Source organism: Conger conger, chromosome 2, assembly GCF_963514075.1.
Source record: "Conger conger chromosome 2, fConCon1.1, whole genome shotgun sequence".
In the NCBI taxonomy this organism is placed as follows: Eukaryota; Metazoa; Chordata; class Actinopteri; order Anguilliformes; family Congridae; genus Conger; species Conger conger.
The window spans coordinates 83,829,283-83,961,127 of record NC_083761.1 but is presented as its reverse complement, the minus strand read 5'-3'; the positions used below and the strand labels follow the sequence as shown (position 1 = coordinate 83,961,127).

General features: G+C 40.9%; 7 gene segments (V, D, J or C); all 7 read right to left on the bottom strand.

Annotated features, from left to right (window-relative positions):
- Positions 1-43,778: 43,778 nt before the first annotated feature.
- On the bottom strand, positions 43,779-45,403 carry LOC133121408 (Ig heavy chain V region 914-like). The segment is given in 3 exon segments: positions 43,779-43,785; positions 44,856-45,159; positions 45,322-45,403. Coding segments are annotated over 3 exon segments (357 nt in total).
- A 10,762-nt stretch (positions 45,404-56,165) lies between these two features.
- Positions 56,166-56,848, bottom strand: LOC133121407 (Ig heavy chain V region 914-like). The segment is given in 3 exon segments: positions 56,166-56,192; positions 56,403-56,710; positions 56,803-56,848. Coding segments are annotated over 3 exon segments (381 nt in total).
- A 947-nt stretch (positions 56,849-57,795) lies between these two features.
- On the bottom strand, positions 57,796-75,682 carry LOC133121406 (probable non-functional immunoglobulin heavy variable 3-38-3). The segment is given in 6 exon segments: positions 57,796-57,883; positions 58,586-58,675; positions 60,279-60,454; positions 61,512-61,639; positions 74,851-74,901; positions 75,556-75,682. Coding segments are annotated over 6 exon segments (660 nt in total).
- Positions 75,683-86,413: 10,731 nt separating this feature from the next.
- Positions 86,414-105,351, bottom strand: LOC133121405 (immunoglobulin heavy variable 3-7-like). The segment is given in 3 exon segments: positions 86,414-86,419; positions 104,824-105,119; positions 105,257-105,351. Coding segments are annotated over 3 exon segments (351 nt in total).
- A 5,722-nt stretch (positions 105,352-111,073) lies between these two features.
- Positions 111,074-111,552, bottom strand: LOC133122381 (immunoglobulin heavy variable 3-21-like; the record flags this gene model as incomplete). The annotated part of the segment is given in 2 exon segments: positions 111,074-111,372; positions 111,452-111,552. Coding segments are annotated over 2 exon segments (345 nt in total), but the record flags the coding sequence as incomplete, so codon positions are not given.
- A 4,124-nt stretch (positions 111,553-115,676) lies between these two features.
- LOC133122380 (immunoglobulin heavy variable 3-7-like) lies at positions 115,677-116,179 on the bottom strand. The segment is given in 2 exon segments: positions 115,677-115,987; positions 116,085-116,179. Coding segments are annotated over 2 exon segments (360 nt in total).
- An 8,668-nt stretch (positions 116,180-124,847) lies between these two features.
- Positions 124,848-131,332, bottom strand: LOC133121404 (immunoglobulin heavy variable 4-38-2-like). The segment is given in 3 exon segments: positions 124,848-124,867; positions 125,501-125,803; positions 131,259-131,332. Coding segments are annotated over 3 exon segments (369 nt in total).
- Positions 131,333-131,845: the final 513 nt, after the last annotated feature.

The following is a 131,845-nucleotide window of genomic DNA, read 5'->3' as shown; positions in this document are numbered from 1 at the left end:
GGGGACAAGTGCACTGAAAGACCGTTAGAGGGAAGCACAGTTTTAAGTGCTAAGAATCAGACTTGGGCCTTGTAGATTAATCTGATAATGGATTATATCTATAAAACCGACTTTATACAACACAACGCAAAAGAATAATACACATTTATGTAGGAAATGGTGACGGTGACGGTGAAAGGGTTTATTTGATGCCCCAAAGTAAAATATAGCCCCAGGTTTATGATTTCACAAAACACAGGGGAATATACACAGTAATTAATTGCACCGTAACTGAATTCAGTGCAATGCAAACACACTTGCAGTTAACAATAACAACAACAACAATAATAATAATAATAATAATAATAATAATAATAATAATAATAATAATTTGTTATTTAGCTGACGCTTTTATCCAAAGCGACTTATAGTTGATTAGACTAAGCAGGAGACAAATCCCCCCCTGGAGCAAAGTGGGGTTAAGGGCCTTGCTCACAATAATCAGACATGTGAAACTTTCCCTTGTACGGAGACAGGTGTTGTTGATTCTTTGCCTCGGGCTTTGATCTTGTGCGCCCTTCACGGCAGTGCAGATCAGTAGTTTTGCCACTTTAAAAACTCAAGACAGCTGGTGACAAATTGCGTTCTTACATTTTGTATACCTGCTCCACAGATTGTGGAGGAATACCCGTTCAGGTGACAATCCCCGAACCATCCACCACGGAGCTGTTCCTGCATGGCCGGGTGGAGCTGAAATGCCAAATCACCGGGGAATTGGGAGTCGTCAGCGATGTTGAGTGGCAAAACGGAGATGGCACGGTCCTCGTGTCCTCCAGTGAAGATGTGGGAAATTCCCGAATCGTAACGCTCCTAGCCAAGAAAGACGACTGGGCCAATGGAACAAAGTACACATGCATAGTGATGCACGATTGTTCCGGACCTCCAATTTCCACGCCCTACAGTCGAGATATCGGTAAGTTCCTCCTCCGGGCTCCAATTTGACCAAAAGCAGTTGCAAAGCGATTGAGGCTTCGCAAATTTTGTAAAAAACAAAACAAAACAAAACATATATATATCTATATATTATGATCATGTTTTATCTAGTTTACTTGTCTGTTGTGTTTCTGGGTTTCATAACATGACCCCCCCCCCCCCCCCCTCTATTGTTTCGATATCCTAGTCTTTTGATTCTGTCTACAAATCAGTGATGGTACCCCATTGTAGCTCATTGTAGTATTGTAGCTGGGGTTTGTAAAGACTCATGAAAGCTCACGTTTCATCAAGTATTTTAAGCCTGTAAGGAATAAGGTCAGAAATATGTGATTAGGATGTTCTCAACTGAACATTCTAATGCCGATGCAGGATTCACTACTGGCATGTTTAATTCTAGGGTTCTAGAAAACTGAGAGTGGAAACATTACAAAAAAACTACTCTTCATTACATTACATTAAAGGCATCTGGCAGACGCTCTTATCCAGTGACGTACAACAAAGTGCAAAGTGCATACCCATAACCGGGGACAAGTGCACTGAAAGACCGTTCGAGGGAAGCACAGTTTTAAGTGCGAAGAATCAGTTTCAAGTGCTAATAAAGATAAGGACTTGGGCCTTGTAGATTAATCTGATAATGGATTGTATCTATAAAACCGACTTTATACAACACAACGCAAAAGAATAATACACATTTATGTAGGAAATGGTGACGGTGACGGTGAAAGGGTTTCTTTGATGCCCCAAAGTAAAATATAGCCCCAGGTTTATGATTTCACAAAACACAGGGGAATTATACACAGTAATTAATTGCACCGTAACTGAATTCAGTGCAATGCAAACACACTTGCAGTTAACAATAACAACAACAACAATAATAATAATAATAATTATAATAATAATAATAATAATAATAATAATAATAATAATTTGTTATTTAGCTGAAGCTTTTATCCAAAGTAACTTATAGTTGATTAGACTAAGCAGGAGACAAATCCCCCCCTGGAGCAAAGTGGGGTTAAGGGCCTTGCTCATAATAATCAGACATGTGAAACTTTCCCTTGTACGCAGACAGGTGTTGTTGATTCTTTGCCTCGGGCTTTGATCTTGTGCGCCCTTCACAGCAGTGCTGTAAGCACTGAGTTTAACCAAAGTCATAACCAGCATCGCATATTTTCAGGACGTGAGATGCAGCGCCCCACCGTGTTTATAATGGTCCCAAGCGAAAAGGCTAGCACCAGAAAAGTGACCCTGGTCTGCTACGCTAAAGGATTCTACCCCAAGGAGGTGCTATTCTCTTGGTTTGCCGACGACGTGTCCATGGATAGACCAAAGTTCCAGACCAGCAAGGCGGTTGAAATGGATAGTCTATACTCTGCGTACAGCCAGCTGTCTGTCAGCATTGAGGACTGGGAGAAGGGCACCGTGTACGGCTGTGCGGTACACCATGAGTCTGTGTCCAACAACGAAAACAGAGCAGTAGTCAGGACCATCGACAGCATCTCCCAGAAGGCCTTTGATTTGGGTCGTCATGGCTGCCTGCCTTAACCACGCACGCTCCCGTTCCTGTCCCTGCCCTTCCTTTGTGCCTGGTTCAGTCTGACTGCAGTGTCTGTCTGTGTCTGTCTGTCTGTCTGTCTGAGTGTGCCTCTCTATCTTTAAAGTTTTTAAAAATGCAGAAACAAAATGACAATAAAAATAAATGAATAAAAAAGAGGCATGTCTGTGCAGTCTGTGTGGTTTACATGTTCTAATCTGGGGTGGGCGGTCAAGGTAATGCAAACATCCAGCCATAGCCCTCAGAGCCGAGACAAGGGCTCACTCCGTGAAGATACTGCTAGAATCTAGCTTTTACATTGCAGGGTAAAACGTGAAAGACATGCAGCACTCTTAAACATTATTATGATTTGTTTAACACTTGGGTCTGATTCATGAGGTGATGTGGTGAGAGGTGAGGGTCATGCCACCTGTTTTAGCCCACAGAGAGGAAAAGGCTAGGAGCTGGTTCTCAGCATTAGCAGTTGTAAGCCCAGCCTTGTCTACCATACTGCAATTCACAGGATGGTGAATTGGTACTTTAGATAAAGCCTTGCATGTTCTATGTTGCACATTATGAAATGCTACCATTTATTTATATAAGAAAAGCTATCATAAAAATGATGCACATTATGTGAAAGAAAAACAACAAATTGTTGCTTTATGAAAAATAACATTTAGGTCAGCTTAACAAAAGGAGCTTAAACTAATTAGAGAGAAATGGTTATGAGTGAGAGGCACATTTTAGATGGGAAAGATATTAAATTATAGTACATATTAAAGAATATAATATTAAATATATTAAAGAACATTAAACCTGCCACACAGCTCCCCCTCCCCATCCACAGTCAGTTGTGTCCTTGGGGTTCTCTGCCATTCCGCCTATAACACAGAGCTTTTACCGCGCTGTTCGCTCAACAAACCGCTGTGTCCCCGTTCATGTGTCTCTTGGTCTGCGTCCTCTATCGACTCTGTGTCTAAGTCTTTCGTAAGAGCAGTGCAGGTTCTACCATCTCTCTGGTTCGCCAACCGGGTTCTTCAGAAGCCAGGTGATGGAAATCCATCCATCCATCCATCCATTATCTTAACCCGCTTATCCTGAACAGGGTCGCAGGGGGGCTGGAGCCTATCCCAGCATACATTGGGCGAAAGGCAGGAATACACCCTGGACAGGTCGCCAGTCCATCGCAGGGCACACACACCATTCACTCACACACTCATACCTACGGGCAATTTAGACTCTCCAATCAGCCTAACCTGCATGTCTTTGGACTGTGGGAGGAAACCGGAGTACCCGGAGGAAACCCACGCAAACACGGGGAAAACATGCAAACTCCACACAGAGAGGCCCCGGCCGACGGGGATTCGAACCCAGGACCTCCTTGCTGTGAGGCGGCAGTGCTACCCACTGCACCATCCGTGCCGCTGTGATGGAAATCAAAAAGAATAAAATAACAATAACAAAAAAAAGAGCAAAAGAGAGCTCTGGTGGTCATAAATACTCCACGCGAGAGACTAAAGGAGAAGGTCTGCCAGGAGTACGTGTGAATGTCCAGCAAGGAAGACGCCATTAAAACGGCAGCCGGCCAGGCGACGCGGTGTGATATCGTGTCCTTTAAAAAGCCATCGGAAAAAGCTCCAAAAGCTGTCCTCGTAAAGAACAAACAACAACAAAAAGACCCAAACTGCCGATGCGAAAGCGATGAGATGAAACTCTTTGGGGTTCAATCGATACACCGTTTGTCATGAGCTGAGGAGCTTTTCAACACTCACGCAAGATATCAATTCAATCTCTTCAGAGGCCCATTCTACAAAGGTTGATAAATCACACACGTATCAGTCAACCATACAAGTAGTTAATTATTAGTATTTCCTCTAAGAGCTTGCAGAGGAAGATTAATCACTTGCCATCCAGAGTGATGTAGCGAAACCACTGAATGTCAGAACACTAATTTTTAGTTATTATTCAGCACCGACGCGTATTTTGAAGCTTGGTTTGACATTAAAAATAATGTATTTTGCGCAGATGAAACTTCTCTCAGTCAGATGGACTGTCTTAGAAAACAAATTTCTTACGACATGACCAAAACGGAAAGCCCTAGGCCTGACGCAACCCAGATCAAAACCTTAAAAAGAATGGGAAAATATGTTAACGGTTAATGGTGTGTAATACTTAACGCAGACACATTTCTCTCTTAAGTGGTACAGGGTCCACTGAATTCTGATGCCGACTTCCAACCAAAAGTATTATTTCGCTAACAAAGAGCTAACACTGCTGGCCATATACAGCATTGCTCTCGGTTCCACAACAAGTCCCAGGCGAGTCAAAGCTACCGTTAAAGCTACCGTTAAAACAAACACTCAAATAACTTTTGGAATTGCAAGTGGAAACACCAACGATAACAACAATAAAGATATTTACAGTGATATACAACTGTACGAAGTAGCTAACGGGTAATAGCCATTGACAACGCGTGCGCGTGGTAACAATACAGCAGTGCGCAAGATGCAACTTGCTTTTTAAATTTACACCATTTTTTTAAACTCATCAAAAGCATTATTTTTGCATATACAAACAAATGTCCAAAGTTTATTTTAAAGGATTTAGAAAAACGATTAATTTTATTGTATTTATTTATCTGGAAGTCTGAGACTGCGCCATATCATAAAACTGAGGAATAATTATAAAGGCAACAAACATTACATCATGGATTACTACTTGGATTATGTGGGCCACTGTGGGTGACAGTATCTTAGCTGGAGAACCGTGTCAATCAAAACAGTTTTAGTCATTCTTTAAAGCTAAGCTACATTCTACATGGCCGACCAAAGGGCGATTACGTAACCTTCTCCACCGTGGCCAATTGAAAATACACGAGGAGCAACATCTCACCGCTATAACAATCCAAAAACATTTGATTGTCAATGGAAACATTGCTGGAAACCATCGACATGGTATAAGAAATGGAGACAGCGTCTGCTTACCGGTTCCATGAATTCCTATTGGAACTAATCAATGGCGCATGAAGGCAGTTTTTGGAGGCCATGTTTCTGGCACCAGGGCATGCACACTGGGTTCCAATACCGGATCCTAGGGATGACTAGGAATTAATTATAAAATAAATCATATCATCTTCTGTGGGGGTCCCTGGGGAGCAATTCAGTGTGAAGAAATTTCCAAAGTTTTCAGAATGCTGTGCAAAATTGTATAATTGAATGCACTTCAGTGGGTATATTCGGCACCAGAGGCTTAATAAATAGACTGATTGACTGCTGGAGTATGCAAGCGGGAATGCCATGCCCATCCCCTCCCCTGTTGGAAACACGGACGAGTATTAAACAGCATATAAATGAGAAATTTAGGAATGCAACCACGTTGAATCGATACTGCTACAAAAATTATATTTGCCAGGTATCAAATAGGCTGTTTATGAATATGAAAGAACGCTGGATTGGCACTTTACAAAAGGAAAGCAACGGAGTGTTTATTATTATTATTATTATTATTATTATTATTATTATTATTATTATTATTATTATTATTATTATTATTTTACCCTAAACCATTGGGACAACAAAAGTCATGAAATAAGCACTTAGCACTAGCAACAAGCTCAGGAGAAGAAACAATGCTCTTTTAAAATAATGAACCGTGCTGTCTCCTTCCTTTCAGAAGACTGCTACTCCATTGACGTGGAGGATGACTCCGGCGCAGCCGACACTGCCATTGCCTTCCTCTTCCTCTTCCTCATCTCTCTGTTCTACAGCATCGGAGCTACTGTCATCAAGGTAACCACATAGGTAACACGGGGCAGGATGGGCAACACGCACGGTTTCCTTAAACAGGGCTTAAAGCAAGATACAATTCTGTGGCTGAATTGTTCAGAATAATCTGAAATTCCTCTGTTAAGGCGGTAGCTAACGGGGCGGTTATTCGTTGAATGAAAAGTAGGCTACTCTAAATATAACTACGCTAGTCTACTTATAAATGTCGACAGATAGACGTGCAAAAGTCATGGTTTCGCAATACTTTGACAGAACAATTAGGTTAATAATTTGCGAAATATTAGACAAGTTATGCTGTTATTACATGGAGTTACGATTAGTCACTTTCCAATTTGCTATGGGATGTTATTTTAAACCGCCAAATACCGCTGTTCAACGTCGGACTTCTTATTTCGTATTTTTCTTTTTAATCGTCGCTCTGGATAAGAGCGTCTGCTACATGCCTCTGCTACATGCCTTGTAATGTAATGTAATTTAATCGATTTTCATGTTTTAATGTGATTGGAAAGGACGCATCCAGAACAAAAACAAAGACACGTGGGATCGCGTTATAACACTTAGGACTTTGTGTTGTAAAAGAAGGGATGTTATTGATAGATTACGCGAAATTAAATTCCTCCTGTATATACTATAATTTTAGGGGGCAAATTGCTAATTTATGTATTTTCTTGACTTGGTCGAGGAGTTGTTGTGTTATTTTCTCTTTTATTCTTTTTTTTTTTTTTTTTTTTTTTGTGGAAAAAACGTCCCGAAATCCGCCACCGTGCCTGAGAACTTTAAGCCCTACTTGAAGACATGCATGTCAGCTTCTGTGTAGCCTACTCCTTGACCAAGGAAGTGGAGTTGGTCCACAGGTGCTACACTGTGGGTGCTGCCCACTGCTCCTAACTAACTAGGATGGGTCAAATGCAGAGGACAAATTACCCCGCGGGGTTCAGTAAAGTATGTCTTAAATCTTAATGAGGAGAGCCCAGCAACTGGTGAATAGGCTACCATTCTGTTCACGAGCTAAACGTAAAAATTAGTCTGTCGCTGCATTATATGCAGTTAATGAGTACTTAAGTATCTGGAGAATAACGCAATTTTAAAGGACTGCAATTCCTAAATGGTTCACTCCATATGGACACTAATACACTTAGTGGACTCAGTAGCTACTTACGGATCTACCCCATGGTTTGATTTAGAGCTAGGTTCGATCAAATGTACACAGAACTTTGATAACAAATTTAAGACAGTGAAGGCTTTTTTCACTTCTTGAAAATCTTCTCCATTTTGTTTTAAAAAAAAACAAACAGATTAACTGCAAACACTCCTGGAATTTAAATGTCCAAACATATCAAATAACAAGCTCCTTTTCAGCTTGAGAAATATAGCTAGCCTACAGTATGGATCGTTCTTAATCTCGTGACAACACTGACGCGTTGGAGGACAAGCGGCCATAGAAACCTAGAGCAACCCATTCATTTACGTGGTCAAACACAGGGGTTAAACTAGACCGACATGAGATGGCATCCGTTAAAAATGATCATGATGGTGCCCAGTCAATATCAGTTGACATATAACGGTTGGATGGTTGACCTTTAACCGAAGAAAACAAATTTATTATGAGTGGGACGTCACTGCCGAGCAACCCCCTGCACCAGCTGTACTTCAGTTCATACGTAGCCTTAGTTCGCTATAACTTTAAATCCTACTAATACTCTTGATTTATGCATTACTAACATGAAATCGGTGACAACACGGAAAACAACTAAGAAGGATAACAACGTAACTAGCTAACAGTCCTATAGCCTACACCTACACTCAGTAGGTGTAATCACATGGGCTAACGTTAAAATATTTTCTGCAAACAGCATCATTTTTCCGTAACACCGTGGAATTTAGCATTTATACCACACAACATTTATTAGCTGATTTTATCGTCGAGTAGCTCGTAGCTCGGTAGTTTGGACTAGACGCTTGGTAAAACTGGCTCATGCTGAATGTGAGGAAGTTATATGATACTGCGCATTAAAAGTAAGCTTTCCAGTGACAAACGGATGCGAGCAAACTCGCATATATTCAAAATCTTGCCTACTTATATTGCCAATCCACCTTGCTCTTATTTCTGTCGACAACCTTCGCTTTTCTTTTCTCTGGTGGAAAAATAATCTTTGTCGAACGAAAAAACGCCCGTTCAGCTCGATTTGAGCAACCGTAGATTTCGCAGAAATTAACCATAATGAATGGGCTATGTGTTGTCGCTTTTTACTCTTTGTAGTTGACCTGATAGTGGAAGATAATACCACCTTTTCAATGATTACACTCTGTGTATGGTGAAATTAGTATAATTACTTACCATTTCTATCTTTTCTCAAAACTTGATTTTTCTCAGTGCATAGTCATTCTATTGCCATGAAAGTTTGCAAACCTTTACTCCCTATCCAGGAGAGTGTTTGAGCCAATTATTTTCTTGTTATAAACTTTGGGGTTGGGTAAAGCATCACAAATCTTGTTGTTAGATCCTGAAATGTAATCATTTTTCTTCATGAAAAATCTGAAATCGTGGGTACTGGCTCAAAACAATCTTCAAACATGTCTTATTTAGAATTTAGAAATGTAGAAATTAGAATTTAGAATTATAACAATACCTTACTTGGGTCAGATTATTAGGTTGGCATTTATCTTTTCAAGTCCATACGTATGTACCTCTGAAATGATCTGGAAGACCAAAGATGCGTTTTCGTTGGAACATAACCTTAAATAGCCCTTGTAATTTTACTGATGCAAAGCAGAACAACACACACTGTTGATGATGATGACAAGCCTTATTTTTACAGACAAAATCAGTCAAAAACAGTAAATCTGTACAATATGAGTATGACCTATGTGTTTGTGTGTGCAACTGAACACATAACTATAGGCTTGACGGCAATAGTCAGTCATTTTCTGTTTAAATAGACATGGTAATACTAAATATTGACGTAAATAAAGCATTTTTTTGTGAGGAAGTGTCAGCTTTTATTGTTCATTCAATTGTGACAAAGTACACAGTTTGTTTGTCTTGTACTAATATATATGTTCTTCTCTCATTACAGGTGAAATGAGAGACACATGAGAAGAAACCTGGTTGTGTGCTTATGTGTGTGTGTGTTCTGCTAGTGCAAATATCTCTTATAGACACAAGCATGATTTTCTACTGAAACAGTCCTCTGTGTTTGTAAATGACAATATAATATGATATCCTGTGATGTTACTCTGTACATATTTCACTGTAACTCCAAATATTTCAAATAAAACATTTTGCTCGCCTGTCTTTGAAAAAGACAAACATTTTTGTTTTTGTATTTTATTATAATTTAATATATATTGGATCCATAAATGCGACACTAATTGGACAAATATTTGTCCGTAAGTATTTGGACAGTGGTACAATTCATGTTCTTTTGACTCAGTACTCCACCGCGTTTGATTTGAAATGAAACAATCTATGTGAGCCTTCGACTGTCACCTATAATTTCTGAGTATTTACCACCAATATTGGGTGATCCATGCATGAATTACAACCATTTTTATTCATAGTCCCTTCATTTTAGGGGACCACAAGCAATTGGACTGTTGGCTTCTCAGTTGTTTCTGATTTGTCGGGTGTATTCACTCACTTCCTCGGACCAGAATTTGGCCAATGACAGTCAAGGTATCCTTTATGAGGCTGACCCATCATGGGGCAAACAATCGGCTTCCCGAAAAACAAACTAACATCATCATTAAGAAGGAAGAGAGCACTGGTGTATGTTTGGGATCATTGCCTTGCTGTGGGATGAAGCACCGTCCAATTTTGGCATTCGTTTGAACTTGAGCAGAGAAAATGTTCCAGTACAATTCGGATTTAACTCTGTTGCTGCTACCAGCCGTTACATTATCAACAAAGGCACGTGAGCCAGCACCTTTGACACCCCCGCCACCATGTTTCACAGATCGGTGTGGGCTGCTTTGGTTGTCGAGCCGTTCCTTTTAGCCTTCACACTTTGCTCTTGCCATCACTCTGATGCAAATCAATCTTGGTCTCAGCTGTCCACGATAGGTTTTTTCCAGAGCTCTGCTGGCTTTATGACTGTACAGTGCAGGTGCTTCTTAGCAGACTGTAATCCTGTTTTTAGAGTTGTGCATCTTGCAGTGTAGCCGCTGTAGATATGCTTGTGAGGTCCTCTGTGGAGAAGAGTCACTAACACATAAATCTTGTAAATATATATTGTGGTGGCCCGACCTGCGATCGGTACACCACTGGGGTCGAACAGCCAGTGCGCCGGAGCCAAGCGCTGGGGAAAATAATTAACGGCGAATATTTTCCCCTGACGTATCTAAGAGCGGCACCGTGGAGAGAGGCCGGGAGGAGGGTCAGCACCGAGGACAGCGGCCCAGAGACGAGACGCGTGAGGAATGGGACGGGAAATTACTAACCTCCTCTAATTACACAGGCACAGCTGCGCCGAGTTCGCGGAAGGGCGCGGCAGCGTTTAAAAGGAGAAAAGAAACGCCAAGCGGGGCTCAGCACGGAGGAGGGTTACCTGGAGCCGGAGTGAGTAAAAACCCTACTCGGGAAGCCCGAGCTAAACCAGCAACAGGAGAAACGCCAAGAGCCTGGACGGACCGCGAGAGCCCAGGGGCACTGAACGAAAGTCCGCAAACGAAACCTTCAACAGCAAAGACGCACGTGAGGAAATCACCCCCCTAACCCCGCTAATCTCTCCCTCTCTGCACCCAGCACGACGCCTCCCGGACGGACGACTAGGCAGCCGGAAAGCCGCAGGACCCGCCCCAATCCCCCGGACGGAGGAAAGACGCACCGAATTCCCGCGTCCCTAATTTTGTGGCCGATGACTTTTTTTCCGGTCTTTTTTTTTCGTTTTGAGTCTTTGATTTTTTCCTTTTTGATTTTTGAGTTGTGGGACAAGAAAAAACCCCTGGCTGAGTTAAATAGCTTGGCAGTGCCCTGAAGACACGTGTGAACAGAATAAAGCACTGTTTTGCACCAATATCTCTATCTCTATCAATAAAATCTAAACTGTGTGGTGGGAATTTTAATTTATTCCTGTAAGAAAACACTCAGAGACGGAGTGTTTTTGTCTGGATATATGTATGTGCAGAGCGCAACAAATGTACACCCTCTTTGAATATTAATATTCCCAATGATCAATATTCAAAGACAATCCACCACTCTTCTCCTTACTACAGATTGTTTGTTCATATCTCCCCCCTTGAAGCATTCCAGCATGATGTATACGCAGGGGCCTGTGCAATTAACTGCGCGTCTGAGAAATCTCTTATCTTGTTTTAAATCTCTATTTCCAGGAAGATCATCCCCATGGTAGCTTCCATCATGAGGTCTTATGTTTTTGGTTCTGCAGGCACCAAGACAAGATAATCCAGAACACACAGTTAATGGCCGTGGCCTTGGAGGCCCATGGTACAGACAGGGAGACATCTCCACTCACACAGTTACAGAAAAGAATATTCATTAGCACAAAGCAAGTTATGGTACTTTAACAATTATGTATGATCTGGATCACTCCAGCATAAGCAACTAATAATAGGATAAGCAATTGATAATAAAATAATCACATGAATATATAATTTCAACAACATTTCTCTTTTTAATTGATTATCCGCTAACATGCCACTTCTCTCGACTTTCGGCATGTGCTTCATTCACAGGAAAATACTTTGTTGAAACAGGTCATTTTATTCTATCACATGTTGGTATGGTCTCTCCGACGTGTCAGACGGAGCGGTCACTTCATTGACGTCCTGTAACAAACATCTGATAGTGTGGGTTAGCATTCAACATTTTTTAAATCAATCCTTGAATTATGGGAACCCCACAGCAGCTGCAGAAGAACAGTACTGCGAATCCTGTTACTACGAGGGTCAGTACAGATGTTATCGTTGCTTTCCTCCCCCCAGAAATGAGCCACTGCCACCAGGAGTTATATACATAGTCGTTTTGTTGTGCATCTCACAGATCTTTTAAGCGCTGCAAAGCTTGATCTATTTCTCCGCCTCTCATCATTTGCTGGTATGTAATGTAAGTGCAACACGAGGCTCCCACGATGACACACTCCCCCCCTGCGCCGCCGTCAACAGGTCTAGCACCACCCGATTTTGCAGTGGCATTAGCCGTAAAGCAGTCAACTGTCGCTGTATGCTGCCAGTTATTGAGACGGGTGCGTGGGGGTTGGACCCAAAATGCACGACTCAGAAACAATAGTTAAATAAAGTCCCGTTAGGGCTTTATTCGGGACGAGTCCCAGGAGCGTAGTAAACACAAGCAAAGTCCATACACGAAGATCCAGCCAAACAAATATAAAACAAACAAAAAACACGGTGCCGAGGGAAGAGGCAATCTCGTAGTCGGTAGACGTACAGGGAGGTCCGGTAGCAGGAGAGCTGTCAGCGGGGCAGATGAACAGGCGGACGGCAGGCAGAGGCGTAGTCGTGGGCGAAGCGGGAGTCGAAACCATGAAACAATCAGCGGGGCAAAAGTACAAAAACGGCAGGCGAGGACGTAGTCAAAAAACAAACGATGGTCACAAAACAGAAATCAATAAACTATGGTCGGTAAACAGGCTTGGATCGTAACGTGTAATCAAAACAGTAAATGCTCAAGAGTTGCGTGGAAAACAGAGGCAGCCAATTTCGCAGTGAACAGTTGCGCGACTGGGCTATAAATGCAGGTGTAGACAGGTGTAGACAATTAGTTAGAGCGTAGCAAGGAAATGGAAAACAGGTGCGATGGATGACAAGTCTAACAAGGAGATTAGTAATCGTTAGTAATAAACCTATCCTGCCCTAGCATTAGTAAATTAGTAAATGACATGCACGAGAAACGTAAGGTAACATGAACACATGATTAGTTTGTTAGTTTCTACCCAATCCTGATCTAGCGTTAGTAGTTTTAGTAAATAGACAAATAGAAACCATTAGGAAGTGAATGACAGAAGGAGTATCACCTCGTATCACCTCTAGCCTGGGTGTAGATACAGAGGCCGGCAATTGTGTGCACACAACATTCAGTGGGGTTTGCAGAATGTGCTGATCTATTTGCATATCTCCACCATGAGTTAGTAGCATATACAGTGGTGTGAAAAAAAAGTGTTTGCCCCCCTTCCTGATTTCTTTTTTTTTGCATGTTTGTCACACTAAAATGTTTCAGATCAAACAAATTTAAATATTAGTCAAAGACAACACAAGTAAACACAAAATGCAGTTTTTAAATGAAGGTTTTTATTTTTAAGGAAAAAGTGCCCTGCGTGAAAAAGTGATTGCCCCCTAAACCTAATAACTGCTTGGGCCACCCTTAGCAGCAACAACTGCAATCAAGCATTTGCGATAACTTGCAATGAGTCTCTTACAGCGCTATGGAGGAATTTTGGCCCACTCATCTTTGCAGAATTGTTGTAATTCAGCCACATTGGAGGGTTTGAGCATGAACCGCCTTTTTAAGGTCATGCCATAGCATCTCAATAGGATTCAGGTCAGGACTCCAGTCTTAATTTGGTTTTTCTTCAGCCATTCAGAGGTGGACTTGCTGGTGTGTTTTGGATCATTGTCCTGCTGCAGAACCCAAGTTCGTTTTAGCTTGAGGTCACGAACAGATGGCCGGACATTCTCCTTCAGGATTTTTTGGTAGACAGCAGAATTCATGGTTCCATTTATCACAGCAAGTCTTCCAGGTCCTGAAGCAGCAAAACCGCCCCAGACCATCACACTACCACCACCATATTTTACTGTTGGTATGATCTTTTTCTGAAATGCGGTTCAACTTTTGTCTCGTCAGACCACAGTATTTTCCCAAAAGTCTTGGGGATCATCAAAATTGAGACGAGCCTTAATGTTCTGTTTGCTCAGCAGTGGTTTTCGTCTTGGAACTCTGCCATGCAGGCCATTTTTGCCCAGTCTCTTTCTTATGGTGGAGTCATGAACACTGACCTTAACTGAGGCAAGTGAGGCCTGCAGTTCTTTGGATGTTGTTGTGGGGTCTTTTGTGACCTCTTGGATGAGTCGTCGCTGCGCTCTTGGGGTAATTTTGGTCGGCCAGCCACTCCTGGGAAGGTTCACCACTGTTCCATGTTTTCGCCATTTGTGGATAATGGCTCTCACTGTGGTTCGCTGGAGTCCCAAAGCTTTAGAAATGGCTTTATAACCTTTTCCAGACTGATAGATCTCAATTACTTACTTTCTTTCTCATTTGTTCCTGAATTTCTTTAGATCTCGGCATGATGTGTAGCTTTTGAGGATCATTTGGTCTACTTCACTTTGTCAGGCAGGTCCTATTTAAGTGATTTCTTGATTGAGAACAGGTATGGCAGTAATCAGGCCTGGGTGTGGCTAGAGAAATTGAACTCAGGTTTGATAAACCACAGTTAAGTTATGTTTTAACAGGGGGGGCAATCACTTTTTCACACAGGGCCATGTAGGTTTGGATTTTTTTTCTCCCTTAATAATAAAAACCTTAATTTAAAAACTGCATTTTGTGTTTACTTGTGTTGTCTTTGACTAATATTTAAATTTGTTTGATGATCTGAAACATTTAAGTGTGACAAACATGCAAAATAATAAGAAATCAGGAAGGGGGCAAACACTTTTTCACACCACTGTATGTGTGCAGGATTTCCTGATTCAGCTTGGTAATCATTCGCCCCCAGATATCTTCTACCCTTAGGCGAGGTTGGCATATGACCTTGCACTTACCATGCATGTCCCTATGATCAACAGAAACAGGGAGGAGAGAGGCATCTCTGGGAACTGGTCTGGAGTCTCTACTGACTTGGAGCGTAAATAAGTTCTTCACCAGGTTTGAGACGGACAAGCTCTATATGCCACGCCCCCCCTTTGTAGCTGGACTCCCTCCAAGTCCATCCTGACCTTTTAATAATATTGAGATGCACCTACACACCAGCAACTGGAGGCGATACTACCTTACAGTGTGACTGATGTTATCCATGTCTCTCTCTCCCGGATTCTCACTGCAGCAGGTGTGGTCAGGAGCACTTGATATGGACCCTTCCACGTCGGTTCACTCCACTTTTTCTTTTTACCGACACTTCACACCAGGATCCAATCTCCAGGCTTAATCTCTCCTGGTGGCAGCTCCGCTGGCAATCCGCCTGCTCCTCTCCTCTTTTGGAGAAACTCCCGACTGGCCTCCGACTTAGCCCAAAGAGCCTTGACTCGCTCCGGCTGAGGTCTTTAGCTATATCGTCTCACAGACGACCCGTGGACGGTTTGTACCAACATGTCGGCCTGCAGCGTAGTGATTAAGGTAAATGACTGGGACACGCAAGGTTGGCGGTTCGATCCCCGGTGTAGCCTCAATAAGATCTGCACAGCCGTTGGGCCCTTGAGCGAGGCCCTTAACCCCGCATTGCTCCAGGGGAGGATTGTCTCCTGCTTAGTCTAATCAACTGTATGTTGCTCTGGATAAGAGCGTCTGCCAAATGCCAATAATGTAATGTACTGTGCAATGTTATTGTGAGATTTCTTTGTGAATGATTCTGGTGGCACTTACCCACACAGGTGCCCAACATTTGAATTTATCCATTTCATATTTATGGATAAAAGGCTAGTAATTTGGAAGACAATGAGAAGGCGACACACTACGTGTCCAAGTCAGTCTATGACAATATTTTTGTGTTTATTTCAACGGTGGCCTCAATTTGACCCCAAATGTAAAACCGGTCATGAAATCTGAACAAAATAGGCGCGTTAAAACGTTTTAGGTTTACTTGAAAACCTTAGAATATATACGTGTAAAACATATAAGTATAGGTTAATAGGAATTAATCTTCTGGTTTATTTTTTGCAGTGTAGCCTCGATCCATGTGGCATCAAGAAGTAGCCTACACGCGCTTCCGTAGCACATGTAGCCTACCTACTAAATAGCCACTGCACGGCGGCTTGTGTGGTGGACGGGTCATTTGATATTTTATTTGGGTTTATTTTATTTGGTTTACGGACTCATGTCGCAAACAAGCTCAAACGGGGTTGAGTTTGGTCTTGGGTTCAGGGTCGTTTCTGACAGCTGTCAGTAGCGGAGAATAAGGAAACGCGACGGTGCATGCGGGCAGTTAGGCTTCAGCAAGCAGATCGTTCTGTGGATGGAAACATTAAGTGACACCCAGGTCCCGAAATAGCACCCGAGATTGTGCAAACAGAACCGAAACTCAACCGCAAAGAACCGTCACCTGCAGCTCGCCGATGCCCCGGTGCAGCTGCGTTTCTCGTTCTCTGCGCGGATTTGCATGACGCGCATTTGCATGACGCGGATTTGCATGACACGCATTTGCATGACGCGGATTTGCATGACGCGCATTTGCATGACCCGGCGCCCACTATAGCAGCGTTTTTTCTTTTGCTACCTTTACGCCGGCGTGGCAAGCCAAACCAAACATGGATTTAAAGAGTAATGTATTTCTGAATCAAATTACACGTGAAAGCAGCAGCAACGAGTCAAACCTGAGTCTGGTAACAGAGTGTAGTTAGCAAAGCCGTTAATGCGCAGATAAGACTCGGTGCTGTAGTTTGTAGAAGAGACAATCTTGTGTGATTTACTGTAGACTTTGATGTACTACAAGTTCCTGGTGACATTTCCCATAATTTACTTATGAACGAAATAAAATATGAATATGAATAACCATTAACCAAACTGAAACTAAACTGAAAAGTGAATATTTATGCTCAGGTTGTGAATTAATAAATAATATAAAATGTAATATCTATGGATATGAAATATACAGACCATACAATGCTAATAATTATTATTATATAATCAGATCTCTGTTGACTGCTGTAGATTTATTGAACAAGTACAAGCTTTGAACAAACAAATCAAAGTGAGAAAATATCTAGTACACTGTTCAGTGTTGAGTCAACTCTTACAGTAGTACGCACGGTCTCCGTTGGACATGAGTGCCCTGCTCTGTTTGAATAAAAGTTTAATTAACATTCGACAATTTAGGAGCTGCACATATGTTTTTTCTCGATAGCGTTCAGAGTTTAATTTCAGCAAAGAGTGATAAACCTGAAGATATCACGTAATAGGCTACATCAGCTAATGATCAGTGAGGGACTTCACTCTTCTCGTCTTAGCGATAGGATAAGTAGGTAATAAATATATCAGAGATATTTTATTTTAAATAAGATAAATACGAAATCCGCAATAACAGGCTGATAAAAAATACCTCTAACGGAAATTATTTTAATCCCTGTTCAAAATCTTTCAAAGAAATTGCTGCATGAAACATATTGTAATTTCAAAGTGAGTAAACAACGAAATAAGTACAATAAATCAATAAACGGATATATTTTTGTTACCAGGAATGTGTAACTTATGTCACGAGAAAACTACTCCTGACAGATATGAGGACATGCAGTGCTCTCTGTTAAATGATTATAGCCGGAATTTTAGTCTTACTCAGATTTTATTGGAGCTTCCATACTTGCTTGGTACAATTTTCAAATAATGTTTGCAAAGTGTTTACCTGGTCCTCGAGAGGAGGTGTCAAATATTGGTTGTGTGTTACCGACAACATGCATCACTGCAATCAAGTTTTTCCAACAAACCTATGGACTATGTACACATATTTCGTATGTCATTTTTTTGTCGAATTGGATCGATTCCTTGGAACAAACCCCAGCCGGGTCTGATTTATGATTTGTCAAATTAAGACAACAGCGCCACCTTGGGGACAGATCTGGGAACACCATGTTAAATATCTTATGTGCTTAAATTGGTCATCAGTCTTGTCACAAGTAAGCAAACACTCAGTGAGCACTTTATTAGGAATTTATCAGACTTATTTTTTAGACTTATTAAGTCTTCTGCTTATGTAGTCAATCCACTTAGAGGTTTGATGTGTTGTGTGTTCAGAGATGCTATTTGCTACTGTCACCTTCCTGTCAGCTTTAACCAGTCTGGCCATTCTCCGCTGACCTCTCTCATTAGCAAGGCGTTTCTGCCCACAGAACTACTGCTCACTGGATGTTTTTTGTTTTTTGCACAATTGTCCGCAAACTCGAGATAATAGTGTGTAGGTGAAATCCCAGGAGAAAAGCAGTTTCTGAAATACTCAAACCACCCTGTCTGCCACCAACAATCTTTCCACAGTCAGAGTCACTTGGATCATATTTTTCCCAATTCTGATGGTTGATGCAAACATTATCAGAAGCTCATATCTGTGTGATTTTATGCATTGCACTGCTGCCACATGACTGGCTGATAAGATAATTGACTAATAAGTAGGTGCACATGTGTTCCTAATAAAGTTTTCGGTGAGTGTATATCATCTGGACATGTAATCAAACATTGAAATACATCGAAAATAATAGATCTGTACGAATTTATATAGAGTATTCAGTCTCTTTGACAGTGTTTCAGTCAAAGAGAATTTCTCCTTGTCTGCAATAGTGTTTTCACCCCAGTATGGAAGATGGTTTTAATTAGAAAATATGGCGCGCGCGCACGCACACACACACACACACACACACACACACACACAAACATTCTCTCTTTCTCTCTCAGATACAGTCATTCTCAAGTTGAGTGCACCCATTGTGTCCAGGATGTGGACGTTAATGCACATTAATGTACATAATTATTTCATTTAAAATCTGTTGGCATACAAACACACACACACACACACACCCACACACAAATTGAGTGCCCAATACCCTGTGTATTTGTAATTTGAGTAAATTAAATGTATGTTCTTCATTCATTTACTGGGGTTAATGTTTCACACTTATTTCTTTCATTTTCATTGCAGCCGAAGAACCCATCTTTCCCAGTATGACTCTGTACTACCAGATCAGCAGTAACCCAGCACAAGCCCAAAGAGTCACTTTGGTCTGCTCACTGACCGGGTTTTACCCAAAAGAGATCACAGTAGAATGGAAAGAGGACAACATGCGTTTTGAAGGTTCACCAGCTGTGTGGAATATGCAGGGGGAAGATAAGAAGTTCAACCAAACCAGCCAGGTGGACGTCAACCTTGAGAAATGGCTTTCTGGCTCATTGTATACCTGCAAAGTTATGCAAAATAGAAAATGAGAAGAGCTCTCCACCAGCTTTTGCAGAAGTAAGTAGCAGTCGGCCTGACTCCAAGAACAGAATTCAGGAATCTGTGCACAGCAGGACTTTCACCAAGGATGAATGGAAATCCATGAAGTCAATTGCATGTGAAGTCCGAAACAAATGTTTCAGCCCTGTGAGGAAGACCTTTCCGATAACAGGTAATTAAGCAACTAAAATGGCAAAGGACCACTCATTTCATTGACCTTGCCAACATGTTTTTGAAAAATCCCATAATCATTCATACAAATGGAGTATTCAAGCAGACTACCAAAACTAGGGGTGGCCTGTAGCGTAGTGGTTAAGGTAAATGACTGGGCTACGCAAGGTCGGTGGTTCTAATCCCGGTTGTAGCCACAATTAGATCTGCACAGCTGCTGGGCCCTTGAGCAAGGCCCTTAACCCTGCATTGCTCCAGGGGTGGATTGTCTCCTGCTTAGTCTAATCAACTGTACGTCGCTCTGGATAAGAGCGTCTGCCAAATGCCAATAATGTAATGTAATGTAAAAATCTGACAGAATGTCCTGACAGTAATACTCCAAATTAAATGAAATTTAGACAACAGTGCCACCTTGGGGATAGATGTGGTAACACTATGTTCAAAATCTTATGTGGCCACAAGGTGGGGCTATTTGATTAAAGTAAACATCGTCTGGACAGGTAATCTAACATTGAATTACATAGAAAATAATTTATCTGTATGAATTCATAAGGAGTTTTCTGTCTCTTTGACAGTGTTTCCTTGATAATTCTGCTTGGATGTATCTTTGTCTGCAATCATATTTTCACCTATATAAGTGTGTGAAAATTGAGAAATTAAGTGACAGTGGAGGTTTTCAACGATCTCGTTACCCAAATGAAAGTACAGTAATGTACAAATTTTTTTCCAAGCAAAGAAAATGTACAAATTAATTATATATTTATGGCTATTAATTTTATTTCTCTATAGGGCACCGCCCCAGCAACAAGCATTTGTACCCTTTTCGGCACTTTTGCATTATTTCTGCAAGTGTGAATGAATTCAGTTAAATTCAATGTTATTTGTCCAGCACTTTTCACAGACTGTCACACACACACTTTACAGAGAAATAGAAGGGAAGAAACACCAGCCCTAAGCCTCCATAGGGGCACGCCCATCCTCCACGGGCCTGTAGGTCCAGTCGGTGGCAGTTCGGGTCACGGTTGTAAAATCCAAGTTCCTTTAAAAGTAAAAGCCCTCCCCAGTATTATAATTATTTTCCCCCAGTCACCTGGATTTGCTAATTAGCACAGTTCTTCAGTGAGAAGAATGGCTGAGTTCACGGCTGAGTTCAGGACCTTTTACTTTCCGACCCTTGGAGACTTTCCACTACTGGTCGAGGTATTAAATTAGCGCTCCATATATATCACCCCCCCCACTCCCCCCCCTCTCCATCCCCGGGAGCTGGTCTGAACTGGTCAACCAACTAAACCATGTTGAGCTGGGAGCTGGCCTGAACTGGTCAACCAGTTAGCAGCTGTTTCAAGACATAGCTTGAACTGTTTTCAGCAGCATCTTCAATCGAGACCATGATAAGTAGAACCGAGCACCCACAGCAGCTAGCATTGGACACCCCCCTGCCATAACTCATTTTCAGTCAGTCTTTTTTTCTTTTTGTTAGATTTTCAGAACCATGCCCAACGTGAGCAGTGTGTTGGGGGGTACTTGATCACACCCCTTCCCCCATATCTATTACACAGCCACACGCACCCCACCCCTTTCTGAGACCCAGAGCATACTGCAGCAGAGTGGCATCGAGGGTAGAGTGGGTCTTAGGTTCCAGACTCTGAGGCAGCGGTGGCCAACCCTGGTCCTGGACAGTCGCAGGGTGTTGCTGGTTTTTGGTTTCACCTTGAAATACAACAACCACTTTAGACACGAGAAACCAGGTGAGGTGCGTTAACTGCGTAATCGACTGATTTCATTGATCAATGAAGTGCTGAGTAACAACAAAAGCCAGCGCACCCTGCGGCTCTCCAGGACCAAATGGCAAATGGTTGGCATTTATATAGTGCCTTTATCCAAAGCATTGTACAATTGATGCTTCTCCATTCACCCATTCATACACACACTCACACACACACACCAACGGCGATTGGCTGCCATGCCAGCACCGACCAGCTCGTCAGGAGCATTTGGGGGTTAGGCGTCTCGCTCAGGGACACTTCGACACAGCTCAGGCGGGGGATTGAACCGGCAACCCTCCGACTGCCAGACGACTGCTCTTACTGCCTGAGCCATGTCGCCCCATAGGGAGAGGACCACCAGTATGGTTAGCCTTATGTAATATTATCAGTATCTTAGAGGGGTGATATTAGCTGCCCTTGCTGACTGATCGCTCAGCACTGTCATCATTTCTTGCTGTTCCCTCTCCTGAAGAGATCAGCTCAGACAACGAGTACTTCAATAAGAACACGCACGAGCCCTTGTCCGTAGACAGCCCCGAGGACATCTGGAACACGGCCTGTGCCTTCCTCGTCATCTTCCTCATCACCCTCCTCTACAGCATCTCTGTGACATTAGTGATGGTAAGGGCTAAAGAACACAAAAAAGTGGAAAATAGGGTTCCCAAAAGGCAAAAATCCAAAATTTGAAGCGGGAAGCCACTGTATGATAGTGGTCTGCATTTATTAAGCCGGTGTGTGTTCTGTAACCTTCTGTGTATTGTTTAGGTATTAAAATGTTTTTTTTTTCAGTATACAGTAGCTTTCCTCTTCATTTTTTATATTAAGGACTAAAGAACCCATTCACCCCAGTCCAAATGCATTAAAGTACCCACTCACCCCGGCCCAAATGCATTAAAGTACCCACTCACCCCGGCCCAAATGCATGAAAGAACCCACTCACCCCGGCCCAAATGCATTAAAGAACCCACTCACCCCGGCCCAAATGCATTAAAGAACCCACTCACCCTGGCCCAAATGCATTAAAGAACCCACTCACCCCAGCCCAAATGCATTAAAGAACCTGATTCAGCCAGCAAGTGTGTTTCTATTTTTATTTAACAATTTCTGTACTTTTGTATTATTATTATTAAAAATATTATTACAGTGGTGTCTGTGCTCTTTCTGACTTTAATATTCTTCTTTTTACAGATGAAATAACAAGAGGATCACATACCCTATACATCCTATGGCACCAACATTTCCTATGGTGAAATGCTTCATGTTTTTCAAACCGTCACTAAAGTGATATTCAGTTGAATCTCTTTTTCATTGTTATTTGCCCTTTGATTCGCAGCTCTTCTCTTTATTTGTGTAGCTCTGCTTTAAACTGCAACCTTAATCGTCTTTAATCTTGTTTAGTGAAAACTAATCAGGTTACGTGTGCGTCTGTCAGAGGAATCATGCCAATCAAATTCAACGATCATACGCTAAATTCTTTTGTGAGTGTTAACTTTATTTTAAACAGGTAGCTTTACTTCAATTAAAACGGCTTTTATGAGAAAACCTTCATCAATATGTATGCCTGTCCTTTCCACAAATCATGCACAGAACGTGAAGAGTGTGAAAAGATTGAATACAAGCTTCTCGTTCATCGAACGACCACCAAGATGTTTAACCGCTGAACATCCTAGCTCTGATAGGTGCCTTCAAGACCATACTCATGCTGGAGGGTCTGTAAGCTCGCACAATCCGTGCGTTTGTGTCACTGTATACAGCTGAAAGAGATAAAACTTAAATTGCATTGAACTATGTTTTATTGTCACATTAGGAAATGCATAAATACAATTGTAGCCACCTTTCTCTCAGTGGGATGCATATCAATATAACTGATAGAGAATGTCTTCTGAATCAAACATGGCATGTAGTAATATTGGCATGTAATGGAAAACATATTTGGAGAGCCACACAATCCCATTCACTATTCAGTATACTATGGTATAGTTTTCAGTGCATGGCAATGTGTGTATTTACACTGCGGAATGGTCCTGAACTCAGCCATGAACTCAGCCGTGAACTCAGCCATTCTTCTCACTGAAGAACTGTGCTAATTAGCAAATCCAGGTGACTGGGGAAAAAATAATTATAATACTGGGGAGGGCTTTTACTTTTACTGAACATGGATTTTACACCCGTGACCCAAACTGCCACCAACTGGACCTACAGGCCCGTGGAGGGTGGGCGTGCCCCTATGGAGGCTTAGGGCTGGTGTTTCTTCCCTTCTATTTCTCTGTAAAGTGTATGTGTGACAGTCTGTGAAAAGTGCTGGACAAATAACATTGAATTTAACTGAATTCATTCACACTTGCAGAAATAATGCAACTAAAAGTGCCTAAGGAGGTATTCCGGGGCAGAGATGGGGACTCGAGTTTGCGACTTGGACTCGAGTCGCACTTAAGTCGCACACACTGTGGCTTAAGACTTGACTCGAGTCTCGTCCTCAAAAGACTTGAGACTTGACTCGGACTCGAGGTTTGCGACTCGTGAACAATCTTCTTTTTCTTTTTTTTTGGCGCATTAAGGAAATGTCTGGCGAGCTGAATGTCATTCCCTCCATCATACGTAACCTTACGCATCTGGCGCGCGCCGCCACGGCCACAGATGACTGTAAGACACCATGGCGAGCACACCTGCTACTGCTGTGCCATTTGTTATAGCCTTTGGCTATACTAATTTGACACAAAGCCCAAAGAAAAGGATCGCTAAATGCAAAGTCTGCGGGATCTACATAAAGGATGCTGGATCGACCACATCCAACTTTATCAGGCACCTGAAAACGCACCCAGATAGGTCAGTCACTTGGTAATGAAGTTAACGTTAGCGCCTGACGGTTAGCAAACATGTTTAGCTCAGCATCAGCTATCTTAGTGGACTAACGAACGCCAATCTAATCAAGTTAACCTCATTAGCTAGCTACAAAGCTAGTAGCACGCTAACGTAAGATAGTAGAGTAGCTGGGAGTTTAACGTGATTAGATTAGCGTTCGTTAGTCCATATCCATTTTTAGCCACCCTCTATATTCAGAAAAAAATATTGATATAGCCTGCAACATTATTAGAAGAACCAGTTCTTCTCTCAGAACCCGGTGGTTCCAGATGGATTTTGCTAGTTGCTACACATAAAAAATGGTAGTTAACGTTTTATCATCCATATCTTAGTACTATAATTGGCAACCTAATTAGTTTGCTTGCCAAAGACGCAAACTGTTCTTCTATATAATCTTTACTTATCATTATTATGCCTGGTTCTTCCGGACGTATCTCCTACAGTTTTTAAGCTAGACATGTGGCCACCATAGCTATACTGGTCAGGTTGCTTTTTCTAGAGTTATACATTTTAAACTATAAAGCTTTAAAAAACGACCTCCATTGACTTAACATTGGTGGAATGTTGAGCGTGCTAAACTGCTAAGAGGCTAACGTTGCTTTTTTGTGCTCATTGATATCTTGGGGTTCTTTAAGCGATTATATGTAATATGTGCGGTATAATTGTGCATTTCAAAAAATTTGGTACACGAATGATAGTTAACGGTATCGCTGTGAGAAAAAAAAAAGCTCCAGCTCTGAACCCTCGGTTTCGGAAGGTTTTTTCTACTCGACACAGTCTGATATATTTCGAGGTCGCACAGATTAAATTTCGGGAGCATATGTGAAATGGTCGCAATTTCGAGCTCTGTACAGATAAATAAAGTTATTATATATAGTTATTTTTGAAAAGCTACTCTAGTGAAGTCCCAGAATGAATATGAATATAGAGAGTGGAAATGAGCATAGGTCCCCTTTAATAAATTTAGCTCTAACAGCATGCCTGCCAGTTAGATACCTTACCGGACTTGACATTTTGAAATAACTTTCCCTTTGAAGTAGTGAAGATAACGTTATCCCTCGCTACAAGTGCCACTTGTTTGACAGATTTTTGCGTTTGACTGGCGGTGTGACACACTCGCTGGAACTTGCTAGCTAGGATGTTGCTGTATCTCGACTTGTACTCAAGTGATGGTTTCTAATACATTAGAGAGCATAGCATAGAAACAGCGGGCTTATTTACGTTATTGGAAACCATTGCTATATTGTAAGACGGTTGTAATTCGTCGTCTGGCAGTCGGAGGGCTGCCGGTTCGATCCCCCGCCTGGGCTGTGTCGAAGTGTCTCTGAGCAAGACACCTAACCCCCAAATGCTCCTGACGAGCTGGTCGGCGCCTTGCATGGCAGCCAATCGCCGTCGGTGTGTGAGTGTGTGTATGAATGGGTGTATGAGAGGCATCAATTGTACAGCGCTTAGGATAAAGGCGCTATATAAATGCCAACCATTTACCATATGCTACTCTAAATGTATTGTTTATAAATTACTGATGCACCAGGAGGTTTAGATAAAAATAGACTGCAATGCTGTTCAGGTGTAATGATCTTAAATGACTAATTCATGTTTTGAACAGAAAGTTATGCTGTTATTTGACTGCTTCTGGTACTCCTGCTACTACTTCAGTGCTTACTTAGTCATGAACTTTAAAGGAAAGCTTTCATTGTGTGTTTTTTCATATTCAAAATATTTGCATCCAAATGCAAATGGATCTAGTGTAAACTATGTATTCTATTTAAGGAATAGAATGAGATGGTTCTCTTAGCATTAGTTTCACTTTTAAGTCTATTTGGGTTTGAGAAAATATTTAATTGAAATCACATTTAAGGTTTCTCTAAAATATGTATTTGGTTTCTATTTCAAGAGTTAACTCAGTTTAAGTTCAATAATATCTTAGTTTAAGATTAGTTATCTTAATATCTTATCATAATATCTGAAGATCTTGTTTTAAATCTTAATTCAATCAAATTTTCATTTAAATCAAAATATAATTTCAATCTAATATAATAACATCAAGTTATTGTAATTTTCTCAACAGGCCTATTTTCAAATCAAGGGTCAAGTATTGCTTTTGCTAGTTGCTAGTTATCTGCTAATGAAACCAGTGAGCTTCAGTTTAGTTCTAGCACATAATCAAATGCATTTGCATTACCAGCAAGCATAGCAATGAAAGAAAAATAACAATCGTGAAGATAACATTCACAGATAGTATTCACAGTTCAGCAATTGGGAAAGGCTCGCCATCTTCTCTCGTTTAGCGCAACGCGACTTCAGAAATTCTAGGCTACTCACAATACTAATACAAAAACGTAGTTCAAATAAAACACGGTCTACCTCTATAGACGGAACGGTAACATGAAACACTTCCAAAAATGGAAAATAAAGGTTTACAACAATCAGTTTCGTTTCAGGTCTTAACTTTTTGTTGCTCACTGGTTCGACTTCAATGGCGTCTTTCTTTTTTACCAAAAATCTCGTCAGTTTTTGAATTCACGCATGAGCGAACATTACAGGCTGGGACAATTGCACTTTGTTAAAGTGACAGGATATCTATTTTAACATGGTAACTTACAGGTTGAACTAATAAAAATGAAATATTAATTTTAATCATATTTATCTGACGGAATTAACTTTGCAGTCAATATAATGAAATTTGTTCAGATATATTTTATTATTATTAGTTCAAGTATGTATTTATTTAACCTATTTTCACCTAGGTTACATTATTCTATGTTGCTATGACTAATTCACAGAATAAAGAGGAAGGAGGAAAACAAGATAAATTCAGAGGGTCAGAACATTATGAGGAGCACTGCTGCCCCCTCCTGGAGGATAATTAAAACAGCAGACTGCTTCCACCAGCATGACTCGGGAATTTACATCAGTAACTGTAATGATCGATTAATTATATTGTTCCAGAATGAAAGCTCATGCAATTATCACACATATTTATACACACTGGAATACATTGCATTTAGGTCACAGAAAATGTGTCTTGTCTTTCATCTTGACACTGAGTCTGAAATAAAGTTTGAATTGAATTAAATAAACAATGCCATTGGGTGCATATCATAACCACATGATTCATTGTATGTCGCTCTAGATAAGAGCGTCTGCTAAATGGCTGTAATGCAATGTTTACTATTGAGAGAATAATTGAAACTGTTGATGTTTCTCCAAAAATGCATGACAATCTGATTAATATAAAGAGCTTATGGGGAAAGCTTTTGTATCATTCATTGCTAATATAGAAATGTGTAAACGAGAAACCATAGATACCCACATTATTTGATATGAATCTTTAATTTAAGAACAGCATTGTTCTTTAATTGATTCATTAGGTCCAGTTCTCTGCTGTAGCTCTGTGTGATAAAGGGGAAGAGGTTTTTGTGCAGCTCTCCCCTCACTCTCTCTCACTGTGGGTGTCTGGCACAGTAATACACAGCTGTGTCTCCAGTCTGCAGGCTGCTCCCTTGTAAAGACACTGTGTTACTGGAGGTGTCTCTGGAGATGGTGAACTTGTTTTTTAGTGAATCTTTATAAGCAGTGCTTCCACCCGAGTCTATACGGCCAATCCACTCCAGAGCTTTCCCTGCAGGCTGGCGGATCCAGTGTGTGTAATAGCTGCTCACTGAATATGAGACTTTACAGGAGATGGTTAAAGGCTGTCCTGGTTTTACTATCATAGAGCCTGGCTGTGTGAGTTCAACACAGTGACCATCTGTGGAGACAGAAATAAGAAAGAAATCTATCTCATTAAGCAATATAATTATAGAAATAAACAGAAGACATGAAGAAGGAACAATGGAAATATTTAATATTTACATAATATTTAAAGTAAGTAAAACTGGAAAAAATCACCAAATAATGGTATTTCAAAACAGAAAATCTAAATACAGCATGGTCACTTACAAGAGAAAGTTCCCAGTAACACTGCTAATGCTACAATAGCTCCCATTGTCACACACAGATCTCCCTCTGTCTTACAAGTGATGCTCCTGTGTTGGGAGGATAATTCTCAGGGGCTTTTATAGGAAATACTGTGGGCTGAATTTGTTTAAATCTCTGGGGGTTGGAGGAAGGAGAAAAACAAGATTAATTCAGAGGGTCAGTAGATCAGTAGCAAAGCTAATGGGGTGAATTCAGAATTAATATTTACATAGTTATGATTTGAATATCAGATATTATATAGATGCACAAAGTGTAGGAAGGATTGTATCTGGAACTTTTCTTTGCACACAGTGAAGATTTTCTCATTTGCAAAGACAATCATGAAGAAATAAAGCAGACTTCTTTATTTCAGTGTCAATGATGAACTACATGCCTCTAGAATTTAGTAATGAAGTGAGACAGAAATTCTATGCATAAATGAATAAATAAATGTATATATAAACAAGGCTTTCATAAAGCATACACTGGATTTTACCTTTCAAATGTTCATAAAGCATTCACTCCCAATTCATTAATGGTATCATGAAACTAAATGTCAGTTATATTTTTACATGAGCAGCTTGATACAGCTGGATTATCAGTCAGACAGTCCAGGAAAAGCCTTCTGAATGTGTACAGTCCAGCTGGGAATCGAACCCACAACTTTTGAGTTCCAAACACAGGTCCCAAACCGGTATTCCCTTTTACATAACATTACATTGCATTTTTTACATTACATTACATTACATTATTGGCATTTGGCAGACGCTCTTATCCAGAGCGACGTACAACAAAGTGCATACCCATAACCAGGGATAAGTTCGCTGAAAGACCCTAGAGGGAAGTACAATTTCAACTGCTACCTGTACAACAAAGATAAGGACGAGGGCCTTTTTTTTTTTTTTTTTTTTTTGAGAACAAATAAAACAAACAAACAGAGCAAAAGTGACCAAAGTGAACTATCCAAACACTGCTTACCTAGCCAACTAAAAATACCGATACACAAAGCACATCACGGAGACAACAATTAAGGTTCACAGGGAGGTAGGGAGGGACGGGGAGAGGTGCTGCTTGAAGAGGTGTGTCTTCAGCTTGCGCTTGAAGGTGGGGAGAGATTCTACAGTTCTGACCTCAACGGGGAGTTCGTTCCACCACCGTGGAGCCAGAACAGACAGTAGTCGTGAGCGTGAGGTGGAGGTTCGGAGAGGGGGAGGTGCCAAGCGGCCTGTGGAGGCTGAACGAAGAGGTCTGGCAGGGGTGTAGGGTCTGATGATTTTTTGTAGGTAAGCTGGGGAAGACCCCTTAACTGCTTGGAAGGCTAGCACCAATGTTTTGAATTTGATGCGAGCCATGACAGGCAGCCAGTGGAGGGAAGTAAGCAGGGGGGTGACATGTGAGTATTTCGGAAGGTTGAAGACCAGACGAGCTGCTGCATTCTGGATAAGTTGGAGGGGTCTGATGGCGGACGCTGGGAGGCCAGCCAAAAGGGAATTGCAATAGTCCAGGCGGGACAGAACCATCGCTTGGACCAGGAGCTGGGTCGAGTAGGGGGTGAGAAAGGGGCGGATTCTCTGTATGTTGTATAGGAAGAACCTGCAAGACCGGGTCACCGCCACAATGTTCTCGGAAAGGGACAGTCTGCTGTCCATCACCACGCCGAGGTTCCTTGCCCACAGTGATGCCGTAAGTGTGGTATCCCTGAGGGAAATGGAGAGATCCAGATGGTCAGAGGTACTAACAGGGATGAATATCATTTCAGTCTTACCTGGGTTGAGCTTTAGATGGTGGTTGTCCATCCAGCTCTGGATGTCACTCAGGCAAGCAGAGATACGTGCTGAAACTTGTGTATCAGAAGGTGGGAACGAGATGAACAGTTGGGTATCATCCGCGTAGCAGTGGTAGGATAGCCCATGTGCAGTGATCACAGGGCCAAGGGAACGAGTGTAAAGAGAAAAAAGAAGCGGGCCTAGGACTGAGCCCTGGGGAACTCCTGTGGCGAGGGGCCGAGGTGTCGATACCGAACCAGCCCAGGTAACCTGGAAGGAGCGACCAGAGAGGTAGGACTCAATCCAGTCCAGGGCTGTGCCACAGATGCCCGTTGCTGACAGGGCAGACAGGAGGATGGACTGATCCACAGTGTCGAAGGCAGCAGAGAGATCTAGGAGAATGAGGACAGAGGAGAGGGAGGCTGCTCGTGCGGCATGGAGTGACTCACTGACGGAGAGGAGCGCAGTCTCTGTCGAGTGGCCCGATCTGAAGCCAGACTGATGGGGGTCTCGCGGGTTGTTGTTAGAAAAGAAAGAAGAACGTTGAGTAGAAGCGGCTCGTTCTATAGTTTTAGAAAGGAAAGGAAGAAGAGATATCGGGCGGTAGTTCTGGATGATGGAGGGATCCAGAGTAGGCTTTTTTAGCAGCGGAATGATGTGGGCCCTCTTGGAGGAGGCCGGAAAACAGCCGGAAGACAGGGAGGAGTTGACAAGGGAGGTGACAAATGGGAGAATGTCAGGTGTGATAGTTTGGAGAAGAGAAGAGGGGATAGGGTCAAGGGCACAAGTTGTAGGGCGGTGGCAGAGCAGGAGTTGAGAAACATCAGAGTCTGTAAGGGGGGAGAAAGTGGAAAAGGAAGGGATGGGCCTAGAGGGGGGGAAGGGCACAGTGAGGGGGGTGGTGGTTGTAAAGGATCTGCGGATGACTGTGACCTTCTCATTGAAGAAATCAGCAAAGTCATCAGCAGCGAAGGAGGCTCTTATCCAGAGCGACGTACAACAAAGTGCATACCCATATCCAGGCATAAGTGCGCTGAAATACCCAAGAGGGAAGTACAATTTCAACTATTTTAATTCACGTTCTGGTTATATGGGGTGCACTCTTCACTGAGCTCTTCAATGTTTGTGTTCTACCACTACACTCATCAGGGAGGGTTTTTGTACAGCCCTGCTGTAGCTTTGCTGCACTGTGTGTTTCGTGCACAGTAATACACAGCTGTGTCTCCAGTCTGCAGACTGCTTCCTCGCAAAGACACTGTGTTACTGGAGGTGTCTCTGGAGATGGTGAACTTGTTCTTTAGTGAATCTTTATAAGCAGTGCTTCCACCCGACCATATAACTCCAATCCACTCCAGAGCTTTCCCTGCAGGCTGGCGGATCCAGTGTGTACCATGGCTGCTAACTGAATATGTCACTTTACAGGAGATGGTTAAAGGCTGTCCTGGTGTTACTTCCATAGAGCCTGGCTGTGTGAGTTCAAAACAGTGACTATCTGTAGAGAAATAAAAAAGGGTTTGTGTGTAAATACAATTATTAAAATGAACAGCAAAACACTCATAAACCTTTCATTTTAAATTATTATAATCATTTCAATGTGAAATTAAAATCTTAATACAGCATGGTCACTTACAAGATAAAGTCATGAGTAACCCTGCTAATGCGACAATAGCTCCCATTGTCACACACAGATCTCCCTCTCTGTCTTACAAGTGATGCTTCTGTATTGGGAGGAGAATTCTCAGGGGCTTTTATAGGAAATACTGTGGGCTGAATTTGCTTAATCTCTGGGGGTTGGACGATGGAGAAAAACAAGATAAATTCACAGGGTCAATATATTCTTTATAAGGAGCACTTCTGCCCCCTCCTGGAAGGTAATTGAAACAGCAGATTAGCAAGTTGGTCAAGTTTTATTCATAAACTACAGATTTACCAAGAAGCTTGTAGGACTTTTTGTCCAAGTGTCCAATGATAATGTACTCAGTTACAATCATCCTTTACCCCAAAGAGTATAGATAACTCCATGTATAGTATAAAAGAACACATTTGAGATTTCCAAATATTCATTTTCCAAAAGATTTAATTTTACAGAGACATTTTTGTATTTAATTTTTAACAAGTAATATATTACTGTCAGCAATTGACTAATTTTAACAAAAAAAACTTCAGAAGCAAGGAGCCAACCAAAGTCTGCAGAAGAACTGTGGAAACCTTTCCAACATGCTTGGAACAACCTCCCTGCTGATTGTCTTACTGAATTGCAGGACAGCGTTGGCTATCTCAGAGAAGTGATGTAGTTTTAACGCCGAAGGGTGGTCAAAAAAACTATTGATTTGATTCAGTTTTTAACTATTCTGCCAAATTACTAAAATGTAATGTAAATGTATAGTACATTTATTTAGGGCCTTTCATTGAATTATTTTTGAAAGAATCTTATCTGTGCAGAATGTTGTCCAGGTGCCTAAGACCTTTGTACAGTACTGTACATACCAATAAAGTATTCCTAATTGTCCCTTACTTTCAGGACATTATCCTGGAAATTAATGTAATCCTGAAAAACAAATGTAAATACTGGCAGATTTCATGTTTCCATGAATAACACAGACACTTTTAGTATAAAATGTGTTGTGTTAATGGTTTGCAGATATGACAAAGAACAGGAAAGTTTACATCTGGACCTTTTGTAAGAGTGGTAAAGTTACCATTTACATAAGTGGTCCTCTTTCCTCAATGACAGTAATAAGTAATATTGTTATTTTTAAGCCAACACAGTTTAAACAAATATGAAAGCAGCCTGCTTGTTTATATTTTACAGTAAATTAACATATAGTGTGGTGTGTTGAATATAAGAGACAGTGGACCATTTTGGAAACATTTATGCAAGATTTACTTGATTTTTAAAGAGTTTGGCGAAAGTATGAAACATGTTTCTGTGAATGTAAGTTTTTGAATATATATTCAAAACTTTGAAACTTTTGAATGTAATATAGTCAAGAAAAGAACAGCAATACAGTCTGCTGGTTAGCAGGTGACTCTGAAGGGTATTTAATGTCCAAGAATTATCAGGCATCTAATAGTATGAACGAGAACAAAAGAACAAAACACTTCAGTGACCCTGAGTTTCACTTCATACAGCAGAGTTCATTCCAGGGCTCTCTGCTGTAGCTCTGTGTGATAAAGGGGAAGAGGTTTTTGTGCGGCTCTCCCCTCACTCTCTCTCACTGTTGGTTTCTGGCACAGTAATACACAGCAGTGTCTTCAGCTGTCAGACTGTTCATCTGTAAATACAGCTGGTTCCTGCTGTTGTCTCTGGTGATGGTGAATCTTCCCTTAATGGAACTTCCATACCATGTGCTGCCACCACCAGTACTGATCTCAGCCACCCACTCCAGTCCCTTCCCAGGAGCCTGTCTGATCCAGTTCATATAGTAGCCACTGAATGTGAACCCAGAGGCTGTACAGGTCAGTTTGTGGGATTCTCCAGGCTTTTTAACTGCTGGTTCAGACTCAGTCAGTGTCTGACATTCAACACCTGGGAAATGAAGAGAGCCATAGATATGACAATTTACAACCTCACAAATACAATTTTACTGAAAATGAAATTAATGACAGATTAAAACATACTTGTAAAGAACACTGTAATCAGAAGCAGGCTGGTTATAACAGTCATGGTGAAAGTCTTTGACTGCAGTCTGTGATGATAGTCCTACAGTCAGTCTCCAACAACAGTCCCTCCTCCCTCAGTGCAGAGAGGTAAATGTAGAAGGAAGAGCTCAGAGTTTGCATCAACTCCTCCTCACTGGGTGGGCAGATCTCACACTGTTTAAATAGAGCAGTCAGAGCTGTAGACGGGGCTCAGATCATATAACAGTTATGAGTATTATCCTTCATTACAGCCGTGTGTCTCTCTTCCATGGCTGATGACTGCATTATTATTCATAGTGAATCCAGGGAGTTTCCTGGCAGGTGAGGGTGGGAGAGTGGAGCCAGGAGCTCCCCAGTACTCAGTACATCACAAGTCACTCTAATGAGAGTGTCCAACACAGACAGCATAGGACCACACTGGTAAACACTGGACCCTGCATGTTTAACACTTACAAAAAGAAACATTCTTCCACCAACATTATTGTGGAACTTAAGTAATATGTTTAGGTCAGTTATAAAATGATTATCTGGTCAGTTCTACAATGCAGTAACAGTTATTTATGACTGTATATCACTCTGTATAAGAGCATCTACAAAGTGATTGTAACGGAATGTCATGTGTTCAATTTGTGTCATAATTACTGCTCATCTGCCAGCATAGTCATTGTATTCAGAGGCTTCGAAGCATAATTTTTTACAGGACTTTACAGGAGATGGTTAAAGGCTGTCCTGGCGTTACTACTGTAGAGGCTGGCTATGTGAGTTCAACACAGTGACCATCTGTGGAGACAGAAATAAGAAATGGATTTGCAAGTAAATCAGTAAATCATATAATTATTTTAATAAATCGCAAAACACTTTTCATTTTAAATGATTAAAATAAAGCATTCAAAAATATTTTAGAATAATTTTAATGTGAAATTAAAATCTTAATACAGCATGGTCACTTACAAGTAAAGTTCCCAGCAACACTGCTAATGCTACAATAGCTCCCATTGTCACACACAGGTCTCACTCTGTCTTGCTCCTGTGTTGGGAGGATAATTCTCAGGGGCTTTTATCGGAAATACTGTGGGCTGAATTTGTTTAAATCTCTGGGGGTTGGAGAAGGAGAAAAACAAGATAAATTCAGAGGGTCAGAATATCCATTATGAGGAGCACTGCTGCTCCCCACCTGGAGGAGAATTAAAACAGCCGACTGCTTCCACCAGCATTTCTCGGGAAGTGTTGCTGTTGTACCCCTGAATCGGGGGACGAAATCATAATTGTGACTCAACACAAGTGTTTCTCCACGAATGGCTTTATCACCAATCAATAAGTAATAAACAATTCCAATACAAACAGTTAACTAGTAACATATGCAGAAAAACCGTTAACTAATGTCCATCATTGTTATCTTACCTAAAATAATATGTTTGGGCAGTTCAAAACTATTAGCCATAGATATGGCAAACTGGCGGCTTTAGCTATCGTAGCTAGATACATAGCTATGTATATGCATAGCTAGCTATCTGATACCCATTTCTCTGAAATAACCTAGATAAAGGTCTTACTTCATATTCTCCAACACACAATTAAGTACAAGGTATTAGACCGATTCATCGGCATGAAATATCCAGCATTGTGCAAGCTAGCAAGACGCGTGCCTCACATGTGCTTAACTTCCTTCAGTATTAGCAGGACGCTAACAAACCGTATGCTATTCTTCTTTCAATTTTTCGAATAAAACTCGACGAAAACGCCATAAAAACGTTTTCCTAAGATAACAAGATATACATAAAGAACTTCCAAATGATCCCTAACCATATTAATCGTCGTGATTACCTGAATAGGGTTCTCCCCCTACGGCTACAGCACAAACGCAGGCATGAGCAAGCAATATCAGGTTAGCAAAATAAGATCGTTTTGCAGATCACTGATGATATGATTATATCTCAACTTTTAACTTTATCACATTACAGACCATGAATTCAGTCCTTTTAAGTGCTTTTCACTTGTCACATTGCCAGATTGGGCAACTTTTTATAGTTTTGGGCGGTTTTTGTTTTCTGACAAATTACACATTATAACCAAACAAGTTCTTATCAAACAATAAATTGCAGATATAAAATATATGATTAAGTGGTTCATTTTCACTTGCTTTTGTTTCTGCACTGAAGTAACGATCTCTGCTAATGATACATTTGAAAATCAAACGTTGCCTAGGCAATGAATCGTCCCTGAACAGACGGGGAATAGGTGATGGGTCTACTCGCTGTGCTAATATAGCCAATCCACTCCAGTCCCTTCCCAGGAGCCTGTCTGATCCAGTGCATTTCGTAGCTGCTGAATGTGAACCCAGAGGCTGTGCAGGTCAGTGTGTGGGATTCTCCAGGCTTTTTAACTGCTGGTTCAGACTCAGTCAGTGTCTGACATTCAACACCTGTGAAATGAAAAAGACTTAATACTCACAATTTACGACCTCGCAAATAAAATGAATGTCAAATGGAAAAACTGATTAAACCATACTTGTAAGGAACACTGTAATGCGAAGCAGGCTGGTTCTCACCCGCTCCTCTCCGTCAGTGAATCACTCCATGCTGCACGAGCAGCCTCCCTCTCCTCTGTCCTCATTCTTATAGATCTCTCTGCTGCCTTCAAAACTGTGGATCACTCCATCCTCCTGTCCGCCCTGTCAGCAACGGGCATCTGTGGCACAGCCCTGGACTGGATTGCCTGGGCTGGTAAGGTATCGACACCTCGGCCCCTTGCCACAGGAGTTCCCCAGGGCTCAGTCCTAGGCCCGCTTCTTTTTTTCTCTTTACACTCGTTCCCTTGGCCCTGTGATCACTGCACATGGGCTATCCTACCACTGCTATGCGGATGATACCCAACTGTTCATCTCGTTCCCACCTTCTGATACAGAAGTTTCAGCCCGTATCTGCTTGCCTGAGTGACATCCTGAGCTGGATGGACAACCACCATCTAAAGCTCAACCCAGGTAAGAAGGAAATGATATTCATCCCTGCTAGTACCTCTCCCCATCTGGATCTCTCCATTTCCCTCAGGGATACCACACTTACGCCATCACCCAGTGCAAGGAACCTTGGCGTGGTGATGGACAGCAGACTGTCCCTCTCCGAGAACATTGCGGCGGTGACCCGGTCCTGCATGTTCTTCCTATACAACATAAGGAGAATCCGCCCCTTTCTCACCCCCTACTCGACCCAGCTCCTGGTCCAAGCAATGGTTCTGTCCCGCCTGGACTACTGCAATTCCCTCTTGGCTGGCCTCCCAGCGTCCGCCATCAGACCCCTCCAACTTATCCAGAATGCAGCAGCTCGTCTGGTCTTCAACCTTCCGAAATACTCACACGTCACCCCCCTGCTTACTTCCCTCCACTGGCTGCCTGTCATGGCTTGCATCAAATTCAAAACATTGGTGCTAGCCTTCCAAGCAGTTAAGGGGTCTTCCCCAGCTTATCTACAAAAAATCATCAGACCCTACACCCCTGCCAGACCTCTTCATTCAGCCTCCACAGGCCGCTTGGCACCTCCCCCTCTCCGAACCTCCACCTCACGCTCACGACTACTGTCTGTTCTGGCTCCACGGTGGTGGAACAAACTCCCCATTGAGGTCAGAACTGTAGAATCTCTCCCCACCTTCAAGGGGAAACTGAAGACGCACCTCTTCAAGCAGCACCTCTGTACATCACAAGTCAATCTAATGAGAGTGTCCAACTGTCCCTGGACCCGGCCCTAGGCCCGCCTGATGAGAGATTGACAGAAGATGGGTTAGACAGGAATGCATTGTTAACCCCTCGCACACGCCATTGAGGTGGTAGTAAGCACGCCCGTAAGAGGAAAAATATGTGGTTCAGAGCTAATGTGCAGTTCTAGTTGTCAGCAGAGGAGTCTGAAGTCGGAGGACTTAGATTTAGGGTACTAAGGAGCAAGGCTAAAGGTCTGACTGAGGCCATGCGTAACATGAATGTATAATAACATTCTTGGTTGAGAAGTGTGGGCTTGCTCCTACAGGGGAGGAACATAAGGCCTGGTTAAAGCAAAGAGATGAGGAAAACAATGTGGACGATTGGGAAATAAAAGAGTATGAGGAGATGGAAAAATGTAGGAAAGATAAGGAAAAAGGGAGGGATGTTAATACCGCAAGAAGATTAAGAGGCTTTAAGGGCCTCCCTGATTATAACACTGACAATTTGTCGGATAGATTCAAAGGACTGACTATAGAGGAGTTGGGTGATGAATTACACTCGGCTATTAGTTGGATGTCCTTTGTAGATCCCTTAAGGCGCCACAAGAAAGAGCACCTGCAGAATGTATTGAGATGGTGGAGGGCATTTACTGCTGGCTTGTATGAAGTCAAAGTGTGGAGAGAGTCCAAGAGAGAGTATGACAGCGAGGCAGATAACAGTGATGAATAGGCTCATTAAATAAGTTGCATAAGAGTTAGTGTTTTCCCACTCGGTATAATGGGGATATTTTTGGATGAATTTCTTACCAGAATAAATACACTTCTGTACCAGTTTCAGGATATATAAGGAGTGAGCTTTTAGATGTTAAAAAAGCCTCTTAGGATTTTGCTTAACAAGATATCTACGTACAAGATATACCACTGTTGAGGAGAGAGCAACGCAGGACAACTATAATCAAGCTGGAGTGGCGCGCTCCCTCTGCCTAGTGATGTGCATCTGAAATTCCCCAACGACTTCTGCGTGAACTTGACCTGGAGCCCACCGGAGAAATTGAACAGCAGTACATGTAGAGTTCAATACCACAGTACAGTAACAGCTGGGCAGGCTGGCGACCCGGAGTCCCGTACAGAGGAATCTACGCATTACCAGGAATGTCTGGATATGGAGAACGGGAGTGACGGCCAACAGATGGGACGCGGGGTCCCTCCACACTACAGAACACCTTCCTGCTGGACCCACGCAAGAACCTGAAGCCTCCCCCCCCTAACCTCAGTGTCAGTGAGGAGAGGCACATGCTGCGGCTGCACTGCAACCCCCCCAACGTGTTCGAAGACTGCTGGAAGTACACGTACCGCTACAGAAGCAGCGGGTCCTCTGACTGGCAGGAGAAGTATAGTTTACCAGACACACCAGTGCACATCCCATACAACAGGCACTCGTGGTACGAAGTGCAGGTGAAGGCTGTCTCCAAGGACATCTGCGGCATTGGAGCCAGTGACTGGAGCAAAGTCACGTCTTTCGAAAGTCCGGGTCCTGATCTTGCCCCAGATTCCCAAACCAATGCAGCTGTTCAAAGAGCTCATCAACAGCAAGGAGGAGGGATCAAATCCCGCGGAAAACAAGACGGCGCGAAACGGCTATATTTAGGGCATGGGTGGTAATTATATTTTATATTACTTATAAGGTAGCATTGTTAGGTGATTTAAAGTTATAAGTTTCCTTTCATTTTTATGTCTTTTATTTTTCAGTAAGATACTATATAAGGTAGGAATAAAGTAGAAAAGTTTAGGGGTGTTCGTGCTCACAATATTCCAGGAGTAGCTTTTATCTCCCTGAAGGGGGAGTCATAGGATAAGGTAAAGGCCAAAGAGGATGGATATTTGAAGGGTGTATCTTGACATTAACATCTGGTGGAAAGGTGAATTAGAAAAACAAAGGGGTTATATGAACCTTATGTGAATCACGTCAATGCACCGGTATACGGTTGAAAGAATATAAAGCAATGTATGTGACTAGCAAACTGAAAGATCATATTTAACCTGTGAACTGTATAATTCTATTTACTTGACTACAATCAAATATGCTTAATCATAATTATAATTGAGTGGAATTGAGTCAACTAGAAAAACTACAGCGAATACAGGAGATCATATAACAGCATTGCATCACACCACTTTACTTCGAGACTGGGCTGGAAGTTCAGTAGAACTTACCAGTTCTCCAGGACGTTCGAAAGTACTTAAAGGAAAAGAGAGTTCGTCCCCGAGACACCTCCTCGTGGGGTACTGCTCGTGGGAACGTGAGGTCTGAGCTCGGCACGGGGTCCGTGGCTCACGACAAAGGGAACGATTGTAAAGAGAAAAAAAGAAGCGGGCCTAGGACTGAGCCCTGGGGAACTCCTGTGGCAAGGGGCGTGTCGATACCGTACCAGCCCAGGCAACCTGGAAGGAGCGGCGTGAGGTCTTAGCTCAGCACGGGGCCCGGGCGCACGACACAACACAGACAGCAGGTCCTACTCAGTACAGAAAGCACCCTGATATCCAGTGGTAAACACTAGACGCTGCAAATGTAACACTTACAAAGGGAAAAATTATTCCACCAACATTATTGTGAAACTTATCAGTAATAGGTTTTTAATTAAAATTTCAAATGGATTAATACTTATTCTATGATGCTATGACTAACTCACAGAAGAATCAGATCTTTTTTTCAATGCATTAATAAAGTTCAAGGGATTCAAAGTGTAATCCTCTTATTAATCAAAATGCATTTAATAGATTTATTTTCCTCAAATGTATTGATTGCTGTAAAGACATGGTTGTTGGGATGGGGCATTTTTTTATTTTACTTATTAAGTATTCCACATTATGATATTATGGTGTGTGTTTTACTGCAGAACTCATCAGGGTGGGTTTTTGTACAGCCCTGCTGTAGCTTTGCTGCACTGTGACTCTCGGGCACAGTAATACACAGCTGTGTCTCCAGTCTGCAGGCTGCTCCCGTGTAAAGACACTGTGTTACTGGAGGTGTCTCTGGAGATGGTGAACTTGTTCTTCAGTGAATCTTTATAATATGTGCTTCCACCCGACCATATAACTCCAATCCACTCCAGAGCTTTCCCTGCAGGCTGGCGGATCCAGGCTGTGTCATCACCGCTAACTGAATATGAGACTTTACAGTTGATGGTTAAAGACTGTCCTGGTGTTACTATCATAGAGCCTGGCTGTGTGAGTTCAACACAGTGACCATCTGTGGAGACAGATATAAGAAAGATATGTATCTCATTAAGCAATATAATTCTAGAAATAAACAGAAAACATCAAGAAAAAAATAAATAAAATTATATTGAATATGTACATAATATTTAAAGTAAGTAAAACTGGAAAACATCACCAAATAATTGTATTTCAAAACAGAAAATATTAATGCAGCATGGTCACTTACAAGACAAAGTTCCCAGTAACACTGCTAATGCTACAATAGCTCCCATTGTCACACACAGATCTCTCTCTGTCTTACAGGTGATGCTCCTTTGTTGTGAGGAGAATTCTCAGGGGCTTTTATAGGAAATACTGTTGGCTGAATTTGTTTAAATCTCTGGGGGTTGGGGGAAGGAGAAAAACAAGATAAATTCAGAGGGTCAGAATATCCATTATAAGGAGCACTGCTGCCCCCTCCTGGAGGAGAATTAAAACAGCAGATCAGCAAGCCGCTCCTGTTTAATTCATTCATTCATTCATTCATTCAATCATTATCTTAACCCGCTTATCCTGAACAGGGTCGCAGGGGGGGCTGGAGCCTATCCCAGCATTCATTGGGCAAAAGGCAGGAACACACCCTGGACAGGTCGCCAGTCCATTGCAGGGCACACACACCATTCACTCACACACTCATAACTACGGGCAATTTAGACTCTCCAATCCGCCTAACCTGCATGTCTTTGGACTGTGGGAGGAAACCAGAGCACCCGGAGGAAACCCACGCAGACACGGGGAGAACATGCAAACTCCACACAGAGAGGCCCTGTCCGACGGGGATTCGAACCCAGGACCTCCTTGCTATGAGCCAGCAGTGCTAACCACCGCACCATCCGTGCCACCAAGTTTAAATTAAGAACTAAAGATTTACTAGTGCAGGGAGGTAAATGTAGAAGGAAGAGCTCAGAGTTTGCATCAACTCCTCCTTACTGGGTGGGCAGATCTCACACTGTTTAAATAGAGCAGTCAGAGCTGTAGACAGGGCTCAGATCATATATGGATGGATGGATGGATGGATTTTTTCTAAAATTACATTACATTATTGGCATTTGGCAGACGCTCTTATCCAGAGCGACGTACAACAAAGTGCATATCCATAACCAGGGATAAGTTCGCTGAAAGACCCTAGAGGGAAGTACAATTTGAACTGCTACCTGTACAACAAAGATAAGGACGAGGGCCAATTATTTTTTTTAAATGTATGAAGAATGTTGTAAAGGTGTGGAATTTGGGATGGGACATTTTTATAGCACTTCCTAAGGATTCCACATCATGGTATTATGGTGTGTGTTTTACTGCAGAACTCATCAGGGAGGGTTTTTGTACAGCCCTGCTGTAGCTTTGCTGCACTGTGACTCTCGGGCACAGTAATACACAGCTGTGTCTCCAGTCTGCAGGCTGCTCCCTTGTAAAGACACTGTGTTACTGGAGGTGTCTCTGGAGATGGTGAACTTTTTTTTTAGTGAATCTTTATAAGCAATGCCTCCATCATAGCAAATGCGTCCAATCCACTCCAGTGCTTTCCCTGCAGGCTGTCGGATCCAGCCTGTACAGTAGCTCCTATCACCAGTCAAGGAATACCCAGAGACTTTACAGGAGATGGTCAGAGAGTGCCCTGGAGTTACAACCATAGAGCTTGGCTGTGTGAGTTCAACACAGTGACCATCTGTGTGAAAAGGACAATTATTAGAAATGTATTAAGTTTTGGAATTATCAAAAAGTGCTTGTTAAAATGTCATGAAATATTAAAAGAATTTTTTTTTTTTTTTGATGAAAACTAAAAGATTTTCTTAAAAATATGAATACTAAAATATATTGCCAAAGAACTAAATATTAACACTTACATGATAAACTTCCTAGCAACAATGCTAATGCTACAATAGCTCCCATTGTCACACACAGATCTCCCTCTCTGTCTTACAGGTGATGCTCCTGTGTTGGGAGGAGAATTCTCAGGGGCTTTTATAGGAAATACCGTGGGCTGAATTTGTTTAAATCTCTGGGGGTTGGAGGAAGGAGAAAAACAAGAATATCCATTATGAGGAGCACTGCTTCCCCCTCCTGGAGGAGAATAAAATCAGCAGATCAGCAAGCTGCTCAAGTTTAATTCATGAACTACAGATTTACCAAGATGTTTGTATCTGGACTTTTTGTGTCCAATGATAATGTACTCATATACAGTCCTCCCTTACCCCAAAGAGTATAGATAACTCCACATATCTCTGAAATCTACATACCAATAAAATATTCCAAAAACAAATTTCCCCCTTATTTTCAGTACATTATCCTGGAAATAAATGTAATGCAGAAAAACAAATGTAAATGATACATGTTCAATGATGTATGTTCATGGTTCCATGAATAACAGATTATTTTAGTATAATAATGACCTTTTGTCAGTGAAAGAGTGGTAATGTGCACATTCACATTTACAGAAGTGGTCCTCTTCCACGTCATTGACAGTAATAAGAAATGTTGTGCCATTAAGCCAATTCAGTTGAAACAAATATTAAAGCAGCCTGCTCATTTATATTTTGCAGTAAATAAAATATAAAATATAGTGTGTTGAACATAAGAGACAGTGGACCATTTCGGATATATTTTTGCAAGATTTAAAAATAATTTAAATATCCTTGTGAGATTGTTGTAAGTTTGAAACATGTTTCTGGGAATCTAAGTTTTTGAATATATATTCAAAACTTTGAAACTTTTGAATATAATATAGTCAAGAAAGAACAACATTCCAGCCTGCTGGTTAGCAGGTGATTCAAAAGGGTATTTAAAAGATGTCCAAGAATTATCAGGCATCTAATAGTATGAATGAGAACTAAAGAACAGAACACTTTAGTGATATTTATAACAGAAACCCTGAGTCTCACTTCATACAGCAGAGTTCATTCCAGGGCTCTCTGCTGTAGCTCTGTGTGATAAAGGGGAAGAGGTTTTTGTGCGTCTCTCCCCTCACTCTCTCTCACTGTGGGTTTCTGGCACAGTAATACACAGCAGTGTCTTCAGCTGTCAGGCTGTTCATCTGTAAATACAGCTTGCTGTTGGAGTCGTCTCTGGAGATGGTGAATCTTCCCTGAACAGACTGGGCATAATAACTAGTGCTGCTATACTGATATCCCAACCACTCCAGCCCCTTCCCAGGAGCCTGTCTGATCCAGTTCATTCCATAGCTACTGAATGTGAACCCAGAGGCTGTACAGGTCAGTTTGTGGGATTCTCCAGGCTTTTTAACTGCTGGTTCAGACTCAGTCAGTGTCTGACATTCAACATCTGTGAAATGAAGAGAGACATAGATATGACAATTTACAACCTCACAAATACAATTTCAGTGAATATGAAATTAATGACAGATTAACACATACTTGTAAAGAACACTGTAATGAGAAGCAGGCTGGTTATAACAGTCATGGTGAAAGTCTTTGACTGCAGTCTGTGATGATAGTCCTACAGTCAGTCTCCAACAACAGTCCCTCCTCCCTCAGTGCAGAGAGGTAAATGTAGAAGGAAGAGCTCAGAGTTTGCATCAACTCCTCCTCACTGGGTGGGCAGATCTCACACTGCTTAAATAGAGCAGTCAGAGCTGTAGACGGGGCTCAGATCATATAGCAGTTATGAGTATTATCCATCATTACAGCCGTGTGTCTCTCTTCCTTGGCTGATGACTGCATTATTATTCATAGTGAATCCAGGGAGTTTCCTGGCAGGTGAGGGTGGGAGAGTGGAGCCAGGAGCTCCCCAGTACTCAGTACATCACAAGTCACTCTAATGAGAGTGTCCAACACAGACAGCATAGGACCACTCAGTACAGAAAACACCCTGATATCCAGTGGTAAACACTCAACCCTGCATATGCAACACTCACAAAAATTCAAATTATTCCACCAATATTATAATGAAACTTGTCAGTAATAGGTTTTTGATGAAAATTTCTGATTAATTAATGCTTACTCTATGTTGCTACGACTTATTCGCAGAATAATATGATCTGGTCAGTTCTGAAATGCAGTAATAAAGTTATTTATCACTGGATATCACTCTGTATGAGCATCTACAAAGTGATTATAATTTTATTTAATTTGTGTCATTACTGCTCATATGCTAGCATAGCCATTGTGTTCAAAGGCTTCAAAGCATAATTTTCTTAAATGCCTGTAATAGAATTCTTTCTCAAATTTATGGTGAATTTTGTAAAGGTGTGGTAGTTGGGATGGGGCATTTTTGTATTTATATGTACTTACTATGTATTCCACATTATACTATTATGGAATGTGTTCTACTGCAGAACTCATCAGGGAGGGTTTTTGTACAGTCCTGCTGTAGCTTTGCTGCACTGTGGGCGTCGGGCACAGTAATACACAGCTGTGTCTCCAGTCTGCAGGCTGCTCCCTTGTAACGACACTGTGCTGCTGGAGGTGTCTCTGGAGATGGTGAACTTGCTCTTCAGAGAATCTTTGTAATAGATGTTTCCACTGCCACAGACATGTCCAACCCACTCCAGAGCTTTCCCTGCAGGCTGTCGGATCCAGCCTGTACAGTAGCTGCTATCAGTCAGGGAATACCCAGAGACTTTACAGGAGATGGTCAGAGAGTGTCCTGGAGTTACAACCATAGAGCCTGGCTGTGTGACTTCAACACAGTGACCATCTGTGTTAAAGATGAAAAGGATAATTATTAGAAACGTGTTAGAAATGTATTAAGTACAAAATTTAAAGAGACATTAAACTAAAAAATATCATATTGTTCTATGAAATCTAAACATTCTTCAAAATGTAAATACTGAAAATACTAAAACAAATATGCACTTACAAGATGAAATCCCGAGTAACACTGCTAATGCTACAATAGCTCCCATAGTCACACACAGATCTCCCTCTCTGTGTTACAGGTGATGCTCCTGTGTTAGGAGGAGAATTCTCAGGGGCTTTTATAGGAAATACTGTGGGCTGAATTTGTTTAAATCTCTGGGGGTTGGAGGAAGGAGAAAAACAAAATAAATTCAGAGGGTCAGAATATCCATTAAGAGGAGCACTGCTGCCCCCTCCTGGAGGAGAATTACAACAGCAGACTGCTTCCACTCTGGAAATTAGATCAGTCACAATGCCATCCATCCATCCATCCATTATCTGAACCCGCTTATCCTGAACAGGGTCGCAGGGGGGCTGGAGCCTATCCCAGCATACATTGGGCGAAAGGCAGGAATACACCCTGGACAGGTCACCAGTCCATCACAGGGCACACACACCATTCACTCACACACACACTCATACCTACGGGCAATTTAGACTCTCCAATCAGCCTAACATGCATGTCTTTGGACTGTGGGAGGAAACCGGAGTACCCGGAGGAAACCCACGCAGACACGGGGAGAACATGCAAACTCCGCACAGAGAGGCCCCGGCCGACGGGGATTCGAACCCAGGACCTCCTTGCTGTGAGGCGGCAGTGCTACCCACTGCACCATCCGTGCCGCCCAGTCACAATGCTCAAGGTTTAAATGCTCTTATAGTTAAGATTTGAATATTTGTGCATTGTGATACATTAAATCAAGATGTCTAAATATACACTAAAGTTTATTTGAGTGCCCTTTCACTTCTCGGATTTGGCTGTGATATTATCCTCATTACGTACTGGGAAAAGCAAACTTAAATTTGAGAGCAGATATTTGTGTCTGTTTGTGCTTCAGTGAAAAAACAGGCAGCTGATGAGGCTTTACTGTTGGGATATGGCATTACTGTTGAGATAGATAATTTCTGTTGAGATAGAGCATTTCTGGCATCACTCTTGGGATAGGGCATTATTGTTGGGATATGGCATTACTGATGCGATAAGGCATTATTGTTGGGATATGGCATTACTGATGTGATAGGGCATTATTGTTGGGATAGGGCATTACTGATGTGATAGGGCATTACTTTTGGGATAGGGCATTATTGTTGGGATATGGCATTACTGATGTGATAAGGCATTATTGTTGGGATATGGCATTACTGTTGGGATAGGGCATTATTGTTGGGATAGGGCATTACTGTTGGGATAGAGCATTATTGTTGGGATATGGCATTATTGATGGGATAGGGCATTATTGTTGGGATAGGGCATTACTGATGTGATAGGGCATTATTGTTGGGATATGGCATTATTGTTGGGATATGGCATTACTGATGTGATAGGGCATCACTGTTGGAGTGGAGATAAAAAACTCTGTAGGCTCATGTAACGTGTGGTGGGTAAGCTTGTGAAGATCGCTGTAGTTGTGCAAACATAATGATTAATGCGCCTACAGTACATGGTGTTTGTGTTTTACCACTACACTCATCAGGGAGGGTTTTTGTACAGCCCTGCTGTAGCTTTGCTGCACTGTGACTCTCGGGCACAGTAATACACAGCTGTGTCTCCAGTCTGCAGGCTGCTCCCTTGTAAAGACACTGTGCTGCTGGAGGTGTCTCTGGAGATGGTGAACTTGTTTTTTTGTGAATCTTTATAATATGTGCTTCCATCATAACCTATAGCTGCCATCCATTCCAGAGCTTTCCCTGCAGGCTGTCGGATCCAGTGTGTAGCATAGCTGCTATCAGTCAGGGAATACCCAGAGACTTTACAGGAGATGGTCAGGGAGTGTCCTGGAATTACAACCATAGAGCCTGGCTGTGTGAGTTCAACACAGTGACCATCTGTGGAGACAGAAATAAAAATGTCATCTCATGAAGCAATATAATCATAGAAAGGAATGGAAAAAAGTACTTAAATTAACGTAATATTGAAAGTAAAAAAAGGAAAATGTTTCCAAATAATTTTCTAAAATATTAATGCAAATATGGCATTCTCACAAGCTAAAGTCCCAGCAACACTGCTAATGCTACAATAGCTCCCATAGTCACACACAGATCTCCCTCTCTGTGTTACAGGTGATGCTCCTGTATTTGGAGGAGAATTCTCAGGGGCTTTTATAGGAAATACTGTGGGCTGAATTTGTTTCAATCTCTGGGGGTTGGAGGAAGGAGAAAAAAAAGAGAAATTCAGAGGGTCAGAATATCCATTATGAGGAGCTAATGCGATACATTTTAAGTTCACATTGCTATGATTTGAATATCTGCACAATATGATGCATTCCAATTTGATGGCTAAAAATGCATTTAACGGCTTTATTGCCTCATTTTCAGTATACTATCCCGGTAGAAATGTCACTGCTGGAAAAAACTAAAGTAAATGATTGAATGTTTTTGTGATTTGTTGTGCTTCTATGGGGACTAATGTCAGGTTTATCACAGTATATTGTTGTAAAAAATATATTTTATAGATGTACCAAGAACAGGATGGTTTATATCTGGAGCTTTTGTTCACGTACAGTGATGATCTGATCATTGAGAAATTGTCCTGAGCGGACTTCCTCGAGCAGGGCTGATTAATTCAGACAGGCACATTTATCTGTTATGAGGAGCTCTGCTGCCCTCACGTGGTGGACATTATAAACTGCACTTTCAGTCGCATCGTGGGCTCGGACAGTGGTTCCCAAACTCGGCCATGGAGTACCCCTGTGTATGCTGGTTTTTGGTCCATCCCCAATTGCCATCGAATAATTTAAATGAGCTGTTAATTTTTCTTACTATTGTGTTTTTCATCTTAAAAATTATTATTTACCTAAAAGCATGTGATGCCAGAAATAGCTTTGCTGTGGCATGAAGAATAAAATGTTAATATTGTGCTTATTGTACCCTCTAGCAAACAATTACAGGAGAAGAGGGAGCAAATAAAAGGCTGTGGTTAGCTAATAGGCTAAGACTGTTTAAATAGAGCAGTCAGAGCTGGAGACGGGGCTCAGATCATATAGCAGTTGAGTATTATCCATCATTACAGCCGTGTGTCTCTCTTCCATGGCTGATGACTGCATTATTATTCCTAGTGAATCCAGGGTTTCCTGGCAGGAGAGGGTGGGAGAGTGGAGCCAGGAGCTCCCCAGTACTCAGTACATCACAAGTCACTCTTAATGAGAGTGTCCAACACAGACATCATAGGACCACTCAGTACAGAAATCACCCGGATATCCAGTGGTAAACACTGGACCCTGCATGTGTAGCACTTACAGACTTTCTTCCACCAACTTTATTATGGAACTTGCCAGTAATATGTTTCTGATTAAAATTTCAGATGGATTAATACCTACTCTATGCTGCTATGACTGAACCAAAGAATGATACGGTCAGCTCGGAAATGCAGTAAGAAAGTTATTTATTGCTGTATATCACTCTGTATCCGAGCATCTACAAAGTGATTGCAATGGAATTGTACGCATTTAATTTGTGTCATAATTACAGCTCATCTGCCAGCATAGCCATTGTGTTCAGTGGATTCAAAGCAGAATCTTCTGATTCATTAAAATGCGTGTGAGAAGGGTGCGTGGGGGTTGGACCCAAAATGTACGACTCAGAAACAATAGTTAGACAAAGTCCCGTCAGGGCTTCATTCCGGACGAATCCCAGGAGCGTAGTCCAAACAAGCAAAATCCATACACGTAGATCCAGCCAGACAAACAAACAATAAACAAACAAGAAGCACGGCGCCGATGGAAGAGGCGAACTCGTAGTCGGTAGACATGCAGGGAGGTCCGGTAGCGGAAGAGCTGTCAGCGGGGAAGAAGTACAGACGGACGGCAGGCAGGGTCGTAGTCGAGGGCGATGCAGAAGTCGAAACCATGAAACAATCAGCGAGGCAAAGGTACAGAAACGGTAGGCGAGGACGTGGTCAAAAACAAACGATGGTCAACGAAACGGAAATCAAAAATCAATGGTCAGTAAACAGGCTTGGCGCTTAACGTGAATCAATCGTACCTAATGCTCAAGGGTTGCGTTGAAAACAAGAGGCAGACAATTTCGCGAAGAGCAGTCGCGCGACTGGGATATAAATGCAGGTGTAGACAGGTGTAGACAGTTAGTTAGAGCGCAGCAAGGAAACAGGTGCGATGGATGACAAGTTTAACAAGGTAATTAGTCATCGTTAGTAATAAACCTATCCTGCCCTAGCATTAGTAAATTAGTAAATGACATGCACGAGAAATGTAAGGTAACAAGAACACATGATTAGTTTGTTAGTTCTACCCAATCCTGATCTAGCGTTAGTAGTTTTAGTAAATCGACAAATAGAAACAATTAGGATGTGAATGACAGAAAGAGAGAGAGAGAGAGAGAGAGAGAGAGAGAGAGAGAGAGAGAGAGAGAGAGAGAGAGAGAGAGAGAGAGAAAGAAAGAAAGAAAGAAAGAAAGAGAGAAAGAGAGAAAGAGAGAAAGAGAGAAAGAGAGAGAGAAAGAAAGGCGGAACGCAAGGTTTGCGGAAAGTGTATGTAAAAGTGTATGTATAAACAGTAACCAGTCTACGTAACAGTAAACATTAATCAAAACATAACACAAAACGAAACTAAGACGATAACCACTCAACATAACAAGGTAAAATAAATCGTAACGAAACATAACTAGACATGACAAGAAAATAAATCGTAACAAGAAACAAACTAAACAACATGACGAACCTAGACTAACATAATACATGATAAGACAATTACGAGACTAAGACAAAATGAATAAACATAAAACATGGCAAAACAGACCTGAAACGTGACAGCGTGTAATAAAATCTCAAATGTATGATGAATGTTATAAATGTGTGGTCGTTGGGATGGGACATCTTTTTTAAATATACTTATTAAGTATTCGACATTATGGTATTATGGTATGTGTTTTACTGCAGAACTCATCAGGGTGGGTTTTTGTACAGCCCTGCTGTAGCTTTGCTGCACTGTGGGCATCGGGCACAGTAATACACAGCCGTGTCTCCAGTCTGCAGGCAGCTCCCGTGTAAAGACACTGTGCTGCTGGAGGTGTCTCTGGAGATGGTGAACGTGCTCTTCAGTGAATCCTTGAATCTCAAAGTCCCACCTCCCCACAAATGTCCAATCCACTCCAGAGCTTTCCCTGCAGGCTGTCGGATCCAGGCTGTAGCATAGCCGTCATTAGTCACAGAATACCCAGAGACTTTACAGGAGATGGTTAAAGGCTGTCCAGGAGTTACAACCATAGAGTCTGGCTGTGTGAGTTCAACACAGTGAACATCTGTGGAGACAGAAATCCGAAAAAAGTTTGTGAGTATATCAAAAGAATGTAATGAATGAAATATACAGAAAAACTATCATTAACTATTGATTTTGAATGAGTGAAATAAAGCTTTAGAAAATATTTCAGAAAAGTTTCATGAAAAAAAAGAAGAAACTGAATACGGCATGCTCACACACAGATCTCCCTCTCTGTCTTACAGGTGATGCCCTGTGTTGGGAGGAGAATTCTCAGGGGCTTTTATAGGAAATACCGTGGGCTGAATTTGTTTAAATCTCTGGGGGTTGGAGGAAGGAGAAAAACAAGATAAATTCAGAGGGTCATAATATCCATTATGAGGAGCACTGTTGTCACCTCGTGGAGGAGAATAAATTCAGCATATCAGCAAGCTGCTCAAGTTTTATATATGAGCTACCAAGAAGCTTGTATCTGGACTTTTTGTGTCCAATGATAATGTACTTACTTACAGTCCTCCCTTACCCCAAAGAGTATAGATTACTCCACATATCTCTGAAATCTATATACCAATAAAGTATTCCAAAAACAATTTTCCCCTTATTTTCAGGACGTTATTACATTACATTATTATCATTGTTATCCTTGTTATCCTGGAAATAAATGTAATGTTGAAAAACAAATGTAAATGATACATGTTCAGTGATGTATGTTCATGTTTCCATGAATAACACAGATTATTTTAGTGTAATAATGGTTTGTAGATATGACAAAGAACAGGAAGGGTTTATCTGGACCTTTTGTCAGTGTTAGTGTGGTTATGTGCACATTAACATAGACAGAAGTATTCGTCATTCAGCTCAATGACAGTCATAAGTAATATTGTGCCAATAAGCCTGTACAATTCACATACACACAATTGTTTATATTTTACAGTAAAAAAAGAAATAGTGTGTTGAACATAAATAAGAGAGAGTGGGCCATTGAGGAAACATTTATGCAAGATTTATTGGATGTTTAAAATATCCTTGTGAGATTGGTGTCAGTTTGAAACATGTTTCTGGGAATGTATGTTTTCTCTGACGTCATCATCTTCACATCTCACACTGTTTAAATAGAGCAGTCAGAGCTGTAGACGGGGCTCAGATCATATAGCAGTTATGAGTATTATCCATCATTACAGCCGTGTGTCTCTCTTCCATGGCTGATGACTGCATTATTATTCCTAGTGAATCCAGGGAGTTTCCTGGCAGGTGAGGGTGGGAGAGTGGAGCCAGGAGCTCCCCAGTACTCAGTACATCACAAGTCACTCTAATGAGAGTGTCCAACACAGACAGCATAGGACCACTCAGTACAGAAAGCACCCTGATATCCAGTGGTAAACACTGGACCCTGCATGTGTAACACTTACAAAGGGAAAAATTATTCGACTAACATTATTGTGGAACCTGTAAGTTATTTGTTTAGGTCCGTTCTAAAATTATCATCTGGTCAGTTCTACAATGCAATAATAAGGTTATTTATTACTGTATATTACTCAGTGTAAGAACATCTACAATGTTATGTGTTCAATTTGTGTCATAATTAGGCTCATCTGCATTGCATTGTATTGTATCATTATTGTATTCAGAGGCGTCAAAGGACAATTTTTGGTTTCATCAAATGATTTTATTTTTTTTCTCATATTTATGATGAATGTTGTAAAGCCGTGTTGTTGGGATGGGGCATTATTATTAAATTTACGGATTAAATATTCCGTATCATGGTATTACGGTGTGTGTTTTACTGCAGAACTCATCAGGGAGGGTTTTTGTACAGCCCTGCTGTAGCTTTGCTGCACTGTGACTCTCGGGCACAGTAATACACAGCTGTGTCTCCAGTCTGCAGGCTGCTCCCTTGTAAAGACACTGTGCTGCTGGAGGTGTCTCTGGAGATGGTGAACTTGCTCTTCAGTGAATCTTTGTAATAGATGTTTCCATCACCACATACACTTCCAACCCACTCCAGAGCTTTCCCTGCAGGCTGTCGGATCCAGTCTGTACAGTAGCTGCTATCAGTCAGGGAATACCCAGAGACTTTACAGGAGATGGTCAGAGAGTGTCCTGGAGTTACAACCATAGAGCCTGGCTGTGTGAGTTCAATACAGTGACCATCTGCGCAGAAATGAATAAGAAATATATGTATCTCATTAAGCAATATAATCATATAAATAAACAGAAAATAAATAAATAAATATGTAATATATTTAAAATTTACATAAGATAGTAAATATTAAATACGTAGGAAAGTAAGAAAAACTGGAAAACATCACAAAATAATTGTATTTCAAAAGAAAACATTTTAATGCCACATGGTCACTCACAAGATAAAGTTCCCAGTAACACTGCTAATGCTACAATAGCTCCCATTGTCACACACAGATCTCTCTCTCTCTGTCTTACAGGTGATGCTCCTGTGTTGAGAGGAGAATTCTCAGGGGCTTTTATAGGAAATACTGTGGGCTGAATTTGTTTAAATCTCTGGGGGTTGGAGGAAGGAGAAAAACAAGATAAATTCAGAGGGTCAGAATATCCATTATAAGGAGCACTGCTGCCCCCTCGTGGAGGAAAATTAAAACACTGGAATCGACGTAGTCTCAAAGTAAAAGGTTTAAATTCAGAATGAATGCTTCCATTGTTATGATTTATCTGTGCATTTTGATACATTACATCAAGATAAGTGAAAATACACTAAAGTGCATTTGGGTGCTCTTTTACTTCTTATTATCCTCATTACGTCCAGGTAAAAGCAAAGGGAGGTGACATAGAGGGCAGTCTGTTAGTATTTGGACAGTGGTAGAATGTATGTTCTTTTACTCTGTACTCCAGCACATTGAATTGGAAATGAAGCAATGACTATGTTAAAGTGCAGACTGTCCCCTTCATTCTGAGGGCATTTGCTGCCACATCAGTCGATCAGTGTCAGAATTACATCCCCTTTCTTTTATACAATCCCTTCATTTTAGGGGACCAAAAAGAAGTGAACAGTTGGCCTCTCAGCTGTTTCTGATTTCTCAGGTGCCATCAACTGTGTCTATAGTACAGGTCTAAGAAAGCTTTCAGCATATGGTATTGATTTGAGGCGTTTATTTGCCTTTGGAGTCTGCTTTGACATATGTCAACATGACATGAGGACCAGAGTTGTGCCAATGGCGTTACAGGCATTTAGCAGATGCTGTTATCCAGAGCGATGTACAATAAAGTGCAAATCAAACCCGGGGACAAGTGCGTTGAGGACCCCAGAGAGGAAAGTACAGTTCCGAGTCCGAGAGTGATCACACAGACACAACTTGAACCCTTGAAGAGTACATCAACTTATCAACTAGCATACCATGGTTGGCAGCTAGAATACCCCAAACAGTACAATAACGATACATAAGTGCTATGTGTTGCTTTAACTTGTGTAAGAACCTATGCGCTTGTAAATTGCTTTGGATTAAAAGCGTCTGCCAAATGACAAAAAATGTAAAATGTAAAAAAATGTATTATAAGCTAAAGCAAACACAAGGCTAATCAGATATCATATAGATGTGCAAAGTGCAGGATTGTATCCAGAACTTTGATTTGCATACAGTAAAGATTTTCTCATTTTCAAAGACAATCGTAAAGAAATCGTACTGAGACAGACCTCTTTGAATTGAGTGTCAATAATTAACTCCATGCCTCTGGAATTTAGTAATCAACTGTGACAGAAATTCTTCAGACTATTTTATGAATAAGTAAATAAATAAATAAGGCTTTCATAGAACATAAAACACACAGTATAAAATACTGTACGTCACCATTGACATGTTCATAATGCATTTATTACCGGTTCATTAATGGTATCATGAAGCTAAATGTCACTGACATTCATAAACTCCATTGATGCAGCTGGATTATCAGTCAGACAGTCCAGGAAAAGCCTTCTGAATGTGTACAATCCAGCCGGGAATCGAACCCTCAACTTCCAAACACAGGTCCATGCCATTGACATATTTTATTTCATGTTTCATATTCTGGTTAAATTGGGTGCAAACTTCACTGAGCTCTTCAATGTTTGTGTTCTACCACAACATTCATCAGGGAGGGTTTTTGTACAGCCCTGCTGTAGCTTTGCTGCACTGTGTGTATCGGGCACAGTAATACACAGCTGTGTCTCCAGTCTGCAGGCTGCTCCCTTGTAAAGACACTGTGTTACTGGAGGTGTCTCTGGAGATGGTGAACTTGTTCTTCAGTGAATCTTTATAACCAGTGCTGCCATCATAGCCTATATACCCAATCCACTCCAGAGCTTTCCCTGCAGTGTGGCGGATCCAGTTTGTATTATAGCTGCTCACTGAATATGAGACTTTACAGGAGATGGTTAAAGGCTGTCCTGGTGTTACTACCATAGAGCCTGGCTGTGTGAGTTCAACACAGTGACCATCTGTGGAGACAGAAATAAGAAAGATATGTATCGCATGAAGCAAAAAAAAAAGCAATATAAAAATAAAATTAAAAAAAAGCAATATAATCATAGAAAAAAACAGAAAACACGAAGATAAATAAATATATTTAATATTGACATAATATTTAAAGTAAGTGAAACTGGAAAACATCACCAAATAATTGTATTTCAAAAGAAAATATTAATACAGTATGGTCACTTACAAGATAAAGTTCCCAGCAACACTGTTAATGCTACAATAGCTCCCATTCTCAAACACAGATCTCCCTCTCTGTCTTACAGGTGATGCTCCTGTGTTGGGAGGAGAATTATCAGGGGCTTTTATAGGAAATACAGTGGGCTGAATTTGTTTAAATCTCTGGGGGTTGGAGGATGGAGAAAAACAAGATAGATTCAGGGGGTCAGAATATCCATTATAAGGGGCACTGCTGCCCCCTCCTGGAGGAGAATTAAAAGAGCAGATCAGCAAGCTGCTCAAGTTTAATTCATGATCTACAGATTTACCAAGATCTTTGTTTCTGGGATTTTTGTGTCCAATGATAATGTACTTATTTACAGTCCTCCCTTACACCAAAGAGAACAGACAACTCAACATATCTCTGAAATCTACATCCCAGTGAAGTATAATGAAAACAAATTCCCCTTATTTTCAGTGCATTCTACTGGAAATAAATTTAATGCGGAAAAACAAATGTAAATGATGGCAGATGTTCATGTTTCCATGAATAACAAAGATGATTTAAGTATAATAAGGTTTGCAGATATGAGAAAGAACAGGAAGGGTTCTATCTGGACCTTTTGTCAGTGTAAGAGTGGTAATGTGCACATTTACATTTACAGAAGTGGTCCTCTTCCACGTCAATGACAGTAATAAGAAATATTATCATTAAGCCAAACCAGTTCAAACAAATATTAAAGCAGCCTGCTTTTTTATATTTCGCAGGAAATACAAATGTGTTGAGACAGTGGACCATTTGGGAAATATTCATGAAAGATTAAAATATTTTTTTAAATATCCAAGTGAGGTTGGTGTAAGTTTGAAACATGTTTCTGGCAATGTACGTTTTCTCTGACTTGTCATCATGATCACAGTGATCACAAACCAAATATTGTAGAGGCACAACAGCCTTACAGCCTGCAGATTAGCAGGTGACTCTAAAAGGTATATAAAAGACGCCCAAGAATTAACCGCCATCTATTAGCATGAATTAGGCCAAAATAACAGAACACTTCAGTGATATTTATAACAGAAACCCTGAGTTTCACGTCATACAGCAGAGTTCATTCCAGGGCTCTCTGCTGTATCTCTGTGATAAAGGGGAAGAGGTTTTTGTGTGGCTCTCCCCTCACTCTCTCTCACTTTGCTTCTCTGGCACAGTAATACACGGCAGTGTCTTCTGCTGTCAGGCTGTTCATCTGTAAATACAGCTGGTTCCTGCTGTTGTCTCTGGTGATGGTGAATCTTCCCTTAATGGAACTTCCATACCATGTGCTGCCACCACCACCATTACTGATCTCGGCCACCCACTCCAGTCCCTTCCCAGGAGCCTGTCTGATCCAGTTCATATAGTAGCCACTGAATGTGAACCCAGAGGCTGTACAGGTCAGTTTATGTGACTCTCCAGGCCTTTTAACTGCTGGTTCAGACTCAGTCAGTGTCTGACATTCAACACCTGGGAAATGAAGAGAGCCATAGATATGACAATTTACAACCTCACAAATACAATTTTACTGAAAATGAAATTAATGACAGATTAAAACATACTTGTAAAGAACACTATAATCAGAAGCAGGCTGGTTATAACAGTCATGGTGAAAGTCTTTGACTGCCGTCTGTGATGATAGTCCAACAGTCAGTCTCCAACAACAGTCCCTCCTCCCTCAGTGCAGAGAGGTAAATGTAGAAGGAAGAGCTCAGAGTTTGCATCAACTCCTCCTCACTGGGTGGGCAGATCTCACACTGTTTAAATAGAGCAGTCAGAGCTGTAGACGGGACTCAGATCATATAGCAGTTATGAGTATTATCCATCATTATAGCTGTGTGTCTCTCTTCCATGGCTGATGACTGCATTATTATTCCTAGTGAATCCAGGGAGTTTCCTGGCAGGTGAGGGTGGGAGAGTGGAGCCAGGAGCTCAGTACATCACAAGTCACTCTAATGAGAGTGTCCAACACAGACAGCATAGGACCACTCAGTACATGAATCACCCTGATATCCAGCCGTAAACTTTGGATGCTGTATGTCTGACACATGTCTACTTTTTCCCCAGTATTTTGATTCTGGTGATGCGTGTCAAGCACAGAGCCATAAACTGCCAATACCTACTCAACACAGGCTGTACTACATTTGATCAATCCTATGAGAAATTCAGCGGGCCAGAACATATATTATGAGGAGCACTTCTGCCCTCTACTGGAGAACTATTGAAAAATCAGGACAGGATGCTTGTTCTTCTATGGGAAAGACATCAGCTGATCTCAGGATATTTGCAGTATATATATTCGCATTATATAACAAATACAGGTAGGTTTTGATCAGGACCTTTTGTTTGCATTCAGTGATATGACCTCTACAATGACAATACTAATGTCTGTAAGAAGCATTGATAAACTGGTAACACTCTTTATGATGTAAAACTAAATAAAGCTACCACATAGAAGCATATGCTCCGCCATCATGAGATAAATAATACATTTTTTACACTTTCATTAATGCTTCCATACAGGACACAGTCAGTGTTAAGTGTTAATGACATTTTTACTTGCAGTCCATTTCTGCAGCTGAAGTCTGACTGATGCAAACGAGCATCATGTTCAGCGCTTGGATATCTATCTCCAGCGGGGAGCTGCACCTCCAATTTCAGAGTTACAAGCTCTGTTCCCAAAACCCCACACGTCCCACAATTGCACAGGACAAAGAGGAATAAAGAGATCATGAGATAAATAGCCCCTCATTGCTCCAGGGGAGGATTGTCTCCTGCTTAGTCTAATCAACTGTACACTCTGGATAAGAGCGTCTGCCAAATGCCATTAATGTAATGAAGCAAATACTCTACATCACCTTTCACATGTTCATAATGCATTCATTACTGGTTCATTAATGGCATCATGAAACTAAATGTCAGTTACATTTTTACATGAACTCCATTGATGCAGCTGGATTATCAGTCAGACAGTCCAGGAAAAGCCTTCTGAATGTGTACAATCCAGCTGGGAATCGAACCCACAACTTTTGAGTTCAAACACAGGTCCCAAACCCGTATGTCATTGACATATTTTAATTAATGTTCTGGTTATGTGGGGTGCAGACTTCACTGAGCTCTTCAATGTTTGTGTTCTACCACTACACTCATCAGGGAGGGTTTTTATACAGCCCTGCTGTAGCTTTGCTGCACTGTGTGTATCGGGCACAGTAATACACAGCTGTGTCTCCAGTCTGCAGGCTGCTCCCTTGTAAAGACACTGTGCTGCTGGAGGTGTCTCTGGAGATGCTGAACTTGCTCTTCAGAGAATCTTTATAATATGTGCTTCCACTATGGCATATATACCCGATCCACTCCAGGGCTTTCCCTGCAGGCTGTCGGATCCAGCCTGTACAGTAGCTGCTGCTAGTCAGGGAATACCCAGAGACTTTACAGCTGATGGTCAGAGAGTGTCCTGGTGTTAAAACCATAGAGCCTGGCTGCGTCAGTTCAACACAGTTACCATCTGTGGAGACAGAAATAAAAAAGATGTTTGTGAGTGATATCAATGAGTAATATAATTACTGAATGAAACAGCACACAGTAATCAACTGTGGATATAAGCAATTTATATCAGCATGGTCACTAACAACACAAAGTTCCCAGCAACACTGCTAATGCTACAATAGCTCCCATTGTCACACACAGATCTCCCTCTCTGTCTTACAGGTAATGCTCCTGTGTTAGGAGGAGGATTCTCAGGGGCTTTTATAGGAAATACGGTGGGCTGAATTTGTTTAAATCTCTGGGGGTTGGAGGAAGGAGAAAAACAAGATAAAATCAGAGGCGCAGAATATCCATTATGAAGAGCACTGCTGCCCCCTCCTGGAGGAGAATTAAAACAGCAGACCGCTTCCACCAGCGTTACTCTGGAATTCACATCAGTAACAGTAATGTTCGATTCGTTATATTCTTTCAGAATTTAAGCTCATATAGTTATGATTCATATTTCTACACACTGGAATACATTCCATTTAGGTCACAAAAAAGAAATAGAAGTTAAGTAGAAAGTAAAATCTCAATTTATATGATGTATAACGAGATTTGGTCTTCATGAATCATAGACGATGCCATTGGGTACATATCATAACCACATGTGTACAATTGAGAGAATAATTGAAACTGTTGTGAAGAGCTAAAGGGAACATGCTTTCCCACACACACACACACACACACACATACACACACACACACACACACACGCACACACACACACACACGCACACACACACACACACTATACTGCTGCTGTCTCATTCAGTTTTTTATTTATTTATGTCTTCTACATGATGCATAGTGCACTTTCCAACCTGCAGCACTCTGTCACTTTAGGACCGCTGCTGTTTTGCGCACACTGTGGAATGTAGCTTGCTGATCTGTTTATTTATATCTATTTGTCTGTTTATACTGTTTTTTACAGTTTTTATTTATTTATCTTTTATTTACACTGTCTTCTACATGATGCAGAGTGCACTTTATGACCTGCAGTACTGTCACTTTATAATATCTGCTCTTTGCACAATACTGTGCGTATAACTTATATAGGCCTATAAATATATATATATTTTTAATACTTTTCAATTTTTAATTCTTGCTCATGGAAGGAGGATAAGCAAAGTAAGAACTTCATTGTATGGTATCACTGTTGTTTTACTGTGCGTATGACAATAAAACTCTTGAATCTTGTATTAGTCAAAGTTACTCATGTAGAAATGTAGGAACAATTATTGTAGAGTATTGTAGAGAGAGAGCAGCATTTCAGCCTGCTGGTTAGCAGGTAACTCAAATGGGTGTATAAAAGATGTCCAAGAATTATCAGGCATCTAATAGTATGAATGAGAACTAAAAAACAGAACACTTCAGTGATATTTATAACAGAAACCCTGAGTTTCACTTCATACAGCAGAGTTCATTCCAGGGCTCTCTGCTGTAGCTCTGTGTGATGAAGGGGAAGAGGTTTTTGTGCGGCTCTCCCCTCACTCTCTCTCACTGTGGGTATCTGGCACAGTAATACACAGCAGTGTCTTCAGCTGTCAGGCTGTTCATCTGTAAATACAGCTTGCTGTTGGAGTTGTCTCTGGAGATGGTGAATCTTCCCTGAACAGACTGGGAATAGTAGATGGTGCCACCGCTAGTGCTAATATAGGCAACCCACTCCAGTGCCTTCCCAGGAGCCTGTCTGACCCAGGCCATATAGGAGCCACTGAATGTGAAACCAGAGTTATGACACATATTTCTACACACTGGAATACATTCCACTTAGGTCACAAAAATGTGTCTTGTCTTTCATCTGGACTCTGAGTCTGAACTAAAGTTTGAATTGAATTGAATTGAATTGAATAAACAATGCCATTGGGTGCATATCATAACCACATGATTAATTGTTTGTCGCTCTAGATAAGAGCATCTGCTAAATGCCTGTTACATTACATTACATTACATTACATGGCATTTAGCAGACGCTCTTATCCAGAGCAACGTACAACGAAGTGCAGTTCAAACAAGTACAAGTGCGAAGAGGACCTGAGAGGACAGTACAGTTCCGAATCCTAGTGTAATCAGAACCCTTGAAGAGTACAATGAACTTCCAAACAGGCATACCACAGTTGACAGCTAGAATACCCCGAGTACAACAATACAATAGCTAATAAAAATAAAAAAAACAGTATCTATACAAGTAACAATATCTATACAATCCATACATAAGTGCCATTACAGTCAATGGCACATATAAGGCTAATCATGGTGGTGAGTTAGGGAGGGAAAGGTGTAGCCTGAAGAGATCAGTCATCAGTCTGCGTTTGAAGGAGGTCAGAGACTCTGCCATTCTGACATCCACCCGGAGGTCGTTCCACCACCGTGGGACAAAGCCCTGTTCAGGATAAGCGGGTTAAGATAATAGATGGATGGATGGATGACTGTATGTTTAGAACGGCACTTCATGTGAATTTTACGAGTTATGGATGTTTTGCTTTAACTTGTGGAAGAACCTATGCACTTGTAAGTCGCTTTGGATAAAAAGCATCTCCCAAATGACTAAAATGTAAATGTATGGTTGAAAGTTCTTAATGTAGAAATGTGTATAAAATAACCCACACAAATGTTCTACCCAACTTTTATATGAATCTTTCATTGAAAAACAGCATTGTTATTTTATCAATTCATTAGATCCAGTTCTCTGCTGTGGCTCTGTGTGATAAAGGGGAAGAGGTTTTTGTCCCTTCCCAGGAGCCTGTCTGATCCAGCCCATCCAGTTGCTGCTGAGTGTAAACCCAGAGGCTGTACAGGTCAGTGTGTGAGAGTCTCCTGGTCTCTTTACCACCGCTTCAGATTCTGTCAGGACAATCTCACCCTGAACACCTGTAATTAAAAAATTGAGATTTTAGCTGTGGAACATGGAAGAAGCAGAGAGAAAATGGGACAGAGCGAGAGAGAGCGAGAGAGAGAGAGAGAGAGAGAGAGAGAGAGAGAGAGAGAGAGAGAGAGAGAGCGAGCTGTGAGGAGCAGCAGGGCTGGTAGGAGCTTCATGGCTGCAGGAGAGAAGGAGGAGTGCTGAGTTAAAGTACAGACTGAGTCCCACTGACTGCTGCTCTGCTTCTCACACTGACACTGGCTCCATTTAAAGCTGTGGGAGGTTTGCACTGCACCCTCCTCTAGGGGAGGGCAGAGTGAGGGCCACTGCTGATCACACTCACTCCAGTGTAGAAGCAGCAGCACAGGGAACTCACAGGTGCTGCACAGAAACAGTGTTCAACAGCAGTAATAATTGTGACTCAACACGTGTTTCTCCACGAATGGCTTTATCACCAATCAATAAGTAAAAAACAATACCAACACAAACTGTTTACTTGTAACATATGCAGAAAAACCGTTTACTAATGTCCATCCTTGTTATCTTACATAAAATATTATGTTTGAGAAGTTCAAAACTATTAGCCATAGATATAGCAAACTGGCGGCTTTAACTATCCTAGCTAGATACATACCGTACTTTATCTGATACCCATTTCTCTGAAATAACCTAGATAAAGGTCTTACTTCATATTCTCCAACACACAATTAAGTACAAGGTATTAGACCGATTCATCGGCATGAAATATCCAGCATTGTGCAAGCTAGCAAGACGCGTGCCTCACATGTGCTTAACTTTCTTCAGTATTAGCAGGACGCTAACATAAACCGCATGCTATTCTTCTTTCAATTTCAGAATAAAACTCGACGAAAACGCCATAAAAACGTTTTCCTAAGGTAACAAGATATACACAAAGAACTTCCAAATGTTTCCTAACCATATTAATGGTAGCGATTACCTGAATAGGGGGACGAAATAATAATTGTGACTCAACACAAGAGCAACTCCACGAATGGCTTTATCACGAATGGAGAAAATTTCGCGAGTTCTACCCCTAAAGCACAAACGCAGGCATGAGCAAGCAATATCAGGTTAGCAAAATAACAGCAATAAAAGCAGATCACTGATAATATGATTATATCTCAACTTTTAACTTGATCAATCACATTACAGACCATGAATTTGTTTTTACTGCTTTTCACTTGTCACATTGTCAGATTGGGCAACTTTTTACAGTATTGGGCGGTTTTTGTTTTCTGACAAATTACACATAACCAAACAAGTTGTTATCAAACAATAAATTGCAGATATAAAATATATTATTAAGCGGTTTGTTTTCACTTGCTTTTGTTTCTGCACTGAAGCAACGATCTCTGCTAATGATGCATTCAAAAATCAAACGTTGCCTAGGCTATCATTAGTACAGCCGGCGCCATCAGTTTTTCAAGTTGGGTAGCTATGTCGAAGTGGGTAAAATACCAAAAAAAATGTATAGGACAGAGTGGGAGTCAAATATTGATTTAAAAACATGGATTGCACCTGTTCCACAAGATCCCTCAAAGGCCCGTTCGAAGTAGGCTACTGCAAAAGCAAGATTCACGATATTATGTTGCTTGCCATACTTCCATCAACGTTGTGGACGAACTTGCAAGATGAATTTGGCGAATTTAAAATATCTGATGAAAAGATAACCGTAGCCACCCCCAGATCACACCCAATACAACAGTTAACTAACGTTAGAGCTAGCCGTTACATTGCGAACTTACAGCTCTAGCTAACTTAGGTTACGTTAGCAAGTGACTTTTATTATTCTAGCTACAGTCAAATACATTATTAGCTGACTACCTAGTTAAGTTAGCTAACATCGCACTGGTATGTCACTGAGCTGGCTAGCAAATTTAGCGGGATGTTTAATTAGTTTGTGTTTAATTTCATCCAGTGCGGGTCGGGAAAATGGATACCAGTACGTTTGCTTTCCTACTGGGAGCTAGCCATTATAGCTAGGTAGACGCCATTGGCGAAGGAGTGCAGCTCAGAAAACTCTATCCAAGAGTGCCGTATGTTTTCCATTTATGTACGCCGAACTAGTCTTGTCTTTTTTTTACAATATATTATCCTGACTAAAATAAAAATACCAACTGAAAAAAGTTTTTATGAAACAATTTGTGTATTTTTGTGCTTCTCTGGGTAGTAATATCTGGTTTCTCCCAGGATATTGTGTATAGATATTCTATAGATATAGATGACCCAAGAACAGGCAGGTGTGTATTTGGGCCATCTTTTAGTGTACAGTGATGATCTGTTTATGTACATACAGAAATTGTACTGAGCACACCTCTTTTACATCAGTGGCAATAACTAAATATAGGCCTCTAAAATGTAGTAGTGAGGAGTAACTCAAGAGAATTTGAAAGGTGACCAAGAATTTCCTGCCATCTAATAGCATAAATGATGAGACATAAAGAAAATAACAAAACAATTCACTGATATTTATAACAGAAATAGTCGTCGTCTCTGGAGACGGTGAATCTTCCCTCCACAGACGGGGAATAGTAGATGTGTGAACCCCCTGTTTGAATAAAGGCAATCCACTCCAGTCCCTTCCCAGGAACCTGTCTGACCCAATTCATCCTAGAGCTGCTGAATGTGAACCCAGAGGCTGTACAGGTCAGTTTGTGTGACTCTCCAGGCTTTTTAACCGCTGGTTCAGACTCAGTCAGTGTCTGACATTCAACACCTGTGAAATGAAGAATGACATAGATATGACAATGAAAAATACAATTTTACTGAGAAAAAAGCAGGCTGGTTATAACAGTCATGGTGAAAGTCTTTCACTGCAGTCTGTGATGACAGTCCTACAGTCAGTCTCCAACAACAGTCCCTCCTCCCTCAGTGCAGAGAGGTAAATGTAGAAGGAAGAGCTCAGAGTTTGCATCAACTCCTCCTCACTGGGTGGGCAGATCTCACACTGTTTAAATAGAGCAGTCAGAGCTGTAGATGGGGCTCAGATCATATAGCAGTTATGAGTATTATCCATCATTACAGCCGTGTGTCTCTCTTCCATGGCTGATGACTGCATTATTATTCAGTGAATCCAGGGAGTTTCCTGGCAGGTGAGGGTGGGAGAGTGGAGCCAGGAGCTCCCCAGTACTCAGAACATCACAAGTCACTCTAATGAGAGTGTCCAACACAGACAGCATAGGATCACTCAGCACCGAAATCACCCTGATATCTAGAGTTTGCACTGGACCCTGCATCTGTGTCACTTACAAAAAGAAAAAATCATTTCCAACTTGTCAATAATAGGTTTTTTGATTATTACAACTTCAGATGAATTTGTACTTATTGTTGCTATGACGAATTCACAGAATAATCTGTTCTATGAATGTAGCAATGAAGTTCATGGCATAATTTTCTCATTCATGAAAAATGCATTCAATAGATTTATTTTTCTCAAATGTATGATAATTAGGGGGCATTATTTTATTGATTATTCTGTGTCCTTATGAGAACTGAGAAACTCATCAGTGTGGGTTTTTGTACAGCTCTAGCGTTGCTTTGCTGCACTGTGTGCGTCGGGAACAGTAGTACACAAGGTCTGTTATAGCCTGGGACACACAGGCCTGATTTGCATACAGACCTTCCTGTTTTCATTCAAAAGATGGCACGCCCAGGGAGTCAGAGCAGACTGGAAGAGTCATAACTGTGGAGTCACTGGAGGCTGCGGGAGGTGAGTCAGTGCAGTGAGAGTCACTGCCAAACAACAGGAGTCCATGCTGAATAGAGGAATATGACTAGTGAGGTCAATTCAGCATTTATTTTGACCAGTAGAACTCAAGTACAAACAGTTTGTGGCAAATCTGGTCAAATATATTAAGGAACAGGATGTTTTTATTGATGAGAAAGTGTTGGAACATTGTGATAAAACGACAGTGTAACATTGGAACACACGTTGCACTTAGTCACAGAGATCTCAAACTCAAATCCTGGAGGGCCATTGTGTCTGCTGGTTTTTTATGTTTTCCTACACTTACATGTTTAATTTCAGTCACTGATTGGAGAGAGTCTGCACACCATTTTTCAGGACCTAAACTGGCTGCTGATTGAGAGGAAATCACAAAAACAGCAGAGACTGCAGACCTCCAGGACTGGAGTTTGAGACCCCTGCACTGAGAGGTGTGTTTTAGGATGGGGTGTGCACCCATGTTCTTACTGATGGACTGTCAACCCCCTCTTTTATTGATTATCTCAATCTGACAATTTATGTTCTTTTATTGAAAAGCTGAAGAAAAGCTTGAGGGACTGCTCTGAGGTCCCTGTATGAAGCTGTTTCTCATGGTGTGGTCTACAGGCCTGCAGGTGTTAGTGCTGATGCATCAATTCTCAGGGGCTTTCATAGGAAATACGGTGGGCTGAATTTGTTTAAATCTCTGGGGGTTGGAGGAAGGAGAAAAACAAGTTAAGTTCAGAGGGTCAGTAGATCAGTAACAAAGCTAATGGGGTGAATTCAGAATTAATATTAACTTAGTTATGATTTCAATATATCAGATATTATATAAATGCACAAAGTGCAGGAAGGATTGTATCTGGAACTTTTAATTGCATACAGTGAAGATTTTCTCATTTACAAAGACAATCATAAAGAAATCAGGCAGACTTCTTTATTTCAGTGTCAATAATGAACTACATGCCTCTAGAATTGAGTAATAAAGTGTGACAGAAATTCTATGCATAAATGAATAAATAAATGTATATATAAATAATTATTTCATAAAGCATACACTGGATGGTCCCTTTCACATGTCCATAAAGCATTCACTCCCAATTAATTAATGGTATCATGAAACTAAATGTCAGTGACATTCATGAACTCCATTGATGCAGCTGGATTATCAGTCAGACAGTCCAGGAAAAGCCTTCTGAATGTGTACAATCCAGCTGGGAATTGAACCTACAACTTTTGAGTTCCAAACACAGGTTCCAGATTCCATTCTACATCACATTACATGACATTTTTCACATTACATTACATTACATTAATGGCATTTGGCAGACGCTCTTATCCAGAGCGACGTACAACAAAGTGCATACCCATAACCAGGGATAAGTGCGCTGAAAACCCTCGAGGGAAGTACAATTTCAACTATTTTAATTCAGGTTCTGGTTATATGGGGTGCACGCTTCACTGAGCTCTTCAATGTTTGTGTTCTACCACTACACTCATCAGGGTGGGTTTTTGTATAGCCCTGCTGTAGCTTTGCTGCACTGTGTGTTTCGTGCACAGTAATACACAGCTGTATCTCCAGTCTGCAGGCTGCTCCCTTGGAAAGACACTGTGTTACTGGAGGTGTCTCTGGAGATGGTGAACTTGTTCTTTAGTGAATCTTTGTAATCAGTGCTTCCACCCAACCATATAGCTCCAATCCACTCCAGAGCTTTCCCTGCCGGCTGGCGGATCCAGTGTGTACCATAGCTGCTCACTGAATATGAGACTTTGCAGGAGATGGTTAAAGGCTGTCCTGGTTTTACTATCATAGAGCCTGGCTGTGTGAGTTCAACACAGTGACCATCTGTGGAGACAGAAATAAGAAAGATATGTATCGCATAAAGCAGTATAATCATAGAAATAAACAGAAAACATGAAGAAGAAATTTTTTTAATATATATTTACACAATATTTAAAGTAAGTAAAACTTGAAAACATCACCAAATAATTGTATTTCAAAACAGAAAATCTAAATACAGCATTGTTACTTACAAGAGAAAGTTCCCAGTAACACTGCTAATGCTACAATAGCTCCCATTGTCACACACAGATCTCCCTCTCGGTCTTACAGGTGATGCTCCTGTGTTGGGAGTAGAATTTTCAGGGGTTTTTATAGGAAATACTGTGGGCTGAATTTGTTTAAATCTCTGGGGGTTGGAGGAAGGAGAAAAACAAGATAAATTCAGAGGGTCAGAATATCCATTATGAGGAGCACTGCTGCCCCCTCCTGGAGGAGAATTAAAACAGCAGATCAGCAAGCTGCTCAAGTTTTATTCATGATCTACAGATTTACCAAGATCTTTGTATCTGGACTTCTTCGGTCCAATGATAATGTGCTTATTTACAGTCCTCCCTTACACCAAAGAGTACAGAACACTCCACATATCTCTGAAATCTACATACCAATACAGTATTATGAAAACAAATTCCCCTTATTTTCAGTGCATTATACTGGAAATAAATGTAATGCTGAAAAACAAATGTAAAGGACGGCAGATTTCTGTCCATGTTTCCATGAATAACACAGATGATTTTAGTATAATAATGGTTTGCAGATATGAGAAAGAACAACATGGATTTTATCTGGACCTTTTGTCAGTGTAAGAGTGGTAAAGTGCACATTTACATTTACAGAAGTGGTCCTCTTCCACCTCAATGACAGTAATAAGAAAAATTGTCTCATTAAGCCAATCCAGTTCAAAGAAACATGAAAGCAGCCTGCTTGTTTATATTTTGCAGAAAATAAAAATATAGTGCGTTGAACATAAGAGACAGTGGACCATTTGGGAAATATTTATGCAAGATGTAGATATTTTTTAAATATCCATGTGAGGTTGGTGTCATTGTGAAACATGTTTCTGGCAATGTACGTTTTCTCTGACTCGTCATCCTGATCACAATGATCACAAACCGAATGTTGTAGAGGCACAACAGCCTTATAGCCTGCAGATTAGCAGGTGACTCTAAAAGGTATATAAATGATGCCCAAGAATGAACCAGCATCTATTAGCATGAATTAGGCCAAAAGAACAGAACACTTCAGTGATATTTCTAACAGAAACCCTGAGTTTCATTTCATACAGCAGAATTAATTCCAGGGCTCTCTGCTGTATCTCTGTGTGATAAAGAGGAAGAGGTTTTTGTGCGGCTCTCCCCTCACTCTCTCTCACTGTGACTCTTTGGCACAGTAATACACAGCAGTGTCTTCAGCTGTCAAGCTGTTCATCTGTAAATACAGCTTGCTGTTGGAGTTGTCTCTGGAGATGGTGAATCTTCCCTGAACAGACTGAGAATAGTAGATGGTGCCACCGCTAGCACTAATATAGGCAACCCACTCCAGTCCCTTCCCAGGAGCCTGTCTGATCCAGTGCAGATATAAGCCACTGAATGTGAACCCAGAGGCTGTACAGGTCAGTTTGTGGGATTCTCCAGGCTTTTTAACTGCTGGTTCAGACTCAGTCAGTGTCTGACATTCAACACCTGGGAAATGAAGAGAGACATAGATATAGATAATTAACAACATCACAAATACAATTGCAGTGAAAATGAAATGAATGGCAGATTAAAACATACTTGTAAAGAACACTGTAATGAGAAGCAGGCTGGTTATGACAGTCATGGTGAAAGTCTTTGACTGCAGTCTGTGATGATAGTCCAACAGTCAGTCTCCAGCACCAGTCCCTGCTCCCTCAGTGCAGAGAGGTAAATGTAGAAGGAAGAGCTCAGAGTTTGCATCAACTCCTCCTCACTGGGTGGGCAGATCTCACACTGTTTAAATAGAGCAGTCAGAGCTGTAGACGGGGCTCAGATCATATAGCAGTTATGAGTATTATCCATCATTACAGCCGTGTGTCTCTCTTCCATGGCTGATGACTGCATTATTATTCCTAGTGAATCCAGGGAGTTTCCTGGCAGGTGAGGGTGGGAGAGTGGAGCCAGGAGCTCCCCAGTACTCAGTACATCACAAGTCACTCTAATGAGAGTGTCCAACACAGACAACATAGGACCACACAGTACAGAAATCACCCTGATATCCAGTGGTAAACACTAGACGCTGCAAATGTAACACTTAGAAATGGAAAAATTATTCCACCAACATTATTGTGAAACTTATCAGTAATAGGTTTTTGATTAAAATTTCAAATGGATTAATACTTCTATGATGCTACGACTTATTCACAGAATAAAATGATGGTCAGTTCTGAAATGCAGTAATAAAGTTATTTTTAATTGGATATCACTCTGTATGAGCATCTACAAAGTGATTGTAATTTAATTTAATTTGTGTCATAATTACTGCTCATATGCCAGCAGTCATTGTGTTGAAAGGTTTCAAAGCATAATCTTCCGACTCATCGAAATGCATTTAATAGATTTCTCTCTCAAATGTTTGGTGAATTTTGTAAAGGTGTGATAGTTGGTGCCCTGTGATGGACTGGCAACCTGTCCAGGGTGTATTCCTGCCTTTCGCCCAATGTATTCTGGGATAGACTCCAGCCCCCCTGCGACCCTGTTCAGGATAAGCGGGTTAAGATGATGGATGGATGGATGGATAAAGCATATACTGTATGTCACCTTTCACATGTTCATAATGCATTCATTACTGGTTCATTAATGGTATCATGAAACTAAATGTCAGTGACATTCATAAACTCCATTGATGCAGCTGGATTATCAGTCAGACAGTCCAGGAAAAGCCTTCTGAATGTGTACAATCCAGCTGGGAATCAAACCCACAACTTTTGAGTTCCAAACACAGGTCCCAAACCTGTATGCCATTTACATATTTGAATTAATGTTCTGGTTATATGGGGTGCAGACTTCACTGAGCTCTTCAATGTTTGTGTTCTACCACTACACTTATCAGGGAGGGTTTTTGTACAGCCCTGCTGTAGCTTTGCTGCACTGTGTGTATGAGGCACAGTAATACACAGCTGTTTCTCCAGTCTGCAGGCTGCTCCCTTGTAAAGATACTGTGTTACTGGAGGTGTCTCTGGAGATGGTGAACTTGTTCTTTAGTGAATCTTTATAAGCAGTGCCTCCATTGTAAACTATGATTCCAATCCACTCCAGAGCTTTCCCTGCAGGCTGTCGGATCCAGTGTGTAGCATAGCTGCTATCAGTCAGGGAATACCCAGAGACTTTACAGGAGATGGTTAAAGGCTTTCCTGGTGTTACTACCATAGAGCCTGGCTGTGTGAGTTCAACACCTTGACTGTCTGTGGAGACAGAAATAAGAAAAAGGTTTGTGAGGATATGATAAAATAATATAATTAATGAAATAAACAGAAAAACTGTCATAAATGATTTATTTTAAATTATTCAAATAAAGCTTATATAAATATTTGAGAATAATCTCATGTAAAATATAGAATCTTGATAAAGCTTGCCCACTTACAGGATAAAGTTCCCAGAAACACTGCGAATGCTACAAATAGCTCCCATTGTCACCCACAGATCTCCCTCTCTGCTCCTGTGCTGGGAGGAGAATTCTCAGGGGCTTTTATAGGAAATACTGTGGGCTGAATTTGTTTAAATCTCTGGGGGTTGGAGGAAGGAGAAAAACAAGATAAATTCAGAGGGTCAGAATATCCATTCTGAGGAGCACTGCTGCCCCCTACTGGAGGAGAATTAAAAGAGCACATTGCTTCCTCCAGTTTAACACTTTGAATTAGATACATTATAATGTGTTTTTACCATGATGAAAATCGAATGAAACGTTTGTGTTGTGTACTGCCACAGCCGTTTATGTGCTCCTGTTCCAGGATAAACCCTATATTGCTTTACTGAGATTCAAAGTAGAATCCTCTGATTCATTTCAAAATTCAAAATAATTCTGGATTAGGGATATTCTATGGGATATATTGGTTGCAAGACATGCTGTATTTAGTACATCCCATAAAATATTACTCAGACATATTATTCAGACATGCTCTATGCTCTGTACCTAAATCTAGATTCACACTGTGTAATCAAGCTAAAGATGCGTGTTCATTGTGTCTTCCTTTTCAAACTTTCACTCGTTACTCAAGCTGTTGCTCATTAAGAAACTGATGGGACCTCACAAGGACATCATTTAATATTTATAATTTCTTTGTATTAAAAATGTAATTGAATTTGTTGTATTAAATGTATTTGTTATGTTCTATTCTATAAGATGAATGTCAATGTCCATTAATTAAATATATATATATATATATATATCTATATATATATATATATATATATATATATATATATATATATATATATATATAAATGTGTACTGTAGCTTCATGGTGGAGATACAGGAGAAGAACAATAACAAGAAATATCTCTAGTGTGATGAACTGAGGCCACACAGCACAGCCAGGCACATGCTGCCTGTTAAATCATCTGTGGAGGGTTTCTGTACAGCAGGGCTGTAATCTGTTTCACTGTGGCTCTCGGGCACAGTAATACACAGCTGTGTCTGAGGGCTGGAGGTCTGTGATGTCTAAGTAAGCAATGCTGTTGGATGAATCTTCTGTCACTTTGAAACGACTGTGGAAGGAACCACTGTAGTATCCAACCCATTGCAGCCCTTTGCCTGGAGCCTGTCGAACCCAGTGCACGCTGTAGCTGATGAGAGAGAATCCAGTAATTTTACAGGAGAGCCTGACGGATTCTCCAGGCTTCTTCACCTGTGGATCAGACTCCGTCAGTGTGGGGGTCACAGTGAGCATCTGCAGAAGGGGACAAAGCACAGGTTCACAGCAGTTCTGTAGCCATCGCTTTTCAGCTGCTGCGAGACAGGGGAAGAGAGGGAATAAAATCAGGGTTCTTACATTCAAAGGCAAACAGCAAAGCTGTGATGAATACAAAGGTCTCCATTTTATTTCATTCACAGCAACAGAAAGACAGGACCCGTGCAGCTCATCAGTGAATATGAGCTCAAACGGCTGTGTTTTAAAGAGCGTGGGGATGTTATATTTGCATATCTGCCTCGTAACAATTTACATTTACATACAGTGTGTATATAAATACTTATTTGGTTGAAATTTTCCAGAAATATTACATAGATTTTACTTGACAAAAAAAAAGCGGTTTTGTCATTGTCATACTGTATGCATTTAAAATTATAAACTAAATTAAGAAACTAAATCAGGTGTCAATTCCTGTTTTTCTGTCACTTCTTTGAAATAATATATTATGTTAATATTTCAAATAATCGCATGACACAGGTCAGACTGACCCATGAATGCAGTGTTTGTGTTCATGATTAATGTAGTCAAATTTACAGTGTAATTAATTGAATTACTTTTGACAGTCGTCTGATATATTTTTAAGATATTTTTTTGTATATATTTGGTGGAAATGTTGTAACTTTAATAAACATTAAAAAAAAAAAATTCCAAGACTGTGTTACAGTAGGCAGAAGCCTGGACCGAATGTTTTATGTATTTATTTATTTATTAATTGGTTGGGGGTTCCTCTGGTTGTACGCAGTTGGACACACACAGAAACTCACAGGAAGGAAGTCCCCCATGTTATTAACCACACCCCAGTGCATGTTCAGCAGGGATATTCAACAGGGAGGGTTTTTGTACAGCCCTGCAGTAGCTTTGCTGCACTGTGTGTATCGGGCACAGTAATACACAGCTGTGTCTCCAGTCTGCAGGCTGCTCCCTTGTAACGACACTGTGTTACTGGAGGTGTCTCTGGAGATGGTGAACTTGTCTTTTAGTGAATCTTTATAACCAGTGCTTCCACTGTTCCATATATACCCAATCCACTTCAGAGCTTTCCCTGCAGGCTGCCGGATCCAGGCTATACCATAGCTGCTATCAGTGAGGGAATACCCAGAGACTTTACAGGAGATGGTCAGAGAGTGTCCTGGAGTTACAACCATAGAGCCTGGCTGTGTGAGTTCAACACAGTGACCATCTGTGGAGACAGAAATAAAAATGACATGTGTGTCTCATCTCATTAAGCAATATAATCATATAAATAAACAGATAACCATACAAAATACTTAAATTAACTAAATATTGAAAGTAAAAAAAGGAAAATGTTTCCAAATAATTATATAAAATAATAATGCAAATATAGCATTCTCACAAGATAAAGTTCCCAGCAACACTGCTAATGCTACAATAGCTTCCATTGTCTACAAGTGATGCTCCTGTGTTGGGAGAAGAATTCTCAGGGGCTTTTATAGGAAACAAGGTGGGCTGAATTTGTTTAAATCTCTCGGGGTTGGGGGAAGGAGAAAAACAATATCCATTATAAGGAGCACTGCTTCCCCCTCCTGGAGGAGAATTAAATTGGCAGATTAGCAAGCCGCTCAAGTTTAATTCATGAACTACAGATTTACCAAGACGCTTGTTTCTGTAAGTGTCCAATGAAAATGCATTGATTTTCAGTCGTCCTTTACCCCAAAGCACAGGTGTCAAACTCCAGTCCTGGAGGGCCGCAGTGTCTGCTGGTTTTCGGGTTGTTCCCGGCACCTGTGGTTGATTTAAGTATTTAATTGGCTAAAGCATCCACACACCTTGTTCCCAAGGCCTTAATTGACAGCTGATTGAAAGGCAACCACAAAAACCCGCAGACACTGCGGCCCCCTGGGAATTCAGTTTGACACCCCTGCCCCAAAGTGTAACTGTACATATCTCTAAAATCTACATACCAATAAAATATTCCAAAATGGTGGTTTGTGCAAATAAACGTGAATCTTTTTTATAGGTTTTGGTTTCCATTAAATAATAATCAGATGACCTGAAAAAGTATGTTTATATTTTACTTTCCTAATATAATTAATCCTGAAATAATTAATTTGATTGAATTGTGAAATAACTGAAACTTGTGAAGAGGTAAAGGAAACATGCTTTTGTGTCTGTCAAAGATACTAATGCAGAAATGTGGAAACAATTAACAATAGACATTTGCTACCCAAATTATTTGATATGAATCTAAAACAGCATTGTTCTTTCATTCATTCATTAGGTCCAGTTCTCTGCTGTAGCTCTGTGTGATAAAGGGGAAGAGGTTTTTGTGAGGTTCTCCCCTCACTCTCTCTCACTGTGTGTCTCTGGCACAGTAATACACAGGAGTGTCTTCAGCTGTCAGGCTGTTCATCTGTGAATACAACTTGTTGTTGAAGTTGTCTCTGGAGATGGTGAATCTTCCCTTAACAGTATTGGCATAACCACCATCACTGGCCAACCACTCCAGTCCCTTCCCAGGAGCCTGTCTGATCCAACGCATATTGTAGCTGCTCAATGTGAACCCAGAGGCTGTACAGGTCAGTGTGTGAGAGTCTCCTTGTCTCTTTACCACTGCTTCAGATTCTCACCCTGAACACCTGTAATTAAAATAAAAGTGTGATTTTAGCTGTGTAACAAGGAAGAAGCAGAGAGAAAATGGGAGAGAGCGAGAGAGAGAGAGAGAGAGAGACAGAGAGAGAGAGAGAGAGAGAGAGAGAGAGAGAGAGACCTGAGAGAGTGAGAGCTGTGAGGAGCAGCAGGGCTGGTAGGAGCTTCATGGCTGCAGGAGAGAAGGAGGAGCGCTGATTGCTCTCTTTAATTCAGTGTCAATAAAGAACTACATGCCTCTAGAATTTAGTAATGAAGGGTTACAGAAATTCTTCACTCTATTTCATGTATAAGTAATGAATAAATGAAATAAATAAGGCTTTCATAAAGCATACTGTACATCACCTTTGACATATTCAGAATGCATTCATTACTGGTTCATTAATGGTATCATGAACTAAATGTCAGTGACATTCATGAACTCCATTGATGCAGCTGGATTATCAGTCAGACAGTCCAGGAAAAGCCTTCTGAATGTGTACAATTTAGCTGGGAATCGAACCCTCAACTTCTGCGTTTCAAACACAGGTCCCGAACCTGTATGCCAGTGAAATATTTGAATTAATGTTCTGGTTATATGGGGTGCAGACTTCACTGAGCTTTTCAATGTTTGTGTTCTACCACAACACTTATCAGGGTGGGTTTTTGTACAGCCCTGCTGTAGCTTTGCTGCACTGTGGGGGTCGGGCACAGTAATACACAGCTGTGTCTCCAGTCTGCAGGCTGCTCCCTTGTAAAGACACAGTGCTGCTGGAGGTGTCTCTGGAGATGGTGAACTTGCTCTTTAATGAATCTTTATAATCAGTGCCTCCAGCATAACCTATACCCGCCAGCCATTCCAGAGCTTTCCCTGCAGGCTGGCGGACCCAGTGTGTAGCATAGCGGCTATCAGTCAGACAATACCCAGAGACTTTACAGTTGATGGTCAGGGAGTGTCCTGGAGTTACAACCATAGAGCCTGGCTGTGTGAGTTCAGCGACCGTCTGTGTTACAGTAGGCAGAAGCCTGGACAGTATAGGAAATACTGTGTGCTGAATTTGTTTAAATATCTGGGGGTTGGAGGAAGGAGAAAAACAAGATAAATTCAGGGGGTCAGAATATCGATTATGGCGGCACGGATGGTGCAGTGGGTAGCACTGCCGCCTCACAGCAAGGAGGTCCTGGGTTCGAATCCCCGTCGGCCGGGGCCTCTCTGTGTCTGCGTGGGTTTCCTCTGGGTACTCTGGTTTCCTCCCACAGTCCAAAGACATGCATGTTAGGCTGATTGGAGAGTCTAAATTGCCCGTAGGTATGAGTGTGTGAGTGAATGGTGTGTGTGCCCTGCGATGGACTGGCGACCTGTCCAGGGTGTATTCCTGCCTTTCTCCCAATGTATGCTGGGATAGGCTCCAGCCCCCCTGCGACCCTGTTCAGGATAAGCGGGTTCAGATAATGGATGGATGGATGGATGGAGAATATCCATTATGAGGAGCACTGCTGCCCCCTCCTGGTGGAGAATCAGCAAGCCGCTCAAGTTTTATTCATGAACTACTGATTTACTAAGACGTTTGTATCTGGACTTTTTGTAAATGTCCAATGATAATTTACTCAATTACAGTCCTCCTTTACCCCAAAGAGCATAGACAATTCCACATATCTCAGAAATCTACAAACCAATAAAGTATTCTAAAAACAGTGCATTATACTAAATTAATTAAATTAAATTAATTAATTAATTAAATGCTGAAAAACAAATGTAACAGATTTCTGTCTATCTTCGTGTTTCCATGAATAACACAGATGGTTTAAGTATAGTAATGGTTTGCAGATATATGTTTGTCAGTGTAAGAGTGGAAATGTGCACATTTACATTTACAGAAGTGGTCCTCTTCCACCTCAATGACAGTAAATAAGAAATATTGTGTCCTCAAGCCAATCCAGTTCAAATAAACATTAAAGCAGCCTGCTTTTTTATATTTTGCAGTAAATAAATATATAGGGTGTTGAACATAAGACACATTGGACCGTTTGGCAAATATTGATGCAAGATATGAATATTTTTCTCTGACTTGTCGTCATGATCACAATGATCACAGAACGAATATTGTAGAGGCACAACAGCATTACAGCCTGTAGATTAGCAGGTGACTCTAAAAGGTATATAAAAGATGTCCAAGAATGAATCGTCATCTATTAGTATGAATTAGACCAAAATAACACAACACTTCAGTGATATTTTTAACAGAAACCCTGAGTTTCACTTCATACAGCAGAGTTCATTCCAGGGCTCTCTGCTGTAGCTCTGTGTGATAAAGGGGAAGAGGTTTTTGTGCGGCTCTCCCCTCACTCTCTCTCACTGTGACTCTCTGGCACAGTAATACACAGCAGTGTCTTCAGCTGTCAGGCTGTTCATCTGTAAATACAGCAGGTTCTTGCTGTTGTCTCTGGAGATGGTGAATCTTCCCTGAACAGACTGGGAATAGTAGATGCTACCACTGTTATAGCTAATATAGGCAACCCACTCCAGCCCCTTCCCAGGAGCCTTTCTGATCCAGGCCAGAGGCTGTACAGGTCAGTTTGTGGGATTCTCCAGGCTTTTTAACTGCCGGTTCAGACTCAGTCAGTGTCTGACATTCAACACCTGTGAAATGAAGAGAGACTTAGTCTTCACAATCCACAACCTCACACAATAACATTTCAGTAAAAATGAAATGAATGGCAGATTAAAACATACTTGTAAAGAACACTGTCATGAGAAGCAGGCTGGTTATAACAGTCATGGTGAAAGTCTTTGACTGCAGTCTGTGATGATAGTCCTACAGTCAGTCTCCAACAACAGTCCTTCCTCCCTCAGTGCAGAGAGGTAAATGTAGAAGGAAGAGCTCAGAGTTTGCATCAACTCCTCCTCACTGGGTGGGCAGATCTCACACTGTTTAAATAGAGCAGTCAGAGCTGTAGACGGGGCTCAGATCATATAGCAGTTATGAGTATTATCCATCATTACAGCCGTGTGTCTCTCTTCCATGGCTGATGACTGCATTATTATTCATAGTGAATCCAGGGAGTTTCCTGGCAGGTGAGGGTGGGAGAGTGGAGCCAGGAGCTCCCCAGTACTCAGTACATCACAAGTCACTCTAATGAGAGTGTCCAACACAGACAACATAGGACCACACAGTACAGAAATCACCCTGATATCCAGTGGTAAACACTAGACGCTGCAAATGTAACACTTAGAAATGGAAAAATTATTCCACCAACATTATTGTGAAACTTATCAGTAATAGGTTTTTGATTACGACTTATTCACAGAATAAAATGATGGTCAGTTCTGAAATGCAGTAATAAAGTTATTTTTAATTGGATATCACTCTGTATGAGCATCTACAAAGTGATTGTAATTTAATTTAATTTGTGTCATAATTACTGCTCATATGCCAGCAGTCATTGTGTTGAAAGGTTTCAAAGCATAATCTTCCGATTCATCGAAATGCATTCAATAGATTTCTCTCTGAAATGTCTGGTGAATTTTGTAAAGGTGTGATAGTTGGTGCCCTGTGATGGACTGGCAACCTGTCCAGGGTGTATTCCTGCCTTTCGCCCAATGTATTCTGGGATAGACTCCAGCCCCCCTGTGACCCTGTTCAGGATAAGCGGGTTAAGATGATGGATGGATGGATGGATAAAGCATATACTGTATGTCACCTTTCACATGTTCATAATGCATTCATTACTGGTTCATTAATGGTATCATGAAACTAAATGTCAGTGACATTCATAAACTCCATTGATGCAGCTGGATTATCAGTCAGACAGTCCAGGAAAAGCCTTCTGAATGTGTACAATCCAGCTGGGAATCAAACCCACAACTTTTGCGTTCCAAACACGGGTCCCAAACCCGTATGCCATTGACATATTTGAATTATTAATAATAATTCAAAAATATTTGAATATTTTAATTAATTCAAAGACTCCCATGACACGGCCACACAAAGACCCAGTTACCTCGCCCGGAAAAGGGAAACCGGGGCCCCCTGCTGGAGCCAGACCCGGGAGGGGAGCTCGTCGGCGAGCGTCTGGTGGCCGGGCCTTATCCCATGGGGCCCGGCCGGGCACAGCCCGAACTGGTCACGTGGGGTCGCCGCCCTGTGGGCTCACCACCTGCAGGGGTCGGCATCGGAGTCGGGTGCTTTGCCCAACGGGCAGTAGGCAAAGGCGGGGATCCGGGCGTGCTGATCCTCGGCGTCGCAGACTGGTTCTGGGGACGTGGAACGTCACCTCTCTGGTGGGGAAGGAACCTGAGCTAGTGCGGGAGGCGGAGCGGTACCAACTAGATATAGTTGGGCTCACCTCCACGCACAGTACTGGTTCCGGAACCAAACTCCTGGAGAGGGGCTGGACTCTGTTCTTTTCTGGAGTTGCTCAAGGTGAGAGGCGCCGGGCGGGTGTGGGGATACTCACAAGCCACCGGCTGAGCGCCACTGTGTTGGAGTTCCACCCGGGGAACGAGAGGGTCGCTTCTCTGCGACTACGTGTCGCTGGGGGGAAGGCTCTGACTGTCATTTGTGCGTATGCACCAAATGGCAGTTCAGAGTATCCGGCCTTCTTGGAGTCACTGGGTGGCATCCTGGAAAGGGTGCCACCCGGAGACTCCATAGTTCTGCTGGGCGACTTCAACGCTCACGTGGGCAATGACGGAGAAACCTGGAGGGGGGTGATTGGGAGGAACGGCCTGCCTGATCTGAACCCAAGCGGTGTTTTGTTATTGGACTTCTGTGCTGGCCATGGATTGTCGATAACAAACACCATGTTCGAGCATAGGGTAGCTCATAAGTGTACTTGGTACCAGAGCACCTTAGGCCAAAGATCGATGATCGACTTTGTGGTCGTATCATCAGACCTGCGGCCGTATGTCTTGGACACTCGGGTGAAGAGAGGAGCAGAGCTGTCAACTGATCACCACCTGGTGGTGAGTTGGATCAAGTGGCCGGGGAGGCTGCCTGACAGACCCGGTAAACCCAAACGTGTAGTGAGGGTGAACTGGGAACGTCTGGCGGAGGCCCCTGTTCGCGAGGTCTTCAACTCCCACCTCCGGAAGAACTTCTCACGCATCCCGGGGGAAGCTGGGGACATGGAGTCCGAGTGGGCCATGTTCAAAGCCTCCATTGCAGAGGCGGCAAGCAGGAGCTGTGGTCAGAAGGTCATCGGTGCCTGTCGGGGCGGCAACCCAAGAACCCGCTGGTGGACACCAGCGGTGAGGGAGGCCGTCAAGCTGAAGAAGGAGGCCTTTCGGGCTTGGCTGGCCCGGGGGTCCCCTGAAGCAGCAGACAGGTACCGGGTGGCCAGAAGGGCTGCAGCTTCGGCAGTCACTGAAGCAAAAACCCGGGTATGGGAGGAGTTCGGGGAGGCTATGGAGAAGGACTTTCGGTTGGCCTCGAGGAAGTTCTGGCAAACCATCCGACGACTCAGAAAGGGAAAGCAGGGCTTGTCTCAGGCTGTTTTCAGCAGGGGAGGAGAACTGCTGACCCGGACTGGGGATATTGTCGGACGGTGGAAAGAGCACTTCGAGGAGCTCCTGAACCCGAACAACACGTCCTCTGTGGAAGAGGCAGAGCCTGAAGACTCGGGGGAATCTGCACCTATATCCCTGGCGGAAGTTGCTGAGGTAGTCAAAAAGCTCCTCAGTGGCAAGTCGCCGGGTGTAGATGAGATTCGCCCTGAGATGCTGAAGGCTCTGGACATTGTTGGGCTGTCTTGGCTGACACGCCTCTTCAGTGTCGCGTGGAGATCGGGGACAGTACCTGTAGAGTGGCAGACCGGGGTGGTGGTCCCCATTTTCAAGAAGGGGGATCGGAGGGTGTGCTCCAATTACCGGGGTATCACACTCCTCAGCCTCCCTGGGAAAGCTTACTCTAGGGTACTGGAAAGGAGGCTCCGACCGACGGTCGAACCTCGGATTCAGGAGGAGCAATGTGGCTTCCGTCCTGGCCGTGGAACAGTGGACCAGCTCTTTACCTTGGCAGGGTTGCTGGCGGGGTCATGGGAGTTTGCCCATCCAGTCCACATGTGCTTTGTGGACTTGGAGAAGGCTTTCGACCGTGTCCCCCGGGGAACCCTGTGGGGTGTACTGCGGGAGTATGGGGTACCGGGGCCGTTGTTACGAGCCATCAGGTCCCTGTATAACCAAAGTGAGAGCTGTGTCCGCATTCTCGGCACAAAGTCAAGCACGTTTCCGGTGGGTGTTGGACTCCGCCAAGGTTGCCCCTTGTCACCGGTCCTGTTTGTGGTATTCATGGACAGGATCTCAAGGCGCAGCCGAGGTCAGGAGAGTGTCCGGTTTGGTGACCTCAGAATCGCATCTCTGCTTTTTGCGGATGATGTGGTTCTGCTGGCTTCATCGGACCGTGACCTTCAGCACGCACTGGAGCGGTTTGCAGCCGAGTGTGAAGCGGCCGGGATGAGAGTCAGCACCTCCAAGTCCGAGGCCATGGTTCTCTGCCGGAAAACGGTGGATTGCTCCCTCCGGGTTGGGAACGAGTCTTTGCCCCAAGTGAAGGAGTTCAAGTATCTCGGGGTCTTGTTCACGAGTGAGGGTAGAAGGGAGCGTGAGATCGACAGGCGGATCGGTGCAGCGTCAGCAGTAATGCGGGCGTTGCACCGGACCGTTGTGGTGAAGAAGGAGCTGAGCCGGAAGGCGAAGCTCTCGATTTACTGGTCGATCTACGTCCCAACCCTCACCTATGGTCACGAGCTTTGGGTAGTGACCGAAAGAACGAGATCGCGTATACAAGCGGCCGAAATGAGCTTCCTCCGTAGGGTGGCCGGGCTCAGCCTTAGAGATAGGGTGAGGAGCTCGGACATCCGGAGGGAGCTCGGAGTAGAGCCGCTGCTCCTTCGCGTCGAAAGGAGCCAATTGAGGTGGTTCGGGCATCTCATCAGGATGCCTCCCGGGCGCCTCCCTTTGGAGGTTTTCCGGGCTCGTCCAACTGGGCGGAGACCCCGAGGGAGACCCAGAGCCCGCTGGAGAGATTATATATCTCTCCTGGCCAGGGAACGCCTCGGGATCCCCCAGGAGGAGCTAGAATGCGTTGCTGGGGAGAGGGACGCCTGGAATACCCGGCTTTGCCTACTGCCCCCGCGACCCGACTCCGGATAAGCGGGTGACGATGGATGGATGGATGGATGGATATTTGAATTAATGTTCTGGTTATATGGGGTGCAGACTTCACTGAGCTCTTCAATGTTTGTGTTCTGCCACTACACTCATCAGGGTGGGTTTTTGTACAGCCCTGCTGTAGCTTTGCTGCACTGTGACTCTCGGGCACAATAATACACAGCTGTGTCTCCAGTCTGCAGGCTGCTCCCTTGTAAAGACACTGCGCTGCTGGAGGTGTCTCTGGAGATGGTGAACTTGTTCTTTAGTGAATCTTTATAAGCAGTGCCTCCATTGTAATCTATGATTCCAATCCACTCCAGAGCTTTCCCTGCAGGCTGTCGGATCCAGTGTGTAGCATAGCTGCTATCAGTCAGGGAATACCCAGAGACTTTACAGTTGATGGTCAGAGAGTGTCCTGGTGTTACTACCATAGAGCCTGGCTGTGTGAGTTCAACACCTTGACTGTCTGTGGAGACAGAAATAAGAAAAAGGTTTGTGAGTATATGATAAAATAATATAATTAATGAAATAAAGAAAAACTGTCATAAATGATTTATTTTAAATTATTAAAATAAAGCTTTGAAAAATATTTGAGAATAATCTCATAAAATATAGAATCTTGACAAAGCTTGCCCACTTACAGGATAAAGTTCCCAGAAACAATGCTAATGCTACAATAGCTCCTATTGTCTCACACAGATCTCCCTCTCTGCTCCTGTGCTGGGAGGAGAATCCTCAGGGGCTTTTATAGGAAATACTGTGGGCTGAATTTGTTTAAATCTCTAGGGGTTGGAGGAAGGAGAAAAACAAGATAAATTCAGAGGGTCAGAATATCCATTATAAGGAGCACTGCTGCCCCCTCCTGGAGGAGAATTAAAACAGCAGATTGCTTCCTCCAGTTTAACGCTTTAAATTAGATACATTATGATGTGTTTTTACCATGATGAAAATCGAAATAAACGTTTGTGTTGTGTACTGCCACAGCCGTTTATGTGCTCCTGTTCCAGGATAAACGCTATATTGCTTTACTGAGATTCAAAGTAGAATCCTCCGATTCATTTCAAAATTCAAAATTATTCTGAATTAGGGATATTCTATGGGATATATTGGTTGCAAGACATGCTGTATTTAGTATATCCCATAAAATATTACTCAGACATATTATTCAGACATGCTCTATGCTCTATACCTAAATCTAGATTCACACTGTAATCAAGCTAAAGATGTGTGTTCATTGTGCTTTCCTTTTCAAACGTTCACTCGTTACTCAAGTTGTTTTCTCATTAAGAAACTGATGGGACCTCATGAGGACATAATTGAATATTCATAATTTGTTTGTATTAAACGTTTAATTGAATTGGTTGTGTTAAATGTATTTGTTATCTTCGATAAAAATATATATATACAGTGGGAGCAATAATTATTTGATCCCTTGCTGATTTTGTGGGTTTGCCCACTTACAAAGAATGGAACTGTGTAGAATTTTAATCTTAGGTACATTTTAACATTGAGAGACAAATATCACAAAATTATCCACCATAACAACATCATATGAATTTTATTAATTTATTCTCCTATTTTTGCATGAAATAAGTATTTGATCCCCTACCAATCAACAATAATTCTGGCTCCCACAGACCAGTTAGTTTTCCATTAAGAAGCACTCCTAATCTCAACTCATTACCCAAAACACCTGTGTCAACTCGTTACATCGTTATGTAGCTGTATAAAAGACACCTGTTCACACAATCAGTCAGATTCCAACGTTTCCACCATGGCCAAGAAAAAGGAGCTGTCTAAGGACATCAGGGACAAAATTGTAGACCTGCACAAGGCTGGGATGGGCTACAAGAAAATAAGCAAGCAGCTTGGTGAGAAGTTAACAACTGTTGGAGCAATTATTAGAAAATGGAAGAAACACAAAGTCACCGCATATCTCCCTCGGTCTGGGGCTCCACGCACGATCTCGCCTCGTGGGATATCAATGATCATGAGAGGTCAGGGATCAGCCCAGTACTACACAGGAGGAGCTTGTTAATGACCTGAAGGCAGTTGGGACCACAGTCACGAAGAGGGCCATCAGTAACACACTACACCGTGAAGGATTAAAATCCTGCTGCACATGCAAGGTTCCTCTGCTGAAGAAGGCATATGTACAGGCCCGTCTGAAGTTTGTCAAAGAACACCTGGATGATCAATAGGAGGCTTGGGAGTAGGTGATGTGGTCAGATGAGACCAAAATAGAACTATTTGGCATCAACTCGACTCCCGTGTTTGGATGAAGAGAAATGCTGTGTACAACCCCAAGAACACCATCCTCACTGTGAAGCATGGAGGTGGAATCCTTATGCTTTGGGGGTGTTTCTCAGCTAAGGGGATAGGACAACTTCACCGTATCGAGAGGAGGATGAATGGGGCCATGTAACAGGAAATTTTGGGCGACAACCTCCTTCCCTCAGTGAGAGCACTGAAAATGGGTCGTGGATGGGTCTTCCAACATGACAGTGACCCAAAACATACGGCCAAGGCAACAAAGGAGTGGCTCAAAAAGAAGCATATTAAATCCCATCAAAAATCTGTGGAGGGAGCTGAAGCTTCGAGTTGCCCAGCGACAGCCTCGGAACCTTAAGGATTTGATGAGGATCTGCAAAGAGGAGTGGACCAAGATCCCTCCCAAGGTCTGTGCAAACCTGGTGAAAAACTACAACAAACTTCTGACCTCTGTGCTTGCTAACTTGGCCACCAAGTATTAAGTCCTATGGGTCTATGGATCAAAAACTTATTTCAAGTGAAAATATCATATAAAATTTATATGATGTTGTTATTGTGGATTATTTTGTGATATTCTGTCTCTCAATGTTAAAATGTACCTATGATTAAAATTCTAGACAGTTCCATTCTTTGTAAGTGGGCAAACCTACAAAATCAGCAAGTTATCAAATAATTATTGCTCCCACTGTGTGTGTGTGTATATGTGTGTGTATATATATATATATATATATATATATATATATATATATATATATATATATATATACACAGCATACTCACAATATGAAGAAGATAAAGTTCCCAGCAACACTGCCAATGCTACAATAGCTCCCATTGTCACACACAGATCTCTCCCTCTCTGTCTTACAGGTGACGCTCCTGTGTTGGGAGGAGAATTCTCATCGACTTTTATAGGAAATACTGTGAGCTGAATTTGTTTAAATCTCTGGGGGTTGGAGGGAGGAGAAAAACAAGATAAATTCAGAAACTGTTGTGAAGAGGTAAAGGGAACATGCATTTGTGTCGGTCAAAGTTACTAATGTAGAAATGCGGAAACAATTAACAATAGACATTTGCTACCCATTTGCAATTTGCTATTTTACATGAATCTGAAGCAGCGTAGTTCTTTCCTTCATTCAGGGAGTGAGTGAGTGAGTGATTTATTTTCCAAGATCTGCGTATCTGGACTTTTTGTGTCCAATGATAATGTACTCATATACAGTCCTCCCTTACCCCAAAGAGTATAGATTACTCCACATATCTCTGAAATCTACATCCCAAAAAAGTATTCCAAAAACATTTTCCCTTTATTTTCAGTTAATTGTCCCAGAAATAAATGTAATACTGAAAAACAAATGTAAATGACAGAAGTATTTTCTGTACGTTCATGTTTCCGTAAATACAACACGTGATTTTAGTTTCAATTTTGTTGCATTAATGGTTTGCAGATATGACAAAGAACAGGAAGGTTTTTTTCTGGACCTTTTGTCAGTGTAAGAGTGGTAATGTCTTCATAGACATTTACAGAAGTAGTCCTCTTCCACCTCAATGAAATAATTATAAATATTATTGTGCCATTTAGCCAATTCAGTTCAAACGAATGTGAAAGCAGCCTGCTTGTTCTTATTTTACATTAAATGAACATATAGTGTGTTGAACATGAGAGACAGTGGGCCATTTGGAAAATATTTATACAAGGTTTACGGGATTTTGAAAATTGGTGTACGTTTGAAACATTTTTCCGTGTCTTGTCATCATGATCACAATCCAAACCAAATATTGTCGAAAAAGAACAGCATTACAGCCTGCTGGTTAGCAAGTGACTCAAAAGGGTATTTAAATGATGTCCAAGAATGATCAGGCATCTACCAGTATGAATGAGAACTAAAGAACAGAACACTTCAGTGATATTTATAACAGAAACCCTGAGTTTCACTTCATACAGCAGAGTTCATTCCAGGTGAATCTTCCCTTAACAGTATTGGCATAACCAACATCACTGGCCAACCACTCCAGTCCCTTCTCAGGAGCCTGTCTGATCCAGCCCATCCAGTAGCTGCTGAATGTGAACCCAGAGGCTGTACAGGTCAGTGTGTGAGAGTCTCCTGGTCTCTTTACCACCGTCTGTCAGGACAACCTCACCCTGAACACCCTTGATTCAAATAAAAGTGAGATTTTAGCTGTGTAACAAGGAAGAAGCAGAGAGAGAGGGGGGGGGGGGGGGACAAGAGAGAGAGAGAGAGAGAGAGAGCTGCGAGGAGCAGCAGGGCTGGTAGGAGCTTCATGGCTGCAGGAGAGAAGGAGGAGTGCTGAGTTAAAGTACAGACTGAGTCCCACTGACTGCTGCTCTGCTTCTCACACTGACACTGGCTCCATTTAAAGCTGTGGGAGGTTTGCACTGCACCCTCCTCTAGGGGAGGGCAGAGTGAGGGCCACTGCTGATCACACTCACTCCAGTGTAGAAGCAGCAGCACAGGGAACTCACAGGTGCTGCACAGAAACATAGTGTTAATCACATTCAGTACAACACACATTTAATTCTGAAACCCTGCCCAGAAATGTAGAGTACATTTTGTATTATTGTAAATCACAAAAAAACATTGTTTTAAGTTCAATCAACGACAGGAAATGAAACTGATCAGTCATAACGCTAACATCAGCCTGCTCTTCATCCAGGTGTAGAAGCACAGATCTTTGACAACATGCTACAGCCCTGTACTTTATATTCAGTTTGTGTAGAACAAGACTCTCTCATTTATATTATTATTATAATCGTCTTTACATGGGAGCATATTATTCTTCTGATCAATTCAACCGACAAAATAAATTGACACTGAGAATCAGTGATTTGTGGGTGACACTACCATTAAGTGACTGTGAATGCACAGTTGTTTGCCATGACTTTGTTTAATTGGTAAATTACTTTTGGAAAAATATTAATAATTGTGTAAAGGCCCACAAAGGCTACAAAAAGCAGGCTGATGTTAGCGTTAGGGCTGATCAATTCAATTTCCTGTCTTTTAAGGCTTTCAGAAAATGTTAACATTTAACTTAAAACTGATTCATTTCCTAAACTTTACATGAGGAGGTGCAATTAATAGTTGCTAGGTTATTATGAATATGCATTTAAAAAAAAAAAACCCTTGGCTTTATTTACACTAAAAATCAATTTGGCTCACTAGCTCATTTAAGTCAAGAAAATCTATTCTCCCCATTTCTTATACGCTCATGCCATCTACTGGTAAAAACTGATATTTTGCTGTTCATTTGACAATACATTCTAAAAGTGTTGCTGTTGTACCCCTGAATAGGGGGACAAAGTAATAATTGTGACTCAACACTAGTGTTTCTCCACGAATGGCTTCATCACCAATCAATAAGTAATGAACAATACCAATACAAACAGTTAACTAGTAACACATGCAGGAAAACCGTGAACTAATGTCCATCCTTGTTATCTAACATAAAATAATATGTTTGGGCAGTTCAAAACTATTAGCCATAGATATAGCAAACTGGCGGCTTTAACTATCCTAGCTTGATACATACCGTACTTTATCTGATACCCATTTCTCTTACTTCATATTCTCCAACACACAATTAAGTACAAGGTATTAGACCGATTCATCGGCGTGAAATATCCAGCATTGTGCAAGCTAGCAAGACGCGTGCCTCACCTGTGCTTAACTTCCTTCAGTATTAGCAGGACGCTAACATAAACCGCATGCTATTCTTCTTTCAATTTCAGAATAAAACTCGACGAAAACGCCACAAAAAATGTTTGCCTAAGATAACAAGATATACACAAAGAAGGTACTTACAGTTTCTTAACCATATTAATGGTAGTGATTACCTGAATAGGGGGACGAAATAATAATTGTGACTCAACACAAGAGCAACTCCACGAATGGCTTTATCACGAATGGAGAAAATTTCTCCCCCTAAAGCACAAACGCAGGCATGAGCAAGCAATATCAGGTTATCAAAATAAGATCGTTTTGCAGATCACTGATAATATGATTATATCTCAACTTTTAACTTTATCGCATTACAGACCATGAATTCAGTCCTTTTAAGTTATTTGTTTTCACTGCTTTTCACTTGTCACATTGCCAGATTGGGCAACTTTTTACAGTATTGGGCGGTTTTTGTTTTCTGACAAATTACACATTATGACCAACCAAGTTGTTATCAAAAAATAAATTGCAAATATAAAATATATTATTAAGCGGTTTGTTTTCACTTGCTTTTGTTTCTGCACTGAAGAAACGATCTCTGCTAATGATACATTCAAAAATCAAACGTTGCCTAGGCTATCACTGATAGTATCAGTAATACAGCCCGCGCCATCAGTTTTTCATTACATATTACATTATTGGCATTTGGCAGACGCTCTTATCCAGAGCTACATACAGTTGATTCGACTAAGTAGGAGACAATCCTCCCCTGGAGCAATGCAGGGTTAAGGGCCTTGCTCAAGTGCCCAACGGCTGTGTGGATCTTATTGGGGCTACGCCGCGATTAGAGCCACAAATCTTGCATGTCCCAGTCACTTACCTTCACCACTACGCTACAGGCCGCCCCTTTTCAAGTTGGATAGCTGTGTCGGAGTGGGTAAAATACAAAAAAAATCTATAGGACAGAGTGGGAGTCAAATATTGATTTAAAAACATGGATTGCACCTGTTCCACAATATCCCTCAAAGGCAGGTTCGAAGTAGGCTACTGCAAAAGCAAGATCCACGATATTATGTTGCTTGCCATACTTCCATCAACGTTGTGGACGAACTTGCAAGATGAATTTGGCGAATTTAAAACATCTGATGAAAAGATAACCGTAGCCACCCCCAGATCACACCCAATACAACAGTTAACTAACGTTAGAGCTAGCGGTTACATTGAGCGAACTTACAGCTCTAGCTAACTTAGGTTACGTTAGCAAGTGACTTTTATTATTCTAGCTACAGTCAAATACATTATTAGCTGACTACCTAGTTAAGTTAGCAAACATCACACTGGTATGTCACTGAGCTGGCTAGCAAATTTAGCGGGATGTTTAATTAGTTTGTGTTTCATATCATACAGTGCGGGTCGGGAAAATGGATACCAGTACGTTTGCTTTCCTACTTGTAGCTAGCCATTATAGCTAGGTAGACGCAATTGACGAAGGATTGCAGCTCAGAAAACTCCATCCAGGAGTGCGTTAAGTTTTCCATTTATGTACGCCGAACTAGTCTTGTCTTTTTAACCTACTGGAAAAAGCTTTTATTAAACAATTTTTGTATTTTTGTGCTTCTCTGGGTAGTAATATCAGGTTTGTCCCAGGATATTGTGTATAGATATTCTATAGATATAGATGACCCAAGAACAGGCAGGTGTGTATTTGGGCGTTCTTTTAGTATACAGTGATGATCTGTTTATGTACATACAGAAATTGTACTGAGCACATCTCTTTTACATCAGTGGCAATAACTAAATCTATGTCTCTGAAATGTAGTAAAAATTTGTAACTCAAGAGAATCTGAAAGGTGACCAAGAATTTCCTGCCATCTAATAGCATAAATGATGAGACATAAAGAAAATAACAAAACAATTAATTGATATTTATAACAGAAATAGTCTTTGTCTCTGGTGAATCTTCCCTGAACATACAGGGAATAGTAGGTGTGTGAACCCCCTGTGTGAATAAAGGCAATCCACTCCAGTCCCTTCCCAGGAGCCTGTCTGACCCAGGCCATATAGGAGCTGCTGAATGTGAACCCAGAGGCTGTACAGGTCAGTTTGTGGGATTCTCCAGGCTTTTTAACTGCTGGTTCAGACTCAGTCAGCGTCTGGCATTCAACACCTGTGAAATGAAGAGAGACATAGATATGACAATGAATGAACCTCAAAATAAAATTTTACTGAAAATGAAATGAATTACAGATTAACACATACTTGTAAAGAACACTGTAATCAGGAGCAGGCTGGTTATAACAGTCATGGTGAAAGTCTTTGACTGCAGTCTGTGATGATAGCCCTACAGTCAGTCTCCAACAACAGTCCCTCCTCCCTCAGTGCAGAGAGGTAAATGTATAAGGAGTTCAGAGTTTGCATCAACTCCTCCTCACTGGGTGGGCAGATCTCACACTGTTTAAATAGAGCAGTCAGAGCTGTAGATGGGGCTCAGATCATATAGCAGTTATGAGTATTATCCATCATTACAGCCGTGTGTCTCTCTTCCATGGCTGATGACTGCATTATTATTCATAGTGAATCCAGGGAGTTTCCTGGCAGGTGAGGGTGGGAGAGTGGAGCCAGGAGCTCCCCAGTACTCAGTACATCACAAGTCACTCTAATGAGAGTGCCCAACAAGGACAGCATAGGACCACTCAGTACAGAAATCACTGTGATATCCAGTGTTAAACACTAGACCCTGCATGTGTAGCACTTACAAACGTAAACCTTATTATTGTGGAAAGTGTCAGAAATAGGTTTTTGATTAAAATTTCTGATTAATTAATATTTACTCCAAGTTGCTACGACTTATTCACAGAATAATATGATAAATATCCAGTTATCACTGGATATCTCTGTATGAGCATCTACAAAGTGATGTAATTTAATTTAATTTGTGTCATAATTACTACCCATATGCTACCATATTCATTGTGTTCAAAGGCTTCAAAACATAAGTTTCTTAAATGCATTTTATAGATTTATTTCTCAAATTTATGGTGAATTTTGTGAAGGTGTGGTAGTTGGGATGGGGCGATTTTTATTTTCATGTACCTATGAAGTATTCCACATAATAGAATTATGGTATGTGTTCTACTGCAGAACTCATCAGGGAGGGTTTTTGTACAGCCCTGCTGTAGCTTTGCTGCACTGTGACTCTCGGGCACAGTAATACACAGCTGTGTCTCCAGTCTTCAGGCTGCTCCCTTGTAAAGACACAGTGCTGCTGGAGGTGTCTCTGGAGATGGTGAACTTGTTTTTTAGTGAATCTTTATAAGCAGTGCTTCCATCATTCCATATAATTCCAATCCACTCCAGAGCTTTCCCTGCAGGCTGTCGGATCCAGTGTGTATCATAGCTGCTATCAGTCAGGGAATACCCAGAGATTTTACAGGAGATGGTCAGAGAGTGTCCTGGAGTTACAACCATAGAGCCTGGTTGTGTGAGTTCAATACAGTGACCGTCTGTGGAGAAAGAAATAAAAAAAGATATGTATCTCATTAAGCAATATAATCATAGAAATAAACTGAAAATAAAAAATAAAATAAAAATATTGAAAGTAAGTAAAACTGGAAAACATCACCAAATAATTGTATTTCAAAATTGAAAATCTTAATACAGCATGGTCACTTACAAGAGAAAGTTCCCAGCAGCACTGCGAATGCTACAATAGCTCCCATGGTCACACACAGATCTCCCTCTCTGTCTTACAGGTGATGCTCCTGTGTTGGGAGGAGAATTCTCAGGGGCTTTTATAGGAAATACTGTGGGCTGAATTTGTTTCAATCTCTGGGGATTGGAGGAAGGAGAAAAACAACATAAATTCAGAGGGTCAGAATATCCATTATAAGAAGCATTGCTGCCCCCACCTGGAAGAAAATTAAAACAGCAGACCGCTTCCACCAGAATTGCTCTGGAATTTACATCAGTAACAGTAATGTTCGATTCATTGTTTTCTTTCAGAATTTAAGCTCATGTAGTTATGATTCATATTCATACACACTGGAATACATCCCATAAAAGTCACAAGAAATGAATAGAAAGAAGACAGCAGACTGATTCCACTCTGGAATTTAGATCTGGAACGAAGCTAAAGCAGTCATAAAGTTATATATTACTGTATATCACTCTGGATCAGAGCATAAACAAAGTGATGGAAATGGAATTGAACGTATTTACTGCTAATCTGCCAGCAAAGTAATTGTGTTCAGAGGCTTCAAAGCATAATTTTCTTATTCATCAAAATGTGTTTAATAGATTTTTTATCAAATTAATGATGAATTTTGGAAAGGTATGGTAGGGTTGGGGCGTTTTTTTTCCACATTACAGTATTATGGGATGTGTTTTACTGCATCAGGGTGGGTTTTTGTACAGCCCTGCTGTAGCTTTGTTGCACTGTGACTTTCGGGCACAGTAATACACAGCTGTGTTTCCAGTCTGCTCCTTGGGAAGACACTGTGTTACTGGAGGTGTCTCTGGAGATGGTGAATGTTTTTTAGAGCTCAAGTTTAATTCATGATTTACACATGACTACAGATTTACTGAGATCTTTGTATCTGGACTTTTTGTTAGTACACAGTGATAATGTACTCTTATACAGTCCTCCTTTACCCCAAAGAGTATAGATAACTTCACATATCTCTAAAATCTACATACTATAAAATATTCCAAAGACATGTTCCCCATATTTTCAGTTAATTGTCCTAGAAATAAATGTAATGCTGAAAAACAAATGTAAATGACTGAAGTATTCTCTGTACGTTCATGTTTCCCTAAATACGACACATGATTTTAGTATCAATTTTGTTGCATTAATGGTTTGCAGATATGACAGAGATCAGGAAGGTTTTTATCTGGACCTTTTGTCAGTGGAAGAGTGGGAATGTCTTCATAGACGTTTACAGAAGTAGTCCTCTTCCACCTCAATGAAATAATTATAAATATTATTGTGCCATTTAGCCACTCCAGTTCAAACAAATATGAAAGCAGCCTGCTTGTTTATATTTTACATTAAATGAACATATATTGTGTTGAACATAAGGGACAGTGGACAATTTGGGAAATATTTATGCAAGGTTTACTGGATTTAGAAAATATCCTTGTGAGATTGGTATAAGTTCGAAACATGTTTCTGTGTCTTGTCATCATGATCACAATCCAAACCAAATATTGTAGGGCAGAACAGCATTACAGCCTACTGGTTAGCAGGTGACTCAAAAGGGTATTTAAAAGATGTCCAAGAATTATCAGGCATCTAATTGTATGAATGAGAACTAAAGAACAGAACACTTTAGTGATATTTTTAACAGAAACCCTGAGTTTCACTTCAAACAGCAGAGTTCATTCCAGGGCTCTCTCCTGTGGCTCTGTGTGATAAAGGGGAAGAGGTTTTTGTGCGGCTCTCCCCTCACTCTCTCTCACAGTGTGTCTCTGGCACAGTAATACACGGCAGTGTCTTCAGCTGTCAGGCTGTTCATCTGTAAATACAGCTTGCTGTTGGAGTCGTCTCTGGAGATGGTGAATCTTCCCTGAACAGACTGGGAATAGTAGATGGGTGTACTCGCTGTGCTAATAAAAGCAATCCACTCCAGTGCCTTCCCAGGAGCCTGTCTGATCCAGTTCATTTCGTAGCTGCTGAATGTGAACCCAGAGGCTGTACAGGTCAGTTTGTGGGATTCTCCAGGCTTTTTAACTGCTGGTTCAGACTCAGCCAGTGTCTGACATTCAACACCTGTGAAAGTGATAAATATTTAGTACTCTACAACATCTGAAGTAAGATTTCTGTAAAACTTAAATAAATGGCAGGTTAAAACATACTTGTAAAGAACACCGTAATGAGAAGCAGGCTGGTTATAACAGTCATGGTGAAAGTCTTTGACTGCAGTCTGTGATGATAGTCCTACAGTCAGTCTCCAACAACAGTCCCTCCTCCCTCAGTGCAGAGAGGTAAATGTAGAAGGAAGAGCTCAGAGTTTGCATCAACTCCTCCTCACTGGGTGGGCAGATCTCTCACAGTTTATAAAGATCTTCACATTCAAGTCCAGATTACCCAAACAGGTGTAGAACTGCCTCAGACTGGACCTCCATCCCTCCTCTATCTTTTCAGACAGCTTTTTAATGACAGTACACTCAAAGGTGTACTTGTTGCTGAAGTATGACCCCCTCTTAAAATCACACTTAAAAACAAAAAAACATTTTCTCCCAATTTCCTGGCCAATTGTATCCTGTTTTTTCTTCAATCCCACCCATGTACTGCTGAGGACTCGCCACTACAACCCTGCCCCCTGGTGGCCTGAAAGTGAGCAACGGCCTCCACCCTCAGAGCAGTGGCCCAGTAACCTGTAACATTACAAATATTTCAAATAATGAATATAATTTGATATAAATTCTATATATTATAAGTATCAACAGTTGCAATTCCACTATTTTTAATAAATATTACCATCGACGGGTGTTACATGTAATAGCAGAACTGGAATGAAGGTATTTCCTGTTTTTCAGAAACAGAGACTCTTGGGCCACGTCATATAAAGAGCCAGGTGCAGGATAGTGTACGAACTGCAAAGGGAGAGAGAAAGAGCTCCAAATACAGAAACAGTGTCTGCATTGTTCAAAACATTTTTTCCTATTCACAGAAAATCTGATTCATGTATTGTGCGTTGCTTGTCGTTTAGCCAATTTCTGATTACATTTATTACATTACATTACATTATTGGCATTTGGCAGACGCTCTTATCCAGAGCGACGTACAACAAAGTGCATACCCATAACCAGGGATAAGTTCGCTGAAAGACCCTAGAGGTAAGTACAATTTCAACTGCTACCTGTACAACAAAGATAAGGACAATGGCCATTTCTTTTTTTTTTTTTTTTTTTTTTTTTTTTTGAACAAACAAACAAACAAACAAGAGCAAAAGTGACCAAAGTTAACTATCCATGGTAAAAGCACTGCAGCTCAATATGAAGACTCAGGAAAATCCCAAACTTCCCACAATTCCACAGGACACACCCTTCGCACACTGGTCACAGGGTCCCCTGTGTGGGACAAAGACAGGCTGCAGGCTGATGTGTCTGAAGCAGAATTCCAGCGCTGCTGTAACGTCCCTCATGTGCTTCCAGGAGACCTTCACTGAGGTGGGGGACAGCAGGTGACCAATTCCAGCAGAGCCTTTAGTGTGTGACTGACACATTCACTATTTCAAGCTTTTTAATGGCTGGTTCACACACAGGCCCGGATTCAACACTCATCTTCCCGGAATTCAGAAATCACCCAAATATGGAAGCTATTCCATGCCACATTTCCATTTATGAAATGACCATGATAATGAAAACTCAACACAAAAATGAACAAAAGGCCATATCGTAAATTTAGTAAATTCAGCATGAATGAATAAAAGACTGCATGCAATTGGATTAAAGCAGTGTTTATCCATCATTACAGCCGTGTGTCTCTCTTCCATGGCTGATGACTGCATTATTATTCATAGTGAATCCAGGGAGTTTCCTGGCAGGTGAGGGTGGGAGAGTGGAGCCAGGAGCTCCCCAGTACTCAGTACATCACAAGTCACTCTAATGAGAGTGCCCAACAAGGACAGCATAGGACCACTCAGTACAGAAATCACTGTGATATCCAGTGTTAAACACTAGACCCTGCATGTGTAGCACTTACAAACGTAAACCTTATTATTGTGGAAAGTGTCAGAAATAGGTTTTTGATTAAAATTTCTGATTAATTAATATTTACTCCAAGTTGCTACGACTTATTCACAGAATAATATGATAAATATCCAGTTATCACTGGATATCTCTGTATTGTACTGAGCACATCTCTTTTACATCAGTGGCAATAACTAAATCTATGTCTCTGAAATGTAGTAAAAATTTGTAACTCAAGAGAATCTGAAAGGTGACCAAGAATTTCCTGCCATCTAATAGCATAAATGATGAGACATAAAGAAAATAACAAAACAATTAATTGATATTTATAACAGAAAGTATTAAGTCCTATGGGTCTATGGATCAAAAACTTATTTCAAGTGTACTTTATATTCAGTTTGTGTAGAACAAGGCTCTCTCATTTATATTATTATTATAATCGTCTTTACATGGGAGCATATTATTCTTCTGATCAATTCAACCGACAAAATAAATTGACACTGAGAATCAGTGATTTGTGGGTGACACTACCATTAAGTGACTGTGAATGCACAGTTGTTTGCCATGACTTTGTTTAATTGGTAAATTACTTTTGGAAAAATATTAATAATTGTGTAAAGGCCCACAAAGGCTACAAAAAGCAGGCTGATGTTAGCGTTAGGGCTGATCAATTCAATTTCCTGTCTTTTAAGGCTTTCAGAAAATGTTAACATTTAACTTAAAACTGATTCATTTCCTAAACTTTACATGAGGAGGTGCAATTAATAGTTGCTAGGTTATTATGAATATGCATTTAAAAAAAAAAAACCCTTGGCTTTATTTACACTAAAAATCAATTTGGCTCACTAGCTCATTTAAGTCAAATCTATTCTCCCCATTTCTTATACGCTCATGTCATCTACTGGTAAAAACTGATATTTTGCTGTTCATTTGACAATACATTCTAAAAGTGTTGCTGTTGTACCCCTGAATAGGGGGACAAAGTAATAATTGTGACTCAACACTAGTGTTTCTCCACGAATGGCTTCATCACCAATCAATAAGTAATGAACAATACCAATACAAACAGTTAACTAGTAACACATGCAGGAAAACCGTGAACTAATGTCCATCCTTGTTATCTAACATAAAATAATATGTTTGGGCAGTTCAAAACTATTAGCCATAGATATAGCAAACTGGCGGCTTTAACTATCCTAGCTTGATACATACCGTACTTTATCTGATACCCATTTCTCTTACTTCATATTCTCCAACACACAATTAAGTACAAGGTATTAGACCGATTCATCGGCGTGAAATATCCAGCATTGTGCAAGCTAGCAAGACGCGTGCCTCACCTGTGCTTAACTTCCTTCAGTATTAGCAGGACGCTAACATAAACCGCATGCTATTCTTCTTTCAATTTCAGAATAAAACTCGACGAAAACGCCACAAAAAATGTTTGCCTAAGATAACAAGATATACACAAAGAAGGTACTTACAGTTTCTTAACCATATTAATGGTAGTGATTACCTGAATAGGGGGACGAAATAATAATTGTGACTCAACACAAGAGCAACTCCACGAATGGCTTTATCACGAATGGAGAAAATTTCTCCCCCTAAAGCACAAACGCAGGCATGAGCAAGCAATATCAGGTTATCAAAATAAGATCGTTTTGCAGATCACTGATAATATGATTATATCTCAACTTTTAACTTTATCGCATTACAGACCATGAATTCAGTCCTTTTAAGTTATTTGTTTTCACTGCTTTTCACTTGTCACATTGCCAGATTGGGCAACTTTTTACAGTATTGGGCGGTTTTTGTTTTCTGACAAATTACACATTATGACCAACCAAGTTGTTATCAAAAAATAAATTGCAAATATAAAATATATTATTAAGCGGTTTGTTTTCACTTGCTTTTGTTTCTGCACTGAAGAAACGATCTCTGCTAATGATACATTCAAAAATCAAACGTTGCCTAGGCTATCACTGATAGTATCAGTAATACAGCCCGCGCCATCAGTTTTTCATTACATATTACATTATTGGCATTTGGCAGACGCTCTTATCCAGAGCTACATACAGTTGATTCGACTAAGTAGGAGACAATCCTCCCCTGGAGCAATGCAGGGTTAAGGGCCTTGCTCAAGTGCCCAACGGCTGTGTGGATCTTATTGGGGCTACGCCGCGATTAGAGCCACAAATCTTGCATGTCCCAGTCACTTACCTTCACCACTACGCTACAGGCCGCCCCTTTTCAAGTTGGATAGCTGTGTCGGAGTGGGTAAAATACAAAAAAAATCTATAGGACAGAGTGGGAGTCAAATATTGATTTAAAAACATGGATTGCACCTGTTCCACAATATCCCTCAAAGGCAGGTTCGAAGTAGGCTACTGCAAAAGCAAGATCCACGATATTATGTTGCTTGCCATACTTCCATCAACGTTGTGGACGAACTTGCAAGATGAATTTGGCGAATTTAAAACATCTGATGAAAAGATAACCGTAGCCACCCCCAGATCACACCCAATACAACAGTTAACTAACGTTAGAGCTAGCGGTTACATTGAGCGAACTTACAGCTCTAGCTAACTTAGGTTACGTTAGCAAGTGACTTTTATTATTCTAGCTACAGTCAAATACATTATTAGCTGACTACCTAGTTAAGTTAGCAAACATCACACTGGTATGTCACTGAGCTGGCTAGCAAATTTAGCGGGATGTTTAATTAGTTTGTGTTTCATATCATACAGTGCGGGTCGGGAAAATGGATACCAGTACGTTTGCTTTCCTACTTGTAGCTAGCCATTATAGCTAGGTAGACGCAATTGACGAAGGATTGCAGCTCAGAAAACTCCATCCAGGAGTGCGTTAAGTTTTCCATTTATGTACGCCGAACTAGTCTTGTCTTTTTAACCTACTGGAAAAAGCTTTTATTAAACAATTTTTGTATTTTTGTGCTTCTCTGGGTAGTAATATCAGGTTTGTCCCAGGATATTGTGTATAGATATTCTATAGATATAGATGACCCAAGAACAGGCAGGTGTGTATTTGGGCGTTCTTTTAGTATACAGTGATGATCTGTTTATGTACATACAGAAATTGTACTGAGCACATCTCTTTTACATCAGTGGCAATAACTAAATCTATGTCTCTGAAATGTAGTAAAAATTTGTAACTCAAGAGAATCTGAAAGGTGACCAAGGATTTCCTGCCATCTAATAGCATAAATGATGAGACATAAAGAAAATAACAAAACAATTAATTGATATTTATAACAGAAATAGTCTTTGTCTCTGGTGAATCTTCCCTGAACATACAGGGAATAGTAGGTGTGTGAACCCCCTGTGTGAATAAAGGCAATCCACTCCAGTCCCTTCCCAGGAGCCTGTCTGACCCAGGCCATATAGGAGCTGCTGAATGTGAACCCAGAGGCTGTACAGGTCAGTTTGTGGGATTCTCCAGGCTTTTTAACTGCTGGTTCAGACTCAGTCAGCGTCTGGCATTCAACACCTGTGAAATGAAGAGAGACATAGATATGACAATGAATGAACCTCAAAATAAAATTTTACTGAAAATGAAATGAATTACAGATTAACACATACTTGTAAAGAACACTGTAATCAGGAGCAGGCTGGTTATAACAGTCATGGTGAAAGTCTTTCACTGCAGTCTGTGATGATAGCCCTACAGTCAGTCTCCACCAACAGTCCCTCCTCCTTCAGTGCAGAGAGGTAAATGTAGAAGGAAGAGTTCAGAGTTTGCATCAACTCCTCCTCACTGGGTGGGCAGATCTCACACTGTTTAAATAGAGCAGTCAGAGCTGTAGACGGGGCTCAGATCATATAGCAGTTATGAGTATTATCCATCATTACAGCCGTGTGTCTCTCTTCCATGGCTGATGACTGCATTATTATTCATGGTGAATCCAGGGAGTTTCCTGGCAGGTGAGGGTGGGAGAGTGGAGCCAGGAGCTCCCCAGGGCTCAGTACGTCACAAGTCACTCTCATGAGTGTCCAACACAGACAGCATAGGACCAATTAGTACAGGAATCACCGTGATATCCAGTGTTAAACACTAGACCCTGCATATGTAACACTTACAAATATAAACTTTCTTCCACCAACATTATTGTTGGGCATTATTGTGGAATGTGAGCAATTGGTTAACTAAGCAGGAGACAATCCTCCCCTGGAGCAATGCAGGGCTAAGGCCCTTGCTCAAGGGCCCAACAGCTGTGCAGATCTTATTGTGGCTACACCGGGATTAGAACCACTGACCTTGTGTGTCCCAGTCATTTACCTTAACCACTACGCTACAGGCCACCCCCATATTCATTGTGTTCAAAGGCTTCAAAGCATACGTTTCTGAAATGCATTTAATAGATTTCTTTCTCAAATTTATGGTGAATTTTATAAAGGTGTGGTAGTTGGGATGGGTGTTTTTTTTATTTTTATGTACTTATGAAGTATTCCACATTATTGTATTACGGTATGTGTTCTACCACTACACTCATCAGGGAGGGTTTTTGTACAGCCCTGCTGTAGCTTTGCAGCACTGTGACTCTCGGGCACAGTAATACACAGCTGTGTCTCCAGTCTGCAGGCTGCTCCCTTGTAAAGACACTGTGCTGCTGGAGGTGTCTCTGGAGATGGTGAACTTGCTCTTTAGAGAATCTTTATAGTATGTGCTTCCATCATAGCAAATGCGTGCAACCCACTCCAGAGCTTTCCCTGCAGGCTGTCTGATCCAGTTTGTACAGTAGGTGCTTGTGAGGGAATACCCAGAGACTTTACAGGAGATGGTCAGAGAGTGTCCTGGAGTTACAACCATAGAGCCTGGCTGTGTGAGTTCAACACAGTGACCGTCTGTGCAGAAAGAAATACAAAAATATGTGTATCTCGTTAAGCAATATAATCATATAAATAAACAGAAAATAAATAAATAAATAAATATCCCAATAATATATTTCATATTTACATGAGATTGAAAGTAAGAAAAACTGGAAAACATCACCAAATAATTGTATTTCAAAATAGAAAATCTTAATTCAGCATGGTCACTTACAAGATAAAGTTCCCAGCAACACTGCTAATGCTACAATAGCTCCCATTGTCACACACAGATCTCCCTCTCTGTCTTACAGGTGATGCTCCTGTGTTGGGAGGATAATTCTCAGGGGCTTTTATAGGAAATACTGTGGGCTGAATTTGTTTAATCTCTGGGGGTTGGAGGAAGAAGAAAAACAAGATAAATTCAGAGGCTCTGAATATCCGTTATAAGGAGCACTGCTGCCCCCTCCTGGAGGAGAATTAAAACAGCAGACTGCTTCCACCAGCATTGCTCTGGAATTTACATCAATAAGAGTATGTTCGATTAATTATATTCTTTCAGAATTTAAGCTCATGTAGTAGGGAATAAAATCAGCAGATCGGCAAACTGCTCAAGTTCATGAGCTACAGATTTACCAAGATCTTTGTATCTGGACTTTTTGTGTCCAATGAGAATGTATTCATACACAGTCCTCCCTTACCCCCAAGAGTACAGATTACTCCACATATCTCTGAAATCTACATACCCATAAAGTACATTATCCTGGAAAGAAATGTAATGCAGAAAAACAAATGTAAATGATACATGTTCAATGATGTACATTCATGTATGTATGTTCCATGAATAACACAGATTATTTTAGCCTAATAATGGTTTGCAGATATGACAAAGAACAGGAAGGGTTTTATCTGGACCTTTTGTCAGTGTAAGAGTGGGAATTTGCACATTTACATTTACAGAAGTGGTCCTCTTCCACCTCAATGACAGTAATAAGAAATATTGTGCCATCAAGCCAATTCAGTTGAAACAAGGCTCAGGCAGTAAGAGCAGTCGTCTGGCAGTCGGAGGGTTGCCGGTTCGATCCCCCACCCGGGTGTCGAAGTGTCCCTGAGCAAGACACTTAACTCCCAAATTCTCCTGACGAGCAGGTCGGGGCCTTACATGGCAGCCAATCGCCGTGAGTGTGTGTATGAACGGGTGAATGGAGAAGCATCAATTGTATAGCGCTTTGGATAAAGGCGCGATATAAATGCCTGCCATTTACTATTTTACCAAACAAATATTAAAGCAGCCTGCTTTTTTATATTTTGCAGTGAAAAAAAATATAGTGTGTTGAACATCAGTAAGAGACAGTGGACCATTTGGGAAATATTCATGAAAGATTTTAATATTTTCTGTGGTGTAAGGTTGGTGTATGTTTGAAATGTGTTTCTGGGAATGTACGTTTTCTCTGACTCGTCATCATGATCACAATGATCACAAAGTGAATATTGTAGAGGCACAACAGCATTACAGCCTGCAGATTAGCAGGCGACTCTAAAAGACATATAAATGATGTTCAAGAATTTACCAGCATCTACAGTGGGAGCAATAATTATTTGATCCCTTGCTGATTTTGTAGTTTTGCCCACTTACAAAGAATGGAACTGTGTAGAATTTTAATCATTGGTACATTTTAACATTGAGAGACAATAACAACTTCATATAAATTTTATACATTTATTATCGTATTTGTGCATGAAATAAGTTTTTGATCCCCTCCCAATCAGCAATAATTCTGGCTCCCACAGACCAGTTAGTTTTCCATTAAGAAGCACTCCTAATCTCAACTCATTACCCAAACCACACAATCAATCAGATTCCAATGTTTCCACCATGGCCAAGACAAAGGAGCTGTCTAGGGACATCAGGGACAAAATTGTTATTAGAAAATGGAAGAAACACAAAGTCACCGCCAATCTCCCTCGGTCTGGGGCTCCACGCAAGATCTCGCTTTGTGGGATATCAATGATCATGAGAAAGGTCAGGGATCAGCCCAGTACTACACAGGAGGAGCTTGTTAATGACCTGAAGGCAGTTGGGACCACAGTCACGAAGAGAACCATCAGTAACACACTACACCGTGAAGGATTAAAATCCTGCTGCACATGCAAGGTTCCTCTGCTGAAGAAGGCATATGTACAGGCCCATCTGAAGTTTGTCAAAGAACACCTGGATGATCCAGAGGAGGCTTGGGAGAAGGTGATGTGGTCAGATGAGACCAAAATAGAGCTATTTGGCATCAACTCGACTCCTGAGTTTGGAGGAAGAGAAATGCTGAGTACAACCCCAAGAACACCATCCCCACTGTGAAGCATGGAGGAAACCTTATGCTTTGGGGGTGTTTCTCAGCTAAGGGGACAGGACGACTTCACCGTATCGAGGGGAGGAAGAATGGAGCCATGTACCAGGAAATTCTGGGCGACAACCTCCTTCCCTCAGTGAGAGCACTGAAAATGGGTAGTGCATGGGTCTTCCAACATGACAATGACCCAAAACATACGGCCAAGGCAACAAAGGGGTAGCTCAAAAAGAAGCATATTAAGGTCCTGGAGTGGGCTAGCCAGTCTCCAGACCTAAATCCCATCGAAAATCTGTGGAGGGAGTGAAGCTTCGAGTTGCCAAGCGACAGCCTTGGAACCTTAAGGATTTGATGAGGATCTGCAAAAAGGAGTGGACCAAAATCTGGTGAAAAACTACAACAAACGTCTGACCTCTGTGCTTGCCAACAAAGGTTTCTCCACCAAGTATTAAGTCCTATGGTTCTATGGATCAATTACTTATTTCATGTGAAAATATGATTTTTTGAATTTATAAAATTTATATGATGTTGTTATTGTGGATTATTTTATATGTTAAAATGTACCTATGATTAAAATTCTACACAGTTCCATTCTTTGTAAATGGGCTAACCAACAAAATCAGCAAGGTATCAAATAATTATTGCTCCCACTGTATATATTTATATATATATATATATATATATATATATATATATATATATATATATATATATATACATACATACATACATACAGCATACTCACAATATGAAGAAGATAAAGTTCGGAAATACTGTGGGCTGAAGTTGTTTAAATCTCTGGGGATTGGAGGAAGGAGAAAAACAAGATAAATTCAGAGGGTCTGAATATCCATTATGAGGAGCACTGCTGCCCCCTCCTGGAGGAGAATTAAAACAGCAGACAACACCAGTAACCATAATGATCGATTAATTATATTGTTTCTGAATAAAAGCTCATGTAATTATGACACATATTTCTACACACTGGAATACATTCCATTTAGGTCACAAAAAATGTCTTTCATCTGGACTCTGAGTCTGAAATAAAGTCTGAATTGAATTGATTTGAATAAACAATGACATTGGGTGCATATCATAACCACATGATTCATTGTACGTCGCTCTAGATAAGAACGTCTGCAAAATTCTTGCAATATAATGTTTACTATTGACAGAATAATTTAGACTGTTGATGTTTCTCCAAAAATGCATTACAATCAGATTAAGATGAAGAGCTTATGGGGAAAGATTTGTATTGTTCATTGCTAATATAGAAATGTGTAAACAATCAACCATAGATACCTAAATTATTTGATATGAATCTTTAATTTAAGAACAGCATTGTTCTTTCATTCATTCATTAGGTCCAGCTCTCTGCTGTGGCTCTGTGTGATAAAGGGGAAGAGGTTTTTGTGCGGCTCTCCCCTCACTCTCTCTCTCACTGTGGGCGTCTGGCACAGTAATACACAGCAGTGTCTCCAGTCTGCAGGCTGCACCCTTGTAAAGACACTGTGTTACTGGAGGTGTCTCTGGAGATGGTGAACTTGTTGCATTAATGGTTTGCAGATATGACAAAGAACAGGAAGGTTTTTATCTGGACCTTTTGTCAGTGTAAGAGTGGTAATGTCTTCACAGACATTTACAGAAATAGTCCTCTTCCACCTCAATTATAGTAGTAAATAATATTGTGCCATTTAGCTAATCCAATTCAAACAAATATGAAAGCAGCCTGCTTGTTTATATTTTACATTAAATGAATATGTAGTGTTTTGAACATAAGAGACAGTGGACCATTTGGGAAATATTTATGCAAGGTTTACTGGATTTTGAAAATATCATTGTGGGATTGGTGTACGATTGAAGCATGTTTCTGTGACTTGTATATTGTAGAGACAGAACAGCATTATAGCCTGCTGGTTAGCAGGTGACTCAAGAGGGTATTTAAAAGATGTCCAAGAATTATCAGGCATCAAATCGTATGAATGAGAACGAAAGAACAGGACACTTCAGTGATATTTATAACAGAAACCCTGAGTTTCACTTCATACAGCAGAGTTCATTCCAGGGCTCTCTGCTGTGGCTCTGTGTGATAAAGGGGAAGAGGTTTTTGTGCGGCTCTCCCCTCACTCTCTCTCACTGTGGGTCTCTGGCACAGTAATACACGGCAGTGTCTTCTTCAGCTGTCAGGCTGTTCATCTGTAAATATAGCTTGCTGTTGGAGTTGTCTCTGCTGATGGTGAATCTTCCCTGAACAGACTGGGCATATTCACTGGAGCTGCCATGCCGACGTCCCAAAAACTCCAGTCCCTTCCCGGGAGCCTGTCTGATCCAGGCCAACCAGTGGCTGCTGAGTGTGAACCCAGAGGCTGTACAGGTCAGTGTGTGAGAGTCTCCTGGTCTCTTTACCACCGCTTCAGATTCTTTCAGGACAATCTCACCCTGAACACCTGTAATTAAAATAAAAGTGTGATTTTAGCTGTAGAACATGGAAGAAGCAGAGAGAAAATGGGACAGAGAGAGAGAGACCTGAGAGAGTGAGAGAGAGAGACCTGAGAGAGTGAGAGAGAGAGAAAGAGAGAGAGACCTGAGAGAGTGAGAGCTGTGAGGAGCAGCAGGGCTGGTAGGAGCTTCATGGCTGCAGGAGAGAAGGAGGAGTGCTGAGTTAAAGTACAGACTGAGTCCCACTGACTGCTGCTCTGCTCTCACACTGAAACTGGCTCCATTTAAAGCTGTGGGAGGTTTGCCCTGCACCCTCCTCGAGGGGAGGGCAGAGTGAGGGCCACTGCTGATCACACTCACTCCAGTGTAGAAGCAGCAGCACAGGGAACTCACAGGTGCTGCACAGAAACATAGTGTTCATCACATTCAGGACAACACACATTCATTTCTGTAACCCTGCACAGAAACATAGTGTTAATCACATTCAGTACAGCACACATTCATTTATGTAACCCTACACATAAATGTAGAGTACATTTTGTGATTTGTATTAATATTAATCACAAAAAAGAAACTGATCAGCCATAAAGCTAACATCAGCCTGCTCTGTATAAGCACAGATCTTTGACATGCTACAGCCCTGTACTTTATATTCAGTTTGTGTAGAACAAGACTTTCTTATTTATATTATTATTTTAATTGCATTTACATGACAGCATATTATTCGTCTGATCAATTCAACCAATACAAAATAAATTGACACAGTAAACATTTAACTAAAAACTTGATTTTTCTGTGATTCATTTCCTTGGTGCAATTAATAGTTGCTAGGTTATTATGAATATGCTTTAAAAAATAAAACCCTTGGCTTTATTTACACTAAATATCTATTTGGCTCACTAGCTCATTTAAGTCAAGAAAATCCATTCTCCCCATTTCCTACACGCTCATGCCATCTACTGGTAAAAAGTGATATTTTACTGTTCATTAGTAATAATTGTGACTCAACACAAGTGTTTCTCCACGAATGGCTTTATCACCAATCAGTAAGTAATAAACAATGCCAAAACAAACAGTTGACGAGTAACATATGCAGAAAAACCGTGAACTAATGTCCATCCTTGTTATCTTACATAAAATAATATGTTTGGGCAGTTCAAAACTATTAGCAATAGATATAGCAAACTGGCGCCTTTAGCTATCCTAGCTAGATGCATACTGTACTTTATCTGATACCCATTTCTCTGAAATAACCTAGATAAAGGTTTACTTCATATTCTCCAACACACAATTAAGTACAAGGTATTGGACCGATTCATCGGCATGAAATATCCAGCATTGTGCAAGCTAGCAAGACGCGTGCCTCACATGTGCTTTAACTTCCTTCAGTACTGGCAGGACGCTAACATAAACAGCATGCTATTCTTCTTTCAATTTCAGAATAAAACTCGACGAAAACGCCGTAAAAACGTTTTCCTAAGATAACAAGATATACACAAAGAACATCCAAATGTTTCCTCACCATATTAATGGTAGTGATTACCTGAATAGGGGGACGAAATAATAATTGTGATTCAACACAAGAGCAACTCCACGAATGGCTTTATCACGAATGGAGTTCTCCCCTAAGCTTTATGCTAAAGCACAAACGCAGGAATGAGCAAGCAATATCAGGTTAGCAAAATAAGATCGTTTTGCTGATAATATCATTATATCTCAACTTTTAACTTCATCACATTACAGACCATGAATTCAGTCCTTTTAAGTTATTTGTTTTTACCGCTTTTCACTTGTCACATTGCCAGATTGGGCAACTTTTTGCAGTATTGGGCGGTTTTTGTTTTCTGACAAATTACACATTATAACCAAACAAGTTGTTATCAAACAATAACGTTGTGGACAAACTTGCGAGATGAATTTGGCGAATTTAAAATATCTGATGAAAAGATAACCGTAGCCACCCCCAGATCACACCCAGTATAACAGTTAACTAACGTTAGAGCTAGCGGCTACGTTGAGCGAACTTACAGCACTAGTTAACTTAGGCTACGTTAGCAAGTGACTTTTATTATTCTAGCTACAGTCAAATACATTATTAGCTGACTACCTAGTTAATTTAGCTAACATCGCACTGGTATGCCACTGAGCTGGCTAGCAAATTTAGCGGGATGTTTAATTAGTTTGTGTTTAATTTTATACAGTGCGGGTCGGGAAAATGGATACCGGTACGTTTGCTTTCCTACTGGTAGCTAGCCATTATAGCTAGGTAGACGCAATTGACGAAGGAGTGCAGCTCAGAAAACTCCACCCAGGAGTGCCGTGAGTTTTCCATTTAGGTACACCGAATTAGCCTTGTCTTTTTTACAATATATTATCCTGAATAAAATAAAAATACCTACTGGGGAAAGTTTTTATTAAACAATTTGTGTATTTTTGTGCTTCTCTGGGTAGTAATATCAGGTTTGTCCCAGGATATTGTGTATCGATATTCTATACTATAGATATAGATGACCCAAGAACAGGCAGGTTTGTATCTTGGCCTTCTATTTGTGTAGTGATCTGTTTATTTACATACAGAAATTCTCCTGAGGAGATCTCTTTTACATCAGTGGCAATAACTAATGATATGCCACTAAAATGTAGGAATAAGTTGTAAGCCAAGAGAATTTGAAAGGTGACCAAGAATTCCCTGCCATCTAATAGCATAAATGATGAGACATAAAGAAAATAACAAAACAGTTCACTGATAGTCGTTGCTAGTTACTGCATGTTGCTACGACTTATTCACAGAATAATATGATAAATATCCAGTTATTTATCACTGGATATCTCTCTGTATGAGCATCTACAAAGTGATTGTAATTTAATTTAATTTGTGTCATAATTACTACTGATATGCTACCATATTCATTGTGTTCAAATGCTTCAAAACACAAGTTTCTTAAATGCATTTAATAGATTTATTTCTCAAATTTATGGTGAATTTTGTAAAGGTGTGGTAGTTCGGATGGGGCGATTTTTATTTTCATGTACTGATGAAGTATTCCACATTATAATATTATGGTATGTATTCTACTGCAGAACTCATCAGGGTGGGTTTTTGTACAGCCCTGCTGTAGTTTTGCTGCACTGTGACTCTCGGGCACAGTAATACACAGCCGTGTCTCCAGTCTGCAGGCTGCTCCCTTGTAAAGACACTGTGCTGCTGGAGGTGTCTCTGGAGATGGTGAACTTGTTTTTTAGTGAATCTTTATAAGCAGTGCCTCCACTAGAGCAAATGCGTCCAATCCACTCCAGAGCTTTCCCTGCAGGCTGTCGGATCCAGTGTGTACAGTAGCTGCTATCAGTCAGGGAATACCCAGAGACTTTACAGGAGATGGTCAGAGAGTGTCCTGGAGTTACAACCATAGAGCCTGGCTGTGTGACTTCAACACAGTGACCATCTGTGGAGACAGAAATAAGAAAGATATGTATCTCATTAAGCAATATAATCATAGAAATTAATAGAAAATATGAAGAAAAAAGAGTATATATTTAATATTTACATGATATTTAAAGTAAATAAAACTGGAAAACATCACCAAATTATTATATTTCAAAACAGAAAATATTAATACAGCATGGTCACTTACAAGATAAAGTTCCCAGTAACACTGCTAATGCTACAATAGCTCCCATTGTCACACACAGATCTCCCTCTCTGTCTTACAAGTGATGCTCCTGTGTTGGGAGGATAATTCTCAGGGGCTTTTATAGGAAATACGGTGGGCTGAATTTGTTTAAATCTCTGGGGGTTGGAGGGTGGAGAAAAACAAGATAAATTCAGAGGGTCAGAATATCCATTATGAGGAGCACTGCTACCCCCTCCTGGTGGAGAATAAGTTCAGCATATCAGCAAGCTGCTCAAGTTTTATTTATGAGATACAGATTTACCAAGAAGTTTGTATCTGGACTTTTTGTGTCCAATGATAATGTACTTACCGTAAATCCTCAAATTGTGGCCGGGTCTTTTATTTACTTAGGCTGCACGAAGCACAGGCCTTTATTTGGGGCAGGCTTGTATTCGAGGCAGGCCTTTATTTCTTATTAGACTTCTGGTGTAGAATTTTATTCTTACAAATAAAGTAAAAGGCTACACTTAAAGTGGGCAACACTGTTCAACACTTCCTGTAACCGTTCAGAAATCAATTAGTGTAGGCTAATCAGAAAACACTGTTTGGTAAGTCATAGTGTCAGTCTTAACAGACTTAGTTTATTGCAAATATTCTCAAACACAAGAAATCACACATCCAGAAGTCCAGAATCCATAAAATAACAACTTGCCAGACACGCCTTCATGAACAATAACAAATTAGCGTAAATAACAGCAAGTTAAGGATCTTTTTTTCCTAAAGTGCGTTTTATTGTGAGACATCCGTTTCGTTTGGAGCAGCATACCGGTAGGCTATCAAAAGATTTTCGCTTTGGTTTGGGATTTAATTTACTTTTGGACTGTTTGATTCTATTGCTAAATGTTGGGACTGATGGGCACTGAAATCTGGGTGGTATTTGATGGTTGACTGTTAAGTTTTATGTAGTTGAAAGAGTGTTGGGATTTCCACCCGTCTGTTTATTGCGAGCCAAGGCAGCCGCTTTCATTCATTCAATGAACGTGCGCTGTGCTGTAAATACATGGAAACCTTATTGTGTAGCCAAGTAGCCTAAATTGAGTTAATTTTTTATTTTGCCTGATTTACTTTTTATTAAATTCGTAGGCTGGAATGCCTCACGGCAACAATTGTGTTTAAATGTATACTGCTTCAGCCTTGGGCAAGCTACTTAGAAGGAGGCGGCAAGTGACTGGTAGCTTGAGAGCAACGTGTTGGAGACCCATGGTGTAGGACAACGACTTTTCATTGGTAACAGTATAAAACCAACCAACAATATAAACTATAAAGAAGATTTTAGTTAAATCGAAACAATGTCTTCTAGTGCTCATGGACTGGTAGCCCTACTGGTAGGCAATATTTCCCCCGGCTTGTATTTGGGGGCCGGCCTTTATTTGTCCGAATTGGCCACGCCCCTGGCTATTATCCGAGGCCCGGCTTCAAATAGAATCCCGGACACAATTTGAGGATTTACTGTATTTACAGTCCTCCCTTACCCCAAAGAGTATAGATTACTCCACATTTCTCTGAAATGTACATCCCAATAAAGTATTCCAAAAACAATTTTACCATTATTTTCAGTACATTATCCTGGAAATAAATGTAATGCAGAAAAACAAATGTAAATGATGAATGTTCAATGATGTATGTTCATGGTTCCATGAATAACACAGATTATTTTAGTATAATAATGGTTTGCAGATGTGACAAAGAACAGGAAGGGTTTTATCTGGAACTTTTGTCAGTGTAAGAGTGGAAATGTGCATTTTTACATTTACTGAAGTGGTCCTCTTCCACCTCATTGACAGTAATCAGAAATATTGTGCCATTATTTGAAACAAATATTAAAGCAGCCTGCTTATTTATATTTTGCGGTAAATAATTAAGTGTGTTGAACATAAGAGACAGTGGACCATTTGGGAAATATTCATGCAAGATTTAAATATTTTTAAAATATACTTGTGAGGTTGGTGTAAGTTTGAAACATGTTTCTGGGAATGAATGTTTTCTCTGACTCGTCGTCATGATCACAATGATCACAAACCGAATACTGTAGAGGCTCAACAGCCTTACAGCCTGCAGGTTAGCAGGTGACTCTAAAAGGTATATAAAAGAATATACAAGAATTAACCAGCATCTATTAGCATGAATTAGACCAAAATAACAGAACACTTCAGTGATATTTATAACAGAAACCCTGAGTTTCACTTCATACAGCAGGGTTCATTCCAGGCCTCTCTGCTGTAGCTCTGTGTGATAAAGGGGAAGAGGTTTTTGTGTGGCTCTCCCCTCACTCTCCCTCACTGTGTGTCTCTGGCACAGTAATACACAGCAGTGTCTTCAGCTGTCAGGCTGTTCATCTGTAAATACAGTTTGTTGTTGGAGTCGTCTCTGGAGATGGTGAATCTTCCCTGAACAGACGGGGAATAGTAGATGGGTGAACTAGATGTGCCAATAGTGGCAACCCACTCCAGTCCCTTCCCAGGAGCCTGTCTGACCCAGCCCATCCAGGAGCTGCTGAATGTGAACCCAGAGGCTGTGCAGGTCAGTTTGTGGGATTCTCCAGGCTTTTTAACTGCTGGTTCAGACTCAATCAGTGTCTGACATTCAACACCTGTGAAAGTAACAAAGATTTAGTACTCTACAACATCTGAAGTAAGAATTCAGTTAAAATGAAATAAATTAAAACATACTTGTAAAGACCACTGTAATCAGAAGCAGGCTGGTTATAACAGTCATGGTGAAAGTCTTTGACTGCAGTCTGTGATGATAGTCCTACAGTCAGTCTCCAACAACAGTCCCTCCTCAGTGCAGAGAGGTAAATGTAGAACAAAGAGCTCAGAGTTTGCATCAACTCCTCCTCACTGGGCGGGCAGATTTCACACTGTTTATGAAGATCTTCACATTATGCAGAAGTCCAGAATACCCAAACTGGCCTCAAACTGGACCTCCACCCCACCTCTATCTTTTCAGACAGAAGAGTGTTTAGCTGCTTAATGACAGTACACTCAAAGCTGTGCTTATGGGAGATGTGTGACCCTCCTCTTAAAATCACACTTAAAAATTTTCTGGCCGATTGTACCCTGTTTTTTCCTCAATCCTCCACGTACTGCTGAGGACTCACCACTACAACCCTGCCCCCTGGTGGGCAGAAGGAGTGCAACACCGCTTCTTCAGGCCGTGCCCTCTCAAGCCCCAGACTGTGATTCCAGAGGGCTTAGGGGTGTATGTGGTGATCCTCCCTGCAAAATCCCCCCCCCCACCTGCCCAGTAACCTGTAACATTACAAATATTTCAAATAATGAATATAAATATGATATAAATTGGCAGGTATTATAGGTATAAACAGTTGCGATGCCATTATTTTTTTAAAATATTACCATCGACGGGTGTTCCATGTAATAACAGAACTGGAATGAAGGTATTTCCTGTTTTTCAGAAATAGAGCTACGTCATATATAGAGCCAGGTGCAGGATAGTGTAAGAACTGCAAAGGGAGAGAGAAAGAGCTCAAAATACAGAAACAGTGTCTGCATTGTTCAAAACATTTTGTCGTATTTACAGAAAATCTGATTCATGCATTGTGCTTTGCTTGCTGTTTAGCCAATTTCTGATTACATTTATGACATGGTTCAAGCACTGCAGCTCAATATGAAGACTCAGGAAAATCCCAAACTTCCCACAATTCCACAGGACACCCCCTTTGCACACTGGTCACAGGGTCCCCTCTGTGGGACAAAGACAGGCTGCTGGCTGATGTGTCTGAAGCAGAATTCCAGCACTGCTGTAACGTCCCTCATGTGCTTCCAGGAGACCTTCACTGAGGTGGGGGACAGCAGATGACCAATTCCAGCAGAGCCTTTAGTGTGTGACTGACACATTCACTATTTCAAGCTTTTTAACGGCTGGTTCACACACAGGCCCGGATTCAACACTCATCTTCCCGGAATTCAGAAATCACCCAAATATGGAAGCTGTTCCATGCCACATTTCCATTTATGAAATGACCATGATAATGAAAACTCAAGACACAAATGAACAAAAGGCCATATCGTAAATTTTGAAAATTCAGCATGAATTAATAAAAGACTGCATGCAATTGGATTAAAGCAGTGTTTATTTGGTTTCAAAAAGACCCACCTTGTATAATTCGTTACCACCACGTTAGTTCTTTATTGTTCCATTTATCATTCATCACGACTGCATACAAATGTCAATCAAAAGCCACGCCCATGGATACAGATCCATGTTTCAGCTCCTGATGTTTTCTTCAGGCTTCTTGAACCGTTGACAATTTGTCAATTTGTCAATTGTCTTGGAAAAACGGATGTGTTTCTTGAGGGCTCAAGTGCACACTGGTGACACCTGCTGGTGGAATAATGTACAGCTGCCGAATAATGACGTGCCACTTGCCGGAGCACAGAGGCGCAGAATATCCATTATGAGGAGCACTGCTGCCCCCTCCTGCAGCAAGAATACCCCAAATAGCACAATGACTGTACATAAATGCTATTATAAGCTATAGCAAACACAAGGCTAATCAGATATCATATAAATTACAAAGTGCAGCAAGGATTGTATCTAGAACTTTTATTTGCATACAGTGAAGATTTACTCATTTACAAAGACAATCGTAAAGAAATTGTACTGAGCCAGATCTCTTTTAATTGAGTGTCAATAATTAACTCCATACCTCTAGAATTTAGTAATTAAGTGTGACAGAAATTCTTCACACATTTTATGTATAAATAACTAACTAAATAAGGCTTTCATGAAGCATATACTCTACATCACCTTTGACATGTTCATAATGCATTCATTACCGGTTCATTAATGGCATCATGAAACTAAATGTTAGTGACATTCATGGACTCCATCGATGCAGCTGGATTATCAGTCCAGGAAAAGCCTTCTGAATGAGTACAATGCAGTAGGGAATTGAACCTACAACTTTTGAGTTCCAAACATAGGTCCCAAACTGGTATTCCATTGATATATTTTAATTAATGTTCTGGTTATATGGGGTGCAGACTTCAGTGAGCTCTTCAATGTTTGTGGTCTACCACTACACTCATCAGGGAGGGTTTTTGTACAGCCCTGCTGTAGCTTTGCTGCACTGTGTGTATCGGGCACAGTAATACACAGCTGTGTCTCCAGTCTGCAGGCTGCTCCCTTGTAAAGACACTGTGTTACTGGAGGTGTCTCTGGAGATGGTGAACTTGTTTTTTAGTGAATCTTTATAAGCAGTGCTTCCACTGCCAAAGACACGTCCAACCCACTCCAGAGCTTTCCCTGCTGGCTGTCGGATCCAGTCTGTACAGTAGCTGCTCAGTCAGTCAGGGAATACCCAGAGACTTTACAGGAGATGGTCAGAGAGTGTCCTGGAGTTACAACCATAGCTGGCTGTGTGAGTTCAACACAGTGACCATCTGTGTTAAAGATGAAAAGGATAATTATTAGAAATGTGTTAGAAATGCATTAGGTACTTGGTACAATATTTAAAGAGACATTTAAATAAAAAAGTTAATATTAGTCTATGAAATCTGAAAATACAAAAATAATTTATGCACACTTACAAGATAAAATCCCAAGTAACACTGCTAATGCTGCAATAGCTCCCATTATCACACACAGATCTCCCTCTCTGTCTTACAGGTGATGCTCCTGTGTTGGGAGGAGAATTCTCAGGGGCTTTTATAGGAAATACTGTGGACTGAATTTGTTTAATCTCCCGGGGTTGGAGGAAGAAAAAAACAAGATAAATTCAGAGGGTCAGAATATCCATTATGCTGCCCCCTCCTGGGGGGTAATTGAAACAGCAGATTAGCTAATTGGTCAAGTTTTATACAGATTTACCAGGAAGCCTGTCGGACTTTTTGTCCAAGTGTCCAATGATAATGTACTCAATTACAATCATCCTTTACCCCAAAGACTATAGATAACTCCATGTATAGTATAAAAGAACACATTTGAGATTTCCAAATATTCATTTTCCAAAAGATTTAATTTTACAGAGACATTTTTGTATTTAATTTTTAACAAGTAATATATTACTGTCAGCAATTGACTAATTTTTACAAAAAAACTTCAGAAGCAAGGAGCCAACCAAAGTCTGCAGAAGAACTGTGGCAACTTTTCCAACACGCTTGGAACAACCTCCCTGCTGATTGTCTTATAGAATTGCAGGACATCTCAGGGAAGTGATGTAGTTTTAACGCCGAATCCTGAAAAACAAATGTAAATACTGGCAAATTTCATGTTCATGAATAACACAGACACTTTTAGTCTAAAATGTGTTGTGTTAATGGTAAGAGTGGTAAAGTTACCATTTACATAAGTGGTCCTCTTTCACCTCAATGACAGTAATAAGTAACATTGTGCCATTAAGCCAACACAGTTTAAACAAATATGAAAGCAGCTTGCTTGTTTATATATGCACTTGTAAGTCGCTTTGGATTAAAAGCGTCTGCCAAATGACTAAAATGTAAAATGTAAATGTAAAATATTTTATAGTAAATTAACATATAGTGTGGTGTGTTGAACGTAAGAGACAGTGGACCATTTGGGAAACATTTATGCAATGTTTACAGGATTTTTAAAGAGGTTGGTGTAAGTATGAAACATGTTTCTGTGAATGTAAGTTTTTGAATATATATTAAAAACTTTGAAACTTTTGAATATAATATAGTCAAGAAAGAACAGCAATACAGTCTGCAGGTTAGCAGAAGGGTATTTAATGTCCAAGAATTATCAGGCATATAGTATGAACGAAAACAAAAGAACAAAACACTTCAGTGATATTCATAACAGAAACCCTGAGTTTCACTTCATACAGCAGAGTTCATTCCAGGGCTCTCTGCTGTAGCTCTGTGTGATAAAGGGGAAGAGGTTTTTGTGCGGCTCTCCCCTCACTCTCTCTCACTGTGGGTCTCTGGCACAGTAATACACAGCAGTGTCTTCAGCTGTCAGGCTGTTCATCTGTAAATGCAGCTTGCTGTTGGAGTCGTCTCTGGAGATGGTGAATCTTCCCTGAACAGACTGGGCATAATATCTAGTGCTGCTATACTGATATCCCAACCACTCCAGTCCCTTCCCAGGAGCCTGTCTGACCCAGCCCATCCAGTAGCTGCTGAATGTGAACCCAGAGGCTGTACAGGTCAGTGTGTGAGAGTCTCCTGGTCTCTTTACCACCGCTTCAGATTCTGTCAGGACAATCTCACACTGAACACCTGTAATTAAAATAAAAATTAGATTTTATCTGTGGAACATGGAAGAAGCAGAGAGAAAAGGAGAGAGAGAGAGAGAGAGAGAGAGAGAGAGAGAGACCTGAGAGAGTGAGAGCTGTGAGGAGCAGCAGGGCTGGTAGGAGCTTCATGGCTGCAGGAGAGAAGGAGGAGTGCTGAGTTAAAGTACAGACTGAGTCCCACTGACTGCTGCTCTGCTTCTCACACTGACACTGGCTCCATTTAAAGCTGTGGGAGGTTTGCACTGCACCCTCCTCTAGGGGAGGGCAGAGTGAGGGCTGCTGCTGATCACACTCACTCCAGTTTAGAAGCAGCAGCACAGGGAACTCACAGGTGCTGCACAGAAACATAGTGTTCATCACATTCAGTTCAACACACATTCATTTCTGTAACCCTGCACAGAAACATAGTGTTCATCACATTCAGTACAACACACATTCATTTCTGTAACCCTGCACAGAAACATAGTGTTCATCACATTCAGTACAACACACATTCATTTCTGTTACCCTGCACAGAAACATAGTGTTCATCACATTCAGTACAACACACATTCATTTATGAAACCCTGCACAAAAATGAAGTGTACATTAATAGTGATATTAATATTTATATTGACAGTGAGGAGACTAAATCTATATCTACATATTCACTCACACACTCATACCTATGGGCAATTTAGACTCTCCAATCAGCCTAACCTGCATGTCTTTGGACTGTGGGAGGAAACCGGAGTACCCGGAGGAAACCCACGCAGACACAGGGAGAACATGCAAACTCAGCACAGAGAGGCCCCAGCCGACGGAGATTCCAACCCAGGACCTCCTTGCTGTGAGGCATAAATCAGTAACAGTAATATTCAATTAATTATATTGTTTCCGAATGAAAGCTCATGTAATTATGGCACATATTTCTACACAATGGATTACATTCCATTTTGGTCACTTGAAACTGACTAAAAAATAAATATAAGTTAAGAAGAGTCCTTGCTTATTTGTCTTGTTTCTGGAATCTTATCCTGTTTAAAGTCAAACCAAATGCACAAAAAAACATATCTTGCAAGGTTTGGGTTTACATGAAAAAATAAATTAGGTGACCTGAATAAATAAATATATCTTTTCAGATTCAGATTTTCAAATGAATAAATCTTCTATTATTTTCTAATCATTCTAATCTGTCATGAAATAACTTGGATTGCCATAATTTGGATCCTTCCCCTGAAAATATGAAGGCTGCTCTTCTCCGAAATGTGTGCATGAACCCATAATGAATATGCATAAACCCATAGCAATATGGGCCACAATATATATGATGTATAACCATATGTTCTGTATGAATCATAAACAAAATAAAGTTTACATTTCATTGCATTTAATAAACAATACCATTGGGTGCATATCATAACTACATGCTTCATTTATTGTAGCTTTGGATGAGAGCATCTGCTAAATTACTTAATATACTGTTTATATCACTTCGACACACCCAGGGTGGGTTCAAACCAGCAACCATCCAACTCCCAGATGACTGCTCTTACCTCCTGAGTCAATGTCCCCCCAATATTTGCATAACTATACATAATGTAAACTATACAAAAACCCATTACAACATGGTCACAATTTATATGATTTAGAAGCAGATATTGTCTTTATGAATCATAAGCAATGCCATCGGGTGCATATCATAACCATATTTTACTATTGAGAGAATAATTGAAACTGTTAATGTTCAGCTTTTGTTTCTCCAAAAATGCATTCCAATCTCATTAATATGAATGGGGACAAGCTTTGTATGGTTGAAAGTTATTCATGTCGAAATGTGTATTAAATAAACCATAAAAATGTTGTACCCAAATTTTATATGAATCTTTAATTGAAAAACAGCATTGTTCTTTTATTCATTCATTAGATCCAGTTCTCTGCTGTAGCTCTGTGTGATAAAGGGGAAGAGGTTTTTGTGCGGCTCTCCCCTCACTCTCTCTCACAGTGCGTCTCTGGCACAGTAATAAACAGCAGTGTCTTCAGCTGTCAGGCTGTTCATCTGTAAATACAGCTGGTTCTTGCTGTTGTCTCTGGATATAGAGAATCTTCCCTCTACAGACGTGGCATAATATTTGGAGGCACTGTCATATCTGATGTTAGCAACCCACTCCAGCCTCTTCCCAGGAGCCTGTCTGATCCAGCCCATCCAGTAGCTGCTGAATGTGAACCCAGAGGCTGTACAGGTCAGTTTGTGGGATTCTCCAGGCTTTTTAACTGCTGGTTCAGACTCAGTCAGTGTCTGACATTCAACACCTGTGAAATGAAGAATGACATAGATATGACAATGAACAACATGACAAATACAATTTTAGTGAAAATAAAATGAATGGCAGATTAAAACATACTTGTAAAGACCACTGTAATCAGAAGCAGGCTGGTTATGACAGTCATGGTGAAAGTCTTTGGCTGCAGTCTGTGATGATAGTCCTACAGTCAGTCTCCAACAACAGTCCCTCCTCCCTTCAGTGCAGAGAGGTAAATGTAGAAGGAAGAGCTCAGAGTTTGCATCAACTCCTCCTCACTGGGTGGGCAGATCTCACACTGTTTAAATAGAGCAGTCAGAGCTGTAGACGGGGCTCAGATCATATAGCAGTTATGAGTTTTATCCATCATTACAGCCGTGTGTCTCTCTTCCATGGCTGATGACTACATTATTATTCATCGTGAATCCAGGGAGTTTCCTGGCAGGTGAGGGTGGGAGAGTGGAGCCAGGAGCTCCCCAGTACTCAGTACATCACAAGTGACTCTAATGAGAGTGTTGAACACAGACAGCATAGGACCACACCGTATAGAAAGCACGCTGATATCCAGTGGTAAACACTAGACCCTGCATGTGTAACACTTACAAACAGAAACCGTCCACCAACATTACAGTAGAATGTGTCAGTAATAGATTTTTGATAATACTTACTCAATGTTGCCACAACTTATTCACAGAATATGTGAGCATCTACAAAGTGATTGTAATATAATTTAATTAGTCTTATAATTACTGCTCATATGCCAGCATCGGCATTGTGTTAAAAGGCTTCAAAGCATAATTTAATTAATCATGAAAATACATTTACTAGATTTCTTTCTCAAATGTATGGTGAATTTTGTAAAGGTGTGGTAGTTGGGATTGGGTGTTTTTTTATGGACTTATTAAGTATTCAACATTATGGCATTCTGGAGTGTGTTTTACAGCAGAACTCATCAGGGAGGGTTTTTGTACAGCCCTGCTGTAACTTTGCTGCATTGTGTGTCTCGGGCACAGTAATACACAGCTGTGTCTCCAGTCTGCAGGCTGCTCCCTTGTAAAGACACTGTGTTACTGGAGGTGTCTCTGGAGATGGTGAACTTGTTCTTGAGTGAATCTTTATAAACAGTGCCTCCATTATGCCATATAGCTCCAATCCACTCCAGAGCTTTCCCTGCAGGCTGTCGGATCCAGTGTGTGTGAGCGCTGCTCACTGAATATGAGACTTTACAGGAGATGGTTAAAGCCTGTCCTGGTTTTACTATCATAGAGCCTGGCTGTGTGAGTTCAACAGAGTGACTGTCTGTGGAGACAGAAATAAGAAAGATATGTATCTCAGTAAGCAATATAATCATAGAAATAAATAGAAAACATGGAGAAAGAATATATGTATATATTTAATATTTACATGATATTTAAAGTAAATAAAACTGGAAACAGAAAATATTAATACAGCATGGTCACTTACAAGATAAAGTTCCCAGTAACACTGCTAATGCTACAATAGCTCCCATTGTCACACACAGATCTCCCCCTCTGTCTTACAGGTGATGCTCCTGTGTTGGGAGGAGAATTCTCAGGGGCTTTTATAGGAAATACGATGGGCTGAATTTATTTAAATCTCTGGGGGTTGGAGGATGGAGAAAAACAAGATAAATTCAGAGGGTCAGAATATCCATTATAAGGAGCACTGCTGCCCCCTCCTGGAGGATAATTAAAACAGCAGATCAGCACGCTGCTCAAGTTTAATTCATGAACTACAGATTTACCAAGAAGCTTGTATCTGGACTTTTTGTAAGTGTACAATGATATTGTACTTATTTACAGTCCTCCTTTACCCCAAAGAGTATAGATAACTCCACATATCTCTGAAATCTGCATACCAGTGAAGTAAACCATTTTCCCTGATTTTCAGTTCATTATCCTGGAAATAAATGTAATGCAGAAAAACAAATGTAAAACAGCTGATTTTATGTGTATGTTTGTGTTTCCCTGAATAACACAGATGATTTTAGCATCAAATGTGTTGCTTTCATGGTTTGCAGATATGACAGAGAACAGGAAGGATTTTATCTGCACCTTTTTTGTCAGTGTAAGAGTGGTAATGTGCACATTTACATTTACAGAAGTGGTCCTCTTTCACCTCAATCACAGTAATAAGAAATATTGCATCATTAAGCCAATCCCGTTCAAACAACATTAAAGCAGCCTGATTATATTTTGCAGGAAATAAAAATATAGTGTGTTGAACATAAGAGACAGTGGACCATTTGGGAAATATTGATGCAAGATTTAAATATTTTTAAAATATACTTGTGAGGTTGGTGTAAGTTTGAAATATGTTTCTGGCAATGTACGTTTTCTCTGACTCGTCATCATGATGACAATGATCACAAACCAAATATTGTAGAGGCACAACAGCCTTACAGCCTGCAGATTAGCAGGTGACTCTAAAAGATATATAAATGATGTCCAAGAAGTAACCAGCATCTATTAGCATGAATTAGGCCAAAAGAACAGAACACTTCAGTGATATTTATAACAGAAACCCTGAGTTTCACTTCATACAGCAGAGTTCATTCCAGGGCTCTCTGCTGTAGCTCTGTGTGATGAAGGGGAAGAGGTTTTTGTGCGGCTCTCCCCTCACTCTCTCTCACTGTGTGTCTCTGGCACAGTAATACACGGCAGTGTCTTCAGCTGTCAGGCTGTTCATCTGTAAATACAACTTGCTGTTGGAGTCGTCTCTTGCCATACCACGTGCTGCCACCACCACCACTACTGATACTGGCCACCCACTCCAGCCCCTTCCCAGGAGCCTGTCTGACCCAGTTCATATAGTAGCTGCTGAATGTGAACCCAGAGGCTGTACAGGTCAGTGTGTGGGATTCTCCAGGCTTTTTTTTCTCCAGTCTCTCTTCCATGGCTGATGGCTGCATTATTATTCATAGTGAATCCAGGGAGTTTCCTGGCAGGTGAGGGTGGGAGAGTGGAGCCAGGAGCTCCCCAGTACTCAGTACATCATAAGTCACTCTAATGAGAGTGTCCAACACAGACAGCATGGGACCACTCAGTACAGAAATCACCCTGATACCCAGTGGTAAACACTGGAGCCTGCGTGTGTAACACTTACAAACAGAAACTTTCTTCACTGTGGAACTTGTCAGTAATATGTTTTTAAATTAACTTAATCTCTGTTGCTATGACTGATCCAAAGAATAATATGATCTGTTCAGTTCTAAAATGCAGGACGAAAGTTATATATTACTATATATCAACTTCAGAGCATCTAAAGAATGATTGTAATGGAATTTATTGTATTTAATTTGTGTCATAATTACGGCTCATCTTCCAGCATAGCCATTGTGTTCAGAGGATTCAAAGCATAATGTTCTTATTCAACGAAATGCATGTAATAAAATCTCAAATGTATGAATATAATGGAATTGAATGTATTTAATTTGTGTCATAATTGCTGCTCATCTACCATAGTCATTGGCTTCAAATGGCTACCATGGTGCAATGGCTTCAAAGTATAATTTTCTTATTCAACAAAATGCATTGGATAGATTTCTTTTCTCGAATGTATGATGAATGGTGTATAGATGTAGTAGTTGGGATGGGGAATTATTTTTGAATGTACTTATTAAGTATTCCACATTACGGTTTTATGGTATGTGTTTTACTGCAGAACTCATCAGGGTGGGTTTTTGTACAGCCCTGCTGTAGCTTTGCTGCACTGTGTGTCTCGGGCACAGTAATACACAGCTGTGTCTCCAGTCTGCAGGCTGCTCCCTTGTAAAGACACTGTGCTGCTGGAGGTGTCTATAGAGATGGTGAACTTGCTCTTCAGAGAATCCTTGTAATACGAAGTCCCACCTCCGTGCATACTTCCAATCCACTCCAGAGCTTTCCCTGCAGGCTGTCGGATCCAGCCTGTAAAGTAGCCTGTCAGTGAATACCCAGAGACTTTACAGGAGATGCTCAGAGACTCTCCTGGTTTTACTATCATAGAGCCTGGCTGTGTGAGTTCAACACAGTGACCATCTGTGGAGACAGATATAGGAAAGATATGTATCTCATTAAGCAATATAATTCTAGAAATAAACAGAAAACATCAAGAAAAAAAAAAATACATACAAAGTACATAATATTTAAAGTAAGTAAAACTGGAAAACATCACCAAATAATTGTATTTCCTGGAGGAGAATTAAAACAGCAGATCAGCAAGCCGCTCCTGTTTAATTCATTCATTCATTCATTCAATCATTATCTTAACCCACTTATCCTGAACAGGGTCGCAGGGGGGCTGGAGCCTATCCCAGCATTCATTGGGCGAAAGGCAGGAATACACCCTGGACAGGTCGCCAGTCCATTGCAGGGCACACACACCATTCACTCACACACTCATAACTAAGGGCAATTTAGACTCTCCAATCCGCCTAACCTGCATGTCTTTGGACTGTGGGAGGAAACCAGAGCACTCGGAGGAAACCCACGCAGACACGGGGAGAACATGCAAACTCCACACAGAGAGGCCCTGTCCGACGGGGATTCGAACCCAGGACCTCCTTGCTGTGAGGCAGCAGTGCTACCCACTGCACCATCCGTGCTGCCTGCATTAAGTACTTGTTACAATATTTCAAGAGACATTTAAATAAAAAAGTTTATATTATTCAATGAAATCTGAACATTCTTCAAAATGTAAATACTGAAAATACTAAAACAAATAGGCACACGTACAAGATAAAATCCCTAGTAACACTGCTAATGCTACAATAGCTCCCATTGTCACACACAGATCTCCCCCTCTGTCTTACAGGTGATGCAGGGGTTTTTATAGGAAATACTGTGGACTGAATTTGTTTAAATCTCTGGGGGTTGGAGGATGGAGAAAAACAAGATAAATTCAGAGGGTCGGAATATCCATTATGAGGAGCACTGCTGCCCCCTCCTGGAGGGTAATTGAAAAAGCAGATTAGCTAATTGGTCAAGTTTTATTCATTAACTACAGATTTACCAAGAAGCTTGGAGGACTTTTTGTCCAAGTGTCCAATGATAATGTACTCAATTACAATCATCCTTTACCCCAAAGAGTATAGATAACTCCATGTATAGTATAAAAGAACACATTTGAGATTTCCAAATATTCATTTTCCAAAAGATTTAATTTTACAGAGACATTTTTGTATTTAATTTTTAACAAGTAATATATTTGGGCTGAATTTGTTTAAATCTCTGAGGGTTAGAGGAAGGAGAAAAACAAGATAAATTCAGAGGGTCAGTCGATCAGTAGCAAGGCTAATGGGGTAAATTCAGAATTAATGTTCACGGAGTTATGATTTAAATATAAGATATTATATAGATGCACAAAGCACAAAGCTCCTACCAGCCCTCAATCTTCTAATTTTATTTGCATCCAGTAAAGATTTTCTCATTTACAAAGACAATCGTAAAGACATCAGGCAGACGTCATCAGGGTGGGTTTTTGTACAGCCCTGCTGTAGCTTTGCTGCACTGTGACCCTCGGGCACAGTAATACACAGCTGTGTCTCCTGTCTGCAGGCTGCTCCCTTGTAAAGACACTGTGTTACTGGAGGTGTCTCTGGAGATGGTGAACTTGTTTTTTAGAGAATCTTTATAAGCAGTGCTTCCATCATAGCAAATGATCCCAACCCACTCCAGAGCTTTCCCTGCAGGCTGTCGGATCCAGCCTGTACAGTAGGTGCTTGTGAGGGAATACCCAGAGACTTTACAGCTGATGGTCAGAGAGTGTCCTGGAGTAACAACCATAGAGCCTGGCTGTGTGAGTTCAACACAGTGACCATCTGTGTGAAAGATGAAAAGGACAATTATTAGAAATGTATGAGAAATGTATTAAGTAATGGAATTATCAAAAAGTGCTTGTTAAAATATTTAAGGAAAAAATAAAAAATATTTCATGAAAACTAATAATATTCTTCAAAATATGAATCCTGAAATATATTGCCAAAGATCCAAATTTGCACAATTACATGATAAAGTTCCCAGCAACACTGCTAATGCTGCTATAGGTTCCATTGTTATCTCCCTCTCTGTCTTACAGGTGATGCTCCTGTGTTGGGAGGAGAATTCTCAGGGGCTTTTATAGGAAATACTGTGGACTGAATTTGTTTAAATCTCTGGGGGTTGGAGGATGGAGAAAAACAAGATAAATTCAGAGGGTCGGAATATCCATTATGAGGAGCACTGCTGCCCCCTCCTGGAGGGTAATTGAAAAAGCAGATTAGCTAATTGGTCAAGTTTTATTCATTAACTACAGATTTACCAAGAAGCTTGGAGGACTTTTTGTCCAAGTGTCCAATGATAATGTACTCAATTACAATCATCCTTTACCCCAAAGAGTATAGATAACTCCATGTATAGTATAAAAGAACACATTTGAGATTTCCAAATATTCATTTTCCAAAAGATTTAATTTTACAGAGACATTTTTGTATTTAATTTTTAACAAGTAATATATTTGGGCTGAATTTGTTTAAATCTCTGAGGGTTAGAGGAAGGAGAAAAACAAGATAAATTCAGAGGGTCAGTCGATCAGTAGCAAGGCTAATGGGGTAAATTCAGAATTAATGTTCACGGAGTTATGATTTAAATATAAGATATTATATAGATGCACAAAGCACAAAGCTCCTACCAGCCCTCAATCTTCTAATTTTATTTGCATCCAGTAAAGATTTTCTCATTTACAAAGACAATCGTAAAGACATCAGGCAGACGTCTTTCAGTGTCAATAATGAACTACATGCCTTGAGAATGTAGTAATTCTTCACTCTATTTCATGTATAAGTTATAAATTAATGAAATAAATAAGGCTTTCATTAAACATATACTGTACATCACCTTTGACATGTTCATAATGCATTCATTACTGGTTCATTAATGGTATCCTGAACTAAATGCCAGTGACATTCATAAACTCCATTGATGCAGCTGGATTATCAGTCAGACAGTCCAGGAAAAGCCTTCTGAATGTGTACAATCCAGCTGGGAATCGAACCCACAACTTTTGAGTTCAAACACAGGTCCCAAACCCGTATGTCATTGACATATTTTAATTAATGTTCTGGTTATGTGGGGTGCAGACTTCACTGAGCTCTTCAATGTTTGTGTTCTACCACTACACTCATCAGGGTGGGTTTTTGTACAGCCCTGCTGTAGCTTTGCTGCACTGTGTGTATCGGGCACAGTAATACACAGCTGTGTCTCCAGTCTGCAGGCTGCTCCCTTGTAAAGACACTGTGCTGCTGGAGGTGTCTCTGGAGATGGTGAACTTGCTCTTCAGAGAATCTTTATAATATGTGCTTCCACTATGGCATATATACCCGATCCACTCCAGAGCTTTCCCTGCAGGCTGTCGGATCCAGCCTGTACAGTAGCTGCTGCTAGTCAGGGAATACCCAGAGACTTTACAGCTGATGGTCAGAGAGTGTCCTGGTGTTAAAACCATAGAGCCTGGCTGCGTCAGTTCAACACAGTTACCATCTGTGGAGACAGAAATAAAAAAGATGTTTGTGAGTGATATCAATGAGTAATATAATTACTGAATGAGACAGCACACAGTATTCAACTGTGGATATAAGCATTTTATATCAGCATGGTCACTTACAAGATAAAGTTCCCAGCAACACTGCTAATGCTACAATAGCTCCCATTGTCACACACAGATCTCACTCTGTCTTACAAGAGCAGATCAGCAAGCTGCTCAAGTTTTATTCATGATCTACAGATTTACCAAGATCTTTGTAGCTGGACTTCTTGGGTCCAAGGATAATGTGCTTATTTACAGTCCTCCCTTGCCCCAAAGAGTACAGACAACTCCACATATCTCTGAAATCTACATACCAATACAGAATTATGAAAACAAATTCCCCTTATTTTCAGTGCATTATACTGGAAATAGATGTAATGCTGAAAAACAAATGTAAAGGACGGCAGATTTCTGTCCATGTTTCCATGAATAACAGATGATTTTAGTATAATAATGGTTTGCAGATATGAGAAAGAACAAGATGGATTTTATCTGGACCTTTTGTCAGTGTAAGAGTGGTAAAGTGCACATTTACATTTACAGAAGTGGTCCTCTTCCACCTCAATGACAGTAATAAGAAAAATTGTCTCATTAAGCCAATCCAGTTCAAACAAACATGAAAGCAGCCTGCTTGTTTATATTTTGCAGAAAATAAAAATATAGTGCGTTGAACATAAGAGACAGTGAACCATTTGGGAAATATTTATGCAAGATGTAGATATTTTTTAAATATCCATGTGAGGTTGGTGTCAGTGTGAAACATGTTTCTGGCAATGTACGTTTTCTCTGACTCGTCATCCTGATCACAATGATCACAAACCGAATATTGTAGAGGCACAACAGCCTTATAGCCTGCAGATTAGCAGGTGACTCTAAAAGGTAAATAAATGATGCCCAAGAATGAACCAGTATCTATTAGCATGAATTGGGCCAAAAGAACAGAACACTTCAGTGATATTTCTAACAGAAACCCTGAGTTTCATTTCATATATCCATCCATCCATCCATCCATTATCTTAACCCGCTTATCCTGAACAGGGTCGCAGGGGGGCTGGAGCCTATCCCAGCATACATTGGGCGAAAGGCAGGAATACACCCTGGACAGGTCGCCAGTCCATCGCAGGGCACACACACCATTCACTCACACACTCATACCTACGGGCAATTTAGACTCTCCAATCAGCCTAACCTGCATGTCTTTGGACTGTGGGAGGAAACCGGAGTACCCGGAGGAAACCCACGCAGACACGGGGAGAACATGCAAACTCCGCACAGAGAGGCCCCGACCGATGGGGATTCGAACCCAGGACCTCCTTGCTGTGAGGCGGCAGTGCTACCCACTACACCATCCGTGCCGCCCATTTCATATAGCAGAATTAATTCCAGGGCTCTCTGCTGTATCTCTGTGTGATAAAGAGGAAGAGGTTTTTGTGCGGCTCTCCCCTCACTCTCTCTCACTGTGACTCTTTGGCACAGTAATACACAGCAGTGTCTTCAGCTGTCAGACTGTTCATCTGTAAATACAGCTTGCTGTTGGAGTCGTCTCTGGATACAGTGAATCTTCCCTGAACAGACTGGGAATAGCTGATGGGTGAACTCTGTGTACTAATATAAGCAATCCACTCCAGTGCCTTCCCAGGAGCCTGTCTGATCCAGTGCAGATATAAGCCACTGAATGTGAACCCAGAGGCTGTACATGTCAGTTTGTGGGATTCTCCAGGCTTTTTAACTGCTGGTTCAGATTCAGTCAGTGTCTGACATTTACCACCTGTGAAAGTAACAAAGATTTAGTACTCTACAACATCTGAAGTAAGAATTCAGTAAAAATGAAATGAATGGCAGATAAAACCATACTTGTAAAGAACACTGTAATGAGAAGCAGGCTGGTTATAACAGCCATGGTTAAAGTCTTTGACTGCAGTCTGTGATGATAGTCCAACAGTCAGTCTCCAACACCAGTCCCTCCTCCCTCAGTGCAGAGAGGTAAATGTAGAAGGAAGAGCTCAGAGTTTGCATCAACTCCTCCTCACTGGGTGGGCAGATCTCACACTGTTTAAATAGAGCAGTCAGAGCTGTAGACGGGGCTCAGATCATATAGCAGTTATAAGTATTATCCATCATTACAGCCGTGTGTCTCTCTTCCATGGCTGATGTCTGCATTATTATTCATAGTGAATCCAGGGAGTTTCCTGGCAGGTGAGGGTGGGAGAGTGGAGCCAGGAGCTCAGTACATCACAAGTCACTCTAATGAGAGTGTCCAACACAGACAGCATAGGACCACACCAGTGGAGGCTCCTCCATAGAGGTGGAGGAGGCCTGGCCTCCCCAATAATTTGAGAGAAGAGAGAGATTTAAAAAAAACAATAAATATATTTATTTTATTTTTTTATTTTAACAAAAAACATATTTTTTATTTTTTATATTCATATTATTTTAGTTTTGTTCATAAATCTAAATTTCCCCATGGCTAAAACCCAATATTGCAATTGTAAAGCAACAGGCCAGATTTCCCTATCAGTTTGTATTAAGGGAGGCCAGGCCTCCCCTAGGAAATTAGCTTTTCATAGAAGTCAATGTAATGCATTTTTTTTCATGCCAATATGTGATTGGCCAGATCACTGAAAATGGGTGGGCAACGGAGGCCTGGCCTCACCATGCATTGTGTCCAGGGCTGAAAGATTGACATTTTGTTCGTCCAATCACATGCTACTGGTTCATTTGGAATCAACTATGCTTTCCTTTCCTATTCAACACAGAAGCCATTTTGAGAATTCGCTAGTCACTTCAGTCAAACAAACACTCGCCATAGTGGCTACGAGTGTCCTATCAACTTGTGCTTTTCAGGAAATTTAGAGAACACCCCTGGCTATCATCCCTGGAGTTTATAGCTCATTAGCAACACTTTTGCTTAAAACTACCTCGGAAGTCGGCGAGATTCTAGCGCAATTTGAGATCTTGGGCTGGAGATATGCAGATTCCAGATACTAGGGAGTGAGAATGACATTCAATAGGTCATGTTAGACACCATTTGGGATTTATTGAACAGTTTTATTTTTAATGTAGTCCATTTCGTTTTATTACAAGTCAATTTAATAATCTTCCATATCAAATTACTGAATTGTTGCTCTGTGAGGAAATTCACTCTAAATACGAATAGAGTGCTGCCCTCTAGTGGATAACGTTAACGTTAGATAAAGCCAACTGGAACCATATTTTTACATATTTTATATTAAATATATTGAATAAAACTACCTATGATAAAGAAAGTGTTATCTTATCTTTTTTATATGCTAAACTTGATTAAATTGGTGATTACATGTTGAAGCTGTAGAAGAATGAAAAATGTAAGCTAAACAAAATTGTTTTTAACTACATAATTAAAATTCCTGCCTTTTACACATGTTCACTTGGCATTTATATTACATCCAAATGTCATTTCTCAGCTTAATTATCAGGCAGGCTCATAGACTTACAGCAATGTCATTTCTTCAGGAAGGCACAAGGCTAAGCTCTGCACAATGAATTTCATCAGCCAGAACTTTCTGACTGTAGCTTACACTCCAAATAGTATGCCTTTGGCCAGCACAAAGACAGATAAGAGAACAGGGAACATTCCATCGCGAGTGAAGTGAGCAAGCGGAAAAAAATGGCCTCCTCAATTCTGGAAGTCACCAGCCTCCACTGGACCACTCAGTACATGAATCACCCTGATATCCAGCCGTAAACTTTGGATGCTGTATGTCTGACACATGTCTACTTTTTTCCCAGTATTTTGATTCTGGTGATGCGTGTCAAGCACAGAGCCATAAACTGCCAATACCTACTCAACACAGGCAGTACTACATTTGATCAATCCTATGAGAAATTCAGCGAGCCAGAACATATATTATGAGGAGCACTTCTGCCCTCTACTGGAGAACTATTGAAAAATCAGGACAGGATGCTTGTTCTTCTATGGGAAAGACATCAGCTGATCTCATGATATTTGCAGTAAAAATATTCTCATTATATAACAAATACAGGTAGGTTTTAATCAGGACCTTTTGTTTGCATTCAGTGATATGACCTCTACAATGACAATACTAATAATAATAATGTCTGTAAGAAGCATTGATGAACTGGTAACACTCTTTATGATGTAAAACTAAATAAAGCTACTACATAAAGCATATGCTCCACCTTCATGAGATAAATAATACATTTTTTACACTTTCATTAATGCTTCCATACAGGAAACAGTCAGTGTTAAGTGTTAATGACATTTTTACATGCAGTCCATTTCTGCAGCTGAAGTCTTACTGATGCAAACGAGCATCATGTTCAGCGCTTGGATATCTATCTCCAGCGGGGAGCTGCACCTACAATTTCAGAGTTACAAGCTCTGCTCCCAAAACCCCACACGTCCCACAATTGCACAGGACAAAGAGGAATAAAGAGATCATGAGATAAATAGCCCCTCATTGCTCCAGGGGAGGATTGTCTCCTGCTTAGTCTAATCAACTGTACACTCTGGATAAGAGCGTCTGCCAAATGCCATTAATGTAATGAAGAAAATACTCTACATCACCTTTCACATGTTCATAATGCATGCATTACTGGTTCATTAATGGTATCATGAAACTAAATCTCAGTGACATTCATAAACGCCATTGATGCAGCTGGATTATCAGTCAGATAGTCCAAGAAAAGCCTTCTGAATGTGTACAATCCAGCTGGGAATTGAACCCACAACTTCTGAGCTCCAAACACAGGTCCCAAACCAGTATGCCATTTAAATATTTTTATTCATGTCCTGGTTATATGGGGTGCAGACTTCACTGAGCTCTTCAATGTTTGTGTTCTACCACTACACTCATCAGGGAGGGTTTTTGTACAGCTCTGCTGTAGCTTTGCTGCACTGTGACTCTCGGGCACAGTAATACACAGCTGTGTCTCCAGTCTGCAGGCTGCTCCCTTGTAAAGACACTGTGTTACTGGAGGTGTCTATAGAGATGGTGAACTTGTTCTTTAGAGAATCTTTATAAACAGTGGCTCCACCCGACCAATATCGCCCAATCCACTCCAGAGCTTTTCCTGCAGGCTGTCGGATCCAGTGTGTAGCATAGCTGCTATCAGTCAGGGAATACCCAGAGAGTTTACAGGAGATGGTCAGAGAGTGTCCTGGAGTTACAACCATAGAGCCTGGCTGTGTGAGTTCAACACAGTGACCATCTGTGGAGAAATAAATGAAAGACAATATGTATCTCATAAAGCAATTTAATCATAGAAATAAACAGAAAATAAAAACAAAATTAAATATATAATAATATATTTAATATTTCCATAATTTTGAAAGTTCGTAAAATTGGAAAACATTATCAAATAATTGGATTTAAAAATAGAACATTTTAATACAGCATAGTCACTTACAAGACAAAGTTCCCAGCAACACTGCTAATGCTACAATAGCTCCCATTGTCACACACAGATCTCCCTCTGTCTTACAGGTGATGCTCCTGTGTTGGGAGGAGAATTCTCAGGGGCTTTTATAGGAAATGCTGTGGGCTGAATTTGCTTAAATCTCTGGGGGTTGGAGGAAGGAGAAAAACAAGATAAATTTAGAGGCTCAGAATATCCATTATAAGGAGCACTGCTGCCCCCTCCTGGAGGAGAATTAAAACAGCAGACTGCTTCCACCAGCATGACTCTGGAATTTACATCAGTAATAAGTAATATTTGATTCATTATATTGTTTTCGAATTAAAGCTCATGTAATTATGATCCATATTTCTTCACACTGGAATACATTCCGTTTAGGTCACAAAAAAAAGAAGTTAAGAAGAGTCCTTCCATATTTATCCTGTTTGCCGAATCCTATCTTATCCTGGCAAAAAAGGAAAAACAGGGTACATTTTTTGCAATGGTTTGGGTTTCCATGAAAAATAATCTGGTGACCTCAATAAGTAAATATTTGAGTTTATTATATGTTTATTTTCAAATGAGTTTATATTTGACTT